At 42.6% G+C, this 137,420-nt stretch overlaps 1 protein-coding gene and 1 long non-coding RNA gene across 4 annotated transcripts; both read right to left on the bottom strand.

Moving 5' to 3' along the window:
* Nucleotides 1-6,624: 6,624 nt before the first annotated feature.
* Nucleotides 6,625-7,722, bottom strand: LOC306777961. Its single transcript, XR_013772018.1, has 3 exons — nucleotides 7,610-7,722; nucleotides 7,068-7,251; nucleotides 6,625-6,717 (listed from the first exon to the last, which is right to left on the bottom strand). It is a non-coding gene; the product is annotated as an uncharacterized lncRNA (long non-coding RNA).
* A 19,446-nt stretch (nucleotides 7,723-27,168) lies between these two features.
* On the bottom strand, nucleotides 27,169-126,327 carry mid2 (midline 2). 3 transcript variants are annotated; one of them, XM_079269123.1, is made up of 11 exons: nucleotides 126,267-126,327; nucleotides 91,722-92,632; nucleotides 67,594-67,659; nucleotides 65,936-66,031; nucleotides 56,746-56,853; nucleotides 53,089-53,237; nucleotides 51,983-52,110; nucleotides 51,620-51,763; nucleotides 45,976-46,137; nucleotides 31,659-31,866; nucleotides 27,169-31,321 (listed from the first exon to the last, which is right to left on the bottom strand). In XM_079269123.1, exons 2-11 carry the CDS (start codon nucleotides 92,574-92,576, stop codon nucleotides 30,898-30,900), a joined length of 2,340 nt encoding a protein of 779 aa, XP_079125249.1. In that variant the 5' UTR covers nucleotides 92,577-92,632; nucleotides 126,267-126,327; the 3' UTR covers nucleotides 27,169-30,897. The 3 variants fall into 3 exon arrangements, with proteins under 3 accessions (XP_079125249.1, XP_079125248.1, XP_079125250.1); XM_079269122.1 differs by lacking the exon at nucleotides 126,267-126,327 and adding an exon at nucleotides 111,627-111,743; XM_079269124.1 differs by lacking the exons at nucleotides 67,594-67,659; nucleotides 126,267-126,327 and adding an exon at nucleotides 111,627-111,743.
* Nucleotides 126,328-137,420: the final 11,093 nt, after the last annotated feature.

Genomic DNA, 137,420 nt, shown 5'->3' with positions numbered 1-137,420 from the left:
GTGTACATTTACAGTGGATCAGCTAGCCTACAGAGTACTCCAGTCTTATACACACTGACAACAGAAAACTGAGAAAAATAAGTTACACCTCTGATAGCAATCTATCAAGACCTTCCTTCAAATAGCACAAATTATGTATGCAAGTCATTTGTTGTAGTTGTAACAGTAATGAAAGTATGTCCAGCCTTGAATTGTGTACGTAAGGCCTGAGCCTAGTCAATGCTTAAAAGCTAACATGAAACCAACTTGTTTGACCAGTGTGTGAAGAAATATGATGGTCCTCATAAGAACAGGTGTCCTCACAAAGCAGGTCCATGCTGTGCCCATCCCCCGACACACAAGTGATGCCATTTACTGACCGGGATGGCTAATTCATGTTTGACAAGTTATCTGCTGTCCTCACAAGACACTGTGACCAGACATCATTTTACTTTACCAAGTTTTCTAAAACATTCGACCAGCTTCTGTTTGACCCAAAGAGTGGAGACATATATGGTTCAGGTAAAACAGCCCGGTACTACCGTCTTCCCCCAGCCACCCACATGTAACGTCTTGCCAGTGTGTGAAAGAAGAATACATTCCAACTTACGTTCTCATTCACTGGTGTGAAGGGAGTTGCACAAGGTGTATTCAAAGCATCACTTGATTCACCACAGAATTCCTGTGAATGAGTCAAAAATAGGCACACTCTTAGAAAATATAAAAACAGCAGCGATTCATTTACATTCAGCAATCAAAGTTCTACAACACTGGCCATTTGTCTGGCTGAAATTCTGCTTACTAGCCAGCAAGGAAGGATGGAACATAAAAGATCACTGATGAATCCTATACACGGAGACAAAAGAACCTGAGAAAAATACCTTCAACTTATGAGAGAAATCTATCAAGACCTTCCTTCATATTCAATAAATACCACAAATTATGTATGAAAGTATGTCCTGCCTTGAATAGTGTACGTAAGGCCTGAGCCTAGTCAATGCTTAAAAGCTAACATGAAACCAACTTGTTTGACCAGTGTGTGAAGAAATATGATGGTCCTCATAAGAACAGGTGTCCTCACAAAGCAGGTCCATGCTGTGCCCATCCCCCGACACACAAGTGATGCCATTTACTGACCGGGATGGCTAATTCATGTTTGACAAGTTATCTGCAGTTCTTCCGCATTATTATTATTTACACTGTTTTATATTGTAGTTTATATAATTTTACACATTTCTTATTTCCATATATGTTATTTATTGTTGTAGTATATTGCACATTTCTTTTTTCTATTTTCTTATAATTTGTCTTTGTGTACTTTTCTATTCTAAATGGGCAAAACTGTATCGATGAAACCCAAATTCTCCCCGGGAATCACTTTAGTAAATTCTATGCTGATTAAATACCTACTGCCACTTTCACTGTTAGCATACGGTGTGCACTGCAGACATGAAATACATCCCATCCCAGGAAGTAGGCGGATGTGTCATGGAGGTGTTGTTTCCCCCCATTCTAGCCAAACAGCATGCGACTGCGATATTACAAAAAGGAACTTACCATTTCTTTTTCTGACGAGAATGGAACTCCTTTCTTGGGTTCAGGATTAGACGGTTCTTTACAAGGTGCCTAAGATTGTACAGAGAAAATATATGCTGTTGTCATATAACTTCTGGAGAAGTTTGAGGAAGACTTGTGTGAAGGCAGAGGCGTTGCAGTTATGAAGGTGTGTACATTTACAGTGGATCAGCTAGCCTACAGAGTACTCCAGTCTTATACACAATGACAACAGAAAACTGAGAAAAATAAGTTACACCTCTGATAGAAATCTATCAAGACCTTCCTTCAAATAGCGCAAATTATGTATGCAAGTCATTTGTTGTAGTTGTAACAGTAATGAAAGTATGTCCAGCCTTGAATTGTGTACGTAAGGCCTGAGCCTAGTCAATGCTTAAAAGCTAACATGAAACCAACAAGTTTGACCAGTGTGTGAAGAAATATGATGGTCCTCATAAGAACAGGTGTCCTCACAAAGCAGGTCCATGCTGTGCCCATCCCCCGACACACAAGTGATGCCATTTACTGACCGGGATGGCTAATTCATGTTTGACAAGTTATCTGCTGTCCTCACAAGACACTGTGACCAGACATCATTTTACTTTACCAAGTTTTCTAAAACATTCGACCAGCTTCTGTTTGACCCAAAGAGTGGAGACATATATGGTACAGGTAAAACAGCCCGGTACTACCGTCTTCCCACAGCCACCCACATGTAACGTCTTGCCAGTGTGTGAAAGAAGAATACATTCTAACTTACGTTCTCATTCACTGGTGTGAAGGGAGTTGCACAAGGTGTATTCAAAGCATCACTTGATTCACCACAGAATTCCTGTGAATGAGTCAAAAATAGGCACACTCTTAGAAAATATAAAAACAGCAGCGATTCATTTACATTCAGCAATCAAAGTTCTACAACACTGGCCATTTGTCTGGCTGAAATTCTGCTTACTAGCCAGTAAGGAAGGATGTAACATAAAAGATCACTGATGAATCCTATACACGGAGACAAAAGAACCTGAGAAAAATACCTTCAACTTATGAGAGAAATCTATCAAGACCTTCCTTTATATTCAATAAATACCACAAATTATGTATGAAAGTATGTCCTGCCTTGAATAGTGTACGTAAGGCCTGAGCCTAGTCAATGCTTAAAAGCTAACATGAAACCAACTTGTTTGACCAGTGTGTGAAGAAATATGATGGTCCTCATAAGAACAGGTGTCCTCACAAAGCAGGTCCATGCTGTGCCCATCCCCCGACACACAAGTGATGCCATTTACTGACCGGGATGGCTAATTCATGTTTGACAAGTTATCTGCAGTTCTTCCGCATTATTATTATTTACACTGTTTTATATTGTAGTTTATATAATTTTACACATTTCTTATTTCCATATATGTTATTTATTGTTGTAGTATATTGCATATTTCTTTTTTCTATTTTCTTATAATTTGTCTTTGTGTACTTTTCTATTCTAAATGGGCAAAACTGTATCGATGAAACCCAAATTCTCCCCGGGAATCACTTTAGTAAATTCTATGCTGATTAAATACCTACTGCCACTTTCACTGTTAGCATGCGGTGTGCACTGCAGACATGAAATACATCCCATCCCAGGAAGTAGGCGGATGTGTCATGGAGGTGTTGTTTCCCCCCATTCTAGCCAAACAGCATGCGACTGCGATATTACAAAAAGGAACTTACCATTTCTTTTTCTGACGAGAATGGAACTCCTTTCTTGGGTTCAGGATTAGACGGTTCTTTACAAGGTGCCTAAGATTGTACAGAGAAAATATATGCTGTTGTCATATAACTTCTGGAGAAGTTTGAGGAAGACTTGTGTGAAGGCAGAGGCGTTGCAGTTATGAAGGTGTGTACATTTACAGTGGATCAGCTAGCCTACAGAGTACTCCAGTCTTATACACACTGACAACAGAAAACTGAGAAAAATAAGTTACACCTCTGATAGCAATCTATCAAGACCTTCCTTCAAATAGCACAAATTATGTATGCAAGTCATTTGTTGTAGTTGTAACAGTAATGAAAGTATGTCCAGCCTTGAATTGTGTACGTAAGGCCTGAGCCTAGTCAATGCTTAAAAGCTAACATGAAACCAACTTGTTTGACCAGTGTGTGAAGAAATATGATGGTCCTCATAAGAACAGGTGTCCTCACAAAGCAGGTCCATGCTGTGCCCATCCCCCGACACACAAGTGATGCCATTTACTGACCGGGATGGCTAATTCATGTTTGACAAGTTATCTGCTGTCCTCACAAGACACTGTGACCAGACATCATTTTACTTTACCAAGTTTTCTAAAACATTCGACCAGCTTCTGTTTGACCCAAAGAGTGGAGACATATATGGTTCAGGTAAAACAGCCCGGTACTACCGTCTTCCCCCAGCCACCCACATGTAACGTCTTGCCAGTGTGTGAAAGAAGAATACATTCCAACTTACGTTCTCATTCACTGGTGTGAAGGGAGTTGCACAAGGTGTATTCAAAGCATCACTTGATTCACCACAGAATTCCTGTGAATGAGTCAAAAATAGGCACACTCTTAGAAAATATAAAAACAGCAGCGATTCATTTACATTCAGCAATCAAAGTTCTACAACACTGGCCATTTGTCTGGCTGAAATTCTGCTTACTAGCCAGCAAGGAAGGATGGAACATAAAAGATCACTGATGAATCCTATACACGGAGACAAAAGAACCTGAGAAAAATACCTTCAACTTATGAGAGAAATCTATCAAGACCTTCCTTCATATTCAATAAATACCACAAATTATGTATGAAAGTATGTCCTGCCTTGAATAGTGTACGTAAGGCCTGAGCCTAGTCAATGCTTAAAAGCTAACATGAAACCAACTTGTTTGACCAGTGTGTGAAGAAATATGATGGTCCTCATAAGAACAGGTGTCCTCACAAAGCAGGTCCATGCTGTGCCCATCCCCCGACACACAAGTGATGCCATTTACTGACCGGGATGGCTAATTCATGTTTGACAAGTTATCTGCAGTTCTTCCGCATTATTATTATTTACACTGTTTTATATTGTAGTTTATATAATTTTACACATTTCTTATTTCCATATATGTTATTTATTGTTGTAGTATATTGCACATTTCTTTTTTCTATTTTCTTATAATTTGTCTTTGTGTACTTTTCTATTCTAAATGGGCAAAACTGTATCGATGAAACCCAAATTCTCCCCGGGAATCACTTTAGTAAATTCTATGCTGATTAAATACCTACTGCCACTTTCACTGTTAGCATGCGGTGTGCACTGCAGACATGAAATACATCCCATCCCAGGAAGTAGGCGGATGTGTCATGGAGGTGTTGTTTTCCCCCATTCTAGCCAAACAGCATGCGACTGCGATATTACAAAAAGGAACTTACCATTTCTTTTTCTGACGAGAATGGAACTCCTTTCTTGGGTTCAGGATTAGACGGTTCTTTACAAGGTGCCTAAGATTGTACAGAGAAAATATATGCTGTTGTCATATAACTTCTGGAGAAGTTTGAGGAAGACTTGTGTGAAGGCAGAGGCGTTGCAGTTATGAAGGTGTGTACATTTACAGTGGATCAGCTAGCCTACAGAGTACTCCAGTCTTATACACACTGACAACAGAAAACTGAGAAAAATAAGTTACACCTCTGATAGAAATCTATCAAGACCTTCCTTCAAATAGCGCAAATTATGTATGCAAGTCATTTGTTGTAGTTGTAACAGTAATGAAAGTATGTCCAGCCTTGAATTGTGTACGTAAGGCCTGAGCCTAGTCAATGCTTAAAAGCTAACATGAAACCAACTTGTTTGACCAGTGTGTGAAGAAATATGATGGTCCTCATAAGAACAGGTGTCCTCACAAAGCAGGTCCATGCTGTGCCCATCCCCCGACACACAAGTGATGCCATTTACTGACCGGGATGGCTAATTCATGTTTGACAAGTTATCTGCTGTCCTCACAAGACACTGTGACCAGACATCATTTTACTTTACCAAGTTTTCTAAAACATTCGACCAGCTTCTGTTTGACCCAAAGAGTGGAGACATATATGGTTCAGGTAAAACAGCCCGGTACTACCGTCTTCCCCCAGCCACCCACATGTAACGTCTTGCCAGTGTGTGAAAGAAGAATACATTCCAACTTACGTTCTCATTCACTGGTGTGAAGGGAGTTGCACAAGGTGTATTCAAAGCATCACTTGATTCACCACAGAATTCCTGTGAATGAGTCAAAAATAGGGACACTCTTAGAAAATATAAAAACAGCAGCGATTCATTTACATTCAGCAATCAAAGTTCTACAACACTGGCCATTTGTCTGGCTGAAATTCTGCTTACTAGCCAGCAAGGAAGGATGGAACATAAAAGATCACTGATGAATCCTATACACGGAGACAAAATAACCTGAGAAAAATACCTTCAACTTATGAGAGAAATCTATCAAGACCTTCCTTCATATTCAATAAATACCACAAATTATGTATGAAAGTATGTCCTGCCTTGAATAGTGTACGTAAGGCCTGAGCCTAGTCAATGCTTAAAAGCTAACATGAAACCAACTTGTTTGACCAGTGTGTGAAGAAATATGATGGTCCTCATAAGAACAGGTGTCCTCACAAAGCAGGTCCATGCTGTGCCCATCCCCCGACACACAAGTGATGCCATTTACTGACCGGGATGGCTAATTCATGTTTGACAAGTTATCTGCAGTTCTTCCGCATTATTATTATTTACACTGTTTTATATTGTAGTTTATATAATTTTACACATTTCTTATTTCCATATATGTTATTTATTGTTGTAGTATATTGCACATTTCTTTTTTCTATTTTCTTATAATTTGTCTTTGTGTACTTTTCTATTCTAAATGGGCAAAACTGTATCGATGAAACCCAAATTCTCCCCGGGAATTACTTCAGTAAATTCTATGCTGATTAAATACCTACTGCCACTTTCACTGTTAGCATGCGGTGTGCACTGCAGACATGAAATACATCCCATCCCAGGAAGTAGGCGGATGTGTCATGGAGGTGTTGTTTCCCCCCATTCTAGCCAAACAGCATGCGACTGCGATATTACAAAAAGGAACTTACCATTTCTTTTTCTGACGAGAATGGAACTCCTTTCTTGGGTTCAGGATAAGACGGTTCTTTACAAGGTGCCTAAGATTGTACAGAGAAAATATATGCTGTTGTCATATAACTTCTGGAGAAGTTTGAGGAAGACTTGTGTGAAGGCAGAGGCGTTGCAGTTATGAAGGTGTGTACATTTACAGTGGATCAGCTAGCCTACAGAGTACTCTAGTCTTATACACAATGACAACAGAAAACTGAGAAAAATAAGTTACACCTCTGTTTCACTGGGACTTTAAGGACATTGTAATGTCTGGGAATAAAATATGATCTGAATAAATCAGCCAAGTAGTTCAATGAAAAGCAGGAGACAATGAAACACTGTTGCCCCGTCAGTTACCACACACTATCATTTAGAGAACATGAGAACATAAACTCACCATTGATCTCCATGGCCAAGAAGACGCCCCATAGTTGTACGTTATCTCCTCGCCTGGAAATATGTCTTTTATAGCAAACAGGCACAAGTGTGGCCTTCCTTTGAAAATTATTTTTTTAACTTTGCAGTTGGGATTTCTGTGATTATCATTTGCTAGTCGTCCGAGTGTTCCATCCTCTTCTATGCTGTAAGACAAATAGCCCAGATAAAACTCAAAAGCTTTCCTGGGGTTAAATCATTCAAAATGTCATGACAGAAATATTTTCTGTGTTGTCCAACCTTGGTTTATATGTAAAACAGGAACCTTTTGTACACATATACCACTGCACCACTCTTACATTTTCCCACGCATTGTGCTGTATAACTTTTGGGAAATTCACACGCACAAGATGAGGCCCTGGTTAAACTAAATAGATACAAGTATACCATGCAGCATACACCATCTTTGTTCTGAATCTGAACTGATGATTGATTTGTTCTTTTACAACAAATAACTCTATAAAAAGAAATCCATTTCAGTAAATCAACAAGCAGCTAACTTACCAATAGTGTGTTCCATTCCAGATGAAATCAAACACACAGGGATTATTTGTGTCATCTACACCTGTAGTTCGTGACAGAATTCCACGGTACTCCATCACAAAACTGGATGGTGCAATGTATTCCCGTGTAAAAACACCTCTCCCTAAAATAGCAAGGAAAGAATTAACTATTTGTTCGGCAATTAACGCTACTCGTGGCTTATCTTCTGAATGAAATAAATCCTGCAAAAACATGGAATGTAGGTCGCAAATTCTTAACAAAGTTAACCACACAATGGCTTTATCTGGGTGGGCCGCCCACAGTTATTTGTGCCCTGCAGGTACATTTGGAGTACAGATTTTACATTTGCTTGATCAGCAGAGATCTTTATACAATAAGCTCTACACTTGCATGTATTTGTGTTTGTTAACAGCAGTGGTGGGCTGTCAGGGCCTTCAAAGCCTTCTCTGCTGGCCTAAACAGAATCACAAAGTTATCGCTATTTTATAATTTAAAACATTTTCATAAATACACTACATGTATTCTAATTTATCAACATATTTTCCCATTATCTTATGTTCTCATTGCACCGCTACTGTCTTCCTCAGTTGCTCTGCTTCCAGTGCAGCTTGTTTTAAGTAGAGCTTTCATCCAATCAGCGTTCACCTCTGTGTCTCTAGGTAGAAGACTAGGCCTGCAGACTCTCACTTGAATCTCTTTGCAGTTTAAGTGAATGGGGACGATATTGTTGATTGTCATCGTGTTCAACCAATCAGATCTTTAGTTTGACATGTTGGGCGTATTCTTTGACGTGTCAGAGCTGCTAGCTGGCCTACAAGTACGTGATTGGTCAGTGGGCTAGCGTGACGTGTTGGGCGGTGACAATCCCAAAATCTGCTGCCTCTGTGAGCAGACATCTTCAGCCTCAAACGCATTAAAACGTATTCAAGAAATACAACTGGGAGACTCCACTGTCTTCACTGGCGTCCATGAACGGAGAAGGACTTCTTACTGGAACTAAAACACACGGATGTACTGAACAACCGTGAGATTAAACTCTTTAACAAAGAAAGGAGGATGCACTTTGTCTTTAGATAGTGAACAGCAGCTCTGCTAAGTTAAATGCGTTTGTTTTTACATCTGCAGTAGCTTTAATATGCTTGTTTATATATTATTATTTTTACAACTTGTTTTTATGAAGATGGATTTTTGTTTGGTTTTATATGCGATAGGAATTATTGTTACGTCCAATGTTGCTCTGGGGACATATTTAGCCAGTGCTGGCAACTTGCCGACTTTCTCGCTAAATCCGGCGACTTTCCAAACCCTCATGGCTACTTTTTTTTTGCCAAAAGCTACTTGCGACAAATCTAGCGACTTTTTCTGGTGTTATTGGAGACTTTTCTGGTGTTTTGACTGTGACGTTAAAGCTCGTACATTCTGCACTGTCCTGAACGAGCAGTGGGGGTGCTGCCATGAACCCTTCCGCCGCCCAAAAGCACTCATAGGCGGGTACTGTCATATACGGTAGTCTAATGCGCATATACTGGGGTTTATACGGGAGTTCCAGATGTATGTAAAGTGAGACACGGTGATCCATTAAAACCAGCTGAGCAAACTAAGAAGCCTCTATTGCATTGATTTACATGGTGTCAGAAGTGAAAGCGGAGACATGACAAAGTTCAATCCCCCGACAAACTTTTCCTTCGATAAGCCAGGAGAATGGCCGGAGTAGAAGCAGCGTTTTGTGAGATTCAGAACCGCCACCAAGCTGGACAAAGAAGATGGTGCCGTGCAGGTGAACAGCCTGATATACGCTATGGGAAGCGAGTCGGAGAACATCTTCCGTTTGTTTGCATTTCCCGAAGATGGACATAAGAGATGATTTTGTTCGGGTGCTTGGAAAGTTCAATGAGTACTTTGTGCCGAGAAGGAATGTAATACACGAACGTGCATGTTTCCATCTGCGCGTGCAAATACCGGGAGAGAAAGCTGAGACTTTTATCAGGGCTTTGTACGAACTAGCGGAGCATTGTGAATTCGGCGCTCGCAGAGATGAGAATATCCGTGACTGAATCGTCGTATTCTCTGCAGTTAGTGTATTTACAGGTGTTGAGCTTCATTTTAACATAATAATAATAATAATAATAACTTTAATTTATATAGCGCCTTTCAGGGGACCCAAGGCCCTCACTCCCGACCCTGGTGTTCTCATGTTTCCTTACCTCCTCATCCCTCACTCCCTACCCTGGTGTTCTCATGTTTCCTTACCTCCTCATCCCTCACTCCCTACCCTGGTGTTCTCATGTTTCCTTACCTCCTCATCCCTCACTCCCTACCCTGGTGTTCTCATGTTTCCTTACCTCCTCATCCCTCACTCCCTACCCTGGTGTTCTCATGTTTCCTTACCTCCTCATCCCTCACTCCCTACCCTGGTGTTCTCATGTTTCCTTACCTCCTCATCCCTCACTCCTGTAACTGTCCGTGCTGGATCCGTCCCCGTTGTTTTATATGTACATATATATATATATATATATATATGTACATATATATATATATATATATATGTACATATATATATATATGTACATATATATATATATATATATATATATACATATATATATATATATATATATATATATATATATATATATATATATATATATATGTACATATATATAACTGCGAGTTAACTATGATGTCAGTGGTGTCCAAACAATATGAGATGAAAGACTTACCTTTAAATGTGTCAATGAATTTTCCTTCCAGAAAAGATTAGTCTCTGGCCAGAATGATGTGGTCCATGGCATCCCGATCAGGAGTCTTTGTTCTCCTTCTCGCCGCCATCTTTGCTGCAATAATTTCCAGAGAACATGCTGAGTCTGCAGTACTAAACCAATCTGTATTGATAGTGAGGATAGCAATAATTAAATTAGGTTTCAAAGTTGGATAATTAACAGGGGCATATTGTTTGATACAAACTTCCTGAAAAACAAAGTTGCACAGATCACCTTTTAATAATAATAATAATAATATATGTGAAGAGACTGTCTGATCACATGTCCATGTTAATTATTCCTCACAATAATTATGAATGCTCGGGCTGACGAACGTCACCGGGCTTAAGTCATATCAGCTGTCACTAATTAAGACGTCTTATTTCTAATGGATATTATTTTTAATACTTAATATTTTGGTTACTCTGTTACTTTACTTGTTGGTGTGTCTTGCTGCTGTAACATACAAATGTCCCCCTGGGGATGAATAAAGTACCTATCTATCTAAATCCGACTCGCTAGCTTCTAAGCTAATTTTAACATTACCTCCAATGGGGAAATGCTAACCGCGATTAGCATTAGCGAATATACCGGTAATAACTGTTGCTCGTCGTAGCTCGGAAAAGCATTTACAGCTAACTGGCTTGGCCAGTTGCTGCTAGCACAACGAGCTCCAATAACAGCTGATTCCTCCGCAGACTTTTACAGTGCAGTAAAAGTTTGCGGTGGAATCAGCTGAACATTAAGCCGGATTGATTCCACCTGGTGCAGCGCCGGTCCAGGCTCACGAGGAAGTGGAGACGTTTGTTTTACAAAGCAACGAAAAGACAGCCCTTCACTAAATGCATTTAGTTGTTAATACATCGTTAAAACTTTCACTTACCAGTTCGGTAAAGTTAATTCCAAGTCCGTATTAGCCCACAAAAGACGTCCATCGAATCCAGACTCATTTCTTCAGCGTCAGGGCGAAACCTGACCGCAGGTTCAGAAGCCAATCACTGACCAGCATCTCCCTGAGTGACTTCGAGAACAGCCAATCACAGATCAGAGTGTGTGATTGACTTCGAGTACAGCCAATGACCAGTCTGCCTAATACTAGCCAATGATTGACGACACACTGATACACATTCGCGGGAAAATAAAAAAATAAAAAGAAATGTGGAAATCTAAATTATACACTGGGCGCACACACTGGCATACACTAGAATTCTGGTGAAACCGAGTTGTTGAGACATGCGGAGAAAATGCGGGAGGACGTTAGTTACGTGTTGATAAGTGCCTCTACAGTGCGCGACTTGTGAGGACATGGACTTTGTCCTCACAAGTCCAGCATGTCCTCACAAAGTAAGTATGTAAACAGGTGAAAAGCCCTCACAATCCGGAGATACCAACGCACACACACACACACACACACACACACACACACACAATATGTCCGTGTATTGATTTACATTTTTCGGTTTTCCAAAATGCAGACGCTAGTTTTGGTTTGAGGTTTGCTTCCTGCACACAGGCTGGGCTTTTTACCTAAAAGCCAAACCAAAATGTTTCAGTACAATTTTGGTGTATATTCGATGTACTTCCATTTTGTGATTATGATTTTACACATCAAACATATAAGCTCATGAAATATGTTACCAGCACAACAGTAAACAAAAAGGTTTGACTTCAGTAATACTGCTGTACTTTTACTCAATTACAATTCCGAATGCAGGATTTGTTGAACTATTCTGTGTGCGGTATTGAATATGAATGAATACTTTAAAGTTTAACATCATAAAATCATACAGCAGGTGGCAGTGTGCACCTTGATGTTGCAACTATGAGCAAAGGGTGTGCAGAGGAAGGTAACGGCTGTCTCACACCTGATGAATCAATTTCAAAACCCTGTACTCCGTTAATAACCGTCTCTTGTCCCTCACAGGTGTGATTATGTCACCAATACCACCTGCTTCCTCAGAGGAGACCACAGCACAGATCTTGATTTACACCTCTGAAGCAAGGTTGACCTTCGCTTCCACTGCGGAGTTTCACACTGAAATTAAATTCTTGTTGTTGGAAACTTCAGAGTATTGACTCGGAACCAAATTTATTACAAGTGTCATCATCATAACTATGAGGTCTGAGCTCACATTAAAAAGGTGGCAGTTGATTACTACGGAATATATACACATATTTAATCTTTCGTCATTCCTCAGTCTATATTTTATGATACCGAGGACACTTGGGTTCACCTCTAGTAGCGTCACGACTCTGGCAGTTAATCGTTTCACTGCTACCGACTGAACTAGCACGACTTCAGGTGAGCCGAGTGAGAGGAGTCAACACTAATCTGCTCTGTAACTACAGTTGAACACTAATTAAAAAGAGCCCGGCCATCATTCCCTCACAGTTAAATATAAAAAGAAGACATCATGACCCATTTCTTCACCTCGTCAGTGCTTTGACATCTTTACGTGAGCACAAAATCGTGTTTTCTCCCAAGGTGCCTGAAGGCAGCGTGCGCCTGAAGAAACAATAAATGAGCAAATTAGTAGAGAGCTATTTAAGTATGTCGAGATTCATTTAGACCACCAGCCTAACACCTGCCTGATGGTCGGTTTGTACGACGAATCTACCACCTCGTCAGTGCTCTGTAGTTTATATATTCTTTAGCAGGGCATGCTGCTTAACATAAAGTGCCCAGAAAAAACTAAGATGACCTTTGCCTGCCGGCTGTCAGTCAAACAAACAAGCACAGAAGGGATCACAATTTGAACACAGGATGCACTCCCCGCTCCAATGTCACCCGCAATCTCTAACCCCCCCCCCCCTTCCTCCAGTCTTTTCTGGTCCTGGAAGCTCAACTTGAACTTGAGCATTTTTGCACCACATGATAAATGTCAGGTGCATCCAAACACTGAAATTTGGGATTGGTAATAACCTGCTTCAGGACTTGGAAATCTCTGTTGCAGGCCAGGGCCACCAGGGCAAAAGTAATTACACAATCTGTTTAGGTGTCATCAGCACATCATTTCTGTGGTCGCTCAAACATGAAGGAGACCTTGAGGTGCTTGTGTGTGTGTGTGTGTGTGTGTGTGTGTGCGCTCCTCATCAGGCCTGGCGAGCTGCTGTCAAGGTGTGGAAATGTAATAAGAGTTGCTGTTCTAACTTATCGATTTCAGATAACAACATTCTTTTATAGAAGAGAATGATGGTGCAGAGGATGAGAGGTGACATTTTATCATGTGAGGGGGGACATATGTGTTCATGCTTGATTGACAGCAGCTGGCAGGCCGAACATCAGAGGGTAAACAAGACAAAGTAAACCAATTTGCTCCGAGGCTTACGAGCCACAGGATGACTGTTATAAGATGTGGTATGAACCACGGTGAAGTGACATTTGCAGGTACATTTAAATCTACTCTTATAACAATGAAATAAAATGTTCCAGGCAGTCTTACACTTCAGTTAATTGCCAAAAATCATTCTACTTCCTCACGATTGATGAACCCATTGATATGACCAATGGGTTCATACACTTCTTAAGAATGAAGTTCACCCCCTGGATGGAAACTAAAAACAGTATTTGGAAATGATTCACATGAAGATGAATCTGTCTGCATAAAGATGATAAAAACGTACACGTCTGCTTTAATGTCATTGTTTATAATATGAATGTTATTGTCCTATCAGACAAAGCCTTGTGAAGCCGTTTGAACCTAGTATGAAGAAGAAACTTACAAAACGTAAAAGCACTACATCAATTTAATCAAGTACCAAAAGTTGCAGGACTCAAAAGTGTAGCGGTGAAGGTTTTGATTGATTTCCCACCTTTGGACCAGTGCTGGACCACAAGCAATCTGCTATTTTATGTGAAAATCAATTTTTAGAGTGAGTGTATGAAATATTTTCAGATTTATTAAACTGCAATTTTTTTTAATCACATTTCCTCCCATCAGGCTCATGCATTTCTGTGTTTTATGACAATATATTGCTGCTGAGAAACATTTGTGCCAACATTTGCAGACCTGGTGGTGTTGACGGCTTCTCATTGATCCAGAACTTTTATAGAATCAAACAGCAAACAGTGGATCGAAAAATCAATCTCTCAATCGCTCCCCGACACTTCCACCATATATTTACCATATATACATTATTCAATTTGGGACTGAAACCTAAACCACAAACATCCAATCACCACCAACCAAAGAGCGGTTCACGGCCTAGCCACCGGACTCATTTAGCTGGCACTGAACAGGCAGCTTGGGTCAGACTGAAATTGCATTTTTCGATTAAAATAAAAGTGCATTGCTTTGCTTTCGAAGCAGAACTGTAATCTGAGTGGTTCAGCAGTTCTGAAGTTTAGCATTACTACATAACCTTTTAGTGATTTATTTTGGATTAAAACACAAAGCCGGGGCATGGAGGTCTGACATTGTTAAGCTGTTGCTGATTTCCAGGGCCTGGAGGGCAGCTGCCTCCCCTGCTTCTCTTCTCTAGCAGCACGAGGCAGAGCTTTTCCTCATGCTTAAACTGACACCTGCAGACTCAGGGATCAGTACCCTTGAGGTGGTTTCCTACCCTCCCAACTCCAACATCCAGCATCCTGCTAACCCCGACAGTTCAAGCTTCTAATCCCATCGGAAGCGGTTTTCTGTACATCAGAAAAAGGATGCATCAGAGTAGGAGAGAGGCAGACAGAAAGGAGGGATAGTAAATGAGGAAAGGAGAAAAGAAGGGAAACAAAAATGATGTCAAAACAAAATCAGACAATCCTCCAAAGATCAAACTCCTGAAGCGGGATCTGAGCTGGAGTGCTGGGTGATCTTAAAGCATCTTTGAAGATGTAGGAGAACAGCTGCACAGCATCCTTGTGTGTAACCAGTGTGTGAGGTTAGGTATGAGAGTACCTGTGTGTGGCGTTTCCTAAAACCGTGTTCTGTACCGTTTGTATGTTGCTGTGGATAGACAACCTTCAAAGCCTTTTCTTTCATTTGACAAACCCAAAGAAACAGCAACAAGAAATGAAGCAATATAAAGTCGGTTTAGTCTGCCAGGGAAGTTCCCATTGGCTCAGCGTAGCAGCTCTACAAGCAACAGCATTCCAGCAAACAGGATGGATGGAAAGGCATTCTGTCGTCTGCAGAGAGGTTGTTTCACAAGCCGTCGCCACATACAAGCGTAACTCAAGAGTGAACATAGTCAGAGTTGATTGAACAAACTCTGAACAGCTGTTCCAAGAGTTTTTCCGGCTCAACTCAGACTTTAGAGTTTCTGAAAGAGGCCCCAGGTGACAAACGTCTTGTCCACACTATCTAAAGCCCGAGCTTAACATTTCTGCGTGGTCTGTGCGAGTCCCTTTAGCCTCTTTTAAGATAAAACCTTAAACTGGACAGCTCTATGAAAAGCAAACGTCACTCACCATTTCATCTAAACTCCTTAAAGTAAAAAAAAAGGCATTTTCTTTCCAACACCAAACGCATTCTATAAACCTACAGCTAAGCCTCTGCATCCCTGTTAACACTTCTGTACGTCTATGATTAAATAAGAAAATGATGCCAGTATAATTACATTTATCTGCCGTCCTGGCATCTCAAGAAAGAAAGATTGTAATATTGTTACTTACATCTTGCAAAAGAGATTTTGTATCTCAACGGGACTACCTGGTTAAATAAATGTTTTTAAATCTTTTTTTTATTCAAACGTATTCGGTTCGTCACGCGTACCGAACCGTGAGCCTCGTACCGAACGGTTCAATACGCGTATGGTTACACCCCTACTAAATAACAGTACGTCCGTTTGCATAAAACCACACTTTTTGTGTCACTTTTTCCCCCAATTTGTCTGCCTCTCCCCGTCTTTAAGCCCTGGAAACATTTTTAATCTCTCGCTCTCTGACTCAGGATTTCCTTGCTCTTCACTTTCAGACTTGTCACTGACAATTGCAACCATCACCTTCGTTTTTTTTGTGACACACGTTCCCATATTAAGCCATAATATGTCCTCATCTGCATTAATCATCAGTGTTAGCTCATTGGTGATGCATGTATGCAGCTTCTGGAGCCACTAGACCCAAAGGCATGTACACACAACATACCACGTACGCATTGAAACATATGCGTTTGCATTTGTGGAGGGAATACTTTAAAAATGGTCTCATAAATGATACGAATGACAGCGGTACATTTTCAGAACAATGTGAAGTATTTGTAGCTTATTACGGGGGCATGATAACCGCTTGACAAAGAATCCTCATTAAAAATGGAGGAAAATGATTTCTTCTGAAAGGTATCAGTGTTATCCCGGATCAGACGTCTACAGAGCGTTTCAACAGATCATTATTTGAGGCTTTTGGAGCAAAGTAAACCCTTCCGCTCCAGCCTAATGTTGCATGGTATCTGGGTCACATTTGTTATTCTGCATACTTGTTGGTCAAGAACGAAGCTTCAGGACAGAGCTTTTCCCATGTCGGTGAAGTCACTGACCATCCGTTAACATGTGAATGTAGATGAAAGTAGCTGCAGTTTCATCACAGGTGTTTCTCCTCAACCAGGTATGATGGTTTGATATGTCATGTGTGAAGACTTGGTACACGGGTGGGCAAGTAAGCAGCAGGTAAGTGGTTATGACACAGATCATTAGTTTCTGTTCATTAGATTCATTCGTTTTTGCATCTGCAGGGTTTTAGTTTTCAGTAATAGCTTATTTGCGCTCAGCAGCTCTTTTGACATTTTTTCTTCATATTCTATTAGTGATGCAGCGATCCGACCTTTAGTAGTCCCGATACGATACCTGGGTATAGTCCACTACCGAGTACTGACCCGATAAGTCTTTAATTAATAAGCTGCATCGCTCACTGCGAGGAAGTGAATGGCGCCATTATTTTATGTGTAAAACATTAGGATCAACTTACACATTGCTTTCCTAACTTTGTGGTACAAAACGTATCAAATCAATACATATATATAAATGTATTGAATTTGTTTGTATTAGACATGGATTGTACACCAAAATTGTTTTCAAAATTGACAGGAATTACAGTACAAACCTTTATAAAGCAGAAACTAATTGACCCCACCACCACTTATTACAGTAAAAAGCATCAAGCAGAAAATACATCTACAAAAGAAAAACAAAAATGCAACACTGGACCATGAACTTGAGGCCTCGGGTTGCGACTTATTTTACAGCCTTACATGTATACAGTTGTACACATGTTGCACTCATGAATGTAATAATTCAGTCAATGGTCCTCGACTGCTCACGAATTAATTACATCCATGGGAAGTCTGCAAAGAGGATTCATTTACAGCAACGTTTTAAATAGTTTCAGAATTTTCCATTTAGTACCAGCTTTAATTCTGTCCCGTTAGCATCACTTCTCTCTCTTCTTTTCGAGAAATGTACATTGGATATGTGTTGCAGTGGTTGGCCTGAAATGTCTGCTGCTAAATTGACTGAAATTGGCCTTTTGTCCACCACGTGTACAGGAAGCTTCATTTTCTCACGCAAAGTCAGCAGTAGACATTTCACCCTCGCTTCATGCAGCTTTCATGTTCGCGTGATTTTTCCCACATCCCTACATGACATTTGTGTCTTTGGGGACTCGCCTTTAACCTGACCCCCCCCCCTCTGCAAATAGCCTCTGCATCCTGCGGGAATTGATTGCACACACCATCCAGCAATCACCATGCTCAGCTGTATGGAAACATATACAGCTTGCTTTAATGCATCGTGTAAATCGCATTGACGTGGAAATGTATTATGTTCCTGTCACTTTTCATTGAGCGCATGAGTGAAAGTGGCAGAGAAAGTCATATTCGTGCACACATGAATGCATTTAGAGAACATAAACAGACAGGAGCACTGGCAAGCTTAGTCACTCAATCATCCACTGACTCATTCGCTAACACTCAACATGTACCATGCTTCAGTAACGGGGACAAAAACGCCAGCCCAAAAACAACACTCAAGTCAAATGAGAAACAGCAATGTTTCTCCAGCAAATGGGCAGTTTGATATTCAACAAGATGAAAATCTCAACATGCGATTTTATAATTTGCCACCTAAATATCTTTTAGAGAACTACGGCTAAACAACCGAAGAAACTTTTGCTAAATGTAAAAAAAAAAAAAAAAATGATGTTTTAAGTTTGTGCTCTGTACCTCCCTCACTTGTACTACTGATCAAGGTCAGATTTGTCAACTGCCACACTATAACAGCCATCACGTCTCACAGTCATCCCACAGGATTACCAGTAAATGTCATCCTGTATTAATCGACCAATGATGATCATCACAAGTATCTTTGTTCATATAAAATGAGGGCATTGTTTTATAACCCTTTGGTTGATGAGTCCTATTTAAACCCTCCACACATGTGCTCCATGCAATCATCTGAGCACATTGATCAGGTTTCTGATGTACTGTACTGTTTCACTGTGTGCATAGATGTGTGTGTCCGGTGTCAAAAAGGAAGCGAGTCTTTGTTTTGCTGCACGCCGTGTACTCCGATACTGTTCTCTGCAGTGAAATACTTTATCAAGCACCTCCTCTGCCAGCTGCGGTGGACAATCAGACGGAACTGGCTACAGCATTTTCAATCAACCATCTGCAGTCTGGTTGAAACAAAAAGCAGAATTGTGAGAGCTCCAGAGTGCTGCGCAAAAGGGCCAGAAGGTCTGACAAAGACAGGCAGACAGCGAAGCAAACTGATGGGAGGCAGCTGGGATTAACGGCCCACAGTTGGCAGAACAAACTGCTGAACCTTGAGGCCACACGGCACGAGCAAGAAAGGGAGAATCAGACAGAGCATCACCTCGCCGGTGCAGAGACGAGAGACCAGCGTTTTGACTGGTGATGAGGTCGCACAGTGACACGACTACTTTTCTTACATATAGTCCCTGTGGTCAAGGTGACACTGTTCAGACAAGGTTGGGCACCACCTGGAATTTTAACGCACAAGATAAAATGGACTACTATTAAATAAACTACTCACTTCTTGTCCTGCCTCACACATTCTGATGTTGAACATATTCAGTCACGCTGCACATTGTAATAGCAGACCCTGAAAACACCATTCACACGTTACTGCAGTTTGATCAACGCCGTCATTAGTGAGAAACACCCGGAATCGTCCTCTAACCTTTGTCCATTTAATATCTAATAGTAATCTAATCGTGTAAACCGTTTTTCCAGACAAACAGCGATACTAGATCCATGACATTTTAATGTTGGCAGTGGTGAAATGCCAGCGTACAGATGAAAGAGGCCAGTTCTACCACCCTGTGGATTTGTTTGCAAGGGGGAGCGGACGGCGGATTTAGAACTGGTTCAAAGCTAATTAAACCACCTGCTGGTCTTTTCTCCACACCCGGTGTACTTTACACTGAGATATTATTTCATCATAGTGGTATTTTGTCTGGGGCTGGAGAAGTGACAGTAACTGTCCACAAGTTACCGTACGCTGCATGGAGATATCTCCATCAGAGATGCAGGAGAATCTTCAAGACCAGGTTCATTATGAGCAACATGAGGCTTCGTAATTTATAGGACATCAAAGGTAGGTTCTGGGTGTGTGTGTGTGTGGGGGGGGGGTATGTGATGCTGCGCCGGGCCTGAGGATAACAGCTTCATCTCCAAGGGATTCTGTTGTACATGTCTAGAACAGAGAGAGCAATACGGAGCAGAACTCTGCGTACTTCCTCTGAAAAGTCAAACTCAAAAAAAGAAGGAGCGGCTGGCTCTGAGATACACTGAGCTGAAGGGATGTATCAAAGTAGCAGAATATCTCAAGGAACTTGTTTTTTTACGAAATACAGAGCAATATTTTGGAAAACCAATAAATTCCATCACATAGAAAGAAGGCACACAGGGCCTACTACAGCGTAAGTAGACTAAACTCAGTCGCAATTTGGAAGTGAATTGTGGGGTCCTCTTCTGAACCAGTGGCAGTTATCTTGGGATATAACCCCAATTGAAAAAATGTCACCAACAGTTCCATGAAGAAATCCTCAATGTCCACTTGAAAAGCCCAAACCATGCATGCAAAGCAGAGCTGGGGGAATTCCCTCTGTCTCGCCACATGATTAAAAGAGCGAGGTTCATTTGGCACAAGCTGATCCTGAGTAGTAACAGCCGCTACCCAGAGACACATCCTGTGAAAATCAAAGGAACCGAACATCTCAAAAACCAACTCCATCAACTCAAACACATCGAAAAACAACTTAGTCTCAGAGATGACAAATGTGTTCGCAAAACCATTGCCTTCACACTTCGATGAGACACGGAGCAATCCGAGCATCGCGGTCAATAACTCCTGAGGGGGAAATCTGTCTCTTTAGCTGCTAAATGCTGCACTATATGTCCAGTAGCTAGTTGCTATTGCTAACTTTGTCTGTCTGCCATATAGCGCTGGACAGGTAGCGAACAGCGTTTATCAGAGCTTTGTCCCCGGAAATAGCTGCCTGCATCTGTAAACATCGCTGATGATGAGAGTGCACCAACAGTGAAGCTGTGAAAACAATAAAGTAAAGCGAGTACCTCTCAGAAGGTTTACCACTACAGTAATAACCCTAACCCTAACCCTAATCCATCGTTAGTAACAAAAACATTGATTAAAGAAGCATTACAAATGACTATTTTTATTACCCTTCAGCGTCATAAGAGTGATTTAGTCGCATGCGAGCTGAAACGATTCAAAAGATGCATGGCTCTATGGCTGCAGCGCTTCATCATTATTCCTCCGCCCTCACAGCACATCCCCATTAGTGACCATCTCTAATGCAAAGCACTCAAGTGGGTCAAGGGCGGTTATTTATATCGTGAGCGGTTTCCAATTAAGTCAACATGTCAACCTGAAACCATCTGCAGCTAATAGGCTTCCAATTGACGAATATGAAAAGCGAGGACAGACGAGAGCGGAGACGGCGCGATATTAACGATAACGCACGGCTTCATCTATGGAGACGGCGGTTTTGGTGCACGGATCAGATACGAGTGGATCAAAGTGTCAACATGGTTCACTTTGGAAAACGATCAGGCTGCGTTTACGATTCCTCCTCGGAGAACAAGAATATGCAGAGAGTTTAGATCATCACTCATAGTTGAGTCAGCGACACGGTGTTTATGAGCTTCACAGCACCAGCAGAAGGGGGCCTGCTTCTCATTGCGTATATTTATGTTGCTGTAAAAAACTGCTTCAACAAAGCTCACGTCCCTGCACTGAACCTCTGATGCAAGTCCACATTTACTCTCCGCGTCACAGTGGCTCAGGGGGAATTTATTCTTCTAAACTGTCTGAAGTTCTGACGTTTTCATTTGGCAGTCTGTGAATGAGCTTTTTTTTTTTTCCAACAAAAGGTTATTCCATTTTCTGTCGCTGTCTGAATCTGCAATGATGTATGGAAACGTATGCACAAAATCTGGCTTCACCGTTCCTGATCTTCAACCATCAATTGTAAAATTCACTGTAAACCCTAACCTCCAACTCCTCAGTGAGACTGCATGTCGTCTTAATCCGTTGAGCGGTGAAAGTGGCTGTACGGGATGATGAAGAGCTCCCCCGAGACACACCCTCCAACCAAAACCCCTTCCAGACGGTTTCATCCAAATAGAAGCACTCAATCTTAAGGACACGCTTGTTCACAAATGATGCCGCACACAGACTGTCAGCGTGGGTCGCCTATGGTATAAGCTCTTAAGAAAAGGGGTTTACAGAACAGAGTTGTCAAAATGATGTGGGAGTGGGACCGATACCTCAAATACTTTTATCTTCTCCAGACATCTCAAATAAACCAATAGAGCCCATTAGAATATTAGTGAAGTGTACAATTTGGTTTTGGAAAGACTAGAAGAAGACACCACCCTCCAAACTATGGAGTGTGGAGCTATGACTTTATAACTGCTGTTCAGGGGGGGGGGGGGTTTACGGCCGAGTGGATAGAGAATGACCCCGCTAACACCGAGTGGATAGAGAATGACCCCGCTAACACCCATCCTGCTCACACCATTTCAATGGTTTTCTCCCAAAACTGTTCATCAATGTGTCAACGATGGCACCAATATCTCTATGAAACTAACACCCTGTCACATCCGCCGGGAGAGATGGAAAGGTAGAGATTTTCTGCTAAGATCTCTCTGAAGCACCTGGACATATCACTCCCTTTCAGCAGCACCATCAAGCCTCCAGGGCTCTGAGACGCCACCGGGCCGGTTGATTGATTCCACCCTCAGAGATGAATCTAGATATTGACTGTGCGGTGCGGTGCTAGTGTGTGGTAGAGCGAGAGAGAGAGAGAGAGAGAGCGTCTGATAGAGCCGGAGCCAGTGGGCCCGGTGATCTACAGCCTGTTTAGATCCTCGTTTCCCAGAGTTCATAGCTCTCTTCCATCAACCCTCCAGGCAGGGAGCCAAGCCTTTGCCCTCTCCTCCACGGTGGTCTAATTCATCCACACTTGGGAAAGGTATACTGCCGGTGTCTGCCTCAACAGGTCCGAAGGCAACTCATTTTTATCACTTCTCTCTGATCTGCAACCTCTGTATTCCTTATCTTTGATTTGATCGATTGTGTGCTTCTGCTCTTTGCTTTTATGCTGCATGGACTAAGACGAAAAGGAAAAATGAGCCACAGTTTCTGAAGAATTTCCTGAGGCAAAGGTTAAAGAGGAGAAAGTGCTGCACGTGTCCTGTCCACATGACAGGACACGTGCAGCCGCCCACATGCAGGCATAGATACACACCGACAACACATGTAGTTGCGCGTGACTCCTACACACGATGTCAAACTCCCAATTGAAAGCAGATCAGCCTCTAATTTAGTCAGATTTAAATAACTTCCTCCAAAGCAGATGGTGACAAAATGAGGCTTTTCTTGGATATCACTCCACTCTGGGCAGGTCGGTGCAGCTGGAGCAGGTGTGCGTTCCTGAAACAGGGCCAGGGGCTGGATGCACATTTGCAGTTTTATATGCCCAGCTGTGCATTTGTAGCTCCGACAGACCTTCACTTTAACAACACCCTGCTGATGACAAATCCGGATGGATTTTATGAATACGCGAGCATTACTGTGATGGAAATAGTGATGAGAAAACCCTGGCTCTTATTACAAATATTACAAATATTGACCCTGGACTTGCATTTAGACAAACTTCTTTCCCACATATGACGTGATGCATCACCAAGAGGAAGGAATAAAATACAAATGCTTTGAATGAGCCATCAAAAGTATAATTTCATACAAACTACCCTCGGCCGAGAATCTGCAGCAGCGTCAACAACAACTTCATATTTCAATGTGCGTCACAATGAATTGAAGTCAAAATCAAACATAAAGCCCCGCTCAGACCATAAAGCGGCATCAATACAGATATTATGTGATGATGTAGGCTACAAGAATTTGATGAATTAAATCACATTTTTAGGCTCCAGAATATATAGCATGAAATGTCAAAGTATACACACGTGGAACAACATCACACCACAGAGCCCAAAAACAAACAAACAGTACTTATATCTTTGCAGCCAGGGTGTGCAACTGATCATCGATTCTAAATATAGGCCTATAACAACCACTCATCCACTTGTATTAGTATGACCGACAACACACATAAAGAACGATGGACACCACTGCGGGTTCAACAAGCAATATCCGCCACATACATTTTAAAGCTCTGAGACTTCTTATAGACTCAACAGATGAATAAAACATCCCCAAAGCAGACAACACGGACATGTGTAATGTTAAACATAAACTTAACAGCAGCTGCAGCTACAAAACATGCGTCAAAAGGAGATAACTCGCAGTTTTATATGCAGCACAGCCACAGCACCTTGACTCACCTGTCTGAACGAGAGTGCCTCGTGCAACGCAAAATCCTCCTCAATCTGCTCCAGATTCAATTAGTCTGCTGTTTATACTCTCCGTCCGTCCCACGGCGGTCGCCAGCGTTTTCAGACATGTTGAGCTGGATGAAGCTCTGCAGTCAGATTTGGTAACACACGGTAGAAAGGCCTCACGCGCCTCAATGGAGGTACACGTTCCTCAATGGAACACTCGCGTGGAAGTCACCGCTGGTCGCTGGAGGATCCAAACGGAGCAGAATTTAGCATTTAACATTGAGACCGAAAATCAGAATGCACCTGTTCAAAAACACCTGTTTGATTTGCGTCATTTAGCGTGCTGGCCGGGTGGCATTATTTTTTTCTGCTATGTCGAAGGCTTGACGTTCATCTGACACAAGCCAATCAGATGTCAGGCCTTTGCCACAGTGGGATTGGTCATTTGGTGGCTGAGTGACGTTTTGTAGGACAGGAAATAAGTGTTTAAGATTGTCCAGACTAGTTTTTTACTGTATGGAGTTACAATAATGCTAACCATAACCACATTTTATAATGATATGATCATAATTCTATTTTGTTGTTGTGCATTTATTGTACGAATCAATAACTGCTACCCCAGAAAACATAAGAGCAAAGAAAGGCAAATAGTTAAGACGACTTATCTATTTATTTTAACATTCGTCTCATCAGCCACAGGACTGGAAAAAGAGAGTCATCAGAGGGCCTGAGTCTGGAATGTGTCTGTTAGGCAAAAAAAAACGTATTCAGGAAGGATTCATAGGAAGGAAAGGAAAAAAATGTTCTGCTAAAACAGCATTCGGAGTTGTAGAGTTAGCGACTGAATCTTTTTTGGGGGGGGGGGGGGGGGGGGGGGGAGACCAGTGGGGAGAACATTACAATAATCTATAGCCTGCTGGTGATGAAGGCGTACATTAGCCTTTCAGTGTTCTCTGGAGAGACAAACGACCTGACCTTGCTGTGTTTCAAAGGTGAGATAAAGCAGTTTGGCCAAAACTCTAAAGCTCTTTGAAAACTACTTTGTGAATAGAAGCATGAGAAGATTCAAACTAACAAAAAAATAATGACCCATTTAGGAAGGAACAAATAATAGTAAAATAATAACAACAACAACAAATAATGTGAATGGATGAAATATGCTTCATCAGGTGAAACTAAGAGCCACAGGTGGTGATGAAATGCTCTCCACCATGTAGACTTTTCTTTGGTGTAATTAGAGAGTTGTTGTACATTGGAGGCCTCAGTGACAAATGACTTAAGGAGCTACACAGGGAGTCCTAATGATTCTACAATTAGAAATGTAATTATGGGTTGCTGCGACGGCTGCTTGCTACTTGGCTAGCAGTGTGAGGGAGCAGAGACAGAGTGAGCATCGCATTTAAATGCCAGCTAATCTTTCAAAGTGCACAGCCCTCCAATCACAGCCCCACGACTTAAATTGCGGACTGCACTGGACCAAGTTGAGGCAATGATGTATGTTTGTAAATGAATCCATCATTTTAAAACTACTGCTTCAAAAGCACCTAAAGCAAGTAACAACCAGTGTCCAGACTACTGCTCTGCTAAACGAACAGATAGAGTTGTCAAGTGTTGATCTCGTGTTGGCAGGTAATGGATAATAATTGGATTTCCGGTCAACCTTTCAGTGTTATGGCAGTGGTTGTTAGGTTGCTAAGTCAATTGACAATCTGCATCATGTGATGATCAGTCTGCAAATTCTTGTGAAGTCAAACTGTGTTCAATGAGCTCACGGTCTGGAGAAAGTTAACAAGAGGAAACCATATACACTGTTATTACACTTCAATCCAATATAATCAGTCAGAGAACTGAGGTCAGAGTCTGGTGGTGTTAATCTGTTTTGCACAATTTATTCATCCAATAAAAGCCAGAGGTTTTGGCTTGATTTACATAAAGACATAAAGACTGGCAGTGTCTTAAGTCATGCATCAACATTGTTGCTGTTTGTACCCAAACAGGAAATCTGTGTTGAGTTTAAAAGCATGTTAAGTTCAAATGTAATTCCCTCGAAAGAGCAGCCGGGTAAATAATGTTGTATCATTCATTATGTTGAGCTCTATGTTTACCCGCAGACAATTATCACATTTCCCGTGTTCAGCTGACCTTCTGTGCACTTAAAGTCTCAAGGTTATGTTATCTTTTAATTTACTGGAATTAATGAGTTGAAAGTGCATCAACTGAATTCCGTCTATATTTTACCCATAATTAGAAACAAATGACATAGTTATTACTAAGAACTTGGAATCAAGACCCATGAAATAAAGCATTCGCTTCTTTTGCCTGGTGTGCACTGTGCCAGACACTGAATGAAACAGTATAAAGCTCGACTCAATGAACTATTCTCAGGTCCTGAATTGTTTTTGGACTAACAGTTTGCTTTCACACATTTTTGAGCTTTAGGGTAAAACATTTGCATGGACCATCCAAGGTCATGGGGGATGATGTATGTGTGTGATGCCATATTGTTCCCAGAGGGAGTAAATTCATCTTTTCAGCAGGGGCAGCAGTGTAGGGTCAGGTGCACAACTAATACGCGGACATATTGTTCCTCATTTCAGGGCCAGTGTGTGTTAGTGCCATGCTTGCAGGCAGTGTTGGGACCTATGCTCTACAGTACTATGTTGTATAAACGAGGCACTCGTGCCAGTGATGGCAGATGAGGGCTAAGAGGGCATAGTCCTACTAACACCACCCTGAGTTTTGGATGACCTGCCAGCCTGACTCTGCCTTTCATCATTCCAAGGTTCAGCCGTTTTGTAAGCTTTGGGCTGCAAATCGGTGTCCAAACTATACACGCCAGAGATCAGAGGCACTGTTCATGGAGGACATGCCTCTCAAAAAGAGCTTTTTATATTTTCATGAGCATAAAACATCAATATCTTAAAGGAAGAACTTTTAGACACAGCTGAGATAAAGAATCGGGACTCCAACACATTTGGGATCAGACTTTTAATTGGACTTAAATTCACATAAATAACATTGGTTCATATATATTTTGTATATCATACAACTTTATATAATATATATTTCCCCCTATGATTTACATTCCTCTCTGGCTAAAATGATCTCTCATATCTATGAAAACAGAAAGCCTTTGCATGAATGCAACGCTGCCTTTTTTGTGTGCTGTTTATCAAGGTCCAAATGCCAAAAGGAGAGGAGCGCATTTCTCATGAGCTGTAAAAAATAATTCCCAAGTTACACAAACAGAAATGCAAAACGGAGAATATATGGCATTGTCTCTAGGGTTTTACACTGCACTACAAGGAGTGGGTAGCTATTGAAACTCATTCACCGTATATTATATTTTACTGTACTGACTTGTGGCACAAGAAAAGAAAAAACACTGCAAACTATCTGATAGGAATGGTCATGAACATTTTGTTTTGAAGTGTTCTTGTCATGGTTTCTGTTTTGGTTTTTTTTGCAAATAAAAAAAACCCAGAATATGCTTGACTCAAGATAAGAAACCCCATCGTGAAGATAAGGAAAGAGTTATGAACCTGCAGCAAGGCCACGTAATCATGCAGTGACCCAGCCAGGCGCCCTTGCACAGATGAGTTGAGCTTGTCAGTCTGGATCACAAATCAACACATGACCGTTTCGAGCCTGTGACCGACATTATTCCACAAGATGGGTGGATATCTGGAAGTCAGGTACCATTCACTAACCTCCCTGACAGAAAGAAAAGATAACCCTCTGCTCATATCGGAGCTCCTCCTGCATTGAACAGCGGATTGTCTCTGTCGCCTGCAGCGCTCATGCAGTCAATATCTCCATCAAACGATAACGACTGACGCATCATCGCACAGTTTCCCTAAAAGAACGCTGCAGGTTGAAAGATGCACTGGGAGGACACGACATGTCATTTTCACTGTCTTTCCATAGCTGAGAGTTTTACATCACTGGATCTTTGCTTAAACTCATCAATACGTCATCATGGTTACGAGCAAATGATCATAGCTTGTCAATACAAATGTTACATGACATTCAACATGAAGTATATACCTGGTGATGTGTAAAAAGAGTGACAATGGCTGTGAGTTGTCAAATCTAACAAGATGGTATGTAAAACATCGGCTTTTTTTTTTTCAAACACAACCTCAAGTGTCACAATCCCTCCTTACTGTTTCTGCTACACAATCTCGCAAGTCTGCATAAACTATGATACATATTTGATTGTCTGAATTGGAGCCACTACCTGAATATCAAACCAGAGAGAAACTGTCACCCACACTCGGCCTTCAAACCCAAATAAAAAGCAAACAATGGATCCAGCTACAGCTTCTGTCTGAAAAGTGTTGGGTGACAACAAGAGGTCAAGTCAAGAGGTCAAGTCAGCTGTAAGCAAATATGCAGGCGAGTCAGTCTCTGATGAAAAACAAGGTTGAACTTGAAAGAGCTACTTAAATTACCCAGTGAACCGGTGTGGGATCCGACAACGTTTCATGCATTTATCACGACAAGGCCAACCTAAACGAAACATGACATGTGTGTAGGTTGGTGTGTGTATGTGCATGTGTGTGTGTGAGTGTTAACAAATCACAGAGGAAAACACAATCATGCCATGACATTGCGACAGACAGCAAGTTAAAGTGTTATCCCCTCCTTCCCTGATTAGTTGAAAACAGAGTAACGCTTTTTTTTTCATAAACAACTATTAGTTTATCGTCATCTCATCATGATAGAAAGCGCATAAACATCATCATATCCCTTTTCTAAACAAGATAAAGTTACTATATGCTGTTGGAAAGAGTCGTGGGGAGGAAAAGTCATCGTCGTGTTCAAATCACAGTGAAAACACCGTTCTAACTCTACAGCAGGGGCTTCTGAATCTGTGCATCTTTTGTTCTTTTCATATTCAATTGGGAATCCAAAATCGGAAACTGAAAAAAACAATTTGAGTTGTTCGTTTGAATTTTCCAATTTTGGATTCCTATTGAATGTGAAAAGAACAATTGATACACAGATTCTTCTGGTATTTTACCACAGATTAAACAACAACAAAAAACAGTTTAAACTGTATTTTATTGCAATGCTTTGTAATGGTTGATATCCAGTATCCATCATCAATTATTCACCATAATTCATTTTTTTGAATAAATATGAGTATGAAAAGGTGACGTAGATTTTTCTGAGTGAACACAACCAGCAGTAGTGCTAGTTGTCACTTTCCCTCCCCAGTACATCCCTGCCACTCAGCTCAGTCTACTTTAATACTCGTAAAGGGGAAATAGTGTTCACTAAAAAGTGCAGCATTAATATGTTGAGATCATCATAAAAGTAAACCCTCTTTTTTTGGTCATAAATAACACTTTTCTTCCTCTGATATTCAATAAACCTCTTACTATACAAGTTGAGTAGTCACATAATGCAAATCTACTCCCTGTGATCATATTAATATCTGGGAGCAATGTTAACACTTCCTGAAACTTGGAAGCTACAACCCACCAAAACAAAGACGACTGCTGAATCAAATCTAGGAGGAAGATCAAGGAAAAGACTTTAGCAACGACCACTTACAGCTACAACACATGAAAAGTGATGTGATTGCATGTATTTGCATGTCATTGCATCAGCAAGATGGTAGCATGTAGTTCACTCAATAAAGTGGAGTCAAAGAAGGCACATCAATATTCAAAGGAAGAAACGTTTTGGGACATACGCTTGCTTTCTTGTAGAGAGTTCGATGAGAAGAATGATACCACTCTCATGCCTGTGCGCTAAATATGAAGCTATACAGCCAGCAGGTGGTTAGCTTAGCTTAGAACAAAGGCAGGAAACACAGGAAAATGGCTAGCCTGGCTCTGTCCAAGCTAAGGTAAAACAACTAAACTTATTTTGCAACTCCTTACAAGCTCACAAATCTTAATTGTTTAACTAGAAATGTAAATCGGAGACTGTAGTTTTACTGTCGAGTCTTTATGCTATGCTAAGCTAACTCGACTGCTGGCTCTAGCGTCATACTTCGCACACAGATATGAGAGTAGTATCAGTCTCATCTAACTCGCCAAAATAAAAGTACATGTACTTTTAATAATTTCAAACTATTCCTTCAGCTGCTAATTAGTTTAAAGTTTAATTTAACTTTTGTCAGATTTAGTTAACTCGACATTATGTAAACTTAATGCGACAGAAATATGGACGATTTAAAATAAAGTCAAAACGTCTGTAGTCTGAGGATCGTTCACTGTTTTTTGTATTTGTATCCCTGCCTCTGCATTGTGCTGTGTTTTTAATCTACCGCAGGTGAGATGTGATCTCACTGTTCACATGTTGTAACTTCAAACTCTAAATGGCTGATGAGAACATTCCCTCCTTGGTCTTCTGCCTGGGGTCAGATCAGGAGGAAGATAAATCAAAAAGGAAGACCTTAAATGGTCATAAAACCAGACGTCCAGCCCGTCCCTCAGTGACTCCAGGGCCTCAGATCAATTTTAGGTCGTGACGGTTGTAGTCAGGAGGCCTTGCTCCTATTCACTGATGGATTTGCAAAGCATTGGATGGCTACAAACTAACAGGACTGACATGTTTCCAGACAGGTGTGTATATCTCCAAAACTTTCTAAATTCATGAGAAAGTTACTGGTCCGCTCTCAATGTCGTTCAGCTCCCAATCAACCTTTCAGTCACCGGGTGTGAGCAGACTATGCTCGGCCACGAGTGAGCCTTTTTCAGTGGCATGTCTTCATCCCGGTCAAGTATGGCGACTCTTGTCGGCACAGGCCCATCTGCTGCTGTTGCTGCTCTTCAAGATCTGTGGCCACGGCATCGACAAAGTCGGGTACGGGTAGCCCTGAGAGTATCATGACCGACTTGTTCCAGATCATGAAAGTGGGTACGACGGGCAGGAGGAATGAGACTTCAAAGGTGTGAATGTGCTGGGAGTTCATGGCGTCGTAGAAGGTCAGTGAGTTGTTGTCGTAGTCCAGCAGGACACCCAGCCGCCTCAGCTGCAGGCTTGCCTCCACCAGCATCTCCTTGCCATCGTGGCGCACCATAAAGTTGTTGTTGCAGCGCGAGAACACCCATGAGGACGAGTTCTTGCCACTCCATTCGTTTTTTGGGGCTGATTTGTAAGCCACGCCGATGGCATACCTGCAGGGAAGGAACATTTTGGAATGTATTAGTGATCTGAAACCAGAGTCGTCCTTAATGACTTTACTTGCACAGTCAAGCTACCTCATGCTGAGGACACACAAGATAGGCACGGGCCCTCTGGGTCTTTCCTGCATGAAAAGGTCTACTTCAGAGCCAATTAGTGAAAAGAACATAAATAGGATAAGATATACACTGTGTGCATTGTGTGTGTGTGTCTGTTTTGTGTGAGTTTGCATAACAGCCCAGATTTAAACTCCATAGAGAAAGATATTTTGGTTTGTCGAGCCTCCTTGCAGGCTTATATAATGCAGTCTTCTGCGTGTGTGTTTCTTACCATGTGGACGCTCCCAGCAGCACCTCCCAGTAGTGGCCCCCGCTGTCAATGAAGACATTACCAGCTGCACCATAGGAGCCCGTGCCGCTGAAGCGCTCCGGGGTGTGGCTCTTCTTCAGCGAGCTCTCGTCCTTCTCCATGGTCAGACAGTCGTTGGACAGACGCAGCTTCTTGTGGGCCGTCTTTGGATCTAACTTGAAGGGTTGACCTGCAAATAAACGTCATGCTTTTAAGCGCCTATTACTGTGTGTTGGCAGCTAATGTTGCTAATGATAACGACCATATAACAATAATCATTATCCCCAACATCATTAACATGATCATCTTTTTTTGGCAAACTGGCACCGCCATCTAAAATCACAGTTCACAAAGTTTCTCCCTGAAAGGCATAAAAACGGTTGCATGATGCAACTAACATGGAGACAAAAAATGCTAAAAAAAAGATGTCAAATTTACATTAGTTACATGAAAGCAAGGCGAATAGAATTCCCTGAAATCCCTAAAGGTAATCACTGTAGATCACGAGTAGTTTGCATTCTTTTTTATCATGAGATATTTGCTTTTCTCCTAATAATATTTATGTTGCAGTACAGATAAGAGCAGCAAAATGGAAGAACTGTGCAAGTTTTAGATTTAAGAGCCATGTAACGTCTTGTTGAACAGAAATATGTGTTGCCTACAGAGCTTCTTTGTTTATGTATCATAAACACAGGGCAAAACAAATCTGAAATATAACATTCCCCAATTTCAATGTATTTATTTATTTTTATCCCTGGATATTTTACAAGTGGAAAAAAAGGCAAAAGATACCACAAGATCAGAATGTGAACGCGCTGAGAGTGAGAATGAAAATTAGAGCAAGATCTTAAACTGAGAGCGGCAGCAAAAGACGAAAATAAATACAAAGCGGGGTGAGAAGCGCTTGCAGAGAACTCACAGAGAGAGAGACAGAAAAGGAGAATATTTGAAATACTAGAAAAAGCATTTCCTGCTGAAAATGCGTTGGAATGCTGAAAGCTGAAATTAATTGTGAAAAAATTGCTGAAAATTAAGAAATGGGAGACTATCTGTCTGAAAAATGCATTAGAATAAGTAGTAGTAGTAGCAGTAGTGATATTTGTAATAGTAGTAGTAGAAGTCGTAGGAGAAGTATCATTAGTAGTAGAAGTATTAGTATTTAGAAGAAGTATTAGTATTTAGAAGACGTAGTAGCCTAGTATCAGTAGTAGTAGTAGTAATAGCTGTAGTAGTGGTCATAGTATTTAATATAACAGTAGTAGTAGTAGTAGTAGTAAAGGTAATGGCAGTATTTGAAGTAGCAGTAGTAGTAGTACTAGTAGCAGTCGTACTAATAGCTGTCGTAGTATTAGTACTGGTAGTAGCATGAATCGCAATAGTAGCAGTTGTAGTGTAAGTAATAGTCGCAGTGGTAGTAATAGCAGTAGTGGTAGTAATAATATTGATGGTAGCAGTAATAGCACTAGTAATAGTAGCAACAGCAAAAGTTGTAGTAGAAGTGGGGGAGGGAGGGGGAGAGGAGACATAATCATCATGTTTGACACATAAACAGAGGTTATTAAATGACAGGCTTCATCACAAACAGTTCAGTTAGAATTCACTCTCTGGGGCTTTTATTTTGAAATGGGGTGTGGGGTGTGGGGGAGAAGGGGAGAGCAGACAGAATCATAATGTTAGATAAACACAAACCGGTTATTAAATGACAGGCTCATCACAAGCATTTCAGTTAGGATTCACTCTGTGGGGCTTTTATTTTAAAATGGCGTGTGTGTGTGTGTGTGTGTGTGGGGGGGGTGGATGAGGGGGGAAAGACCTCTGAAGATCCCTAAAACCGAATGACTGTATGAGAGACACACAGAGAGATAGAGGGAGAGGAGTGTATGTGCGCGAGTCTGTGTGTTTATCAACATCACTAATTGGCTCAATCGCGAACACCTGTGTGCCTGAAGCCATTTGAAAATATTCTCCATAGAGATCCTATTGAAAATAAAAAGCTTAATAATTCAAAAAGTTTAAAGGTTAGAAATATGAAAAGTCATAGCAGACCTCTGGTGAAAGAGCTGCACATTTTAATAGTTGAACGGTTTCTGTAGCTTAAAAAATGAAGGAGAAGAAGAGGGGCGACGGAAGAAATAGAAGAAGTTGAATAAAGATTCGAAGAACAATAGTTGGAATGCTTAACAGCATTCCAACAACTAGGGCGCGAGTCGAAACTTCAAAGCCTCTCACAGCCTTTGGTGAAAACATTTTACAGCAGTGGAGGAAGCCACCTGGCATTCTCCTCAGTGCCTACTGCCTTCCATCACACAGACTTGGGAATTAGCTGAAGGAAATGGCCTTCACTTCCACTGCAGTAGGTAGCTGTTGAGGCTATTCAGTGGAAATGCTGCTATCTGGTTGCAACAATTCAATTTGCAATGACACCAGTAATTTGGGTGTAATGGGTGGAAAATTGAGAGGGTAAAAGTAGGTGAGTGGCAGAGAGAGAGAGAGGAGTTAGGGAGTGAGGAGAGAAGTTGAAGGGATAATATGAGGCTGAAGATTCAGCAGAGGAGCCCCTCTCTATGTCCATAGTGTGTGTGTGTGTGTGTGTGTGTGTGTGTAGGCTTCATGGAGGTCAGCCACGTCCCTTCCAGACCTGACATTTAACTCTGACACCTCTCATCTCATCTCTCAGCCTCCCTGAGCCTCCCACAGCTTAATGAGCGACACAATGAGGACCCCGACTCCTCCTCCCCTCCCTCTATCTGTCCTTTCCTTCATCTCCCCCCCCGCCCCCCCCCATTCTCATCCTCTCTCCCTCTCCAATAATCCGCGTGGCGAGTGTGTGTTACTGCCTGTGGATATGAGACGACGAGGCCAATGTGCTGCTGGCAGCCAATTACATGAATGCGCTCTCTTCTTTGAACTGCTTATCGCTGCCAGCGCAGCCATTTCCAAACACTGGGGCTCTGTCATGCCTTTCCAGGGGGTGACTCCTGAGAGCCAGGCCGGGCCCGAGGTTGGGGAAGGGGAGACACACTTGACGGTAGAGGACAAGCAGACACACACACACACGCACACGCGCGCACACACACACACACACACACACACACACACACACACACAGAGCATCAACTCCGGCCTACACACAAGCAAACATACAGTAAAGTAAGTGGCCGGGAGGAAATGTTTTGAACCAACGCCAGCAGGATTCTTGTAAATGGAAAAAGTCATGCGTTGTAAGCTTTGGTTTAAATGGTGAATTCTTCGTATGTAAGAATAAATGTATATATACACACAAAGCTGGTAGGATACTCAAAATAAAACTGAATTTGGAGGTTTGCACAGGCAAAATGGCAGATGCGCCACATAAAGAACTCTTGCACTTGCTTTTAATTGGCATCGTGACGGCAGACTGGCAAAGTGAACTGTCCGCAATATTCACACAACCCTCAATGCATCATTGTTTGCAACTGCTCAACACTGTCATGTGGTGTTAAGTACAATTTTTACTTCCTGTTTTGAGGAACGTGTCAACACCCAACATGAGTCACAAACTCATCAGTGGTGGAAAGTACGTTTACTTTAGTATTCACCTCTGTATTATAACGCTATGCTGCTATATACTTAAGAGGAGAGAGAAGTATTATACATTTTGTTCTACTACAATTTATCTGACAGTTTTAGTGACTAATTACTTTCCTGATTATGATTTTACAAACAAAACATAAGATCAGTTTATAAAACGTGACACATTGTTCGAAAACAGCTGCATTTAAATGTTGCTTCCATTTCAAGGCTTCAAGAATAATAAAACCTTTTTACAATGTACAAAGTAATTCAACAGCATGAAAGAAATCATTCTGCATTACACTTGCACTTTTGACATTACAGTACTACTTGCTTCTAATACTTCTGTCCTTTTACATGAAGTCTGAATGCAGGACTTAAGTATACTCTACATTGAGCACTTCTTCCACGTCTTCACAGAAGATCATTCACGTTGCAGAGTTGCCATGAAATGAATAGACCTGCAGTCACAGTGAGTATAGCGGGATTTGCTAGCAGCCCTCAGAGAACATGCCAAATTAGATTTCTACTGGAGAGCTACACTGATGGCCTGAAGGCTGAAGAACGAGTGTGTGGTGCAATACATCAGCAAGAAGACCAAGTCCAAAAAATAAGAAGAGCGGATGTAGCCGATACGTCTAAGAAAGTTCAGAATCGTTTTACATCAGAAACACACACACACACACGCGCGCACACACACACACACACACACACACACACACACACACACACACACACACACACACACACACACACACACACACACACACACACACACACACACACACACACACACACACACACACACACACGCACAGCATTTAAAAAACAGAGATGACACTGTTTGTTTCTAAATCACACACATATACACACTCCCGTGCTGTCAGATTGTATATTATTGAAAATAAAGACAGGACAAGACAATGGCATAGTATATCACACAGACCGGATTTGTAGGTCTGTGATCAGTCTGCTCCCGCTCTGTAATACGGCAGCAATTAGACATGTTTCCCACTGACTGCAGAGGTAATAAGTGCTCTCAGTTTGAATGCCTTGAAGCTGTGCATTGTTACGAACTAGGAAGTAAAAACACAAAAGATCAAGTAAAAAAAAGGGGGGAGAAACAAAAGGGGAGAGTGTTGGGGGAGCATTTATAAAAAGCAATTTCATTCCGACTTCATTACGACGGGTCCTTGTTGGAATACTTAAAGTGGCATAACATCTGGGTAATCGACTTTATTTCAATTCAGTCAATTTTTTATTTTTTTTCACTGGTTCACATTTTTCGCTGAGGGATATGTTGAGCTTTCTCAGTAAAGAGGGAGACAGAAAAAAAAGCTACATTTTTACTGCACAACTAAACAATTCCTCCAGTAGAAACAGCAGCATCGTGGACGTAGAGAGCTCTCTAGAGCTCCAACACAACCGTATGTCGTTACACATCTCTGTTGAACTTGCCAATCATTCCAAGTCATTAAAATGCATAGCTGCGTGCCACTTGGCCTCCAATTGACTGATCCATATGTAATGTGGTGTGTAATCCAACAGTGCTGTCAACTAAAACACGGATTAACACCAGCGACATTAAAGATGCATCAATCAAGTAACATGGCTATACAGCAGGCGGTTGAGGTGCACAGCAGGTATTCCTGGCACTGTGCATCACATCTCGTTTTCTCGCCTCTAACTGGGCAGTTTTGTTTGTCTCTTTCTACTCAATATCCACAAAAAAATGAAAATGTCTGTGTAGTAAGGAGCAAAGACTATCAGTAGTCACTGATCTTCTCCAACTTCCCCCTTTAATGAACTCAGCAGAGTGTTCAGAGACCAGCGCTAGAAAATCATTTCAGCAAAGCTTCTGGGCCTGCTTGGAATCTCACTGTGATTAAGGAGCCGTTTTTGGAAGGAAAGATTCTCTGATGGTTCGTTAGAGTAAAAGCGTGTGAAAGATTTTTTTTTTCCCTCAACAAGAGTCACTGTCAGTACTATCGGTCGTGTGTAGAATTTAAGCATTCGTTAAAACTCGGCTTCTTCTGTGTTAATAACTCAGTCTTTACTCCTGTATCAATGCACATGTAATTACTGTATTGCATAAACAAAGGCTTGAAAGAATGATCGATTAATATCAAGGCTTGCTAGGTGAGGTGTGCTCGGAGCTCAAATTCTTGGAGAAAAAAAAAATTTAAAAAACTGCCAGCCAACTGGCATTTTAACGCACTGCCAATCTTCCCTCTGCACCTGCTGGCATTTTCACCTGTTCAGTGAATGAAGGACGACGCTTTGAGCTGGCGAACTCATCGCAGAACTCTTTGTTGTCAAGATCCAAAAGCCAAATGACAAACCACAGTGATATATTGCCGTTTGATGTAAAAACTCTGCTCTAATTGGCTTGTTTGTTCCCTGCTGTCACAGTAAAACGTTGTTGTTGCTTTAGTTACAGATTAAACAGGTTAAAGGACGTTATCAGCAAATCCCTTGAGCACCAAAGCCAACAATGAGTGAGTGCAGCTCAAGATTTACTTCCTAAGAGAAGTAAATCTATAAAAACACAAATATTTAGTTTCATTTAAGTTTTGAAAACTTTCTTCAGTAGCTTTTGCAACGTTACTCTAATGAGAGTAAATCATGTATTTGTTGGGACTATTTTCAGCTGCAGACAACAATGGAGATGGTGCAGTAAGTAGTCAGGGAAGTAAGGAGAATTCAATGTTGTTTTTTGTCTTCTCATGAGAATAATAATAAATACCACCAGCCTCATCTTTTAAGCAGTGCGAGGGAGATGATGTCCATTTTTACTGCAGTTCTTACTGCTTCCTGATAGATTTTTATGTTAATCTACTTTAAAGCAGGACCTTCCTGTCCTTGACAAGAACATATTTCAGTTTGTCTTCGCGTCTCCCCTCCTTTTCTTTTTTTGTAGATATTTTGCCAGCATGTTTTGTCTTCAATTGACAGTTGACAGAAGACATTGGCAGGAACAACGAGGGAGGGAGCAACAGGAGTGACAGGCAACAAAGCTCTCCCACCGGAATCAAACCAGGGACATTGTAATCACACAGTGTGCATGATATACCGCTATGCCATGGAGACACCCGTCTCTCCTCCTGCTGTATCCTCTCCTTCACCCCGTTCTCTTCTTCTACTCCAAACACTCCTCTTCACCTCCAACTGTTTACTTTAGGGGCTGTGTGTCATCAGAGATGCATGCTGGGTAAATATTATTGCAGGTCCTTCAACAGGAAGTAAAGAGGGACGTGTACCCCTCGGGCACTTTGACAAGTGTTATTTTCCGCCAGGATTTTAGCCGCTTATTCAACGCAGGGACTGGGATCTGAGAACAACACGTAATGCGCGCACACACACGCACACGCACACGCACACACACACACACACACACACACACACACACAGGGGTGTTTGCCGACTCCCTGCTTCGTACACACAATATGGACGCCCAGAATAGTTTACCAACAGGATGACGAACATAATAAAGTCAACAGTCCAGTGTTTGACTGTCAGCACTGTAATTCATTCAGATTGGCTTTTGTTTTGACACAAACAATATGCTCACTCAAAATAGAGCCTGGGATTCACTTGTAAACAACAGAGCTGCTAAATAAAGACATATTTAAGCCAGAACTTATGTTGTTGGTACTGCTACTTTACACCATCCGGTAGCTTTGTACTACAAAATGACAAAATGTTGGATGTTGATGCAGCTGGTCATTGTGGAAGCACACTATTGTACCTCAGCCGAACAGGATTTCACCAGAGTTGGCCACTTTTCAGAGGCGCCATTCACATTTACAAAATTAGGAAATATAATCATGGTTTTACCTTTCGGTAAAATTACATTTAAAAACCCTTCAGGAAAGCAAATATCAGGGTGCATGAGAATGCAACGAGTAAAAAAAAATATATATTCCACATCAAAGGTCTTCGGGAGAAACTTCAAAACATCTTAAAAAACGCCTGTTCTTGGCCCGGGTCCATGTGCTGAATCTATAGCTGAGGGAATCACATCTTGTATTGGACTTCCACATGCTCACATAATTAAATCAGACACAATAAACAGCACAGACTGACTTCTCTGACCGAACCAGATAAGTCCCTGGCCTGCAGTATGGAATACTCAGCTCAGAGGAGAGACAACACAGATGCAGACGCATCCTGCATTATAATGATACTACGATCACAGTAACAGTCTACACGCTGCTGATACGACCGAGCATACATTTGAACCCTTTCCTCCGTCCTCAATTGACAAACTGCTTCCGTTTCTTGTCGGTATGAAGTCATTACTGAGACGGACAATAAAAAGCATAAACAAGGCACTGTCTGATAAAAGCCTTCTCTATTCATTTGGAAGTTCTGTCCGCCGCCACTCTAGTAAGTCGTGAATAAACTCTGATGCAACCTGAATTCAATTTCATGCTCGTGAATGGCTAAAAATACGCTGCTTTAAACACAAATATAATGATGACAATGTTGCCAAAAAGAAGACTCTTTAATGTTAAAATGACTGAATATATTTTTGGACTTGATTTAATTCGATATGCTTCCTTATTTTTGTTTTTCATACAAATAAAAACTGCTATATTGTAAATATTTAAAAAGGGTGAAAATCAGTCAGTGAGAGAAAAATCGGCGCAAAACCCGAGCCTTGTGAACAGATAAAGTACTTTTATTCTCTATTTTATGAACAATATTGCTGTTTGATTGTTGATTTCAGATTTAGAAGATGGAACTGGACCAGCAGAGTACAGTTTTGCGATGTGACTCGCTGAGGCATGGACTGTATTAATGGGTAAAAAGCAGTGGATTGAGGGCACTCATGTCTGCAGACGCTCATCCCCGCAAAGAGCTATTTGGTGTCTTCTATTCGTTCAACGCTCCTTCTCTCACACTGTCACTTTTCATCCACTTTCATATCCCTCCGTCTCATTGTAGGTTCCTCCTTTCACTTCAGAGGCGTAGAAGCCTGGTCACAGTTCGCTCTGAGGTAAATGCAGACGTATGATGATCGTAGAAGGTCACACACACACACGGACGCACTTTCTCCTCTACTGCCTTCCTCTTCATCATACTTAATTCATACGTGTTTCAAGAAGCTGTGGGTTACTTCACATGTTGGCTGTGAGGATCTAACAGCACAGTGATACTTCTACAGTATAGTCTGCACAGCGAGCCACTCAATGAGTGGTTTCATTGGAGTGACCTAAAAAGCTTTCGAAAGCTTCCAGACTTCACAACATGATTTTAAATGTTGTCTCCATCAAGCCAACTGAATTGCACGAGACAGCCGGACTGCAGCAGAGGCGTGAAGCCATTAAAAGAGTCCTCCACTGGTTTAGCATCGCACTCCTACAGCGTGGTGGGACTCATGGTGGTGAGTTCAATACAAAGCAGGACCAGAGATGTTGTCTTTTATTTGACTTTGTGCATATGCCTCCACAAAAGGCTTTGTAAAACTTTCTCTCAAATATGCAGTAAAGCTCCCCAGGTCTTGGGGAGTAAACTGACTTTGATGTGTAAAATTGTTGGAGTTCCACTTTAATGTTCCCATCATGATATATTCTCCCGTCATCATATTACCTTCATGGTTTCCTGATTTAAATAGACTGCATGCTGTTTGGCCACCATTTGATAAGCAGACCATTTTTAAACCGATGTTTCAGGTCTTTGGGGCTGACTTTGTCTCTGCTGCTGTAACATTTGATCAACTCAACGCAAGTTGCTGCATTTGACCTTTCGCATGCGATTGCACAAATAGCTACAAGCTAAAGTTATTCCAGGTATCTTCATAGCGATGCTGAGCAGGGTCCTTGAAGGCAGACAGACGTTGCCTCTCTACCAGAAAAAACACACACACACACACACAAATGTGTACACAGACTCTGGGTTTATGTGACGTCACTGTGGGATTACAGCAAGCATGTCTGGCCCGTCCTCGCCACGAGACCAAAAGTTGGTGGCATCTTGAGTTGAAAAGATTTACCACTGGCAAGAATTGACAGAAGAGGATATTGTATGCCATAGCCAGAGGTAACAGAGGACAGCAGGCCAAGAGAGGGACATCAAGGAGAAACATGGAGAGGTCGAGGCCATGAGAACACTAACAATGCCTCTTAAAGTTCAGGAGAAAAGACACAAGCCTACGTATTCAAATTCCTTGATTTCTTTCCAACACGAGCAGTTCCACAAACTTTATTTCACTTGTCAACAATCGGTTGTGCAGAGAGATAAGAACACGTGTGATGTAATGCAAAACAGGTGTTTGAATGAGCTTTTCTTAAGCATTGTGCACTCTGATTGTCCTCCGAGGTTAAACTATCTATTATCTTGCAACATCTGTGGTTACAGATCATATTTGTACTACATGCTATAACTTACATCAAACAGTTGTTGAAAAAAAGGACAGATATGGCACCACAAAGGCAAAGCGCAGGAGTGCACTATCGACACAGTTCGCTGCTCACATTCGTTTTACACATGCAGCGCAGCAGTTATGGGTGTACTTAGGAGTTACTCTTTTGAACAGACAGGGCTGCGATGCACGACTTTCCAGTATCTGCGCGACTTGTCACTGCCTCCTTTGCTTTGCAAGCCTCTGCCTGAAATATATGATGAGCTTAGGCTAAAAGCCTCCAGAGCGTCATTTTTTTTTCATCTTAAAAAAAATTGTGACAGCTAAACCCTCCAATACAGCCACAGACAGAAGGAGAGACTTCAAGTGCAAGGAAAATAATTTGTGGCTCTCAGCTCAAAAGCTTCCTACTAGAGCTCGTACATCAGCGGAGTCTGGAGAGAAACCCAGTAAGCCTGTCAAAGCGAGATATTTGTGATCAACTTGGTTGTGACCCATTTTTAATGCAAAAACACTGCTCGACTTCACCAGAACAGATGAGCGAGGCACTTTAATCGGAATACCAATTCTTCTGAGAAGAAAAGGGAGAGGAGAGAGGGGGGAGATAAGAGAAAGAATGAAGTACAAAGACATATGAACAGACATAATGCAGGTCACATGACGAAAACCGCAAAACCTCAACCCCGGATAAAGATATTCACTGTTTTTTGTTGTTGTTATTTTGATGGCTTGTCTAAACCAACACAGCAGAGAGAAATACTGGTTGCCAATCACATGCTCAAAAGCTCAACCCAACTTTTCTGTGGGTGGACAAGCTTCCCCCCCTGATAGCACCGACTCAGAGAAGATGACAGAGAGCGGGAGTGGAAGAGGAGAGAGGGGGGGAATACCGTTTAGCATTGTACAACGGCAACACATTATCGACTCTATATAATGTGTTAGGTCCACACCTAACACATTTTTTTTATACATCCATTTGATGTCATAGACATCATTGTTTTTTATCCTTTATCCACTTTTTTCTTTCTCTAAATTGTTTGAAAACACAGAGATATTCACTTGAAATGACGATGAAATTGGATTTTCACTTAAAAGTGAGAGAAAGATAACATCTATTTGCCAGTTTCAAAAGAGGAGATTATTCAGACCCTCTTTGGAGGAACTGGAATATGGCAAAACTGGCAGAGGAATAATGTAAACCTGCTTTTAATAAAGCAAGACATACTTTCATGTTAATAAGTGTTATTATTTATTAGTTCATTGTATATAGTATACTGTACATCATTTTCATGTATTCGGTGTATGTATTATTCACTTTAATCCATTCATGTATATTGGCAACGCAACTTAAAAAAATGTAAATGTCAATAAAGTCAACACAGCGTAATTAACTGAACTCAGAGACAGAGAGAGAGAAAGAGAGACATAACAGATGTGAGATTAACAATGAAAAATAACACCATCCCATTCATCTGTGTCAATGTGTCATTTATATTGTGCCCGCTGAGAGCCATGAGCATCAGTGACAGCGAGCTGACTGCCAACTCCAGATACCCTGCACCTCACCTCCAGACGCTCTGCGGCTCGATGTCGTGGCCACATCACACAGAGGCAGTAATCCACTCTAATGCCACAAGAGAAGAATTCAAGTACTGACATGCCCCATGTCCCACAGGCGGGGTCCGCCGGGAGGATTTTGACTTGGGGGGGCAGAAATTCAGACGACAGGGCGTGCTGATATGTGATGGATAAATGGTTCACTTGAAAGTGCCAGATGGCAGAGTTGAATGCTCGGGCAGGACAGGTGAAGTGGTGGAGACGGGGAAGCGCTCTCTCTCTTTAGAGGCCCCTGATCACGAATAACAATAAAATATGTTTAATTGCTAATATGAACATAAAAAGGGGACAAAATATAAAGTATGCCTTTGTGTCCTATTAGCTTTGGACCCACATTCTGCTTTTAGTGATTCAAAGAGAGAACATTTGTACCATTTATGGCATTTTTAAGAGCATCGTTTTTCGAAATGAAAAAGTGAAGTGAAGCCAGTAAAGATTCCAAATCGTGTGTTACATTCAATATGGATTCATAATGGCAGGCAGTGATGGGTGAAAGTAAGCAGAATATTTATTTTTAACTTATCATTGCAGCTGACAGAGGCATAATGCATATTTACCGGCCACTTCATTTCTTTCTCCTTTTTGTTTTTTACCATGTGAAGTTTTTTTTGTCATATATGTGGGAAGGCAGTCCAGGCAGATTCAGATGATAGCTCCTTGTGAATTCATCACGACAAGAGAACCTTTTAATATTGTCATCATATTACAAAGATATCAACCACGGCCCGCTTTACGCAACACAGAGCAGTTTGCAGGCAAAAATAAGCAATTGTTTGTGTTTGGTCAGTAGTGTTGAAGCCGGAGCTGACGGGTTTAAATCATGTGTCGCCCCTAGACCCTAGAGTCTAGACCTCAGCTCAGAGGCCCATTTAGAGGTCCAGCGAGAGTAACAGCAAAGTGAGAGAAAGAGGATGAATGTGTCAGTGACTGAGAGAGAGAGAGAGTTTCACCACACACCTATTTTACCCAGAGTATCCAGATTACAGTTCATCCTAAATGCCACAGCAGACTCCTGACAGCAGTTAAGAGAAGTTGTCATATCAGCTTCATTTTAGCTTCTCTGCGCTACTGCTGTAATTTAAGACTGATTTTAAAATTTCAATGAGCACCCTTGAGGCAAATCCTAAATTAGCTTCATCGCTGAGGTTTTAACCCTTTACATGCTACAGTTGAGTCTGAGACCCTGGTGGGGAATATTTAGCGTGATCTGACTTTGTAGAGGCGGCCATATTGTCCCTCTTCACTGATTTAGAAAGGCACATTAAACCTTGAACGATAGGATCTGTTGGTTGTACTGTTATTTTTAAGTAGTTAAGTATGTGCTCTTTGGAAAATAAGTATTTTGGGTTCACTGTAACATAAGAAGCTTCAAACCTGCTTCAATATCTTTAAAAATGTTTATTTATTTACCCACATTGTATTTACCTTTATTCAGTTTCTTTCTCTATATGTATATTTACTGTGTACTTTTACAGGGAAGAAGAAGCATTGGAAAAAAAAACAGTTCAAATCCAGGACAGGATTCTGCAGCAGAGAAAAAACAAAACAAAAAAAACAAGACAAAAAGAGAGACGCGTGCAGAGAAGGTGTCAATTAAACACAATCTTTTCAAGGTGAAAAATACTGCGTAGCTCAGCTGAGACAGAGTGAGAAAGAGAGCGAGAGAAAGGCATAGAACACCAAAAAACTAACAGCAAAGGAGAAGTAAGCTGCTCGTGCAACATACCATACAAAGTGAGTCGAGTGCGTCTAAAAATGCACAACTCGTTACAAGCTGACTGGAGTGTAGGAGAGGTACATAATGAAAAGAAAAAGCTCTTATGTGCTCTGTTTAATGAACTCTGCTATTAACACATCATGTATGCGCCCAAAATCTACACACTGACCTTTTCTCATATCATGTGATTTAAGTCGAACCGCAGATACCTTAATGAAGGTCTCGCTCCGGAACTTTGCTGCTAATTTAGTAGCAGAAGGAAGACTTGGACAGACTGGAACATATATGCAAAAGCCACAATTCTCAATATAAAGTCATTATTACTACATAAAAAAGTTAAGTTGAAAAGAGCCCTTATGCATTCTCGGAGGGGAATGAAGCCTGGGTTATGACAAAGCTCAATGTACACAGTAAGTTTATGTTGATTGAAAGAATCTCTTAATGTGATAGAAAATGCACATGCTTCTATGTGGACGGACCTCCCTCCCTGCCTGTTCTTTAATTCATAATAGTATTCTGGAAAGCTTAAAGGGTAAAACTAAATAATAAGTTGTTCACTACAAGCTCTGCCTGACAACCTGACAAATAACATTTAAGCAATTCAGATTTATTTTGATACACTCAATTCAAGTCAAACTCGGTTGTGCTTCTCTTGTGTTGAAAACAAACAAACAGTGGATCCCACTTTTATGACTAAAAATAAGCGTTTCAATATGACACATTCCTAAAAAGTAACACGTATTTACTGAAAGACAAATCATTTCGGGAAGCCCTCACGGAGCATGCAATGGATGTTTGAATGCGTGTTTGTGACAGAAATCTGTCAAACACTACAGACGCCGTTTCAGGTCCTTCCTTTCATTTTCAACAGTTTACAATCTAAGTTAGTTCAAGTTCTGCTACTTATCCTTCACTCGTACGTAAATCAAAGACAACCCCCCGGAGGAAAGCTTTGATAAGTGACAGCGTGTACGTTATGTTGCACAAACGGCATCACAGACTTTGTCTTCTCAAAACAAACTGAACACACACAAGCCTTCACTTACTGTTGGTCTTGAGGCGGGCTGGCTCACTGTTGCGGCTTCCCGCCTGGTTGATGGCCTTGACAAAGAAGATATAACGGGTGCCACTCTGCAAGCCGTGCACCGTGTAGTGGTTCTGCTTGATGTTGGGTACGATCATCCAGCTGTCTGCCGAGTTGTACAAACCTGGCAGATCCACAGGAACACACAAAGACACACATGGCATGAGTTACCAAGTCACTTTGATGTTTTCAGGTTAATCACAGGGAATCCTGCTGAAAAGCTTTTCAGTCATGTTCAAAAGAGGCTCGGACACTATACAGTTCGCGATGCAATATTTATGTGGACACACTGATCTACCCCATTACCTTTCCATCAGGTGTATCATGGCATGCTCCCCTGAGGCGATGTTGTGTGCACACTAAGCTGAATCTATAACCCATTAAGAACAACACGGTATCTCCACAACATGACAGAACGCCTGCTGGTCAGCGCCTGAGGGCAAATTCCTTCAACGTTCAAATGTAGACGAGAGGCTCGTCTACAATGGGGTGCACTTCACGGCCTCCAGTCTTGTGTGCAATAACGGGCATGAATTTACACACTAACATTCCCAACACTCCCTCCAACATATGATTTTTTTGAAGTGGTGTTCATCTTATCTTGAAGCTGAAACACACAACTTTCAACACCAGGTGAGAGGGCTTCATCTGGGATGGCAGGGTTGAGGCTTATTTAAATCAAACAGTTTGACAGTTGCTTACAGTCCTGCACCTGTGCTTCACGTCGATGTGTGAAAAAAACAAACACGGTGTGAAATAAGCTGCAGACTCTAATGGCATTGACATCGAGGACGGGTGAATAGTACAGGGCCTCTTAACCTCGTTAACAGCACAAATGATGAAATTTATGAATCATCAATTACACTGACAGCTGTGAGCTTCACTAACATTATGAGAAATAGTGGCATGATGTGACAGAAGACCAGACAGAAATGATGTGTTTTATGCAAATCGTGAACGCCAGCCTGAACATTTCTTTAACCCACCTGAACAATTCTAAACACATTCAGACAAACCCTCGCCAAAACACACAAAGCATCTTGTCTGTAGCACGACAGCTAAAGATAATGTTTGTGGAGTTGAAGGTAGAAGACCAATCTTTTTCATTGTCTCATCTTTCTCCCCCTCCCTGCAGATTTGCTGGGAAATAAGAATCCTGGGATGGAGAGAGCTCTCGGGGCCATGCCTGCCTTGTCCCTTCTGGCGAGGAGGCCTTGTGAATTATTGAACAAGACGGCAACAGCATGCATAAGTAATATCCGAGAGTCTGCTTGTAAATATAAATACTTCACAGGACGCAAATAAGGCCTTTAAAAGTGAGGCGGCGTTAAGAATGAATGAGGGGAGGGGACTGTTAAAGTCAAAGTGAAGGCTGTGTCTTTACATATCTGCCGACTTCCGCAAGCTTTTCTCTAAACAACGTAGAGGGCTTTCATCTTCCTTTAAGATGAGAGAGAAAGAACAACCGGTGGAGGTTTAGAGCAGCTTCTTTACACCTTGCATTACACCATCCGTTTTGTATCCAGAGATGGCCAGCAGATTCATCCATTCAGCCTGCTCGTACGCATCCACTGTGAAATCCTCACAAAAGAAAACAAGTATGTCTTTTCTACTGGGACAGCTGTCCGTTTTTGTGTAAAGATTGTGCCTCCCACCTGTCATTTTAGCCACTTCCTGTGGAAATGAGGCATGCTACAATGCTATGTGGGCGTTCAAAAAGAGATACAGGGAAAAGACGAGGGAGAAGGACTTCACGCCGCTTTCCATTTTTAAAGCTTTTGATCTCTGTAGCACCTCTCCCTTTTTGCAAAATCAAATTCGGTCAGAACACAGCAATGCTGCTACTGCTACTTGTACCACTGAAAAGGGGCTTCCTGACACGAACCGAGCGCTGCTGCTCCGGAGAGAATTGAGACTTCAACGTGTGGTGGAGCAGTGACTGAATGTGTCGTTGTAAAAAAAGGAGGAACCGGGGAAATAGATCGGCTTGTGTCTTGCATCCAGATATCAAGTGTGAGTGTGCATGTACAGTGTTGTGCGTGCATGTGAGCAGCTGTGCATAAATAAAAGCAATATCATGCATCCCCAGCATATATCGCTCTTGGTGCCTTCACATACAGTAGCTTTAAAATGCTCCCTGTTGTTTCCCGCAAAGATTGAACCCTCATCAATGTTTCATCAAACTCTGCTGAAAGATCGATCCAGCTGATACTCTGAAAGATGCCCTGTCGAGAAACAGAGATTTATACCAAACTCTGGGCTTTCCTAACGCCCACTGCGCTACTGCTCTCACCTGTGATAATCACATTCACACTTCACCGCAGGCAAAGTGCATATGAATACACATGAACGACGGATGAAACCAGCAGGCAGAGGTATTGCTAGTGTGGTTAACACACAGGCCTCCCGGAAATAAATCACAAATTGGCAATAGAAACTGGAAAAGGGAGGTTGAAGTCATGCAGAGGCGGGAACATGGATATTGACTCATATTGGTCCAGAATCAGCTGAGCGATGCAGGAAAAGTGATGCGTATGGAGATAGTGAGGCTATTTGGCTTCTTCATCTTGTTCATAGGACAATGAGGAGAGGCATTCATAGAAACAAAGAGGCTGTAGAGCCAACAATGGTTCTGTGGATGTAAAGTGGGAAGACTTTTCACCTGGAGCCATGATGATGATGCTGTTACATCAGTCTGTTGTTTTTCCATGCGAAACAGTGACAGCATTTCCTACATCGTCTAAATATCTAAAATTCATTCAGTAAAATATTAGGTGTGCGCAACATAAAGACTGGAAGCAGGGGAATACAGGTAGTTTGCCTCTGTCCAAAGGTAACAGAACCACTAAAGCTCACTCACTAACATGTTGGTTTAATCCAGACAAAACAAGATGCAGGGCGTATGTGCTGCGGACTATTTCTTGGCTGGGTGAAGTGACATAACTGTGACTCCAGCGTATAAGCATATTTCCCAAAATGTCAAACTATTCCGTTGAAATTGCTATATTTTGGAATGCACATAGCTTGGGACCATTAACGTGGAAATGTGCACGCTAAAATGAACCCGTGGATCAATACAAGCATCGGATTAAATCTGTATCAGTCAAATAATCAGCAATTACACTCAGCTTTTCTGTTTTACTGTCTGAGTATGACGTGTCTGAGTGAGTGAGCATGAGGAAGAGAAAAAAAGAAAAACAAATATTGTCCATAGAGTGGATGTACAGAATAAGTTGATAGTTGGGGATGTTGTCTGGCAGATAAACAAATGGGTCAACACCAGTAGACACTGCAACTTGCAAAGGGCCATAGGTAGCAGCTCCACTATTAGTGCAGACGTCTTTACTCGCAGTCATATTTGGCTTTCTAACGCAGCTTACTTTTCTCCACGGTATTTGGTTTTACTTGCTGATTCTATTTTCTGCTGTTGTGCTCCTGCAGAGGCAAGGTTCACAAGACCCCCCCCCCCCCTCCTCATGGGAGAGCCAAGGCTGAGGATGAGGCCAGGAGAAGAAAAACAAAAAAGAAGAGAGAACGGATGGCGCTCAAGTGGGAGCATTTAGCCACGCAAAGTTTGAGATAAATGCTGTGGTAAGAACTCGAGTGGTGTGCCAGGCTAAATGGGTTTCTCTCTTTCTCAGTTTCTCCCGTGAATCTCGGAGGACTCTGTGGCAGCACACTGCTGAATATCTGAGTCACTCAGTCTATCACAGCTGAAATGTATCCTGATGCTTCAAATGGCTGGGCCACTTGAGTTGCATGGTTAGATGGAGAAATGTCAGGCTGCACGGAGAGGAGGAGAGGAGACGGTGAACGGATTAAAGTGGAGAGGCACAGGTGTGTGTGCACATTCACGGCTATGCGCATCAATCATATCCTTCTCATGGTGGTAAGTGGTAATTCTCACCTCCCCTGTATAACCATTATCCACTCGGATTCTCACCTGTTCACCCCTTCCTCTCCTCCTCCACAGTGACCTTTCTTTCCCTTCATTTATGTACAGGTGATCAGCTTTATTACCGATTAGCTAATGGGGCCAAGAGTTTTGATAAATATGTAATTTGTGTGCAGGAATATTCGAACTTTGAATTCATTTCAAGAGAGTAAGGGCCATGACTGCATCGATCATTTGAATGTGCGTCTAAAGTTGGCTTCAATTGCACACAAATATACTGGTATAACATAGAATATGGGGAATAATGGACAACATTTTATAAGTATGATGGAAAAAAGGCCAAACTGTATTCAAGCACAACTATTTGTGACCATGGGGGTAGGTTTAACTTTAACCCCTGAATTTAGGACATGTTCTGAGTCGCTTGTCCTGGAGTTATGAGCCAAAACAATAAGGGCCGCATAGACAGACACATGGTGGCGATAATGGATCCACATTTCTGTACTGAAGACTCATAACTTGCTCCTAAAAATTACAATGATTGCAGCTTTATATGGTGCATGTTGAAGTATGCAACAAAGGAAGCATAGACACACATTTACCATGGCAGTGTTAATAAGGATTAATGAGGCAAATTAGACAATGTAAGGACACATTGAGAGAATTCGACTCTACGAGCGGATCCAAATTACTTGCAGTATCCTGAATATAAATCGTGATATCTTTACAAGCCTGAAACAAAGATCAGCTTTGGTACAGGGAGCAATGGACGAGGCCAAAAGAGGGCAGCAGTGATTTTACATTCTCATCTTTTTTTCTGCAGACCTTTCACACCGTTTAAAGAAAAACCAGATACTAAATAGTGAATCTTTTCAAAGCATTCCTTCATGATATGTACTGTACGTCCTATGAGAGGTCAGTGTGCACGGCGTGTTTCTTTTAGATTGCATCTGTGTCAGAAGAACCTGCTTTCAATGGACAATTACAATTACAGTACATTGATGAATGCTGAAATGTAGCATAACTGCACCACAAACAGGAAAGAGTCGTAAAGTCAGAAAACTGACTCGGTAATGTCAATTTGAATCTTACAAAAATAAGCTACTGGCCATCCCAAAACCAGTGAAGCTCGAGCACTGAAACTGAAACGATTGTGTTTTATTTGTAAGTGTTGTGTCCTCTTTCAAAAGTTCCACAATCTCACTTTAAAAGCTCTTCAAATTTCCGTTTGATAAAACACTACAGATGACTAAAGCAGTCTTCATGCCGGAGAGATCCATTGATCTCGAACGTTTGAAGCTACCATGCAGGTATTTTGCTCTCATGATATAGCAGAAGCCTCCATGTTAGACGCCTCCAAAAGGCAACTGGATTGTATTGTGCTTCTTTGAAAGCTCGAAACAGCCAGTTTGACATTTCAATGAATTACTTCCTTCATACACAACATCAAAAGCAAATCAAATATTTCTGCCAGTTTTCCAATTCTACATCAACTAAACTATTAAGGTATTTAAACACAGGTCAACAGAGCATTTGATCCCGCTTGGCCAACCCTTGATGAGAACATGTAATAGAAATCCCCTGGCTGTCGCTGAAACACAATTGAACATGAACTTCCTCCTTGGCTCAGATAATGAGTGCACGTGATCTGCAGTACGGATCTGATTTACTTTGATTCCAATACTTGTGTGTGTATGTGCACGAGACTCACTGATGAAATTTGTCTGGCCGGTGTAGATGGTGTACTGCAGCTCGTAGGAGGTGACGCTGAACTCGTCCTCGGACGTCCAGTGAACAGTGATGGTGTCATGGGAGGCGGTGCACAGCTCGTCTCTTATGGATGGCGGGTTGGGAGCTACACGATGAGGAAACAGCAACGTGACTTATAGCAAAGCAATAGTTGTACATCGTCATAATAATAATGGTTATAATCTGATTCAATGCACCGGAGCAGAAACTACAATGTCAAAGATAGTAATATAATAAGAGATCTAAATAGTTGTAAATATGTTTTAGCTTGCATGCATTCATGTACTGTAGGTGTTCATCGCACCCAAACTGACGCAGCTCTTACCTGTTAGGTAATCTAGTCCCTCCAGGATCTTCTTCTCTCGAGAAAAGTCAAGGGCGAAGTTGTCAAACGCCTCATTCAGGTTGACGTCAGGAATGAGTACCTGGGAGGAGGCTGTCGCCATGGCAACCCTAAAGAGCGGTCAGGACACGGGAGCGAGGAATGGAAATGTCAGGGGAACGACAGAGAGGTGAGGAGGCAGAGGAGGAGAAGCGGGGACGAGCAGGAAAAGATGAAAGGTGACGCAGAGGTGAACAAGTGTGAGGAGAGAGGTGAAGGAGGCGAGGTGACAAGAGGGGAGAGGTGGCAGACAGTAGTAGTGTGTGAGAAACGATATGGAGGAATAGAATATAAAATAAAAACAATATAGAAATGTGCACAGCATCAAACGGAAGTGTCTGCAACCTGTCTGTGTATGTTCACCCAGAGACCCATTAATACCAGACACACTGACTCCGTGGTCTGTGCAGCTTTGTGGAAACGTATGCCTACTTCTGCTTTGAGCCTTTTGTTCCTCAGAGAAGAGAAACCAGCCGGTCAATAACGCGCCCAGCAAGGCGCTGGAAAAGAATCCGGGCCAAATAAAAAGATGCTACGCGAGCTACAGATTTTGCACCGAGGCTTTGTCTGTGTGAGAGAATAAGTGAGAAAGCTTCCAGCCTGCGGAGGCAGGAGGGGATGAAGGTATTACAGAAGTACGCAGGTGGAAAGAGAAACCGCATAGCTGGCCACTTAAAAGATACCGGTAGATGGTTTTCACCAGAGGCCTGGCATGGATCGCAGGAGCTAATGAGGTCGCTGTAATGCTGATTTCACCAGCTGCATTACTTTCCAAGAATGGATTGCATGGAAACAAAAAGGCAAACTCACTGGAGGGCTTTAGGATTTGTGTGGCTTACCACTGCATTTATTCATGTGTCTCGTGTCCTTTTTTGACACTTTCTAAGTGCATATGATCAGATCTATCACCAATAACAGTGTAAAAACTGGAAATTTCAATATTACCTCCAAACAACCACCGATGTAATCAAAGTTGACCATCCACTCCATCACTTTTTCTCCCTTTACTGTGTGTGTGTGTGTGTGTGTCTATACACCAGGTAACCCACCTTTCTGCTACACTTCGGGCAGTCTGGAGGAAGCGGGCGTGGTCGTTCTCCTTCAAGCTCTGTTCGGCCTGTGTGATGAGGGCACTGGAGCGCTCCAGACACTGCCGACAGTTTGCAATCTGCTGAGCCAACTTACGCAGTTTCATCACCTGGAACAAAAACACAAATACACGCCATGTTGCTATGTTACGACACACCTATTATTATCATTTCCTCAGTCTGAGGCCTGGAAGGAGCCTGTTTTGGTGACCGGACTGTTGGTCTCTATATGAGGCATTCATCATTGTGACACCAATCCATAAATATGTTCTTGTACTTCCAGAAAGTATGACTAAGCTTTTTTGCCAAATTGCTATAAAATTCTGAAGTCTGAATTTGTAGCAGACCCTGAGATGACACCTACCAGGTGAAACCAACAAGTTGCCATAGTGCAGGCTATTGCGATTTCTATTACGACACTAAAAGAAAAACGCCTCTGCAGGAATTTTGGATAGATATTGAATGTGTTTGACACGATCTTGTCAGATGAATCTTTAACTTATGTGCAATTAATTTAACATGTAGAAACAGTGAGCACAGGGCATTATAACAGCTTATGCTGTTATACTCGTTATACACAATCATAAGCACACAGGCTTTTGTAATGTTCTGTTCTACGATTGTCGAATGAGCACAAGGAAGCCACCGCATGCTCATTTGAGTGAGAGTAATCCATTTATCTTTATTATGGCTCATGTCCTGATGCCTCAAATGAACTTAGTTTTATATAACTCTCCACAGGAAACAACGCATCCTGCTTGTGAGCCTGGAGACTGTCAACGGAAGTTGAGCTGAGAATTTAATACCAGCCTCAGCATGGAGAGCCTCTCAGCAATGACGATGAAATAAAAACCCTTTATGAATAGCAAACGGTGAGGTAAAGTTGCTTTATTGTCTCAAAAAGTACACTTAACGGCTAACAACTTGAATCTCTGAACACTAAAGTTAAACAAAAAAGAGCAGAAACATATAAAATGATGAGCGCCCTTAAAGAATGAATCATTTATATTATCAGCAACACATTCTTTGTTTGCAGGGCGTGAGTTATGCAAACAAAAAATATATTAAAAAAACCACTGGGTGGCAATCGGTTCAGAGCTCGTCATCAAAAGCTCTCAAAGAATCAAAACTGTATATAATGTGCACTCTCTACTGCTGGTGCTGCTCTTAGCCGGCGACTTAATGGATTTTTCAATTGATGTCTTCGCTGCTCTTCCACTCAGTCCGTCCTCATCTCTTGTCCCTAAAAACAACATTTGAGCAGGTTGTTGGCCGCACGGAGACGAGACGGGTTTAATGGATGTGTTATTATTCTGCAACATGTGTTAAAAACTATTTGAGCGATGATTACGCCCTCTCTCTGCCAGAGTAATGGACTATACGGCAGGGTCTGTGTGTGTGTGTGTGTGTGTGTGAGAGCGTCGCACCTCCTGTGAAGACACACTCACCTGAAGTTGAAAAATGAGTCTAATCTCAGCTTAAATGTTGGGACGGTGAAATATATTTTGCAAGCACACAAATTATATTTAGAATGTTATTATTAGCGCTCAACGGATAATGTGAGCTCTGTGCTCACACAAGGTATTTGTGTGAAGCTAACGTTGCTCACCTGAGCAGGAGCAGACTTAAGTTGTGTCCGCCATGTTTCCGGTCTTTCTAAACTCTACGCTCGTTCTATACTAAGCTCAGCGAACCCTCTGCTGGCTCCAGTATACATCTACTGTGTCGATGTGTATCAATCATTCTCATCAAACTCTCGACAAGAAGACAAAAAATGTCAAACTATTCCTTTAAAGTCGTTTTCAGGAAAGATTCTGGTTCATGGAAACACATCTTGAATGAAAGCAGGACGCTGGATGTGAACGGCAGTCAAAGTCGCATGCTTTGTAAACCCGACCATCGACCACAACCTCCACCCAAAGAGGACTCTGGTGTCATAACATCGTCACGCTACTTGTGCCATTCCTTTTGAGACGCGGCAGTCGTAATTGGCAGAGCCACAAAAGGGTCAGTGCTGTGTTATTTATTCAAACAAATGCCTGCTGCTGTTGTACTAATAACATCAGTTTGTGAGAAAACAGACTTGAGTTGTTAATCCTCAAGGCTCAAAAGGAGTTCAAATAGTTTTCCGAATGAGTAGCAGAGAAGGCTGGAGGACAAGCAGAGTCACGTGACAGAGACGCTCTTGCACACACCAGAACATGGGAACAGTGTGTGTGTCTTGTTTGGGCCGAGTCTCCTCGGAGAGAGAATGGGAGCACCTTGCACAGCTCTGCTCACCATGGTCACGCCGGCATAATCCTGTTATTCTGTTGCAGAGTCACCTCTGAACACTTTCCTTTCAGACACCGTTCATGAACAGAAAAGAAAAATGTTTTTTCGTTTGGGGAAATGCCTAAAACAACCTAGGTGTAGTTGACCTGAGTGGTCTCCTCTCACATCCCTTTCAACACAGCCGTGAATATTTGAGTTGCTGAAGGTGTATTCCATTTATCTTTCTTGACCCTTAAACAGCTTTAAATATGAACACATCATCTGCTGACATCAATCCAGCGCTCCTCTAGTGTTTCATGTGTACTGTCCCCTACATATCACTCCTCTACCCTCTACTAGACAGCCTTTTACAGACCCAGACTCTCAAGAGAACAAGCCTCTTCAGTCCTTGTGTTTAGTGTTTGGAAATCTTTCGACAAAGCTCTTTTGCTGTCTCAGAGGATCTTCCACAAGCACTTAAAACCTCACCTCTGGGAGGGTTGAGATTTAGAGTTTGCCTCTGTCCTGAAACCCTTGTGCGCAAAGGGCACCAAACCACCCATAACCACAGGGCACGTGTGCAGTCCCCACACACACACACACACACACACACACACACACACACACACACACACACACACACACACACACACACACACACACACACACACACACACACACACACACACACACACACACACACACACACACACACACACACACACACTAAGTCCTGCAGCAACAGTCTTTGTTGCCACCTCAGATACTTTCCACACACATTCAGGTTGGCTGCCTACGTGTGGAAGAGGCCTATTGCTGCTCTCTTTTTCCTCGCTCATCTTTTCCATCTCTCCTCAAGCGTCCATGTGATGTGTGTTTGGGTAAACAAGCGGGCAACTACAGAGGCAGCCTTTTAAAAAAAACATCTTTGAGAGACCTGGATGAATATATTCCTTCCACGGCGCTTCTGCTCTCTTATTCAATCTCTTGTACAGAAGTTAAAAAAACAAACTGTTTCTCTGCCAGCGGACTGTGACCCAGAGCTGAGTTTCTTAAATATGTAATTGTCAATTTGGCTGCTTGAAATGGCAGTGAGACGGGACTGTGCACTGACGCAGTCTGAATGAAACAAAGCCAATTCAATAAACCCAACATCCTGCTGTTATAAATCTAAAACTGCAATTACATTCATTTACATTTCGTCTTAATGCCCCTTTATGGCCAAAATCAGTGGATGTAGCTTTAACTTACTGAAACCACCCATCGTCATAATCCCAGACAACTTTAAATATTCCTGTAGTAAAATCTCTCTCGAGCCAAAAACTGAAAAATAAAAAGTATGAATGCATCCTGAGAATCTTTTACCTTGGATTCTTTGATCTTCACAGCGATGACCTGTTTCCTCTGGCGGATGATCTCCACGAGCTCATCGCACTCCTCCAAAAGCTTGGATTCATGCATGGCTGTGTTTACCTGGAGACAGAAGCAAACACATGTGAACATAATGCTTCTCTGTGTGTAGGGAGCTTCGTCAGATCACTGGATTGGCAGCCATGACTGATCCATATGATCACTTACATGTAGAGAGCATCATTTGTTTTGTCCATTCCACTGTGCATTCTGATCACACAGAGCAAAGCTAACAAGATGTGCTCCTGGATTAGAACGAACTCGCTATCTCTCGAGATAAGTGATTTCCAAATCTTTAGTTGTCACTGGAAAGACAAGCCTTGCAATGCATACAGTAGATACACTGCTTGCTCCGCAGTCATCCTGGGCATTGAAGGTGATAAGAAATTTCATAAAATAACGTGTCATTCTCTAAAATGTTCTGTTTCTTGCTGCTGGATTTAAATCATGTAAAGTTCTCGTATGAAATACTACCATCTGACGATATTCTTTTCTAAAAACAAGTTTATTTCACTCATGAACCAGAAATATGTGGAGGATTGTCGGAATATTCGACTCTTCATTAATAAAAGCTCCCGCAAAGGGCCTGTGCAGACACTCGTTAATTCACTGAAAGGTTTTGCGTACACCACGCCGATTTAATAGATTCTGTGATTATTTTAGGAGCAAAGTTGCCAAGGCAACTCATCATCAGCTCATCTCAGGCTAACACTGTATGAACAGCCAGCAACTTCAACAAACACTGAGTGGGTGCGTGTTATACACTCAGGGTGTCTGCTGAACTGAAACGCTCAACTGCTGCCAACAGTTTTACCAGTTGTAAAATACAATTATAACTACACCAAATTAGGGGGGAGGGGGGAGGGGCTGTTTCACCAGCAGATTTAATGTTACGGTCAGCAAACACCAACTTGTGAATTCAAAACCAAATTTCTCCTCTGAATGAGATAAAACCGTATCTCCGCACGTCCCACAGACAGAAACCTTCTCGCTGCACTTTCATCATGATCTGCACATTACTGTACACTGTGTTCTTGTAAACTGATGTAAAGTTGCCACAAATGTACACAGACTGCAAGTGCATCTTCCTCCGCAGTGGTGACAGGAGTCACCATTATTTTGTCTACGGGAGCCACTTCAAAACATCGGAGAAATCACAGACTTACTCCAGAACATACTCTGCAACCCAGCGCGGTGACTGTGGGGCGCTTTCACTCAAGCTGGCAGCTTCAGAAGTATCTAGGAGGAGTTCCACGAACAATAAAGACACACACACACACGTGTACGCTGAAAGGTTCTGGAAAACTGAGGCAGAAGATCTAAGAAAGTCTCTGCATTGTGGATTTGGAGGCACTTCTTAAGAACTAGCTGTGGGAATGAAGAAAGAGTAAATGGGTCGCCATGATATTAAAAAGGTTTTCTGTAAACTATGAATAAATAAAAGAGTTGAATTCTGCTTTGTTGCAACTCTAGTTATAGTTTCTCATTGATTGTCACAGATGAGTTTTGTTTATGTTATTATAAATAGTTGTACCACCTGTGGATTTTGTCTCCATACATTTTACAGACAGAAACAAGTTCATTTAATTTAGGTCAGTGCATTCTCATATCTGTCCAGAGAACGATTCATCTCCTTTTGAACAGTCCCGCATTCTTACATTTCAATGGGTTTTGTCTTTCTGTCATGCTGCAGACTATCAAACTACTTCGCCAACAACAAAGTTCACCTCATCACTCCACAAAGCTCATTACAATGCGCCGATCCACTTAAGCCTCTTTATTCTCACACACACACACACACTTCTGCAAAGAGCAATCTTATGACTGCAGGTTAGTACTTAAGCAGGATAAATGCAGCCATCCAGGATCATTGTGAATTACAATGGAGCTACTTGGCAGCTGAGAGTTATGGAAACAATCTTCATCTCCGTCCTCCTCCTGTTTCACCTCACTCAAATCCTCCTCCTCCTCCTCCTCCTCCTCCTCCTCCTCCTCCTCCTCCTCCTCCTCCTCCTCCTCCTCCTCCTCCTCCTCCTCCTCCTCCTCCTCCTCCTCCTCCTCCTCCTCCTCCTCCTCCTCCTCCTCCTCCTCCTCCTCCTCCTCCTCCTCCTCCTCCTCCTCCTCCTCCTCCTCCTGACATTGTTATCCACTCCCTGTCACAAACTGCGCATCTCCCTATTCATCAGGCTCCTCTGCAGGTGCTCTGAAATCACAGTGCCAACTCCACGTTAAAGTACACTGTGGGTCTATTATTAGAGTGCAAAACAACCACAGCAAGGTTGAAAACTCTTTCAGTGTCAGACATTTCCAGCTGTTCCTGCGATCAGGACGGTTGTAAACATGTAAAAAAATGTAAAAATGTAAAAAAAGACGAAAAATTTGATATTTTCTCTGGCAGTTGTATTCATCCATGCAGTTGCAGCCCATTTGCTACACAAGACAAACATGACAAACAAAACAAAACAAAGACAGTAGTGCATTTCTGTAGAGCGTTTCCTGAAGTTGCATCAGGAGGAATGCAAACAGCAGCAATGAATTAACAATTATCTGGGCAGATGATATGGCGGACATCTTAACATGAAAACTGTGACATTGTCCATCAATTTTGAGTACGTTTGAGCACAAAGCTTTATTGACGTGAATGCAGCCGCGGACATCTGAGTGCACCCCATTCTTGGCCATCCACTTATTATCTCATAAGATAATAGAAAACGTCTTATCATCAGCAGCCATAATTACACTCAGTACGGAGATCAACATAACAAGCGACTGAATAGTATTAAATAAGCCCATCTCGACAATTATGACACAATGCAGCCCACAGATTGCAATCTGACAGCAGAATCATGAAATGTTCATTACAAACCCTTCACAGAAGGGTTACACTGAGCCCATATGCTCCCATACATCATTAGTTAGAGTTCAGCTCCAGCATTATGTTGAGATTAAATTTATCGGCCATATTTGTACACCAAGTACTGTATTACTTACAAGCTGAAATGAACCATGCGGCTACATTTGTCTTCAAGTGACTGGCAGCCACCACTCAACACCCACTCTGTGCGGTTTCAGCGAGTAATGACGTGACTGATGTGTTGGGCCAAGTCATTCGGATGTTGTCGATCACACAGAGGTGGGCTGAAGTCCAAATGAGGGCGAAGGTTTTGAGCTCCCCTGATATTCTGATGAACATTGTAAATCGCTCACTATTTTGCGGTTTTGCAAAAAATCTGTTGACTCCGGAAAGATTAACTGAATTGTGAGTTTTAATGATTCAGCAAATTGCATTCAGTCGTTATAAAGCGATGTGTGTTTGCTCAAGAGCTGCAACGCCATAAAAAGATCCTAAACCCTGGCAAACAATAATAAATCCTCCGCCCACCCTGACACAACGAATCCAAATGTATCTTCTTAAAACTGTGAATCTTTACAAACTGATGTTGCGTTAACAAGCATTGTTCAACCTCACACACATTCATTTTGTTCCAAAAGTTTCCATACACACATACCAACTCTGGCAGGTCTATAGGACGATCCACAAGATGTCTACATGACATATAATACATAAAAAAAAATGCTAAACCAAGAATAAAAGCGCTCAGTATGAATATTTCCTTCAGTGTATGCATTTTGCAGGTCCAAGGAGGTGTTGGAATGAGCAGATACAGATGGTAGACAGTGTGTAATATCTTTATATTTTGCAGGTTTTTTAAGGTTTGGGAAACCTAGACGACATTTTTGGGGAAAAGGAAGAGTTTAAGAGGACAACGGCAGCCTAGGAATATCACCTCTAACAGATGGCAACTCTGAGACAGTCAGACAAGATCACACGTAATGGGACATCCGGTGTCAGTCACTGCTTGTAAACTCCGATCAAACTAAGCAGCGCTGGTCAAATATGAATCAAGATTCAGTTACTGCATTGCCTTTTTCTCAGAAACATGTTTTAGTGGACTGTTAAGTTGTAAAAATTTGAACTTTTGTGACACGGACGCGATGTTGAAATCAGTCGAGCCGAAACCAAGCACCACCCCCAGGGCCGGAGAAAGGTTTCTCATTTTTAAAGCTAAAATATGTTTCTGAAAACATTGTTTCAAACTTTATTGCAGGAGTTGACATGAATTTACATTTGCTCCCAAATGATGTTGTTGTTGTATCATGTTTTACAAAATATTGTTATACTGTTAATACAGTAAATTAATGATTCTAAGCAAACTAATAAAAAAACTACAGTGAAAACACAATACAACACATTGAAGACATTATTATATTCAGATGTGTTTTTGCAAACATTTGCCATATTGTGGTATGTAAGAATATGTGCCCTAGCCTACACAGAAACTTCAGAATGTGGACATCCGGGGTACCAATTGCAGACAACAAGCACAGACAATTGAACAATGGACGGCTCCCAAAATGACCCACTCTAGCCAAAGAGGCTCCCATTCAAACTAAGTGAGGTCTGGTCCGGGTTCGGAACAGCTGTTAACCTCTTGCTGACACCAAAACCTTCACAACTTGAATCAATTGTGTGCTCATTCCTGTCCAATCAGCCTCTCCTGCTCCTATCTTTACTTTTTTTTCCACTTCTTCCTTTTGTACCTCTGGTTCCCTTTCTGTCTGCTTTGCTGAGAAGACCCCCCCCCCCTGGCAGGATTCAGTGTGACAGCTTTATCTCTGATGCTGTCCACAGATACGGGGAAAGTTCCCAGAGATTTATGACACCAGTGTGGCACCTGGCTTTAAAACAGAGAAGAGTGGCTTTATGCATCGCGTAAAAGAAACTGCAAGACATATATTATGGATGTTATGTCAGAAAGAGGTGATGAATGGAAATGCTTCACTGGTAATGAATTTGAATTAAAGCTTTTTAATACAAAGTGTGTGCGTAAACATTTATATGCTAACCACATTTACTGATCCAACATTAATCAACTGTTAATCGGCATATGATAATATATGATATATGCGTTTAGAGATAAATCTAGACAGTCCTGTTGCAGTGGTGAATTGATTCTGTTGCAGTCTTTTTAGCACACTAGCTGATGGCAGTATTGCTCTGCACCACTTTGATCCAACTGAAATATCTCAAAAACTATTTGATGGATTGCCTTGAAATCTGTACACACAGTCATGGGGCTCAGAAGATAATGATGTTGGTGATCCCCTGACTTCTCCTCCAGCGCCTCAGTCAAGTCACAGATCTCAACATCTACTTGATGAATTGGATCAATCGTTTTGAACAGACATTCATAGTTCCCTGACTCAAGGCTTTGAAGATCCTCTGACTTTAATCAGTCCAAAAGTTAATCCGTCCAATACCTGCAAAACCTCCCTGCCTCAGTAATGTTTAGTGCTCAGTATAAAATGTTATCGTGGCAAAATGCTTCACTAAGATGGTGTACTTGGTAAACATCAGAGGCCTACCTGCTACACCTGAGTGTGTTAGCATGCTGACATTAGCATATTTAAAGCATTGAAGCGCTCTCACTAAAATGAATGGACTCGACAGATGAAAAGAAGGAACATTGACATAAGTACTTAACTCAAAATCTGAGAAATATATCATTTCACGACTGAAAACATGGTGTGGCCATCGGGTTAAGGCACAAACAATAACAACTGCATGAAGGCGAGAATTTTATTTCAGTATCTGCCATTATCCCGCTGTATTGATGTCCTCATCTTCGCCTGAAAGTGGAACTGCAAATGGCTTTGGAAATATGAGAAAGACAAACAACACCAGCGGACTCTCTCACTGATGCTCCGGTAGAAAGGTAAAGAGAGGCGGGATGAGAGCTGGTCCAAAGGATTAGGCGGCTTTACAGCCATCTCCACACAGCTGATTGATATTCTGCACACAGTGGGATCAGTGTACATAAACCTAGACAGCTCTGGCTAACGACCAACAGCTCAATGTTTAATCAGCAGACATACATGTCTGAGAATTGAACCCAGTGGGCTTCTGTTTGATGTGAATCTTCCCTTTTTCCATCAGGCCTAATACGCACACACTTACAGCTTGATTAGTGAGCTAATTTAGTTCCTCCCAGCTGGCAACACAATTCTAGGGGTTATAAAAAAACGGCTGCTGCTTTGACCGCTTTCTCAAACAATATTAACTCAAAACTAGTTGTGTCTGGATGTTCCCTACCTTAAGATACAGTATGTGAGCTCGGCAATCAGCGATCATGAGGGAAAGCCTCAAAGCCTCAAAGGCGAGCTGATTGTTGTGACAGAGGAAAGAAAGAAAATTCGACAAAGATTTTGCAAACACATATTACACTAGAATTTAAAAAAATATATTTTTTGAACATATTTTGAATTACAACAGCTTGAAAACGTGTAATTGAGATAAACAACATGCAGGTAACATGGGACATGCTTGTGGGTATCATCTCAGCTTTTACTTTGGCTCTACATTGAGTTTCAGTTGCCATTGTATCAACATATTCAACATCAAAGTGGTTCTCGGGGGGAAATGCTCTTTGCCAAACAGCCTCACTGAGTGTCTCTTCTCTGCTGTCTATGAATATCCAGCCAGCTATCTGGCATTGAACGGATAACAGTCAATGTTAGCTCAACAACAATCATTGCAACAGATCAAGGATCATGCCATTTTCCTCCTTTTCTTTAAGAAAGCAGAACACTCATGACATCCTGAATGTCATTAAGCGCAGCAACAGAATCAATCCCACACCAAATGATGCGGTGAGGCGGGAGGCCTCCCAAGAAAGAAACACATCCCACACATCATCAAGCCATCTTTCTTTAGACTGAAGAGAAGAAATCTCCCCGAAGAGCAGCGCTGCATCGCTGCTGTGTGCGCTGACACACTGAAAGCTGACTCACACTGTGTTTGATCATATCTTCGGCACCAATACAATGTGATGCAAACGAGGAGGAGAGGAAACCAGGTCATGCTCAAAGCCCTTCAGAGCTTTCTTACTTTGTGCACACACACACACACACTCTTTTTTTTAAATTCCCTGTCTGTGCTATATTGCTGAGCGTTTTCTTCCGCACGGTCTGTGTCTGTTTCGGTCAAAGAGATCATTGGTTGTCACGCTAACACTCGCGTCCTCTTTTCCTCTGCTTGCCCTCTCAATCCTGCACTTCCTCTTTCATGTCCCTCTTTCTTCCTCTCATTTGTCCTCCTCTCCACTTTCCTCTCCACTCCTCTAAAGAGCCACATTAATATGAACTCACCTGAAAATATTACTTGACTGAATTCCTCATGTCAACAATTGAATCAGCCTCTTGACATTGACAACACGCTGGACAATAGTTCTCAATGGGTGCAACAGGGAGGGAACACATATAGCTACGTTTCATAATTTGCTTAAGAGTCAATGGAGCATGCCCCCCCCCCCCCCCCACACCCCCATCCATGCTATTGCACTTTATTTACTGTTGATGAATAAGTGATGAGATTCCGCTGATGTTGTCGGCGGTGGCACAACATCAGTATGCAGACAGAGACAATATGAAGAGAGACTTCTTTTTCTCGCTCCATGCGTTGTTGACGAACTGCTTGTCTGTACTTAATGAATCACTCGGCGATCATTTCATTTTGATTGGGTGAGCGTGCTGCATGAGCTGTTGTTCGTGGACCTCAGAGTGACTGAGAGAAAATGGAGTCAGGCCCGCTAATGACAAATGAACCGCACGCAGAGTGATGGCGGCACCGAAGTGCATTTGTCCTCTGTGGCTATTAATGTCGACTCTCACCAAGAAATGATGGCGTTTATTAACAGCCAGTGCGTTGAGACAGAAAGTATGCACTTTTCTGTATGTGTGTGTGTGTGTGTTTGAGCGTAAACATTGCCGGCTTCTGAAGATAAACGCCATTTGACAGATAATCTTATCTGCTTTAAAAGTGGGAGCGAACATTTCCTGTATGAGTGGCTCCAGCGGGACTTCAACTCTCGAGTGTTGTAATTCATCCTAAAAATCATATTCAACACAGTTAGACGCATGAGAACCAAAGCTCACTGTATTACACAGTTGGGACAATAACCGTGAACACACAATGTTACGCTGCTGGCATCGGTCATAGGAGATAGGAGAGCTACCGTCGGCAAAGTACAAGAAGCCACTGAGAGCGCAAATGGTATCTGGTGTTTTCATGGCAGCGCATTGCGTCAGTCACTGGATCAAATGACAGAAAACAAGATCATGCTGCACAAACACATCCCAGTGATTGTAAATATAAAGAGATGGAGGATGAAGGAGATTTTAAAGATACTTTTAAGTCATTGTTGTTGTATCTGCTCGTCTCTTTGGCTTCCAAGTAAGAAGTCTTTAATATAAATTGTCTGAAAACAGTGCTGCACTGCTGACCTTTAATGAACGCATGATAGGGAACTGAAATTCACTTTTAGTCCTGGGACTAATCAATATTTGATCAGTAGCGCTCGGAGCGTTCATTTCGTTGCTGGCACAAACCACAACCATTATCCAGGAGGCGTGAGAGAGAAAAAGGAAAGCAAGCAAGCGAGAAATGAATTAGTTCATCCAATTTCTACCACTGTGCTTCTGTCAGAGACACAGCGTGAGGAGCGTGGCATCAGAGCGGTCACCAATAGCAAAGGCAGTACACTGTATACAATCAATAACAGTGACAGGCTTTTGGGTTGTTTATAGTTTCCCTGTTCAATTCATGCAGGTTAAGGCCTCAATTCTCAAAACTTTCTCCCTTTTGTCTTGCATTGGTCAGAAACCATGAAACTGAAACCATAGCCTCTTTTGTTCATTATTTTTAAAGCTTGATACATTAAAAGTGCAAGATGAGGGACTACATAGACTTAACATCCATAAAGCCAAACAACACAGACTTCAAATCAAAGGTGGTTGCAATTTAAAATGCACCACTTTCATTTGATCAATTCGGGTTGAAGTGCAAATATGAATGTGCGTAAATTCACAAAAATATTAAATATATATCAAATTCGGAGTACTGTCATATTCGGAATAATCGAGTAAAATTAGCGTGCATGTGCACGTAGTCATTGCCAGTTCTAACTAACACAGGCTCCGCCCTCTACTGGACTTTAAGGGTAATACTCTCCAATCACAAGCAAGCATTTGTACTGAACCTTTCCTCCTGTGCCTAAGGACACAAACACAACGACATGATGCATACCTCGACCTGTTGACAGATCTGGATGAGCTTTGCCATTTGGTTCTCCAGCTCGCTGTTCCTCTTCACCAGGTTGGTCAGGTTGTTCTCCAGGGTTTGCTGTCGGGAAGAAGGAGGAACAGAGAGTCAAGGACGATCATTAGCACATACAGAGTGTACAGAATGTGCATTCACAAGTCAGGGTATGGATGCCTCAATGTCATTGTGTATTTATATGTTGAACATTCAGTTTAAGACACCTGATAGATTACCTATTATAATTTATCACCATGCAATTGTGTTTTTTCATGAAACAAACATTAAATCAGACAACAATCGTTCAAATCTGGCGGCAGCATGCCATAGTATGTGATGCTTTGGTGAAGTCTGTGATAGCAGTGCCATGTTATCAACATCATACCCAATAAGTAGCAACTCATATGTTCATACATTTATACAAACATTTACAAAGAAAAGCAAAAGGATTGTAAGTGCTGAAGTCCTAACCTTAGTGCTATTCTAATACTGCATTGAAAACCAAATTACATGAAAAGGAACTGACGGAATTTACATATATATTTTTGGGGGTCAGCCACAACACAGAAAAGATTTAGTCTTGTGATACTAGATAAATGGTCACAATTAAGATATCTTTCCAGGGACATCAACACGAAATAATACAATACTGAACTACGTCTGCCTCCTTTTATCATGTCCTGAGGGTTACCTTATAGCAAATGAAATCCAAGCAAAAAAGAAGACTTTACAAGTGTTTGACAGCTGTTGTTTGGCAACTGGACATTTCAAATAGTTCAGTAAATTGGTCCAAATGCGTTGAGGCACAACAGACTGCTATTAAAAGACATTGCAATTATTTCTATAGCTGAGTAAATGTCAAAGTTACATTGACAAGTCAATACCTTCAAATCGGCATTTGAAGCAAAATTCACGATTGGCTCGTCAATCCCACCATGAAATTCATTGTTGATTGAATTTGTTTCTGTTATATTAGCTAACATACTGTCTGTAATATGATGATTTAACTGCCTGACCTCATCATACTTTACAGCCACAAAAACAACCATATGCTCAACCTCCACCTTTTAATGATCAAACACTCAATTACTATCCGTTAACTGTGGCTGTTTGTCAAATGCAAAACAAAACACACAAAAAAAAACCAATGAATTCACTCAAACACAAACAGCACAAAAGATGAAAATGGAAACAGGCAAGTAGCGAGACAGAAATAGAACTGCCGTTCAAAAGGAAGCAAATCAACGATGGCGGCGACGACGATGGGCATCAAAACAACAACAACAACAACCACAGCTGCAAAGGAAACAGTAGATCAAAGCAGCAGACAAGCGGCGGGCGTTTGAAGTAGCTCTACTCATGCAAGTGAAAGGGAGGTGGGCTGAGAAAGCACCTGGCCACGTCGCTGACTGTCTGTCTGTCAGCCTCCCTGCTTTCCAATATCTCCTCTGCCTGACTTACTCTGTCTGCTTGTTGTCGGTTTGACTTTGCACCCACTTACTTATTTATCTGCCTGCTTATCTCCCTCCCTGCATCCCTTCCCTATCCATCCAGGTGTCTACCTGTCTGCCTCTATGCAGCGGTCGGGTAGGGGGGGGGGGGGGGGGGGGGGGGGTTGGGGGGGAAAAGGCAGCCAGGGAACTCACCGCAGCGCTCGTCTTTGAAGCCTCCATTACCGCATCTGACACTCTGCCCGGGCTCACCTGATAAGCCTACAAACACACACATACACTCGCATAAGAGCACACATAAACACACACACACACACAGACAGACACACACACACACACACACAGACACACACATACACACACACACACACACACACACACACAGACAAGCCCGAACGCACAACGTCCGCCACCTAAACGCAACTGAAGAGGAGAACTCCGCCCTGACAAAGCTGCCACAGACACTCTTCTTATGGTCTTCTACATGAATGGGGCTCAGTGTCTGGAGCTGGAGAGACATCACTGGAACTTGTACTTTTGTTGTGTCGCAGCCCTGCGCGAGTGTGTTTGTGTGTGAGGGAGTTTCAAGTGGAACATCAGTGAGAGGGGACAGATGGGTCATTAATTAGCAAGCTGGAGACAAAGATGATTAATACATCAGCACACAGCTGCCTCCCATGAGACTGCAGTGAGGCAAACTCCTCCGTCCTCAACATACATACATACATGCATGTGTGTGTGTGTTTCAGTCCGTCTTTATGTGTGTGACTCAGCAGGTGTGTCTGCATTCATAAATTTGAGATACACAATATCCGTATTTCTCTGTGTATGCAGATGACATCTGCTTGTACTTGCACATGTCGATGAATAAAGCCACTAAACCTTGTTTGTGTGTATCCGTTCTACAAGTGACCACAAAACGTCTGTTGTGTGTGTGTGTGTGCGTCTGTGTGTGTTGATAAGTTTCTGCTCGGCACTCCTGTGGCTTCAGCCCGGCAGGCAGGATGAGTGGCAGAGAGAGGGGGGGGGGGAGGCAGAGCAACCGTCAAAAACAAACTCATTAAAACACACAACAGACATCAAAGACGGCTAGAACCACTGAGAGAGAGGGAGCAGAGAAAAACAGGGATGAAGGAAGAAATGGAGGGAGAAAAGGGTGTGAAGGGTGGAAGAGGGTGCCAGCAAGTGTTGGATGGATGGTGACAATCAGGAACATGATGCGATGGCTTATTCTGTCAAAATCATCATCAGAGCAGCTATGGCAACTGTTCGGAACGTGAACAGAACATCAATATTAGGTTTCACCATATGGTGTGTGAGGTCCCGCCTTAGTTCTTTGGAACTACAAGCTAGTTTACTGATTTACTGAATCATTCAAACTTCATGTCATAACTGATAAAGACCTGAAATGTATAAATCGGTTGCTAGGAAATATCTGCAGCACCATACAAACTATTTACAACTATAAACTATTTAAACAGAAAGTCATTGTAGCATCATGAGCTGTAACATAACTTTCAAAAAGAATAAATGAAATCTCCACTCAGTAAACTTTATAACCATGTGAATGTTAAACTTCCAACCACGGGCGCAACTTCAACTTTCATTTTAGGGCTATATTTTGATCATTTGAGACTGTTCAACTGATACTGGCAGGCAAAGTAGGAAGACAGGGTGATCAATACAATAAGGCACACAATTAAGGAGACAGCGAGAGATAAAAGAGCTGGAGGGAGACGGAGGAGTGAGAGGAGGGAGAGCAGAGGAACCCCTGAATGGAGTAAAGGGCAAGTAGAAATGACTGACAAATTGCATTTCAGTTGCTTGAGGCACATGATGGGGCTTGCTGGGTATAGGCAGGGCTCTTTGCACAAGGGGCTATCATTCATTCACTGATTCAGCTTTGGACGTGGCATGTCATGAGAGTGAACAGAGAGAGTGCCACAGAGATGGAGAGGGTTGAAGGGATTTAAATAGGCATGAGTCCCGTCCTGAGAGGGGCAGCTTGGCAGAGTAGCTCCAGTCTGGCCTGCCCTCGAATTCAGTCTTGTGTCTCTGCTGCAGCTCTCTTTTCCCCTCATTCTCTGTCTTTCTGTCACTCTCTACCTTCCTCTCTTTTCTACAGTACATCTACTCTCCCTCTGACCTGGCTGTCTGTCTCCTCCTTCGCTCTGTCCTACTTCAGTCCTTTGTCAGTCCGTCTTGGCACAGATAGAACTGCAGCTGCTGACAGCCCATCATCTTGGGTTAGATCGCCACCCCCTCATATGACTTCATTGTGCTGAGGGGCTCCTGGGTCTCATTCCTTTACAGATGATCCCATCTCTCTTTGAAACTAAAAAAGGACTGATCCCTATTTATATTACAGTCGCTACACCGAGACTGGAGAGAAGGATTGTGGGGAAAAAAAACATTTTCTCCAGAACACTTGCGTATGATGGAGGTTTTACTGAACACACATTCGACTGCCGTCACAGTTTGAATCCCAAGTCATCACTGTTCACAGAGTCCGTAGATTGATCAAACGGAAATACAATTATTTGTGTCGATAAGGTGTCAACCCAAATACTCATATTTACGCGAAATCCAACAAGCCAATGAAGGATTTTTGAAAAGAAATATTGTGCGTCAGTCGTAACTGTGACAAATTAGCAGTTGGCAATTTGTGATATCATATTACGGTAATCCAATTACAGTGTAATGTGTTACTCCTTAACCTGAGGCATGGGCTAAGCTCTTTGTTCCTCTGCCACAGGAACATGAAAGGATTTCTATCTGAGGTCAAATTCAAGTTCAAGAAGGTAATCGCAACAAAAGTGAGGCAGTGAGAGTGTTCCACACATCGGGCAGGCAAAAGCTCTGTCCTAAATATTAAGAAGTGCTTGGATATAGGGAACAAATGTACACAGGGGGTTTAAACTGCACGTCATTGCTTCCCAAATGAGACGACATCGTCCAGTGGCTGAATCTCTGGGTCGGTGCGATGATGTAACAACAAAAATTCAACCACCGCCACAACAAAAGAAACTGGAACAGAATGCCCAAAGGCAAAGTATCCAACTTCAAAGTCTTTTTTTTCCTTCTTTTTAATTAATGCGGGATCCTCCCCCATGCACAACAAGCCAGTAAGAGGAACAGAAATGAAAGGGAAGGAAAGAGGGGGAGACTAACCCCGAGAAAGAGCAATCGAATAGAACAAGCTCGCTTTACAGCTGTTGTTAACAAGAGGCTTTTCAGAATCTGGATGTGTCAGTAACACAAGCCTTCTGGGAAGCAGGGTTTTTGTCGGAGGATAATATTTCATAGGGCAGAGTGCTTGAGACCAACCGATTGTAGCGGGGTATGACAACCTCTGAAGCCCAATTAATGAGACCAATAGGGACACTTAAAACTAGCTAAAATGTGAACAGTATCTCGCGACCAAAAGCAGTCCATTTGTTCATTTTGGCTTTGTAGTACACGAGAGTTCCCCCCTGCTACCGATTCAACATGAAAATAAATATACAACAAAAATCTCTGTAGCGGACTGTCAGGTATTCACTTTCAAAGCGTTTGCTCTGAATAAGATGAAACATATTTAAACTCCGAATGGACTCCTGCGACCCTCAAGCTGTGAGCGACCGCGTGAACGTTCAAGGAATCCCGAAACAGTGGGGAGCAGCGAAGAATGGGAGCTGACGGCTCGAAGATGCGTACTTTCATTCATACGTCTGGTGGGGGAATTTATTTGAAGTTGCTGAGAGAAAGCAGGAAAAGGAAAGCAGGGAAGGGTACGGAAGGACAAGTCTATGCTGCCAGAGTCAACTTCTCACTGCTTATACCACGAATTACAATTGCTTTTTTCCCTTAAGGCTTATTATGAGAAAGAGCCATCTTAAATGGACACAAATCCAATAGTAATTCAACTTTTTAGCCACATGAGGGGATTAGGATCAAGAAATCTCTCTGTAGGTTTGAAAGGGAATAATGAACCGTCATGACTGCTGAACAGCAGCGAGGAGGCCAAACACAAGCTGGCATTTGATTTTGTTTATAAGACGCTCAGATATCCCATGGGCCCATGTGTGCTTTTAGCTTCCCAATTATTTGTTTAAGTCAGGGACAGACTGACCCAGGACTAGTAACAAGAAGAAGAAAGGATGCAGAGAATAAGATGGAAAAATAAAACACAGATGGAAAATGAGGCAAAGCAATATCCCTGGCCATTTCCCAATGGCCTTCATGAGACAGTCTCATATCTTACAGGCTTAGAATGTGATATTTGAATGTTAAGAGATGGGAATTTAATGCTGCGGATTAGGGGGGTCTGGACAGAGATGAAGCGGGGTTGGTAGAAAACAGAGATATAGTTGAATGGGCTTAAAGGATCTCTCCGTTTCATTTAAATCGGCCTACTCTGGATTCTTGTTGGAACAGTGCAATTCAGTTTCAATGATTAACACTAAGAAAGGAAAATACCACATGAACCAGTGGCTTGGCGGTTGTTCAATATGATCAATATCTCTGCTTAAGAGAGAGAGAAAGACAGAGAGAGGGGAACTCTTTTTCACCTGTTTTTGGAGTAAACAGTGAAAAATAAAGTATATCTTACAAATCTATTAACTCGTGCTGTAAGTAAAATGCCACTTTGAATTGGTATGATTATTCAATGATTATTATAGAACTAATGTAGTGTTGACTTTTGATAAAGCATTTCCAGAGAAGAAGTCAAAGTGGAAATTGAAATCTGACTGATGCAAAAGATATTTGAGTGAAGCTGCTTTTTCTTGGATTTGGGAATTACTTACATCCCACAGACACCAGAGCCGACAGTACAGAGCATGAGTGGATCTTTAAAATAGTTCCGTCATCTTGTTGTACAGTATGCTGTGCAGCTCATAACAAGTCCTTGTCATCCACGTGCAGCCACATCCACAGCAGTGATATCATTGGGATGGTGCTGCTAGCTGTGGGCTAGATCAGGAATAAGACTCGAGCTGAAGCCAACAACTGTGACTCCTGACTAAAGACACTATTGTCACGGAGGCTTGGTTTGGCTGCTTTGTGGAGCAGCAACGGGCCTTTGAATGTCATCATATATCACACACACCAATATTTAGTGTGATCTATAGTGTTTACAAAGTTATGTGCACTATTGATAGGACATTCCAGAGAAACAGAGCGAACAGCTCTGGAGCTATCCTAAATCAGCTATGACAAGGGCACCTTGGTGAATGTGTTTCTGTTAATCTGTGACTGACATCAGATTACAAGATACAAGTCAAATGAATACGGTCACAAACAACTGCTCAGCATGTTTGGGTCTGATTTGTTGCTTGGTATGCTTTGCCCACAGATAACGATCCGAACAGCAGACCTGAGCCGAGCAGATAAACCCCATATCTGCATCCACGAGGCCGCATCTTCACATTCCTGATAATATCTGGACTGTGACAGATGTGAACAAAACACAAGAAGAATAAACTGGTCTACTGTTCTAACTCTACAGGTTAAAACGGTAAATGTTGGAGAACACCTTCAGCGGCCCTAAAGGACTACACCAGTGTGGTTCACATCTTAAAATGTAGGCTTTGATGGGCAGCAGAGTGGTCTAATGAGCAGGGGGGGGGGGGGGTGCAATAGTCCAGGTTAAATCTCTTGAGTCAATGAGCATCTGAAGTGTCCTTCAGCAACGCAGGGAATTCCTGCTGCCTCTGAAAACACGGTCCTGTAACCGACATCTGAAACAGGAGGAGCGATTGTCCTTTGGAGGTTTTTTCTATCTTTCTTTTCTTTCAGAGGCCGCTTTTTATTTTTTTCTTAAACAAAGAAAGATTGACAGTCTGGTGACAGTTCGGCTCCCACAACATTATCTACAAAACGCTGGCTTGTTACTTTTGCAATGTTTTATAGGGCATGGAAACAAGCCTGTGGGCAAACTTTTGCACATTTTAAACTATATATATGTGGATATAAACTATGAATAAAATAAATAAATACACAAGCCATGCACTGTAGATGTTTTGATAGAGATGCCATGTGTGACAGTAAGGACGAGGCCCAGCTCGTTAGGTAGGATTTCCATGGCTCGTTACTAACCGCCTGTCCTCCACGTTCACCTCCCACAGCACCCGCTCCAAGTGGCAGCCTGCAGCTTGATGGGCTTCACTGTCCTCTTATTTCTCCTGATTGGTTGCAATCTCACATTCACACATCAATTCAGCCAAAATGCCCGCTTAGCTCCTGCATGAAAAACCAGAGGAGGTACGGAAAGCCGCAACGAGACGGCGAGAGAAAGAAAGAGGAAGCCGCGCAGAGCCACATTTCATTGGCTGGAATACAATTATCAAGCTGCCGACTCGTTGGTTTATTCATATGACATTGCGATTCATTTTCCTTATTTTCTAAAATGCAATAACAGAGAGAGCAGTGTTTTGGGTCTGAGTCATTCTGCCTGATGAGAATCCAGAGGCTGTTGCTTTGCTCTGGGTCTAAAACCCTCTGACTCATTGCTACAATGAACAATGATCAACAAAATAGCAACATCGTGTCAGCAAAGATGTGCTGTACCTTTCTATCAATATGGTCTCCAGAAGAGTCGACATAAAAACAATGACTTCATACTTTCATTTAGCTCAGTCTAAGGTTCTCGTAGATAATCTTTATCGAGTATTTGATGAAGTATGTGATGAAGAAGAAGAATCTATTTCATTAGACTTTGACATGAATCTAGATGAGCCGTATGATTACTTAAAAAGTGAAAAATAGATTGTTTTCAGTGGAAGTCGCAGAGCTGCAAAGCCAGCACCCACAGGAGGTCACAGAGACGTGTCGTGAACACCCTCATAAATATAACGGCGTAATGAGACACACAGAGACAAGCGGCAGCTAAACCCGATTGGTTAGCCGGGTGCCGAAAGTGCAGAAAATCCCAAGACGAGGTTGGAAGGCAGTGTATGTTTTGTATTCGTAAATAATACAGATGCGTGCACAAGCATAAAACGACCTCATGTTGGTTTTCGCTCACTGGAGCCGGAGATTTAAGAGGTAATTTCACATCAGCGTTGCAATTCCACACTGGCTGCATGAATCTCACACCAACATCCTTCATTTGAATCATTACAATCAGCACGTGCTTCTGATTAAGTCGTATAATCCCAGTGATTTCAACCGCACCCAGCGTTGTGCAAAAAAGTTACCGCAAAAGTAAGATAAGCACAGCGCCAGGGGAGCCTGGTTAGCCGATCCAGAAAGACTGCTTTACTGAAACCAAGGTGTTGTTCTCACTAAACCTCCCATTAAGCCTTTAAGCACCAACACATCCACCCAAAGTGAGGGAAAGAGAAAAACTTGTGAAAACATCTCAGACACATTCATGTGGCGGTGACAAATGTCTTGTTACAAAGCTGATACAAAATGTGAATGTCCCTCTCTGGTTTGTCACTTTCACGTTATGCTTGCTGTCTCTCATTAGAGTCTATCACTACAGAGGACATTATTGAAAGCCATTGGGAAAGACTGATAGAGACGAGTTGGTGCTGCATTCCCCGAAGACACCGAGATTCAGAGCGGTTTGCCTGTGAAAACGCAATGAATAACTGACATGACAGTTATGACGTTTTCATCACGGCCCCACAGCTTTCAGAGTCCTTGACGGTGTTTTACTAGATCACTCGTGGCAAAGTGACACACCAGATAATCTCACTTCCGACACATGGGCCGCACCACATTTGCGCTTGTGGAAAATTCATGTGCACTTCACAAACACTGAACCTCAAACCCATTTCCCCCCTCTGAGACAAGGCTGCCAGGAGGAGACCACTGATTCAGGCAGATGAAGTGATTTTCTAGGAATGGTCTCACAATCATCATCATCATTATCGTCTTCTTCTATCTCAGCATTGCGATCTCTCTTTCTGTGCACCTGGATGCGTGCATGGACATGTACACTGCGACTGTCAGCTCCGTCTCTGTGTTTCTCTCCTCCTCCCCTGTATCGCATTTTAATTAGAGTGAACCTAATTTATTGCTCTTTTGAGACTCCTATCACTTGGCTGTATCCTATAATCCTCCAAAACATTCGATGGTGATGATGAACTAAGCCTGTCTGGAATCACATAAAGATACGTTTGCATCATCTGAGACACAAAGAGTGACAATTAAGAAAACTCGGCTACGTATTGAGCACAAGAAAGCAGTTGGCTCACAGTCTTCAGCGATAGTTTCTGCGTCTGTTGTCTACACACGTGCCACTGATAATCTATAAACATGGTATATGACATGAATAAAATGAAATGTTAAAATATGCATAAAGCAATAGTTTGACATTTTAGGGAAATATGCCTCTTCACACTCTTGCAGAGAGTGAGATGAAAATCTCACATCTGTATCATGAATATGTAGTAGCAGGTTAGCTTAGCTCAACATAAAGACTGCATGAATCCACACATTACATCTTGATTCTTTAAAATGCACAAAAACTGTAGTGAATAAAAACGACAATTCACCGTTTTATGGGGGTTCAGTTCAGGTGCTCAGACAATTTCCTCACCTTATGTTTACCTTTCAATTTTTGTATGGGTAAACAAACAACACATAGCATGATAATTAGCGAGCTTGAGAGGTGCTGGAAGGCACGTTTTGTCACAGTCAGACGAGCCTCCTGTTTACAGTCATTATGCTGAGCTTCACTCACCAGCATGCTGGCTGCAGATACACATTGACTTTACAGACATGAGAGTGGTGTTGATCTCGTCATCTAACTCGAAGCAACAAGACGAATAGGCATATTTCCCTAAATTGTCAAACTATTGCTTTTAAACAGCATTTCTGCACAATCTGATGTTTATCTATTGACTACTTTCTGTTAGACATGTTGACGGCTGAAACCTCACCTGTGGGTTTGCTGCAGGCGGGTTGGCTGGGAGGGAGGGCTCGTCAAGCGATGATGAGTGAAACACACTGAACGTCTAACATGATGGAATCCCTTTCGCTTCTCTTTCTGTTTCCCGCCCCCACTGCTCTTGCCACCTCTGATCTGCTATACTTGCTTTTCTACAACGTCAGCTGTCGCCCTCTCCTAATTTCTTTGTAAAAAAATAACTGATAATAAGAGTCCTTTCTCCAAGACTTAGTGCTATTTTTGCTCGTTCTATTGGGTCAGTTGCGTAAAGATACAGAGCAGACAACAACTTCGGGTACCACTGCAAACAGCAGACCCAGTGGAAATGACATGTTTTATCTGATCTTCAATTATTGAAGTGCTACAAATGAATCTACTCTCTGTGGACTCGCATTGCTGTTCAGCGTTCAGCCACATAACTGGAACAATAATCTGGTGTGAATGACACTTTCCAAGCTAAAAGCTTTACACTTGTCAGCTTCTAGTAAAACCTCCAGAGGAGTTCATCCGAGCTCATGGACTACAGAAATGGGGGTCGGTTCTGCGAGAGCGGGATAAGGTTATGAGCAACACGGTTAGCTGATTTCTCTTGAGGTGACAGGGTTCAGAGGCGGCGAGCGCCTCGTTTCTGAAAGCATACGAGACTAATGCGACCAGCAGGAGGGTAAACTACACACTCATACACGCACATGTACTTTAAAAACGCAAACACATGTCATGATGTGTGTCGAAAATTGAACCTGAGATGATGCTGCCTGCTGAAGGGCATCTTAACACAACATATCATCACTGTGCATCATTACTGGGGAAACGGAGGCACAGAAGGCTCTGACGTAAAGCAACTGTGATTCCAAGCTACTTTTACTGCAGTCTCAAATTCAGTTCCAGAAATACGTCGTCTCTGAGACTTTTGCTTATCTCGACAGATCTCAGCGCGTATTTAACTCAATCTGCCACAAATATGCTTCTCCACTTCCCTGCCTCCCCAATAAAAAAACCTTGCTTTTGCACAAGCCTATATAATTTTCTTTTTTTCCCCAGCACTGCCATCTGACTTATTGAATGGGATCCCTGAGCTCTGTAGCTCGTAATTTCAAAATAAATGTTTGAAATTGACTTGCGGCACAATGGAAAGTGTAAAGGGAAACGACAGCTTTATGTTCGCTGCTGTTTCAGTGGCACTGGAAGTGATAGTTTGAGAGAAACGGTGAGATTTCCACCCTGAAGCGTTTTATCTTGCCTACCACAAGGAGACCCCCTTCTGAGCCCTGCAGGCATTCAGATGTGGAGCAGAAAAAGACCCAGACTCTCATCTTCCCGGGGTGAAGCAGGGAACATGCACACAACTAATCAGACGTGTATATATACACAATGCACAATAACAAGAAGTCAGAGCCTGCACACACTCCCCTCCTCCCTTTCACACACAGTGGCAGTGGTCAGTGACAAGACAGAGCGGCTCTATTAGTATCAAAGTGGATCTGTCCACCCTAACAGATGGCTTTGCTTCCTCCAAGGTGGGCGAAGTGATTTACTCCATCTCTACGATACTTTGCCTTATCTAATTGGACGGACTGTCATGTATTTATAGATGAGGTCACGCAACTCTAGTGCTGATGGCAGCAGCATAACATCTATATATGACACGTTACCACGCCAGCTGCTGGCAGGAAGCCTAAAAAATGAGATGGACACTGCAGCAAGAAAAAGAGGAAGTGAGCGAATGTGAGAGGGACAGAGATAAAAATCTGAGTATCATTGCACACATCAATATGACATCCTCATGACATCCTCAGCTTCGACTCTGACTGCGACATGGTACAACACCATGGATTCACATGCTGAGAAACCCAGCTCCGGCTCACTTAAGGAGCGAAACATCTTAAAAGGATGACAGCCGAAGTGCAGAATCACACAACACAAGCCGAACTGTGGCTCCGCGGCACTGCTCTGCATTCGTGATATGACCAGACACCAGAGTTATAGTGCAGGGAACCAGTCTGGACAGTGTCCGCCATGCAAACAGAGAAGACACATTCCCTGCGTTCCTGTGATTCTGCTTGGTTGGCTCTCTGGCGTCGATATCTGGAACAGACATTCCTCTCGACTCCCCGGGGAGATGAACTATGTTACAGACTAACCCGCGCTAAACAGGAACTTTCACGGATGTTCTTGCAGATCAGTGACATCAGAATTAAGCTTCGTATTCAATATTCTTTTCACATATAAAAAGAAAACTAACATCACATTTGTACTTGTCATCCATGTGAACATCATATCTGGAGGTTTGGCTTAATACACAAACTATAATGCAATGCAAACAAACTTCTGACAGAAATCGGAGTTTCATCAAAATGAAGCAGCCGCCTGCCGGATTATGAAGGACATGCATTCGCTTGATGGCTTTTACGAACATTGTTAGCTGCTGGATTCCAACGGGAAGTTTCTAAAGAACAACCGGTGATATCAAATGCAGAGAGGGTTTGTGTATATTCTGTATGTTGGTATACACACGATACCTGGATGTACTGTGGCTCAGTGGCAGAGCAGGGTCGTCCTTCAATCAGAGGATCGGCGGTTCTATCATCAGCTCTGCTAGTCCACGTCGATGTGTCCTTGGGCAAGACACTTAACCCCAAGTTGCTCCCGTAGCTGTGCCCACGGTGTGTGAATGTTGTACGTTACTTAGTTCTGATGGGCAGGCGGCACCTTGCATGGTAGCCCATGTCACCACAGCCCATGTGTATATTAAATGGGTGTGAATGATGACATGGAGTATAAAAGCGCTTTGAGTGGACGGAAGACGAGAAAAGCATCCATTTACTATTACTTTTATTCATTATTGTAATACTTACTTAAGCTGACAGGTCAATGACAGGTCAAATATGAGCAATTTCCACTTCCAAGAAAATCATTTTCAATGCATGGGCTGTGATCTGTATCTTGTCTGTGTGCGCGCGCTTGTGACCATTTCATGCATCTTTCAAGCCATCTTTATGCCACAGATACTGTAAGAAGATATGAATGGTGATGTTTGTACTGTATGCATGACCTGAGATGTAACCGTGGCCGTGTGTCTCTCTGTGGAGCTTTGGTAGACAGGGAGCTGAATGCTGCTGTCACCACCGTGCTGGCCAGAGAGGATAGATGATGTGTCCCTTTTTAGAAGCCATAAAAGAGGCCCTGCAAGTGTCCCGCTTTTAGAGCATCGTTATTTTGTTCTCAATCTTTATGTCACATGAATTGAGGAAGCTAACGGGTAACTGTAATTGTCCAAAGTCAATTTATGGTCATGTTGTCCTGCTGCTACGCGGCTGTAAAATATTTTAAACCCGAATGACGTGTACATCTTGGACCAACTGTGCCCGATGGTGCACCTCACAGAAGACGCAGGTTCACTTGTGGTCAACAGTGCATGCTGTGGAGGAATACAGGCCTGAACTGCTGAATACATGGAAGCAGAGAGTTTTTTTTTAAATGTTTAATCTAAACACACAGCCATTTTGTATTTTGCCACAACAATGGTTGTATTTTCTAGACAGATTGACTTAAATTGTCTGGTTCAGCTCCAATATGGAAGTGTTTGGAACATAATAATCAGGGTAGATGAGTAATTACAATTGGAAACGGAACTTTTCTGTCTCTTTTCACAAGTCAATTCCTCAGGATAGAAAGCAATACAAATGCAAATGCTTAAAATGCAGATACGTATATATTCAGAATATATTAAAAAACTTTAACTTTAACACTGGCATCTACAAAAGTCCAACAAAAGAAATCTCCCGCAACAACATGTAGCAATGGATTCCAGGCAGTGGCTTCTTTTAGATCTGCACTTCCTGGCTTCCTACATTATGAGTGTCACTGTGTTAGATAACGGAGCTCATCGTTGTGTGTGTGTGTGTGTGTGTGTGTGTGTGTACGTGCGCTTCGAGAGAGAATGTGCTTGTTTCAGGAAGCCAGAGATTCATGGGAATGGAATGAAGAACATTTCTGTCCGAGGCAGCTGTGTGTCTGAGACGCAGCGAGATGCTAGAGAACAGTGTGGGAGACTGCAATTCTCCTCAGCCAGCCAAAACAACACACAAAGACAACTTCATGGATGAGAGATATGTTACACTGCAGAGATGGGACAACTTAAGGTAACTTAAAAAGCACGTAGCCTCAACATTTCAATGACATTTTTGCATATTGCTTGAACCAAACAATCACTTGGGTTTCTCCGTCTATCTTTCCATTTCACAGTCCTACACTTGTACAAAAGAATTTTCATCAAACCTGAATATCCAATGCTAAACTTTTTCCCTGTAGGGAAACTTTGTCTGCTGCTGTAAACTGGAAGTCAATTAAATTATTAAACAAAGACTGCCCAAGGGGAAGAGCCATTTGGGGAACAGCTTTTTCAAAGGAATTCATCAGTTTAACTGCCAACATTTCTTTTTGATCAACTCTTCTCCCATAGTTCACGTTTCTTTCCCTAAACTCTTGTGATTTTGAACTAAGCTAACTTATTCCTCGCTGACTGGCCTTCACAGAGAAGCAATCTTTGCTGTTAATGTATTGGGAGTGCTTAAGCTGTCTTGTTGCTGCATCAGTGACATGAAAGACGAAAACATAACTCAATTTACGAGATGATGTTGAGCAAAGTTTGACTGTAAGCAGGCAAGATTGCTTCCTCACTAACTCGAGGAGCTGTGGGTAATTGGCCTACGTCCAGTTTGGGTAATTTAGCGATCTAAGCACCCAGTGTCATTGAGTTCTTCATCTCTCTGCTGAAAGGGACATTATGCGATTTACATTACAGGCAGTTGCAACAGTGAAGCTGCAAAAAATGGAAATCAGCTGTCTTGGAGCCAAAACTGAAGTGGACAGAGCCACTGCCTTCCAAAAATGAAAAGCACTCCATAATGAGAATGACTATCGAGAGCGACTATCACCAAGTAGTCAAACATTCTTTCCAAGATTAGAGGGAATGATGCTAATGAGGCTTGTTTTGCTACCAGTTAGCAACCGCAAAAAGAGTTTGTAACCTGATTTCAACCCACATGATTAGATGAACTCGGCAAAGGACCTACTGGGTGCGTTTAAGTTTCCATCCTTCAGGCGGAGTCACACTTCCATCAATGACGCAGGTTTGCACTGGTTTAGCTAGCAATGCTCAGTCAGCCTGCTTCTAGCGCTACCATTGTCTGGAGCAGCGGTTCCCAAACTTTTTAGGCCGCGCACCCCCTTCTACATCCCGACCGGGTTCGCGCACCCCCCCCCCCCCCCCCCCATGAAAAAAAAAAAAAAAAAAGACGCAACAGAGCCTTTTAAGCCTTCATAGCCGCATAAGAATCGGACCAATGAGAGAACAGTTTGCTCGCGCGTGGCATTTGTTTACAAGATTTAGTCCGCTGTTAAATGTTGCAGTGTGAACACAAACCGAACAAAGGAGCAACTGCAACAAAGCAAACGAACTGAAGGTGTGAAAACGCCCTGAAACACTGCAACAAAGTTTCAATAACTTTCAGTGACACAAGGCGTCACTTTTAAAGAGCAATACGGATGTGAGGACACACGCACAGGCTCAGAGGCAGATTATCACATTTAATTTACAATTAATGAGCGACTAATGTAGCCAGGATGTCTTCGGACAAAGCATCGATGCGGCGCGACACAGTGTTGTTGGACACCGGGATCATGTCCAACTTTTTTGCTTCTTTCTCCCCAATCATACATTCCACCATCTCTCTGGCAGCTGGCAAGCTCACGTCTTCAGTGATTGTGTGCGGTAGCCCCTTTCTCGCTATTCTGTAACCAGATATGAAGCCCGTAGTGCGTCATTTATAGACCAACACATGAATGAGACTGCAGTTGTTTTTGGCTGTTTTGTAACTCCTCCAATTTCGATATAAAGAATGTAAGGGGCTTTTGACTTGCACTGGCATGCTTGGTGTTCAGGTGGCGACGTAAATAAGAGCTTCAGACTGTTAGCCAGAACCTCGCTGCACACCACGCACTGTGGCTTTGGGGAATCTGCGTTGCCAATCCAAGTGAAGCCCAGACACACACTTTTCATCATATTTCCTCTTTTTTCCCCAGTCTGATGCTCACTCTCGTTTCCTCTTTTTCACCTTGACTCCGCGATGGGCCGATGTGCTCCCGATTTGTCTGTGCTATCCCTTCCTCCTTCCTCCGTCTCATCTTCCTCTGACTCGATTTCTTCTCCCGGTCTCTCCCCACGCACCTCTCCGTTCCCCTCGCCTCCGATTCCTCTCTCTCTCTCTGTCCCTCTCCTCTTTTATGACTGATAGCTTCAGATGTCCCACCTGACAGTTTTTAAATTAAAATTACATTTTTTTTTTATATTTAATATTATTACACCATCAGACCGCCATTACACTTTTCCTCTCGCGCACCCCCTAGAGGCAGCTCGCGCACCCCCAGGGAATCCCTGGTCTGGAGTGACTGAATCTTTAAACTGGCAGGATAATTGATGATGAAAACACAGCACTGATATATTACCACCCTGTAGAGATGATATGGTGGACATGTTAGCAAACAGTTTCCCATTTATACAAAATTACACAGATGAGAGCGAAGAGAGTGAGCGAAAACAAGTCGGGGGCCAAAAAAACTCAAACAATGAGTTGAAAGATTCTTGTAAAGCTGATGGGAACTGAAAAGTTAGGCGATAATTATCTGTGGATTTGCCTCAATAAATGACAGTTATTACACAGTTATTACATCCATTGTTAATGTAAACATATTTATGAAGCAGCTTAAAATGCACACTTTAAAAGTCACAAAGGGCAAAGTCACTCTTCAAAATTTAGATAATAGAGATGATTCAATGCTGAAAACTATTATGAACCTATGATTACTGTTCCCTGAGTGAAGCTTAGAGAATATTAACCACCGGGGCTATTTTAAGTTTGGGGATGAACCAGAGGTCCCCGTTGTCCTCAGGCCAGTGAAGACGTGCTGTTGATCTCACACTGGTGTCGTTAGGTCAAACTGAGTGTCTTCCCAGTGGCGACACACTGTTTCTGCCTGGCAGCCTCACAACAGGACACAGAACTCATCACGCACACAGCAGCATGCAAGAAGGAAGTGTGTCTGCACAGACACCAAAAACCAAAAACATGCCAAAAATGAGACAACAGACAGTCGCCCAATGTGCCTTCAGCCTCTGTGTGTATACACGCACACATACATACTTCTGTCTGACATTCCAGAGTCAGTATAAATATTCCTGTTATGCTTCATTGTCTTGTCCACTGTCCCTGAGCCACAAACCAAAACGGCTTCTGGAGGACCTGAAAAATCTCTGGTATGATTAAAATGAGTGGATTTCAGTGGAAGCTTTTTACATGGTTCCAAGTCCCACAGGGACACTGAACTGTAATTTCTAAATCAAGTAATGTTCAGAGACTGCATGTGTCATCAGTTTCCCGAAGCATAGCCTCTCCCTTTCCCTCATATAAATGTGATCTGTGCTCGGGATTGTTGCACATTAATACCAGGGAGCGCTTACTCATCAGATATTACAGCCAAATAACTATATGAAGGGTTGGGATCAAAATGCTTAGAAGCCAGTGCAAAAATAACATCAGCATGGCAAGATGAGTTTCCACTGTTGGTTACGGTAATGTGTAACTCATCTTATGCTGTGGTGCGTAGCTGCAAGACATCTGACGAACACACATAAATCGTGATGGGTTTTATGATTTGCTGTGCATTATGACAAACCATGTTGAACAGTGGATACATGAATAAAGCCACTGCAAACAAAAGAGAGACGGTATATCACATTTTTTAAGAACAGACACAACATACATGTAAACTCATTCAGGCATGCTCCGATGCATCGTAAATATACATATCGTATGTTTTTAGGGTGGATGCCACACAAATCCAAAAGTTGTGTTTATCAGCTTCTTAGTTAAAACGATTTTTCTCGAGTGTCAAAAGAGTCAGAGGCTCAGCTAAGCTTTGCTGTGTTGTCAGCTTCCAACAGCTTTACACTAAAATACACGCAGCACAAGCCTTCAACTGCCTGAATTTCAGTTTCAAGCCTCGTAAAAAAGGACCAAAAAAAAAGAAGAAGCGGCAAAAAGGCAGATGAAAAAGAAAGACGGGGTGGAAAATCGAGCAGGGTTCAACCAGTATGGATTTACAGGTCAAATATTGGGATACAGGCTGATGGTCCGAAATATTTTGTGCTGATATATATATTTTTTTAAGTTGACTGTTTTCATGCAAAAAAGAAAAAATGGTTTACTTAGGAATTTTATACATGAGTGTGAAACGTCCTTAAAACAGATTTACTCCATGGGACACTAAAACAATGGGGAAATTCTTTAAGGCTTGCAGACCAAACACGCATATTTAATAGGCTTTCACAGACAAACAAGTTAAACAAGTTATTTAAAATAAATATAATTGAGTGAGTCAATTAAAGGTGCTATATACAAGATTGGGAGTATTTCTATGAACTCTTAACGACTCTCAAAGGCTCTCTACATGGTGATGGCTGAGCCTGCGGCTTGCAGCTAACGGTGCACGCAGATAACGGTGCTAACCGCGCTAACAGGGCAAACAACGGCAAAAGTAATGACAGGGATAACAGTGTTAACCTGAGGAGGAACCAGAGGGTGGGCGCTACACTTCCGCAACGACACAGTTAGTCGGGACCGCGTCATCAGCTGTGACCGCTGTATGAGTGCAGAGCGGCGGCTATGAATGAACCAGCGGGGCACATGCACTAACATGCACTAAAAGCCTGCGCGGCCGGCTGGGCTATGCCAACAAAGCTAGGAGAAGCTCAGATAACAACCCACACAGAGGAAGAGCGACTTCATTCTCTGCTCAGGTAGACATTACACCACTATTTCTTTTTATTTTAATAAATATTAAATTTAGCACCTTTAAGTATACATTGCAGAGAAAATTAAAAGTTTTTCTTGAGTCATGAACCTCAATTTTAAAGATGATGAACACTGATTTGCAGATGAACGCCCTTAGGCTGTACTACAGCTGATCTATTTCAGTAGATCACATGGACCATCCTGTAGCAGTGAATCTGTATCACACTGTAGCTGCCTCAACTGTGAATAACAAGGAACCAGCTACTAAGTGAACCCTGCTCTGACTTTATGGAAGGAAAGCGAGGGGAGGGGGGGGGGGGCATCAATGGATAATGGATAAATGGGGATGGATACATTTGTACATAGCTTTCAAACATACACACAAAACTCAGATGAGTAATGCCGGCTCTATGCCTTTTTCCGCACAGCATTGTATCACTGCAGACACCAAAGCTCTTAAAAGCTTTCCACTTTCTCTCTGCATAAATTCTGCATATGCATGATGCAGTGCCTGGGAGTGACTTGATAAGCTTTTCTTTTCTTTTCATGACCCATTTAATTTCATGATAGGCTGGCGTGACATATTTTCACAACACATGCATGATGCATCGACAGTAGTGAAGTACAGGCACTCGCTCGTGCACAAACGCACACATTCACGCTCGCTACCCGATAGGCATGTTAATGCACGTATAGGCATAGAAGTGGCGCACACAGACTCTAAAAGCTTTCTACTACATCCTTGGTGGTTCCGTCAGCATGACTAAGTGTGCTCCATCTCTGTTCTCCAGATAGAGAGCCATGATTTCCCCTGGCATCTCACACTCAGCTCCCAATCACTCCACATATGTCAGAGGTAATAGCATCTGCTACTACACACATGCACACCCAAATGTGCTGGCAGGTGCGTGCACACACACACACACACCTGTAGATACTGCCCACAGGTACACATATTTGAAGGCAAGCATATACCCTCCCACACACAAACACACTGGAGGGCTGTGAGTCTCCCTCTCACCAGCAATATGCTGCTGCAGCAGCGTATGTGGGTTTGTGGGCGACTGCGGGCGGAGAGGAGTGGTGTTACCTACAACAAGGCAGATTGGCCAGGGGCCAAATGAGGGAGAGGGAGGAGAGAGAGAAACAGAGTGACAGAAAGCAGGTGGGAAGGATGATGTTCATGTGGCTGCATGCAAAACAGAGAAACTGAGAGAAATTTAGTGACAGAGGGGGAGGACAGCTGCAGAGAGAGTGTGGGGTGAGTATGTGCACGAGGAGAAAATATGAGAAATTAAGAGTTGGTGTGCATGAAGCATTCAGCTTGGTTGAGAACTTGACATCGCTGCCTTTTGATTTCCTCTTATAATCAATATGTTTGGCGCACAATCAGATTCGGTGAGCTGAACTGTATTTCGCATATTTGCCTCTATCTGTGTGTGTGGCAAGACTCAGAACGTACATTTGTGTGTGTCTGTGCGTGCGTGAAAGGGGGGAAAGTAGAAGACGAGGGGTGAGGGGGGTGTCAAGGAAGAAAACGGTGAAGATAAAGGGAAAGAAGCATGGCTGGAGGGACAGAAGGAATTGAAGAGAGGGGAGAGTTAGAGAGCAAAAGTTGGAGTGGCGAGGAGGGGGGAGGGGTTGGGGGGGGGGGGGGGTCAGTGTGCTATGACTTGCCTCTTTCCAAAACAGGAATTAATCCAATAATCGCTGGAAAATGTTTTGCATATTTCTTCATTCTTCTCATATACATAGTCTATCATGAGTATGCGTGAGACCTGCCAAGACCTTGGAGAGACACACACACACACACGCGCAACAAATCCCATTGCTGAAGGGTAAGTGCACATGGGATGCCACCGAGAGTTGAAGATCAGAGTCTTGAAGTTAATCTGCTGCTTTTTTCAAGTGTTGTGCGAGTGTCACAAATGTCAGCAGCCCTGCTGTAGGCTTTGCCCCCGTGGCAGCGCAGTACTTGACGCTAAAGCACACACACTTCAAACCCTCAAGAACCTTTTAGAGTCAGTAAATGAACTGCCAGTAATAGAGAAGAGAAGACAAAGACTTCTTAAACGAGTGAAGTGTGCTATTGATTATCGCTCTCCATTTATTTCAGCTTTTGTTCAGTTTCTTTCTCATCTTACTGTCTCTCTCCCTCTCTATTGGCTTCTCCCTTGCCACTTGTTTTTTTTTTCCATTCGGGTGTCTTCCTTTGATCAAATAATGACGACTGTGTGATGTTTTGGTGCTGGCCAGCAAGTGAGTGAACTAGCACACAAACTTGTCGGCACGAGAGCTACAAGGTGACTTTACAGACAATGGGCGTCATACAAGAACCTTTAGAACGAAGAGATTCATTATTAAGTGGCAGGTACCACGGATTTTGGAGAATGTGCAGCATTTACCAATTTTCTTGTAATTTAAATTTTGTATCATGAATGAACACAATTTACAAGTGGTCCAGACCTCATGTGTAATCAATCTGCTGTCAACCAAGCCCACGTTTCTCACTAATTGATTCTATATTTCATTACTATACACCCTATATAAATTACACTTCATAGTCATGATCACATTATCCTGTTTGACTGTGTAATTTGAATTATAGGCTAATGTATGGGCTGTATGGGGCAGGACGCGCGAGGTATTATTGGGCCGTTACTTATGCTAATCAGCAATTGTCATGAACATGTGCTCATATTTAACGCACAGATGGCATTCCTCATGTTTACGCGGGTCATTGCTACAGTTATCTGAAGCTAGGAGTGGTTTGCTGAATCTGACGGCACACTAGTACAAGCCCAACATCACTGAAAGCCTGGGATACCAGACAAGAACTTTTATTGCTGGTCTGCATAGCTTCTTCACAAGCATCTGCTCTTTTCAGACGTTCTTTTTTTTTTTTAAAGGAAGAATTCAACATTTTGAAATGTGTTCGCTCGCTTTCTTGCACAGAGTTAGATGACAGGATCAATAATGTCACCAATCATGCCACATGGTAAATATAGGCCTAAAGCAGCCTGTTAGCTTAGCTAAGCACTGCAAATGGGAGAAATCTAGTCTGGCTCTGTCAAAAGCTAACGATATCTGCCTCCCAGCACCTCTAAAGCACACTCATTTCACACTTCATACCTCATTTGTTTCATCTGTATAGAAAACAATGTGTAAAAACAATAGGGTTATGTGTGGGACTCTCTCTTGGCCGGGAACATCAACTTTCTGGTGTCACTGCTTATTGCCTGGCAAATGCTACCAGCCAAAAAACAAAAAGTCTAAGTGCTAAACAAGGCTAACATGCTGCTGGTTCCAACTATATAGCTTCAGCACAGAGAGTGATCTTAAGCATACTTTCCAAAAGCCCTTTAACAAACAGATCCCAACATGAACAGAAACACAAAACGATTCGTCTGAAAGGGAAGAAAAGACAATCTCAGTTACAATCTTCCAGGATTGTAAATTGGACTTCTTTCCCTTGCAACACTGTTCATACTTTAAGATGGCAACTGCACTATTCTCACGTATACTTATGTATCCAAGCGAAACTGTTCACTTAAAAAAAATCACATATTCAGTACTTCTGCAAAACCTCTGCTTTGCATCTTCGCATTAATAAATGCAAATTAACCTGAATGTAGAACTTTTACTTGAATGAACCTTGTGGTAGACCTACAATGTTGCAATTTCACTTTTGGGGTTACACTGTTCACATTACAGACAAAAGACCAAAATCCTTGGCTGAGAGCACACAACACAAACTTCAGCTCCTTACTGTTGTCGACCCGGCCTCTGATTGGGGTTGTTAGGCAGCCACAAAATTACACCAATGAGCCACAGACTCTTCCAAAGCAGCAGGTGATGAGACATTCAACGCTATAACAGAAAGTTGTATGTCAGCTGGAAGTGGTTTCAGTGGCTCTGATGGTGTGAAAACAAATACAAATCTAGAGTGTAGTACCTTTTAAGCTGCAGTCTTTGAAAAATATTTAAAAAAAAGACAATTATCAAGGTCTGCCAATTATAAGGCACACATTTCTTTGCCTCTGAGCAAAGAGCTGCCTGGGGAATTGACTCACTTCCCTGCAGCTTCAGCAGCGGCACAGTCTTCTTCAGCGCAGAAACTTGTTGGCATTTTCTTCCCTGAAATATCCGACCTCCATGCCCAAGGGAAGGTTACCTTCCCCTTAATGTGTGAGCAATCATTTAGCGACAGAGCAGCTCCCAGCGGACACAGCAGACAGAGGAAGTAATGTGAAGGGTAATCCAGAGGTCAGAGATCAAATGGAGTGAGGCGGGGGTCAAACAGAGGCAACTGAGCGCAATTATTAAGCAGGACTGACGTGTGGCCGATTAGAAGAGCTGAACGGGGCATTGCAGAACACTCTTCAACAACAACCTATCGTTACATATGACTGAAAATACAACCACGAGTGTGATTCACCAAATACTCGTCTTACAAAGACACAGAGAAAAGGGAGAATGCAGTGGAAGACACACAGGCCCTTTTTGACCTACATCTTCCACGATTAGCTCTGCACAAGTAGGACTTCCTCTCCTTCGCCTTGCCACGAGTGAGAAGAAGATTATAAGTTAGCTGCCACTGTCGCTGGTGAGCTGAGCCGGAGCTTGAACTGGAGCTGGTCTCCTCCCAGATTTGGGGTTGATTGGGGATTTCAAAGTCAAGCAAGTTCAAAGCCTTGGCTGGGGAACGTTCAAAAGAACCACAGCCAGCCATGAAGTGGAGAGGAAAGGAGGGGGAGAGCTAGCTAGCTACTTACAGTAAACTCTCCCACAGTCGGTAGAGAAGGCATTGGCAGAAAAGGGGAGGTGTAAATGCGAGTGAAAATAAACTCTGCGCTCCGGTGGGTTAAGTCGATGTGAGGTGCTGAGCAGGTGGAATTCTGCTGACATGTTGATGCAAAACTCAAAGTGAGAGCCAGAAAGATTTGGGAGCAAAAATCATCAACAATACAGAACGTGAGATTGAAAAAAATAAAGCCCAAATGTAAGACCATTAAAATTGAATCAGCCTACAAACACACACTTTTCTACAGATGAGGCCCTAAAACCGCCAATGTAGTGCTTTCTCAAGTATTTATTTTATCTCTGTGTGCTACTTAATGCCATTCATTTGACACCATGCCAATCAAACCATGGCCACACCCTTGCACCCTGGGAACCGGGACTTAAATACTCAAGTCATTTTAGTTGTGCTCGTGTAAAATCAGTTCCACTGCAAGCTTCTGTGATAATGTTTTATTTTGGATAAAGGGTGCATAAAGGGGTATGTAAACAGACAGACTTGTGCTCAAAGTTTTTCGGCCAGCTGATGAGACTGGCTGCTTTAGGTCTTTAGTGGTGGAATTAGCTCCAGTTAGTGCCTCTCTCTTTTGTTTTTCACCCTGATTCAGCAGTCCTGGACTTTACGCAGAGCCTCTGAAAGCTCAGTGACCACAGGGAATGCCAGCTCATCGACTATTATAATGACGGCGTTGCTATTGCTCTCCGTCTCGCTCTGCCCTCCTCGCCAGCACACCATCCCAATTGTCTCTCTCGCTCTCTGTTCCCCCATCTGTCTTTCTGTCCTTCTTGCTAAACAAAGGCGAGTGGGTATGATGCAATTGTGGCAGTGCTGAAAGTTCATAGTAAACAGAAATGCACAGAGTGAACATCCCCATGGTAGGAATGGATGGATTAAAGATTTTGCTGTTTGGTAAACTGCAAACAAAGATACCATATTCAATGTTGCCGGCTATAAATTACAAACTCTTTGTGAGAATGGGAATAAGCTCCCAAGCTCAACAGTAAATCTTTTTCAATCAAATCTTGTCCAGATGGTGACTTACCTTGGTTCTGTGACACACAAGTCAAACATTATATAAGAGCAGTACAAAGAAATTGGGTAACACTTTATACTAACGACACAGTATGCAGCATTAGTTAAGTATGAGTAAACACTTAATTCATCATTTATAAAGCATTGTTCCTACATTAATAATTCATTAGTATGCAGTTCATAACAACAGTTATAAATGTTGTATTCTTGATTAATAAGCCCGTCTATTATGTGTTTCATTATTGTGTTTTCATACTTTATAAATGATGGATTCCCCATTTGTAAATTACGTATTATATATTTTACAAACCAATTATCAAGGAGTTGTGATCCCATTATATATATATATATATAATGCATGAATAATGTACATCTTAATAAGTTATTAATCATTTACTAACACTTTATAAATGATCTTATTAATCATCTACAACTCCTTAATAATTGGTTTGTAAAATATATAATACTTAATTTACAAATGGGGAATCCATCATTTATAAAGAATGAAAACACAATAATGAAGCACATAATAGACGGGCTTATTAATCGAGAATAAAACATTTATAACTCTTGTTATGAACTGCATACTAATTAATTATTAATGTAGGAACAATGCTTTATAAATGATGAATTAAGTGTTTACTCATACTTAACTAATGCTTCATAGTGTGTAGTTATTATAAAGTGTAACCAGAAATGTTTGCTGATATGACATTATCGCATGCTTTGTAAACGGAAAAGGACAAAGAGGACTAACCTTGAGCTTATCAAAGCGTTCGGTGAGTGAGGACACCTGGTGCTCTCGGTGGCGCCCCACCAGCTTGCAGAGGGCACAAATGAGCTGGTCATCCACCAAGCAGTACATGTTGACCTTCTCATTCTCGTGCTCCAGGCAGGTCAGGCCGCGGATGTGGGTGTCTGGCACCGGCTCCACCAGGCGGTGGCTGGTGAACGGCTTCTTGTTAGGGTGCGTTGCGCGGAGGCAGCGGTCGCAGTATGACACCTCACACGTGACGCACGTCTTGACAGCCTCACGCGGCGGATCCTGCTCACAGAACTGGCAGCTGATGCGTGGATCCATTTTAGCAACAACAGCTGGGCTGTGGTTTGCGTTGGTGTGGTTGGTGTGATTGGTGTGGTTGGCGTGATTGCCGTGATTGGCGTGCGGGTGGGAGTGGCTGGCAGTGGCCGGGCTGCCGCGGGCGCTGCTTCCACTTGTGCCACCACCACCACCACCGCCGCCGCCGCCAATCGTCCCAGCTATTGTACCGCTAATGGTGGCGGTGTAGGGCCGCTGCGGCTGCAGGCGCCGGCTCTCAGTGGGGGAATTGGGGCCGCTAAGGGAGGCCTTTTGAAAGCGGTCAATGATGTTCTGCAGCGTCACATTGCGCTTAAGGCCCTCCAGGCCGCGGTGATTCAGCGTGATGACGTAACGACAAGTGGGGCACTGAAAGGCCGATATGGACTCGAGGGGCTTGCTGGTGGAGCAGTGAGACACCAGGATGCGGTGGGCACAATTAAAGCACAGGCTGTGGGCGCAGGGCAAGAGCAGGGGATCTTCAAACAGCTCCAGGCAGATCGGGCAGGTCAGCTCAGACTCCAGTGTTTCCATCTTCAGTTGAACCAATCTAGAGGTGACATCAAATCCCACGGAAGCTGGCAGATCACCTGCATGAAGAAGATAGATATATGCATGAGAATTTACTGCTACACATTACGTCGGCCCCTAATTACAGTAGGAGCTTCAACTTTACTGCACTTTCGTTCCCTGGCTGTCTTTTATTGAATGCAACAGAGGTAAATGTAGGCATTCACCCATTTCTGATTTGAACTGAATCGGTCATGCAGAGCTGTATCAGAAGAAGAGGAACGACTTCACGACCAGAGAGGATAAAGGTTAACTGAGGAAGAAGAACAAATAAATGGAGCGAAGAGAACGCTAGAGAAAGAGAGAGACAGATGCTGAGCAGAGATGGACTCTTAACCTTACATTTTTTTACTTTTCATTCTTTCTCGCTCATGCCTACCGTTGTCTATTTTTCATGGCTTCCATGGTAAGATCAGCTTGACTTATCAAGCAATAAACACTCCGAGGACATTTAAACCTTTAAACCATGATCCCAACAACAACTTCAAGTGGGGCAGTGAAAACGGGGCGTGAGCTATACACAAAGATTGATTTCAGATCCTCCGTGTCTTTCTCCAAGCCCTCCAACTCTCAGCACCTTATAGCCTACATATCAAGCTGTCTCCCTTGGGTGGCCTTAAAACCACTGACATGAGAAATCATCAATAACCCCCACACTCACTGATTCAGTTGTATAGTAGCGCAGCTTGCAGTGGCTCTCCATCCTTTTAAAGAAACAAAGCAGGCACCGTGAAACTGCAGTATTAAACTGGACGACCCCAGATAGCTGACAGGGACAATTTCATTAGTTGAGGTTTGTTCCTGAAAGACGTCTCCCTCTGCGTCTCCCTCTGCGCCAGTCATTCAGGATGACTGGGTTTTACTGGTTATGACCAATCAAAAGGTTCACCTCCAGGACATGGATTAAACTTCTGGGAGTGAGCTCTGACGCTTAGGTCATTGTGTACAGCAGTGGTTCTCAACTGGTCTGGCTGCGGGACCCACCATCACCCCTTAATGACAAGCCGGGACCCACAACCCAAATTATATATATATATATATATATATATATATATATATATATATATATATATATATATATATATATATATATATATATATATATATATATATATATTAATATATATATATTAATATATATATATATAATAATACATATATATATATATATTAATATATATATATATATATTAATATATATATATATATATATTAATATATATATATATATATATATATATATATATATATATATATATATTAATATGCCAATCAATTTTCTGTTGATTGACAAATCGATTCATTTATTAAACACTGCAGCTTCACTAAAAACAAGTATGGCGCATTTTGCAGCTGAAATACGTCGGAGATATGACGGTAATCGGTTAAGCCTGACTCCAGACAAATAAATTCACAACTGTTGTCAAAACATGATGCTGAAGTGTGGCTTTGTCCTCTCATTGACTGCAATTACCCATATTATGGTATATTGAGTTAGCTCTGCCATTCACGGCCTATTTCTAATAACTGTATTGTGCTGTGACACTTTCCTCACTTGGGTGAATTCAGATGCATAGAGAACTACACAACTTCCCATGATCCCTGAGACCAGCAAAGTACAAGCTGGAAACAGGACGATACAGAAACAGAGCTCAAAGGCTCAAACTCATTTGCACTAACAAAAGTCTCCTCCCTTCTGCTGCACCAAAAACCATGCCTCGACACTGAGCTGTGTTCAATGCAAACATGATTTAAGCAGCAGCTAAGTGCTTGGAACGCCACTCAACTGAGGAAAGTAGTTATATGCATGCAGCGGCTTCTTTACAAAGTTCATTATCTGGAAAGGAAACAAATAACTTCTCGCATCCAATCATGCAGATGTTACGCTGATGGAAGGCATTGTGCTGGGTTTGTGAGGCCTTATATGAGGTATTTGTCAATGAGAAAGCTGCGCGCACATGTGCACATTATGTCCTCCTCCAATATTCACCTTGGCTGCTATTTATCAGATGCTTTATGTGGTTGTTATCGCACAGCCTGGCTGTAGAAGTGATAAAGAGAGATCAGAGGCGAGCAACCGCAGCACAGGCAAGCACGAGGTTCCGCTTCACCACGCCAACAATAGGTCTAATTTATCTGCCCTGTATCACATAGTTGATAACCAGGGGCAGACAAATTGAAATAACCAAACCGGATTTGGGGGAAGGTGATGAGGGGAGGCAAAGATAACCTTCAAGACCTTTTGATGACAAGCAAGGCCACTGGCCCCGCTGCTTGTCGGCTCAAGGTACAGATCTGACAAAATTCTCCGAACAAACCTCTAGGCTTTACACTTCATGTGATCATTAGTCCGTCATTTATTTTGTTACATTCAACCTGCAGCCATTTTTCGGTTGATACTTCGTTTCTCACACAGAAAACATTCCAGTTGATTCAGCAAGACAAACTACTTTGATTCACAGTTACACATTTGAATTATTTTAACAACAATAATCTGTAAAATCAAATGAGTAAATGATGGTACAACTTTTAAAGTGAGTGCGACAAATATGTTCAGGTCAAACTGATGCAACAAAGTACTGAAACGATCAACAAGGAGAAACTTCAAGTCAATCAATACTTTTGTTGTTGCACTTCAATCATTTCCCACAAATCCTGCCTCTCTGTTCATAAGTGTTAGACAAGTAAAACAAAGGAAGTCACACAAATCCCTCGATTCCCATCTTACTCGCAGAAATAAACCGTACATCATCACAGTAAATATGCTGTGGGATTGTACGACTGTCAGCAGAATCACAACCAGAAAACAATCAACTATATAGAGGCAGAGATCGAAACAGAATACAAACCCTCAATTTATTAAGCTCATCTCATCAATAGAGTGGAGTGCATGACCCTCATCCTGGATGTGTACGCTGAATCAGTCTCCCTTTATTCCCTAGGACAGCGCCGCTCATGCTGATGATAATGTGACTGTGTTTAACGAAGCTTGGTGTTATAATTAACACCGAGCTTTAACACACCATCACCAGGCCCATTACACTTTAGCTGTGTCACTCTGGGGACACAATGCCGGCTGAGCCACTGAAACGCGAGCTTCATGGTGAAGGCGTTTCTTCTGCCGACGGGCTCGCACAGATACACACGCACACACACACACACACATTCACAAAAAAATCCACACACACACACACAGCCAGAACCACACATTTACAAGCTCAAACTCTCTCTGTCTCGTTGTTTCTCTTACTCTGCCATTCTTGTTAAGGTGACGTGTCCCATCTGGAAGCAGAACAGCTTGAGATGGTGCTTGAGGAAAAACACAGACATGCACATCACAGGCACACACACACACACACACACACACACACCTACACACACACACACACACACACCCCCACCCACACACACACACACACACACACACACACACACACACACACACACACACACACACACACACACACACACACACACACACACACACACACACACACACACACACAGACAGAGACAGATATAAAGCTGCGAGGCACTCACTCTGATCTATTGTTGTGCTGATTAATGTAGATTATCAGGTCTCATTCAGAGCTTTTTCTTGTTGCAAAAAGATGAAAAACAACAACTCCACATTAGTCTGTCTGAAGAGGCAGGGTTAGATAAATAATTTTCTTTAGCGCCCACATAACAGACGGTGAATTCTAATCGGCTCATGCTTTATACTTTTGCTTCTGACATCCTTTGAACAGGTGCAAGTCCACATCCATACACAGAAAGCCTTTTCAGACCAATGACTTTGATGACTGAGACAACAATGCATTGAAGTCGGACACCCCAAAAGCAGAACGCTGATTGTGGTTTGTCTCACGCTATAGGCTGCTTTATTTGAATGGTCAAAATCCCAATTTGTTTGCTTTGCCAATGAGGACTTGTATGAGCTTAATGTAGGACAGCACAGCTTACAATCATGCATCTGATGCCTGCTCACGTCTTAAACAATCGAGCAGCTACCTTGCTACTGTGGAGGGCAACATCTTAAAGCTCATGACGGGTGCTGACAAACTGCTGCCCAATGCGAGGACCCACTGTGACTGCATGTGAATCGAGTGTATATGTGTGCAGAATTGTTTTTAGGCTTCAATTTCGATCCAATAAGTGTTTCAGCAGCAATGGATTCCTCTACCACTTTATGAGACATGACCTTGGCGAATGCCCCAAAATAGAAAACACTGATGTCACGGTTTGTAACATTTCGTAATCTTGCAAACATGGACGCAATAAAAGAGGCAGTTCGTTTAAATGCAGTCACACGGTCCCCTGGGTGTATACTTGCAAGTGTATAAATTCTTGTTGACGCATGCATCAGCCCAGAGAAAAGGCCTTTGTGGAACAAAGATGATTACCCTTGAATAAACAATCCACTTGTAAAAACTGAATTGCTCTCCCGTGAATTGTGGTGGCACAGCTGCAGAGCCAAAACGGGAGCTTCATGGACACTTGATGATGTTGGGATGATGGGGCTGGTTGAAACAAAGCACCACACTAGACCCCTGAACCACAGACACAAGGGCTCTCCCACTGAAGCAGTTCATTTGAAAGGAGCATTGTCAAGAGCACAAAAGCTCAGATTCTTGCATTCCTGTATAGTAATGTTGGTGACCTTATTTGCACCTAAATTCTTTTTTTCATCTGAAATCCAAATTTGATGTACATTTTAATACGTCACTGTGTTCTAGGATTACATTTATTGAATATCCCCTTTTCCATACATGCGATTTATATAATCTCACTCTAATCTACAGACGGACAACCGTTCACGTTCACATTCAGAACCCAACGGACAATTGTGAGTCAACAATTAATGCAACGTGCATGTGTTTGTGGACTGTGGCAGGAAGCCGGAGAACCCGGGAGAAGACCCACGCTGACACGGGGAGAACATGCAAACTCCACACAAAAGGGCCCAAGCCAGCCAGCGCTTCCTGAAAACATTGAACTTCAAAGACACGAAGGACGTGCTGAGGTTCAACCAGAGCCAGATGTTAGACATCTATCAAAGAGACTCGTTCCCTGGGTAGAAAGCAGAATAGAAGATCACTTCCAGGCGAGGCCATGCCTCAGTGCAAGGTGGATTATACGGTATGAACAACAAGGCGCATGTATGGACATCCATATGTGGCTCCCTAACCTGAAGAAACACATTGCCACACACACACACACAGAGATGTACTTTGAGTCCGTGGTCACTCCAGCACCAGTAGACCCATCAGTGGCAGCTGACTCAACCTAAACACAGTGAATCAGCGGTTTTCATTGTCAGATTGACAGTGAATGTACAACCACTCATCCACCCCCCCAGACCCCCACCCCATCCCTCCACCAGCACTCCCACTACTCTCTGTTCCATGAGTGTAACTGGGATCCATCTCACTGGAGGCTGTCAATCATAGGCTTATCACTGTAAAGGAAGATGAGCAGTAAATCACACAGTTGAGGTTTAAAGGCCCCGGAGAGCAAGACAACAGTAAACAAGAGCAACAGGGGGTCGGCCATTTTCCCTTTGCAGGGGATTTGGAAAACACACCCTCAGACATTGTCATGTTATACCTGAGGGATGTTAAAGCTGGAGGAAAAAACAAACATTTGGATTGTCATTGTGGGAAAATACTATCACTTCTCATCGGTTACAGTTTTTTTTTTTGCAATGTGATTTTTGGTAGTGGGTGGGAAATAATTGAGACATTATTTAGGAAACAAATATTTTCCACAAGCCAAAGGTGACTCATTGACTTCTTCTGCAAGAGATGGGAAAATTCAAATGAGTATAAAACTTCCCAACAGATTACAGGACAAGTCGGAGCCCATTTATCAACACTTGTATTGTTCTGTAGAAAGCTGAGAAAGGGGAGTTTTGGCTTAGAAGCAGACAAACTCCATTGATGTTTTTGATTACACAGGTCTGTAGGTAGGTAGAGTACCTTACTGATGAAATGGTTGGACATTTTGGGAAATACTTTTATCGATACGCCTTCCATGTCTGTACACTAAATATGAAGCAAGGGCCAGAGGACGGTTAGCTTAGCTTAGCATTAAGACTAAGAGGGGGAATCAGCTAGCCTGAATCATTCCAAAGTAAGAAAATATCAACCTACCAGCCCCTCTACAGCTCACTCATGAACACGTTATATCTCTTTGTTTCATTTTGTGATAAAAAATGGCACAGGTCACACGAGTAGGCTTTGGCTGGTCACAGTGGCAGCAACACCTAACTTGTACTTTTTATGGATAAAACAAAAGAGATGCTAATTAATGAGCTTTCTTTTTTTCTCCGTCTGACAGAGCCGGTCTAGATGTTTTACACTGTTTGCAGTCCTCATGCTAAGCCGAGTGAACCGGCTGCTGACTGTAGCTTCACATTTACAGCAGACACCAGAGTGGTGTCAATCTTCCCAAAAATTCTAATTATTCTTTTAAACAAAGAAACTTGCTAGCTTCACTTCACTGGTATTTCAACTGAATCTTTGTATTTTTTTTAAAATACCAAAACATTATGTTTTAACTGTCAAATCATAAAATGTTTGGGTTCAACTTTTCGACCCCAGTGTGCACTAGCGCAATAGTTAGGGGTCTTCTGAAGGCCAGCAGCATTCATGGGGGCCATCAGGTGATTCTCCAGCAGTTCAGGGCTGAACAAAGACAGATGCTATTCAACTCACAAGCCCAGCTTGTAGTCTGTGACCTCAATCTGCTGTGGGCCTGTTGTCATGCAGAGAGCATTCCACCAATAGCTCCAAACAGGCAAAAGAGTAAAGATGCTGGTAACAAATTAAAGAATGTATCCGCCAGCGTGCTAACTTAAAATAGTAAAACAATACCAGGAGAGGGTTACTTCACAAATGTATTCCGATACAATTACCTGTTATTCAGTAACCTAATCCAAGTATCACAATATTAAAATACCGTGACTTGATTACTTTCCCATGCTTTTGGAATACCGCGATACCAAATATGCAAATAAAGACAAGCGAAAGGAAAATGCTGACATTGCCATTATTTTGTACATAAAGCAGAAAAGGGGAACAAAATCACAGTGAGTTATGCATTCCAGATCTGAAAATACTGTTATCATCCAAAGCTCCGAATCATTGGGCAAGTTAGTGTTTTTAACTTGAAGCAGCAGTGTGCAAACCATCCTGCTTTGCAATAACTTGCACTGCACGATGATTTTGTTTCCCCTTTATGTTTTACATACAAAATAATGGCAAAATTTCCCCGCAGTGAAAGCATTTATTTTACCAACATGGGCCACATCCCCCATTATCTCTACCTGTGTGTGACGGCTACCTTGATAAACTGCTGCAGAATACATGCTTGTCCATCTTTGTTTGAGACTCGTGTCATGAAGGGTCGTATTGTGTGTACATGGTAGTATATTGTTCTAATTACATAACACCATTAAATGTAATATCTTACTTCCCAAGCCTAAATATTACTTATTAAAAAGCTGCCTGGAACAAAAAAGCAAAAAAAAAAAGCTTGAAAAGTTTGAAACGCAGGAAAATGCTCAAACTCAAAATGCTCAAAATGCTTCTTTCTGAAACAAGGCGCTTTCATTCATTCGTTTATGAGGTGACAAAATACCATACCTGGAGTCAACACACGTCTCCCCACAGAGAATGGCTGGCCTGTTTGTGCGATGTTGGTGAAGCACAGACCCTCACACATTTTGGCGAGGCACAGGTACCAATCAAGGGTGCACACATTAACACCACTGAAGCAGCACTGCTGTACGAACACTTTCATTAGCGGCCGTGTCAGCAAACATAACTCTGAAGCTCTGAAACATGCCGTTTATCCTCATCTCTTCAGCTGAGCATTTAAACCAGAAAGAAACGGGACATTGTTTGAGTGTATTCAGTGAGATTTAGTCACATTCGTGCATGGCATGCTTGCATTTTTGGGAAGTTAATCTACTTCAGCAATTGGGGTTAAAGATATACCCACGAGTACAGGACACATGTCAGGAACAGAACTGCTGAGTTTTGCCAGACACTAAGAGACTCCAGTTTAGTCACTGCTATGGTTTTGGAAAAAGGAAATGAGAGAACCTCAAGTTGACCAGAAGACACCAAACTGTACATATGATTGTGTAAGTGGGATCAAGGAGCACATTTAACTTGTTGCGTTACATTTCCGTGCAATCTTTGAAAGAAGCCATGTGTCAACGCAGCCGCTGCATGGGATAAAAAAAAGAATGCTTAAGCATATGATAACCAGGCCAGGTTTTCCTTTGGCCATCCCCCTCAGTCTCGCCGTCTCCCTTCATCTTTTCCTCTCTTCTTCCTCTACTCTCACTCTTCTTACCGCCTCCACTTGCCCAATCTTTCCTCTCTCTCTCTCTCTCTCTCTCTCTCTCTCTCTCTCTCTCTTTTCCAGCCTCTCTCTGTCTTTTCCTGCCTCTCTCTCTCTCTCTCTCTTTTCCAGCCTCTCTCTCTCTCTCTCTGCAGCCTTCAGAGCGGTCTGGTTTCATCAAACATGTGATTCCTATTCATAGAATGTAAACAGTAATGCGGCCAAGCCGGTGTTTCCATTTCACATTCAGTGCAGTTGAGCAGGCTAGTTTAGGCTTAACCCTCTCACTGCTACATAGGAGACAGCTCCTATTATGAAACCAATTTCAAAATAAATCTACAACGTTGCATTTTGACCCATCTCAAGGTACTATGTTGCTTAATTCTTATATCCCGTTTGTTTCATTGATTTAGGATTAGTCGGTTTCAGGACACATCTACAAACACTGTACTGCACATTTATGTATTTTATGTATTTTGTTTCAAATGATTTGGTCTCAAGCTGCCTGAAGGAGTCCTTATAAAGGAAACATTTCACATTTGAAATAAAGAATTTCAACAGAAGCCACATTTTCAATTGCATAGCAAGCTTCTGACGGTCTTCAAGGTCAGCCTGCTCTCTTCCACCACGTCAGTGCAGTATTAAAAAGGCAGCAGGCAGAACTGTGACTCACTGTACAAGTTAGCTTTCCCATTCCCTGGTTACCAGTGTTGGCTCTTGATGGGGAAAACATGGCTGGGACGAGTTATCTCAGTCCACCTTGCCGTGCCTCAGTGGATGGAAACGTATTGTGCAACACACAACGGCGCAAGAAAATTCTGCATGCATGATGTTGGCATAATAGGAAACTGGTGTGTTGGTCCAGTTATTGACGTGGATGTCACCCAAAGTAAGTTTTGGAACTAATGACATAGCAATGACATATTGATATTTCTTGTTTTTCCTGTATAAACTATTAATACAGTACATTAGTTGATATATAAATGAAGTATTTAACCATTTTTGGTCATTATACTCAAATTAAAAATGTTTGTTTTTTTAAAACATGATTTTACATTTCACCCAACTTTGAAACTGAAATAAAATTAGCTGTGCTTGTGAGTTCGGAATAATGCGTTGGTGTCTATTATTACAGACACAAATGACTCCTCAGGGGTGTCACTGAAGGTGCAGCTGGGTGGGGGTCGTTGCACGCAGCCACATCCATTTTCACAGGCGGATGTGTTTTATATGCTTTTCACTGCTCATCACCAGTGCTGATGAGGGCTCTTTTGCGTGAAGGACATTTGCTGATGCAAGACACTCAAAATCAAATCAACAATCAGTTCTTGTCAAGCGCAAGGCCAAGCCAGACTTGCTAATTGGCTTAATACATTTATAGGCTACATGAAAGCAGAATGAAATGAGATTTTCACACGGTTGTGAGTGACAGTGAGTAGAACACACCTCCTCTCTTTCACCCTCCACTTAAGGCATCTGCCTGTTACAGCTTGGCAGCCAGTGGGTAATGAAGCTAATACTGTCAGACGGCATCTCATCGGCTCTCCGAGGCTCTTTCGCTGCGGCGGGGAGCCTTATCAGGCCTCAACACAACACCCGAGTAGCAACCACGCCCCGGCCTCACTTCACGCCGCTTCCATTATTCACGTGCATTTTGCCCAGGTGAGAACAAACCCGGGATCAGAAGTTTGGCAGAACGGCTTATTAGATATTTAGACGTGGCTGAGCATGCTGGAGGGAGGAAAGGATGAAGAGGAAACGGAGAACAGACGACAGTTACCGCTAACTGTCAACAAAGGCAAACATATAATTGGTGAGCAGGCTTCAAGCCCAGTGGCTCGTGTTAGGGTTGTGAACTGTTGACCCACGAAATCAGGCTTGGAGATAGATTTTGGTCAGTATCAAGTAGTTTCTCTCATCAAATATTTTGCTGACAGGACTTGGAGTTTAAACGTATCAAACTGACACTCGACAAAGGATCCAGAAGCAGTTAAAAACCTTTGAAACCTCGTCTTTCTTCTTGGCTGCTAAGGCAAATTAAAACGACAAAGTTTGCTCTCATACACAAGGAATATTGAACATTTTCAAATCCAGTTCACCTTGAATATCATCCAAGAGATACAACATTTGATTCTGTTTGCTATGACTACGCTCCAAAGAACTAATATTTCGGAGCAAAGCGATTCCACTACATGTATGGATGAAACAAAAACGACATTGAATCAGATGAAAGAGGGAAAAAGCACACGCTGCAGAACTCGAAAAAATCTATTGTCTTGCCTTGATGAAAACAAAACATGCTCGTGTTTACATTTGACTCCAAATCAGCTTCTATATTTTCATCTGTGTGTGCAAGAGCATGGCGCCGGGTTAATGGCTCACCTTTTACTGGTATTTTCTATATATATGCAAATTGACTCCACATCGTCTGGAAAAGCAATCCACGCACCATATAAACGGCCCATTCAGCTTCCAAAAAGAGGCTCTTTTCAGTGGGAAATTGCATCCTGTACACCTATATTAGACTGGAAGGCTGTCAAGAAAACAATAGCCCTCTGCATGAAGACTGACGATATATTCCTGAAAAGTTTTCCCAGTGTGAAAAACAGCTGACGTCTTCAAATGCATTTGTATTTGTGCTCTAAAAGGAGCCAACTGACCCGAAAGGCGCCGAGCCACTTTATCAGTAGCTTGCCAAACTGCATTAGCAAATGATGTTGTCCAAGCTGGCGTTATTGATTGTAGAGGACGCAGATACTCAGGTCAATACCGAGGTCTAAGAAGCATTAACAATACTGACAACGATCCTTATTAAGAAACATTTCTGAGCAAAAACAGCCGGCTGTGCCACAACAATGGATTTGTCTGCTAGAAAATAACACGGTTTGGACGTTTTTTCCTCCTCATTGCAGGTAAAACCAAAATGTCTCGGGAAGACACTCACGCAGCTACATATTCTGCCAGTTTGTGGTGATAAGATTGAGATAAAGAAAGACAAAGAGTGGCAGACAGGATGCCTTGGTGGCGAATGTGTGTGTCCTGGTGTATGTGGATGCAAACTACCCCATGTGCATGCAGCTCCCTAAACCTGCAGCGGCAGCTGGGGCTCAATCTTCCAAACTGTCTGCACAGATTTCCAGCCGAGGGAAATACATTTGTACGCTTGATACAAAAAGATAATGCAGATGAAAGACTTGTTGGGAGTTGTCTCTGCTGAATCATCCGTAACCTCATTACACACAGTAGAAGCAACTAACCTTAAAATAAGTGTGAAATGACAAAATGAAATCGACGTTTCAAGATTTTAATCCCTAGATTGATTTTCCATTCCAGCTCCGGTGGCCTCGGTGCAAAAAGGGCCTCATGCTGCACGTTGTAGGACCATGTGTGCCCTCACGTTGGCTGCGTTCATCCAGATGCAAAGGGACATTTCTCATAACCCTTAGACTGAACTGAACTGCTCTGAGCTGTCAGCGGTGAGAATATAATGCTTGACCAAAATCCATTAAACAAAAGCTCTCCTGCTCTAAGGACAGCATTCACCTTGGATCAAAGTCCGTACACCCGGCCCCAAAACACAACGCATCCAGGAGGGCCATTCCCCCACCTTAACTGTGGATGTAGATGGTGCCATTAATAAAGCAGGACGGGTTTGTGATGTGTTACTAGAGGCTTTTTAGTTATTCATTATGACCAGGTGTCAGGGGAAGAGAAAGGGAGACAGGAAAATACAGAAGTAAAGAAAGGAGGTGAAAAAAAACACAGCGAGGTCAAAAGAAATCCGCTCAAAAATAGATCACACGCCCAGAGAGAAAAACAAAAAGAGCAATAAAATAAGAAGTGGGAGACCTTCATCGGCGTGACCCCAGGGAGGGGGTTCCTGTCCTCTATCTCGCACTCTCAGTCTACAAAGTCGGAGCCTTCTATTTATACAGCGCTGCAATGTTTGGCATTTCCTTCAGGGGGGGAGAGTATGAGCCATTGTTTTCCTAGGCTGCTGTTCGATTGGCTCAGCAGGCTTCGAAATGTCGGAGGCTTGTAGCTCTATTTGTTCTATTAGTTGAATTCATCACTAATAAACATGCATTTGTTCCTTCTCGAGATGGAACATATTGTTGATCCGAGCTCAGACGGACGTATGATGGATTGTTTTTTTTTACCCTTTGTGAAATATTGAACATGTTGTAGGTTGCCGCTGTGTACTTTCTGGGAGAGGAAACCTCATCATAACTAACCTGTCCAAAGGCAGGTCTGAGCCTGCAGCTGCAGCAATGATACGCAACACATTATCGTTGGAAACACAGTCACTTGCAGTGGCGAGCAGTCACTCTAAACATCAGGAGCAGACAACTGCACTGACAAAGAGGCAGCATAATCAAATATCACAGCAATATACGCAGCCAATATTCAAATATGAAAGCCTTTTGGAAGAAGACGGGCTACATCTACTTGGGCTGAGATAGTTAGCTTACATGCTCTCTAAAACTTTTTGAATTATGAGTTTGTGATTTTAGAAAACAAAGACCCCCCCCCCCCCTTTCCTTTAGCCCTGCAACTGAAGCCGACACAAATCAATAGGTTGTTAAACAATAGCTGCCCAACGTTGCCGGCATTTTAAAAAGAGCCATCCCCCACAGCACCGCACAACCAAAGAGAATAATTGTGAAGGTTAACAATGTCTACTGCTGAATCAATATTGAACTGAACCGATGGCCTGGAGACTTAATAAAAGAGCTCAGTCCAAGGTTTCTTTTGCTGGAGGCAGGTTCACAAGAACTCCTACTCACATGAACGACGGGTCTGGATCAAATGGCCAACTTCAGTGGAGGTATTATATATTTTAAGGAATGAATAGTGTTGCAACATAACATCCTGCAAGGGCTCTGACAGACGATCTATGTTTAGCAGAGTCTTGGGAGAATATCAGACTCCTAGAGATCGTTGGAGCTGTAATCAAGCAGCAAGAGAGGAGCTGCTTTTAGAGAGGTGTTCCTTAAAGGTGCCTGCCGGGTGGATGAGTGTGTATGATGAAAGTATGTATGTGCGAGCACGAGTAAGTCGAGGAAAGAGCCATGTTTTTTATACTCCTCTACCCCCATGACGTCTTTGTCTATGCTCTTTGCGGTGTAGCTGTTAACGTTTCCCAGAATCCTGCAAACATCCTTGCAGCTCAAAAATATTTTTTCACGCCTCGTCCTGTTTACACCTACCCTCTCCAACTGCCTTTTTATAGTTATTTATCTCTCTCTCTGCCACCGTCCTCCATGGCCAATTCCACGACCTTTATTTTTATATGACAACTGCATCCTGTGCTGGCATTCGTAGAGTTGTTCATTATAGCTCTGTTAAATGGCCCAGAAACAGAGAGAGTAAGAGTTGGTAACACGTTTCCACTACAGTTCGAAATCTTAATGAAAAAACTGAATGAAAACTATCTTCTAATGCAGTGACGTGTGAAGCAAGTTGGGTGTTTGTAGAATCTTCCATGACATCCTCAGATTAAAAACAAAAAACACAAACACATGTCATGATGAAGTGAACATATGTGCAGTATTTACCCCCGAGTCACGCCACCGTTCCTTTGGGCAGAGCTCGCCAACCTCCACCACCTCCATGGCTCCTACGTCCTGGAGAGGAGGAGGTGTGGTACACTGTACCCCAGCAGAGAGACCTCTGGGGTGGGCAGCATGACGGCAGAAACCTGGCCTTACCCCAAGCTCCCGGTGCCAGCAGGTGAGGTCATGGGAAACACGTGCGTCGCTGTCGGAGTATACACAGGCAGCTGCTGTTAACTCCAGCGTGGTGGGAGGTTGGACGCCTCCTCAGCTCAGCTGCTGCTGTTGGGTGGAAAAAGCCCCATTTCTCTTCCTGGCTGGGTGGATTCTCAGGAGTTAGACCCCAGTCTTTTGAGATTATATTTGTGTTTTGCACACGTCAGAGCAACAGGACAAGCTTAGGCCGCCATCACACCTTCAGTTTTGTTCAATTCACAACCCAAAATATAACTTTGTCTACGTTTTTGTGTTTAGTTGTTTTGGTTCAAGCTGTCCAATTACAAGCAAGCAAAACAAAAGGACTCTAAAGATGCTTGATCATGGGACATAGTTTTGCGAGGTTATTGGCAGTCAGGAAGACACAATAAATCTCTACATTTAGATAAAATTCCAGTACGGCTCAACAAGGAGGAAGAAGAATTCTTTATATTCTATTGGAAAAATTCAATTCATATCTTCTCTCCGTCTCTGCCTTCCCACGCTTTCAAAGATCCTCTCATCCACACATTTCCTTCATCACCAAAAAACACCATCTAACCAAACAACTGAATCAAGCCGTTAATGTTAATGTAGTCTGATTCAGTGTAAATGTCAATATTCATTTCAAGTCGATCTCTCCTTAATAAACTAAGCATCAGCACTCCTTTCCTTTCCACCTCCCTGCTGACTGACTGAGACGCACCTGTTGAGGCACATTCCTTCAATGTCGTTTAAGTTCAAATGACATTTTTCTGACCTCCCAAATAAAACTGAAATGCCTCAGAATCGTCCAACGTTGCGTGCATGCAGCTTTAACACGAGAGATTGTTATTGTGGACTATGTTTCTGTCCAAGGTGCAATCTGCTGCAGAGAGCTTCTTTGGCTGATTAAGTTTCAAATAGCACCACCTTCAAGCAGCAATACCAGACAATTAGATTGCAGCCTTATGGGATTCCAATACACACTGATGCTGTGTATTATTATCCAAAGTCTGTGGACATTCAGTCTTCACCCCAGGGGAACACAGCCAATAAACCTTTTACCTAACGAAGTGAAACTGTGGCAACAATTCACCTGTTTTGTGACACATCTTTGGAGCAAATGCTCCACATGGTCATTTATTTTACGACGCTGGATCGGGGCATGTAATGTGCATGTTCTCAACACGTTTTACAAGTGCATTAAAGTCAACTGAAAAGGTTGGCACTTGTGCTCGATGACACTGAGAGACGGGAAAGAAGGAGACGAGGGCAGAAAGTAATGCAGAGACGGGGGTGAAATACGTTATAGCGGGAGTTGTCCTCCCTCTTTCTTTTAGTGTTTCGGGGTCTTCATGTGTTTCAGATTATTGGTTTCCAACTTCTCTTTCCCAGGTCAATGGGTTGTTGAATCTGAAATGCATGCAGCCTGTAGCCGCGAGGTAAAGCCTGGGCCTCTGCCTGCAGCTTATTGGCTTTCACTGGTTTACCTTCAGGGACTGGACCATGACATGTTCTCTGCCACTGCCAGTTTGTCATCTGAGCTGCCCCGGCCTCCACACATGTACAGTTCTAACCCAATAAGCAACGGCTCATATCATGTGATCCATTGCTGGCACTCAATGTTACAGAAGACATCGTACAGAATGTGGCCTAAAGTGTGGTTTGCATTAGTAAGCAACCTGCAGTGAGTCTGTCAACGTCCCAAGTTTCCTTCCTAAATGGGCCCACTATCCATTTATTTTGGGTCATAATATATAGTTTGGATTCCCTTCAGAAGACCTGCAAGCTCAGTTTCTGCTGTGAGATATTAGTCTGGAAAACATCCACTAAGTATCGATCGAGAGAAACAGCATTCTTCAGCATTCCTCCCAAATGTATTCTCTATAGTCTATACCTTACTATATGTGCGCTCTGCTCAGAAAGCACTGCTTGCCAGTTGACCAGCTGGGTGCCACTGCTCAGTCCCAGTCTGAACTTTTCAGTTCAAACTGCAGTGAGGTGGATGTTTAACACCCAACCACCATCACCACCAAATCCCATTAATATTGTTGTTGTTTTACCAGAAAGAGAAGGTTAAGCCACGTGTCGCCATGCATGACTCTTTGCTGATCTACATGCAGTGTGAAATGTATGCGGGAGACAGGCTATGCCTGCAATGAAGAGATCAAAGGAGTCTGGAAACAAAAACAGGAGGGAATCTGTCACACCATCCATCCATCCATGCCACGTCTGCCTCGACTCCCATATTCATCCCCTTGATCCTTTCTACATCGCATAGAAACCATTTCCTCTGCTCATGAATGCTCCCCATTAATAACGTGGCAATCTGTTAGCTGCAGTTTTTGTACACTCCATAACTAATTACTACAGCCATCACATATAAATTGCATGCATAATGCCACCTCCATCACAATAATCACAACTGTGGATATAAAAGTGAGTCATTTCGTTCACTGAAAAGGAGATTTAAATTGTCTTTGTATGACTAATATAAACAATAATATGAAGGCATTTACTTATCTCCACTGCTGACTTCCGCTCAGGCTAAACTGATACCGGTAAGTTGAATGGGATATGCGATTTTTGTTTTAATGTATGACTTTCAACAGGATGAGTCAGTCTCTTCTAAAACAGTGGTTGGTTTGCTCCCAGGAATCACTCTGTTTTGACACTGCTCATTTCATATAGAGCCAGACTTCCTTCTTTGCTGTGCCAAGTCTTGTGGTTAACAAGAATATGTAGATATATTTTTGAACGGCGCTTTCTGTCAGTACAAACGCAATGGCATCAGACTTACACAAGAGCATTCCATACTGTGATCATACCAACTTCAATGCTGCAAACATATCACTTTTGTACCCAAGCATAAAAGCTTGGCCTCGTGGGTATTGCTGCTGTTATAAAAACAGACAAATCCAAAGAACACAATAATAACTCAAACACTGAAACTCATTTATAAGCTGCTGAACAATCGACTTCATTTTTAAGTCTTCAAGGACTTTTGAGGACCTTGAGTAAAGGTGAGGAACACATATAATGTACGATCTAATAACAACCTGCAGACACCATGATAAATCAGCGACATGGCACAAGTCGCTAACTGTAACAAATGGCCAGAGGGCAATCTGAGATATATATATTTTTTAGATATATAACCCGAACCCGCCTTTTACAATCCAAACATCCGGCATTAAAGCTTTGTGTAATGCCAAACGTTTCTCCCTTGATCCATTCAATTCAATGGGACAACAATGTTTCCTTAAAGTCACCAGTGTCTCTTAATCTCCTTGTCTGTCTTTGTTGAATAGACGGAACGCGAAACCAAATAGAAACAAAGTGAGCTTTGCAATGTGCCTTTGAGCACAGACAGGGAACAGCACCTTTTATTCCTCAGAGAGAGAGAGAGAGAGAGAGAGAGAGAGAGAGAGAGAGAGAGAGAGAGCGAGAACAAACCTAAAGATAGACAGTCAGGAAAGAGAATGTGCGACTTTTGAAGGTATAAGATAGCAGCCTGGAGCATTGACTGTAGTTTATTTGAGATGGGAGCATACATGAGTGTGCCGATGTGTAATCGGCCCGATGAGCCATGTTGTGTAATGGTACGAGACGGGGCATCTGCTTTATGGCTTTACTACAGACACATAGGGTTGACTGGGTTTGTGCTCTTCGTCCACCTTGCCGAGGTTTTGCTTCGCTCAAAGAGATGGCGGCGAGAGAGACAAAGAGAGAGGCAGAGTATCAACCTGGAAACAGGACTTGAGATTCAGCAAAGAGACACTGATTTAAGTCAAGGTTAGAGACACATAAAAAGCAGCTCACTTCTCAAGGTGCACTCCGTTCATCTCCTAACAAGAGCGCTGACCTTCCTCGTTAATGCTGCCAACACTTCAGCACGCAGAGGCATTCAAAGCAGCCCAACAACAGGCATGTTCCCTCACGCTGTCAGCTGAGCTCAGCGGGATCATCACAACACAGTTCAACACCGCATGAGCCGAGTTACGTGCAGCGACACTCCAACACTCTGCTGACAACTTTGTGCATTTCATCACAATTTGACAGGGTATTAATTCTGGGGCACCGGCTCACTTCTTTGATTTGATTTCTTTTTGATTTTTAAGTCAGTGTTCATTGCTTCAGAGTTCAGACCAGTCGAAAAAAAAACAAAGGAAAGACTAAAAACTGCATGTGCATTTAATATTACTGTGGAAAATACACAATCACAACAAGTTCACTGTCAAGTTTCAAAGACGCACCTCAAAATCTACAAAAATGTTACAAGAACAGTTCAGGCCACTGCTTTTCTGTTGGAAGAATGAGGATGCCATGAAGATGCTTATATCATTCCGAACAAAACCCGAATAAAATGTAAAACATAAATGTAAAAGGTGTCTGTTTCAGCTCTCCAACTGAGCCTAAAACCCCCAAACACAGGCAGAGGGACAGAGCTGTTTCACGTGCTTTAGCATGACAGTAACACATGAATCTAACTGCTGAATCATTCTAACACTGCGCAGCAGGGCAGCCGGGTCCGGGAAGTATGGTACAGTTACAGGGGGCTTCAAAGCTAAATGTAAACAATTATGTAATTTTACTAAAATAACTGGAAATGATCCCAGTGAGAAAACCAGTTGATTTAATGTGTCACTGTCAGCACACGTTTATAGACACAGGATGCTGCTGTATAATGTGGCAGCTTACTAAACCAACAACACAAATCTGTCCATATACTTCAGACATGTCCGTCTGAATCTGGTCCATTCAAATGATACGACAACTCCCAGAGGATGGAGGAAAACATAACAACCGGTGCCCGTTTCTAGTTCCCGTGCGCCTCTCTCGCCCCAGCGCCACAACTAAACCCTGAAACCCACACAGAACCAGAACCAGAACCAGACACCTCTCTGAGGGGTAGCTAGTAGACACCTACCAGCTTTGCATGCCGAACTCTCTTTTCTTCTGTCATCTTGAAAGTAGCCCGAAACGAAGTTAGAAGAAACACGGGAGAAGCGGACAGACAGGAGGGTTGGATACTGTCGAGGACTCCCTTCTCCCAAAGTCTGCGCGCAACAAAACCAAAAAGACCAGCCCGGTGCGTTCAGTCAGCGGGGCTGCACCGCTCCGCTAGCGACGGCGCCCTGCAAGCGGAATATTCAACTTTGGAAAAATGAGAGAGGGAAAGAGAGAAAGAGGGAAAGAGACAAACCGAGCGAGAGCGCGAGAGAGCGCGCGCGAGAGAGGGCGCGAGAGAATCACAGGAAAGCGACTCCTCCTACACACACAATACAAAAAGCAAAAGCCAGCAGATAGAGCAGCGTCTGTGCTGAACAGTGCCGTCCGCGTTACTCCAAACTGAAACGACTTGCTGTCACTATGGCCGAATAACTCCTGTGTTGAGGGGCAGCAGACTACACGCCACACTCATGCATACAGTTTATTGGATAATCACCGATAAATCGGAGGGCAAATGTTGGTGAGAACAACTATGGACTGGTTTACGGCTTGTGGGATGAAGTTGCATGACAGCAACCAGCGTTGCTATGGTAGCAAAAGTCACACCATGAGGTCACACATCACCTTCACAGAGAGGCAGTTGTTAAGAGCAGATGACAGCAGTTTTCCAGCCTGCATGACGAGTCAATTAATGACCACAATCCTCTTGCAACCGCGGGTAATAAAGCAGGCCTCAGATATTAAAAGCCCTGCGTTGTTCATGAGCCTACTATCAATAACTAATACAGGGAGGTAATACTATTCAATTGCAAAAGTAAAAAGGACCCAAATATTCATAGATTCAAATTTGGGTTTATAATAACGGCGATATCGCACTTTAATTTCCTGGATAAATTCCATGATTGTCTCTGTGTCTGTGTGCCATAATGCCTGTGTGTTTTAGTGTGAGTGTGATGCTACTACACATGACACAGTCGGTCTGTTACTTAATGGTTGTTTATACGTCCCACATTTTCATTGTAGTACTCCCATCGAATTTCTAAAGGATAGCACACACCGGAGACATCGTATACTCCCAAAAATATATCAGAGAATCACGACGACTTTGTTTTCCGAGCAGCGGGTGTGATGTCGGTGTTCCGCTGCTTTAGTGTGTGCTTGAGAGCGGTGCAGAGGTTAAGAGGTTTTTGCAGAGCTTTCCAGCAGACTGCTGCTGCTCTCTGCCAGCCTGCCCTGCATCCAGCCGACCTAACGCTGCCTGTAGTGCTGTTCCTTCTCCGTGCATTGCTCTCTGCATCTGCCCTGCGGGTAAACTGTGAGTGCCTTATGATAACAGACAGATGTAATGAGTAATGTAATATTGATGCTCAAAACTGATAGCATACTGCTACAGGCACTGACAGAGTTTAGGAAGGTCTATTTGACATTTCAACAAACTGTATTAACAGTGTGTAAGAGACAAATTATTTATTTATTGTTTATGACTTTTTGCTTTCAAAAATGACTCCCCACTGGTCATGTCAAATGATCAAGCATCTGACATTATCAAAGTCAGAAGTTTATATGCATAATCCCAATAAACCAACCTTTACTGAAGTCACTTTTGAGGCATCACTGATCATAGACTTATTGGACACTGAAGTCATACAGTCAGATTTTGGAAGTATGAAAAACATGAATCTAATATGGAGCTTTAATTCTCTGCCCTGACCCGATTGGTTACGACCTGATCCGCTGGGTATAAAATGAATTCCTATGTTTTCATTAGCGCATCATCGCCTTTAAGAATCATTGTTTTTTTATTGGCTTGGAATGAGCCTTTCATATCCACATAGGAAGCGGATCCTCCTCAAAAGAGTCTACCTGAGAACGGATAAACCAAACACTGGCTCTGGAGCGCGTCCTTCCGCGTTTGTTACGTTACCTGAAGGCCACGGTAAGTTCTCCGACACGCTTTGAAAAGGGAGTGGTGAGCGGAGGGGTATTCAGTTGGTTGCAATCTGCAACCTCACCACTACATATCATTAAATCCCACACACTGCTCCTTTAATGTATTTTTTAAATGTCTTTTTTTTACAGTGGAAACTTGTGTGTTAATAACAGGGCTTTGGGCCAAAACTGCTGCAGTCATTCAGGGTTGTTCTCGGACAGAAGCTATGCAGGTTATAGGGTCGGGCCCGATTTTTCGGCCTGATCAAAGCTCTAATCTAATAGTTTACCAGCGAGTCAAATGAGCATCCAGTGTAGTACGCATCAGTGGCATGAAGGTGTAACACAGTAGCTGCTGTGGGTAATTAGTGCCACACGAGGTGTGGCCCAACAAGCAGGTGTGCTTCTACAACTGTCAACAAGAGCCACCCAAAATCGTCCAAGTACCCGTCTGTTTCTTTGAGCTCACTGTTTACTATATTTACCCGTCAGCCTATATTCAATACATCTACAAACACAGATGTCATGCCTTTTCGTGTCTTGATAACTGTTTGTGGATACCGTCTTTGGCAAACCCTGTCTTCCTGTCTGCAGCTAAATGGGCCTCCCAGTGTGCAAGTCGTTCTCTACTGTACACGAGTCTGTCTGACAGGTAGACTCGTGCTTGTTTTTCCACCTAAGATATTGGGACATCTTGTCACTGAGAAACCAAGGTGGTGTTTCCAGCCAAACCGACATATTTTCTGTGTGTGGTTATAAATCGTTATTGGGTTTGAGCAAGTAGCCTGTGTGTTAAACTTGAATTCCCACCGAGGGCATTTTGGATCTCAACAGGTCTTCTATGCTTTGAGCCTGACAGACTGGTTGGCTGATTGACTGCACAGATTTAGCCTGGATCCAGCTCCAGGCATCCACCAGTGCCGTCACTCGGATATCTTCACCAACCATGTGGACATTGGATTTTTGCGACTGCCAACAGTGACGGAGGCAGCCTCGGCCTCGTCCAGGACTCTGAATGAACTCAGTCATCTGTGGTGCTGGACAGAGAGGATGTTAACTTGTAGTTTGTGCAGAGCAACCACTTGCTGCTGTGCTGTAATTGGTCAGAGGTACGTTATTGCTCATTTTTGATGGCAGTCCATTCCATTCCATTTTTTCAGTCTTTCACGCTAACTTCAGCCAGTGAGACTCACTTGCTACTGCAATACGAGCTGGTTATTACACCATACTCCATGTGACTATGGCAAATTTCATTAAAACATCCAAACGCCTGCTAAACCAGTTCAGGTAGTCACATTGAGTCTGCCGTTACGCTCACATGGAATACTAGAAACCTTCAAGTGGAAGGTTGTGTGTTGTTACTGTGGGTTGTTAAATGTTTGTGGCATTTGGACTGTAATAGAACTAAGATGGGATGCTTTACCCTCTGAAGTCCTTAAAGTTACACTTAAACGTTGTGTGCCTTTCTAACTGGTCACTTAGCCAGCTGCAAACTATCTACTGTAGCATAAAAGTGCCCAAAGTGTCCTCTGTGCTGCTGTCGACATACTACCTTGAGTAGAATCCATAAACAGGTCAAATCTGTGTCACATTGGTGACAGGATCAGATCTAAAGCAGGTATGAGAAAACTAAAAATTGTAGCTGGCAGTGTAAAGCAAACTGAAGACACGGTGACCTCGTCTGATGAAATAATGGTGTGTCCTTTGAATGACAACTGCTCTGTGTGTGTGTGCGTGTGTGTGTGTGTGTGCTCAGTGGATGGAATGCCCAGACTTTCTTATCAAAGTCCCATTGCCTTCTTCACCCTCTGGCTCCACACCAAGACAGGCTGGAGCCGAACACAGGCTGTCCACAGACACAGAGCCAAACCGAAGGAGGGACTACTACTGTACAAAACTTTATTATTATTTCATGAACAAAAACAGCAAAGCCTGCAAACGAGTTCAGGTCGTCACATCGATTCTGCCGTTTCGCTCACATGGCATATTCTTTCTCCTGCATACATATATCCAACACACCCTTGTCATCGCAGAGGCGTATCTAAGCTGTCAGTGCTTTGTTAGATCTTCTGCTGCCACACGCTCACCTGAAAGCGACACGGTTACTTGCTGCTACTGCCGCTGGAGCTCCTTGTCATGCATCATTTTAAAAAGGCCCACATCCATCCCAGCAAGCTGTTGAGTCCACCCGTTGTTCTTACTTCTCTAGTTTGTGCCTCGTAGTGTTCACGTGCTCCTGGCTGTGACCCATGAAGAGATCTCAATCTTGAAGGATGTCTCATTTCCTAAAAAATGCATGTCGAGGAGAGCGGAGTCTTACCGGAGGAGCAATGAGCGAGAATGCACGGGTGTATCCTTTGCAGAAGACGTATAAAAGAGGTGCAACACCTTATGCCATGTCGTGAATTGAATAAATAGTAAATGCATAAGTTGTTATGAACACTGTTATGCTCATCTGACAGAGATAATCAAATACAGTGGCAGGCTATATCAAACACAATGGACAGATGAAGTCTGCCATACTTCAGAAAGAACTGACGTCGCTTTAAAACGACGGCCCCAAAGCCCTGCTGTCCCATTTTGTTTACAACTGTTGCCTTGACTCCTCTCTCCTCGTGTCGCTTCCTTGCCCCCATCTGCTCGCATCTCAAGTGGGAGGGATTAAGACACGAGGAAAGGAATCGATGATGAACTCCCAACTTAAGTTGGGGACATCAGTTTGACATGCAATAGCTTCAACTGTCACAGCACTTGAAAAGATCTTAAAAAAAGTCAATTGGGAATCACCACATTTTGTCACAGGTTGCTGGGACACTGACTCACTGTACGGCAAAATTTAATTGAAGCAGCGTTTATTTGACTGTATTTAAATAAATAACGGTTCCCTTAGAAAACAAAATGCATGTTGAAAAATGTGATGAAAAGACAGAACGAAAGACAGAATGAGGGCAGGCATGAGGACTGAAGCTGCTGTCGACAGAAGACAAACCGGCCACTGGAGACTCGCCCTCACTATTGTGCTACAGTGGCCCAGGCATGGGTAATATTACATATCAAATTACCACCAGTGCCAGTACTTTAACAATGTGTGTGTGGTTGCGCACTTAGGAATGCACGACAAATCACCAACACCACCACACAGTGCGTGTCCAGAGGAAATGCATCAGCTCCTCTCTTCCTCTTTCCTCTCCCAGCCCACAAATCATCGGGGACTCATTGTACAACACCAGGCTGTCTGTGTGCTGCAGCAACATGAAGGGATCGGGGAAAACACTCGCAGCAGAGACATGAAAAAGCCTTTGTTCCCTTCGGAACGGAGCAAGTTTTCGACCGAGTGCAGAAACCTCAAGAGGGTAATCTGCCATTCTGTGCCTGCATGCGTCTCCAACTATTGTGGTGTGATAATAATACGTACAGTCCTCAGTAGCCGTGGCAATCATTTTATTTCAGGGTTGCATACCCAGTGGAGGGAATGCCCAGACTTTCTTATCAAAGTCCCATTGCCTTCTTCACCCTCTGGCTCCACACCAAGACAGACTGGAGCCGAACACAGGCTGTCCACAGACACAGAGCCAAACCTAAGGAGGGACGACTACTGTACAAAAAAAACACAAAATGAGGAACATACAATGTCCACTTTACACCTGTTTACGCATTCCTCATAAGGTCATTTGGATGGACATAGCAGCAGGTTAGTGGGTGTTTATCACCAACAGCATAATCTTCATTCGTGAAATAAGAGGCACTTCTGTACAACCCAAGAAATGAGAATATGTCAATTTAAATTGCTGAAATATATTCAGATAAAATTATCCGACTAATTATTTGACCTTTGCAGCTGAAATGCGAGCTTGGACTCATTGTACACACCCAGGACACATTGACAAATCTAAACAGTGACTTAATGAGCTTTTCTAGGCCCTTAACACATTTGTCATAATTAAAGTGCTTATCTAGTCAGTAATGTTTCGAAAACCTAATTTATATTAGATAATGTTGAAGAATTGAGATGCATTTAGGGTCTTTGGGCCACCTCATTAAGATTAGCAGACGAAAAACATGCACAACCAATTTGTCAAAAATAGTTGGATATCTGGTGGAGACTAGAGCTTTTAACATGAAGTTAATCTGTAGAGTACGAGCTCACTATACGGTGAAATATGCAATGATGTGTCAGTGCACCACCTAGAAACTTGAGTCCTTGCTATCATTTTCAGAGTCTGGTGTTTGGAAACAGCAACGCCAAAACCAACACAGAATGAAAGCTCCTCGTAGCAGCTTTCACAGCATATCATCACGACCACAGTGCATATAAAAAAGTAAAACAGAAGATAAAAAGTCAGATGGTCAACCTTAAATCCAAAACCAACACATATCACCACAAAACAGAAACACAATCCAGCACCAAGCATCCTCTTTGGAAGCCCAACCAATGTCTCCTGACATCATCGTAACACTCCTGTAACTCCAGCTGATATTTATTACCACGGCTGCCTGAAACCTTCAAAAAGAATCCGGACTCAAATTCAGCTCTAAAATCTTGTTTCCATTATGTCACGTTTGTGTTTTCTGCTCGAGTAGCTGCCCGGGCCTGGGAACACGCAGCTTGTTGTCAGATGTCAGAATCTTTCGGATCACACGAGCTGCTTTCATTCATTCACTAATGATTGTTTTGGTTCACCATAACACTGGTGGCCTCGCAGCACCAGACTGTATCACAGGCAGCAAAGTGGTTGCTTTTCAGAGGCTAGACCATGACTTGTTTGTGTGTGTGTGTGTGTGTGTGTGTGTGTGTGTGTGTGTGTGTGTGTGTGTGTGTTGCAGTTAGGTTAAAATACAGCCCAACTGGGACACATAGGCAACAGCTCTTAACAGTTAGTGGGTCCCCATACTGCAGTGGCACTATTAATATTCTGTATTTTACTTTATAACGACCTAATGAACTACGGGGGCGGATCTAAAATGGCTCACAGAAACAGCAGTGTGAAGCAAACGATGTGCAGGAAACAACCTGGGTGCGTGTGTGTGTGTCTGAACCAGACTTCACAGACGTGGTAGAGGGCAAGACGTGGGAGTGAGACGAGCACGGCACTGAATTATTTGACCGCAACCTACAAACTTCCCCATTACTGCATATTCATTCTCCTATCGAAGGTCCACACATCCAAACAAGATGACAAGATTGATTTGTGTCATACATTGAATGTGCTGTAATTACATTGCATGTGTTGTAATTCACTATCCTGTTCTACACATGACATCATTGCACTTCTGTCCATCCTGGGAGAGGGATCCCTCCTCTATTGCTCTCCCACAGGTTTCTTCCTCTTTCCTCCCCGTTAAAGGGGTTTTTGGGGAGTTTTTCCTGTTCCGATGTGAGGGTCCCGGGACAAGAGGATGTCAAATGTGTACATATTGTAAAGCCCTCTGAGGCAAATTTGTGATTTTGGGCTATACAAAAATAAATTGAATTGAATTTGATGAACGAGCACACACCTGTTATTTATAAGAAAATAGATGATTGAAATACAAATGGTTGATATGAAAAGGTGCTAAGTTACATTTTCAGAGCATTAATATAGCGCCAAACAACTATCTTCCTTGTGCAGATAAAGAGGAGTCGTGTCTACCTGAGCAGGGAATGATGTCGCTCTATGTGTGCTGTAACGCCAGCTTCTCTTTTCTGGTCTACATATATTACCGACGTAAACTATTTAGAAGTCGATTCGATTCGAGAGTGACGGCTGGTTTCAGTGTTTTTGATGTGTGGCAATGGCACTATGCCTCCGATTACATTTGGATCACGGATCAGGCCTTTAATTAATAAGACATTCCAAAATAGAGTGCTTAGCATTGGTCAATTATGCAGATATGGTCAATTATGCAAAATGAGTATCTCACATCCCCTGGGTACCACGGAAGTCGTTTAGGATTACAGACATTTGGAATGGTCTCACTCACCTTATCTCCATCACAGTGGATCAACAGGGCCCTCCTGCTAAGCACTTATGATTTCATTTCCCCTCCTGCAAAGACCTTATGCTTCCTCACAAGGAGTGGCTGCTAAAACCTGGGACTCTCCGCATTGCATTTGTTGTGGCCATAGTATCTTCTTCTCCCCTGTTTGGAAAGCTCCACCTTGTAAAACAATTGAGTGGTTCTCAGACTACCGGGTGACATGAAGGGAGGCTGCACTGAGGACAGTTTCGATGACAGACGACTGGAGGAGAAGTGCTCAACATGATCAGTCACTGTATATACTTCATGTGCACACACACATTCACACTCACACATATATATACACACACTCGCATGCACACGGCACTGGAGTCACCATAAAAAAAAGTCCCCTTGTGATTTTTTTATGACATAACCCACACACAACAGTAGTCCCATGCAAAACAAGCAAAAGAGAATGACAAATTATGTATGATACAGTCAGCTGAACTGAAATAATCAGATCTAACACTGCAGCCTTGGAATAAAAACATCACTGGTGCACAGTGGATAACATTACTTGTGAACGTGTGTGTGTGTGTGTGTGTGTGTGTGTGTGTGTGTGTGTGTGTGTGTGTGTGTGTGTGTGTGTGTGTGTGGACACTGCTACCGCAGCAAAAGGCAAAGAAAGCCTGTGAGGGAGACTGGAGACATAACAAGCGAAAACACGGAGGAGGCAGAGAAAATATGGGTCAGACAGAGAAAGACAGGGAAAGCTCAATGTAAATCAGAAAGTGTAAACATGTACAGGCCTAATCTCATTATCCCCCTGTCCTCCTGGGTCTGCGATGGGATGCTTGATTAAAGCAGGAGATAAAAGAAAAGAGACAGAAAACATAGACGGGGGTGGGAGGGAGGAAGGGGGGTCGAGTGTATAGAGAAGAAATGAATAGTGATTAAGGGAAAGTAAGGAGCCGGCGTCATGCGTGGTTAAGACTCTACACAGTGCGGTGTATGCTAGGAGCTGTGCAGCACTCATTAACATAAACAGAAGGATGGCAAAAAATGCATCTGTAGCATGTCGAATCTTTTTTCATGCAAGCTTTTGGCAAATTGCATGAAATATGACACAATCATATCTATAATCTGATTTACATGTTCACATGTGAAACCATTCAAAGCACATGTGGACTGAATGGATGTGAGAGGTATTTGTAGAAGATTGTGGCTGCTGGAATCATAATTTGTTCCCGAACAACAAACAAACAAATCGACATGTTGTAAAAATGAAAACGTATCTGAAGCAAACCAAAAAGAATACGATGGTTGCAAACCCAATCTGAGTGGAACCTGCATGCCATCGTCCCTGTCTCACTGCTGCCTTCTTTCAAATGGGGACTGTCAAGGTAAATTATAATAATTGTTACAATTAGTTTGAGATCAAAATGAGGCTAACGGGCACATTCATCTCTGTAAGAAGATAATTGTCAATAACAAAGTATCAAGTGCAACATACAGTAGACGCAGTAGCAGCAGCAGCAAAGGGAAGAGTTATGCATAATTCAGACCGAAGAAATGAGCAACTGAAAACCCCCACAATCTTTCCCTCAATTTATTATTCATATTCAGCACGGATTGCATGTCCTACTCAACTTCTTCAAATTGCTTAATTCTTGTTTTAGCAGCAAATGACCTCATGCTTTAAAAAAAAAAAAGGGTTTGAGGCATGTTCTCTTGTCATGCGCATCATACTGCATGTGCACCGTTTATGCACTTGACCTGAACACCTCCCCTCCGGCTGAGGTGTGGTCCCATCTACTTGAGCTTGAGGAGCTTTGAAAGGCAGGGCGTTGCCGAGGAGACTGGAGGCTCAGTGGATTGTCATTATGTGTTAACAAAGACTGTCAAAATCAATACTTCTTCAAATGAAGTGCTAATCATTGAGCAAACTCTAAAGAACGAAACACAAAGACGCTGGAATGGGTTTCCAGTGCAGCGCTGCCATGAATGTGCATTATCCATAAAGTAAACATGTGGAGCAGAACAATCTGTATTTTGTTTCAAGTTATTTCTCAGTAAATTCACCAGAAACAGTTTGAAATGAATCTCATTGGACTTTGGCCGTCCTTTAAAAGTGCATTTACGTCCCCGACATTGTCCCGCAGTACAGAATTCCCCTTGATATACACATTTTTTAAATGAGTAGAAACATTTAATAAAGTGCTCCCAGTTATTGAGTGCGGGCCAATAATGCAGTGGCATTTCACACTTGAGGTATTTTCTCATACAGTTAGCGCAGACACCATGAAATAGCCTATAAGCGTCCCGCTCCAAAAACCTGCACGCAGCGCTGTTGAAGTGCTGCTGCGGCAACGGTAGCCATGTCCAATGACAGCTCGACCTGAGGTGTTGGCAAAAGCCTTGCTCTTCGGCCTGCCCTTCTTTCTCTCCTTTTCCCCTCTGCTCTATGAAATGCTGACCTCCTCCCATTTCCTCAAGCTTTCCTCCATATCTACTCCTTAACATGTACAGTTCCTCAACCCTTCTGCTTCTCTCCTGCTGATTCCTGTGATTCTGTGATTCATTATTGTCTTCACTCCTCCTCCATGCCTTCTTTTCTTATCCTCCCTCTTTCCCCTTGCAATCCACTCTCCTCCTCTCCATCACTCAGAGGAACAGCGGAGGTCTTCATCAAGCAGACGTCAGGCATCTGTCAACAGTCCAGGCCAGTCTCGGCGTGATTGATTTTTGGCCCACCTGCGTCTTTCGTAATGACCAACTGTCAGTTATTTTAGTGCCCGCAGCGCCTCCCCTCAGTATCTCCCGTCACCGCAGCATCCAGAGGCTAAATCTCCCAGCTCAGACCCACAGTGCATTATCTAGCTTGTCTTCAGACAAGATTTATGTAGGTATACCAAAGATCCCCCCCGATTGTCCTCCTTCCAATCCCGGAGGACAATGCGATCACGATGTTTATTTCAAAGAAGCAAATCGTTTACATTCTGACGGCAAACATACGATATGTCTTTTATGCTTAAAGTTTCCAATTATTCCCAGGCAATGACTTTCCTGACAGAAGCTAATAAATGTATGTTTGGGCCTGCAAGCACAACGCTGTGTTTTGATTTGGTCCAGTAACGGCTTTAAAACAGTTTGGAAGCTGAGGCAGCGGACGATTTTGACGAGAGAAAAATGGTAACTGGAGGACTGCCACGTAGTGGAGCACAAGCAAGACACATCTCCTGTGTGGCAAGCCAATACCATTTCAATTGGGGAATCAGCACAGCCTATCGATTTGTTTGAGTAGAAGGAATTTGTTATTTTCTCGAGATAACATGTTTTAACATGTTTTTCCTCAAGATCAAACTTCTCTTTCACAGAGACAACAAATGTTACTTGCTCTGCTCTTTGATCCATATGTTTCAGCATGAGGGAGAGCAGCTTGCTTACATCGTAGCAAACTGATACAAACAAATCCAGAATAAATATGTTCGGACATCAGCGCTGACTTGATCGGGCGCTGACGCCAAACAAGCCATTTCAATCTTCACCGTGAGGGATGAAGTTCAGTGGATTTTGTTGAAGGCACAAGATGTTACTTCTTCAACTGAAGCCAGACCTCAGTGTGAATCCGAGACGTCAGGAGATGAAAACATGTCGGGAATGATTTCAAAAACCTGTTCATGTCCTGTGGCGATCCCCAGACTGAGTACGGATGTATGAGAGGAGCTTCAAACTGGAGGCCGCGTAAAAGCAGGGGCACGTCGCTTCCCCTAGCTGCACTCACCTGAGCTTCTTTGATCATCTACAGAGACCATGGTGCCACTTCCGGATCTGATGTAAGGCATATTTTCAAGATCTCTCTTTCTCTACTTTCTGTCAATGTTTGTCTCCGATAATCTTTCCTTCACTCTTTTGCCCTTCTTCCCCTCTCCTTCCCTTGCCCTCGTTCTCTCCATCTGCCTGGCAGGGACAACTGAGTGCCCATGGAGAGCAGGGCTGCAGCAGAAGGCATCTTTGAACGAGAGCGCTGGCCTTTCATCTCGTGCGGTACCTGGCCAAGGCAGGCTGCAGGGTACCTCGGCTGTCAGAAGGCACAGCAGCAGAGGAGGGAGGAGGGATGAGACAAGCGGAGAGGAAGGGAAATGACGTGAAAAAAAACCTGCCTCTGTTATTAATGATCTATTTATGCTTTTGCCAGGCTCATAAAAGAGGGCATGAATGAAGATGAGTGAGAAACTGACATCAGAGGAAAAAGATGGAGAGCAGAGAAGGTGGAAGTCAAAGTGGAGCAGAAAGATGAGAGACGGAGAGACCCTTGTGGCTCATAGAGGAGAACCAATTTACAAGGGTAGTGCTGACACAGCTAGTTGGGACTCACTCCTGCTTTCACCTAAAATATGTCGATCATTGGAAGTACCTCAGTTTGCATAAAAAGTTGCATTCCTGTTATATTTACCACTTAGCATAGCGGAACAACACAGGGAAGCAAGAGTGGGCCATAGACTGATTGTTAAAAGGGCGTGGTTTTATGATTGAGCAGTTTAAAACATTTGAATGGGCTGTATCCTAAAGCATGGGAGTGCACTGAAATGATTGTGGTTCATTCAAAGCCTATACTAAGTGCAGCATCACAACTTTGGCAGCGTGACTGTGTGCATTATCCCAGAATGCACTGCTTGGCCTATTGCATCTGCTGCAGAGTGTTCCTCCTGAACAGGCAAAGACTGAGCACTCGGAGAGTGTGTGATGTTCCTCGACAAAGAGAGGGCAGAGAGTTAATGTGTGTATTAGAGTGCTTGTGTGTGTAAAATCCTTCAGAAACCTCTCTAAAAAAAAACAGGCTGCATGCTCCTTTTGGTAAGGCACATAATAACTCAAAAGCCTCCCATCGACAGCCGTTGTCTATAGCCGTGAAGGACTGTGAGTTTGACAAATGGATTCTCTCACAGCTGTTTACCAGCGTGTAGGTTCTGCATGGGAAAGTCAGGGAGGAATAATGCGAGGCGGGTCTGTCCTTAGTCCGAAATGACACATCTGGGAACACAGACAAGGATCATTACCGAGGCAGACCGTGTTGACAAAATGTTGTTTACATCAAGACATGGCCAGCCCTCTCAATTGTCTGTATCACACAACAGAAAATGGAAATTCATCTTTTAAGTCAGCAGGTACTTAAAGTGTAATCTGTTCTTGAGAGGCCATCATTAAAACCAAACAATGCTTGCCAATAGGCTGAAGTCTGGCTTCAATGAATTTTAAATGAGCCTCGAGCGAGCCTTTTTCATATTCCTTTTCTCTCTATATATCTCTGTCCCTCCTCCCTTCTTTATCAAAGACAACCTTGATCAAGTTCATATTTGACGCAAATTTGACGTTCACATCAAAGACAAACAGTGTAACCATGGGAACTGAACCCCTTGCTCACAAGAAAAATTGATTGTTCTTTAGTCTGCAGTCGTCCAATAAGCCTTGCAAGCCCAAGGGTGGCAACCACTAAATAGAAAGTGTATCACTGAGAATAAATTAGGCATGAATTCATTTACTTTATGTCTATTAAGGGATCTCCTCTGATGGGTTAAGATAAAACACTCACGCCACCTGGAAAGCTATAGCTGCATCTGTAAGCTGCATCTGCAAGCTGCATCATCCTAATACAGTTATTCTCTATAATAACAATGTTTTAACTTGTTTTTGCAAAAACAGATATCTAAAAAAACTATTCTAAATAAATATACGCAACGTTATATATATATATATATATATATATATATATATATATGTCACTAAGGTAAAGTCTAGCTATCACAGCTATGCAGTCCATTTCAAGCTATTCGTTGCCATCACAGAGGCGTAAATAACTTAAACAACAATTGTTTTTGTGAGCGAAATGCACACCCACTCAACCTGTGTATCATAAAGTGAAAAAGCTTTTTCCACACACAGAGATAGCTTCGAGAGCGCGGCACTCATCCGCTGGAGGAGGATATGTGTTGTAAGCTCCTGTCGGGAGGATATGCACCGGGAAAAGCCAGTCGAGCGGTCTTAAAAGACAAGAGGCTGATGGGGGGGGGGCCCGGACTTCAGCTGTCCAGTCCAACAAGTGCATTATGTTTCCACTCAGCGGGGGGGGGGGGGCCGAGGCAGCTGCCAGGCTCCATGCGAGGCAAGGTGGCAGCTCAACAAAGCAAACCCCTTAAGACATGAATGAACGTATCCACTGCTAATCCAGTCATTTAAGTCAGTGTGGCTCTCAGTCGGCTTCGGTGCATCACATGTACTCCAAACATTGAGGCTTTGAATCCTAATCATGACCGTGGTTATATCCTCCCTCCTCTTTCATCTCCTCAACTCCCCCACTATGTTATCATCATTTTACACTTAATTTATACTTCTACTAATATGATGTAAAAAGAGGATAAATCTCAAACTGAAAAGCGCATCTAATCTTATGGAAACAAAAAATGTGCCCTCTCACACTGTAAAGCACAAAAATTTGGTTGAGGCAGCGTTTCTTCAACACACACACACACACACACACACACACACAAAAAATAGAAGAGTAAGCATGGGCATAAATTAACAAATAGGTATTGGTCCACAGGCTCCTACCACTCGGCTGGAATGGTAGTTAGGTGCTGACAGGGATGCAAGTTGGGGTTGGAGAGGCAGAATCATGGGGAAGGATCCTGCAGAGTGGAGTTAAAAATAGAGCATGAAGTGGAGGAAGAGGAGGGGGGAGGGAACGTACCTGTGGGCTTGGAGGCAGCCTAGTTAGCAATGAGCAGCACCACTGCGGACGACGCTGGGCTGGAGAGGGAGAGATGGTGAGACAGAGATGCGGAGAGGGAGGGATAGAAGGGGAAGGGTGGGGGGGGGGGGTAATGAAAAAACAAGTCAGATTAGCATGAAACCACATGTTCGAGTTCAAAACAGACAATTATTTCACAGTAGGCTACGGATGGCAGCAATGACAAGCAATAGTCTGTGACAGACCCACATGCTGAACTGTATGTTATGAACTCATGTCTCCCAAACACACACACTGGGTGTTCTGTAGGTGCTCGAGGTGGAGATTTCATAAGTAATCCTACTGGCAAAAAACAACCTAGACAATGCGGTCACATGTAACACATTATGTCACGTCATGTTGCCTACTATCTACTCGTCATTCATAAATAAGGTAGCCCTCCTACTCCTCACAGCCAATCGCTTCCTTTTCGACACATGATTTTCACATGTAGTCTTTTAGTATTAAAACGTAATTTACTGAAGCTTTTTGTGTTCACATAACATTCTTCTTTGTCTGTTAATCCAGGCTCTGGCCACACTGACGCCGTAGTTTACCCGCATTATGCATCTTTAGACATTGTAACCGTATATTACACCTCTGGATTCAACACATGGGAAAACCTCCAGATAAAAAAAGAGAGAAATCAACAGTTCTTATGAAACAAACAATTCAGCAATCAGCTACATATATCAGACACGTGTTAAGCCAAGAGCGACAACATAATCTCTCAAAATACCCTCCATTTCCATAAAATGAAAAGGAAGTCCTGCACAAACATTCAAAAAACAAAACAAAAACAACAATGTATTTACAACCCTGAAGAAATTTGATCACTACTTCTGGCTTATTACACTTCATAGAATGCCTCAGATTGTATATTACTAATAACAGGAATTCAAGTGAGATCTGGCCTCAGAGAGGTGGCAGTTAAATATTTACACCAGTAGGCAGCTAAACAAAGGCAACAGCATGCAGTCAACACAGAAGAAGTCCCACCGTGAACAATCGGGGCTTTGTTTACTTGAGGGCCAGCCAGGTGCGGTGTTACTTTTTTGTCCGCATGAAATATTCGGAGAATACAGGACTCGTAGCCCATCGTTTCGGTCCTAATACGCAATTGTTCCCAACCTGTTCAGGAGGGAATCTAGTGAGCGGAGAGGAAGACTTTGCAAAACAGACTGTGTTGAGCAGCTGTGTAGAAAATGCCTCCAGATTCTGAATACTGGGGATTCTGTACTATTCGGTAAACCGCTAAGACAGTGTTATGTTTGATATTTTTGATCTTCCTTCGTATCAAATATTTGGTTAAAGCTCAACACTCACTGAAAATGTGCTCAATACATGCTGAGAAAAGACACAGCTCTCTCTCCGGTTATATAAGGACCAAATGGCTCGTATCGATACCTCAGAGCCCCGTAGTCATGCAGCAACCCCAACAACACACCAACAAGACAGACCGGATGGATCCAAACCAACAATGTAAAAAGTGGATGTCTCCTTTAACCTTCACAATGTTTTCACAAAAGGAAACTCTTTCATCTGAGTGGAACATTTGGATCCTCTGAATAGAAACAGGTGTGGCAGTGAAAACCAGGGGTCAGCACATTCATACATGTGGCTACATGGGCTGGTGATGCCAAAGAGGTCCCTCTGACAAAGGAAAATACTGCACACAACGTGGAAACAGGTTTATCATTAACCTGTGAACAGCAGAACAACAAGGCTTTCTCACTTAGTGCTTTTCTGCCTACTTTAGTTTTAACCTCCGACAAAAAAATGTGGTTTCCAGCCCACAATTCTCTTCCTGTGGGAGTCGGAAAAGTAAAGACAGTCAGGAGGACACCCAGGGAAAAATATCCAACCTGTGAATATAAATAACTCAGATGTTCTGTCCCTCCCTCACAGGTCCGGGATGAATGTGACAATTGGGAGCACAGCATGACACAAAAAGTGAAGGGATTCATGTGGTTAAAAGCTCAGACGTAGTAATTGATCCAACAAAAAGAATGTGCCTTTTCTTCATCTTGTCTGGTGTCATTTGCCCAGAGGTTGCACTTGAACTTCTCCAACTTCACTTGCAGCCTGGCAGAAGCACAGCTTCAAAAGTAAAACTTTGTATTGATATACTAATTTTCTTTCACTTTTAGCCAGTGATTTTTGTGAGAAGATGACGCTAATCTTGTGTGAGCAACATGTGTTGAGCAGCAACGAGCCTGTGATGTAGATAAAAGACCTTTCTGACCACAGCCTGGTCTGCCAAACAGATAAGACGTGAGCATAACATGTGTGCTTGTGAATGAGGTCTCTCTGACCCTGATACTAAGCGTGCGTGTCAACATTTGATCAAGTCAGGTTTATTCATAGATCCCATCGTTAAAGTATGTCTTTAAGGATTAAGCACAGACAAGCCGTACCCCATTTACATAGATGAGTCAACAAACACTTTATAGCCCTGCTTGAGTCATATATCTTTATTTTTATCTGAACTAATTCAAGAAAAGTCAGCTGGGCATTCTTGTTCTTCCCCAGTCCTCACAACCACAGTTTGCTGCCGGTGGCCACCGGGATCCGCCCAGTACAATCCTCTACTGTTGGCGACTCTGCAGCAGCACAAATTGCATAAATGCACCTTGACATTAGCTGTCCTTCACTTTTCCAAACCACATTCTTCTAGCTGCTGTAGGGGGCTGACACCTTTCTGGTCACCATCCCACTTAATACTTGACAAATACAATTAGACATTCCATCAACACCCCTTTCTGTCTTGGTCAAATTTGGTAAAAAAAAAATGGCTTGCTTTTTCTCGTCCACCACAAATCAACTATTAACATGCCAAAAAAGGAATACCAGGCGCAGATAAATGTCAGTGGTATAATGTACGCAGGCTAATCAGTTCTGAACAAAAACACAAAGGACACGAGTGATGACAAGTTCACTGTATTCAATTATCCGGCCTGAACAGAGGCTGTCGCTGTGCTCAGTCAACTCAACCTAAATGAAGTGTCAAGGCTTCGACGCAACAGAACAGACCAAACGGCGTAAACACTGTCCATATTCCTCAAGATAAGCACTTAACGAATGGATCTCAGATGACACTGCTGGCGTTACACAAACCACATGAAACCAATTTGCCACATCCTTGTTTTGGATGACGCGATGTCAAAAAGCTAGAAAGCGTTTCGGTGGGAACTTTTTGGAAAACACTGAACTTCTTGGGGTGAATGTTTTATGAGAAAGGGCGTTGGTTGCCTCTTCCAGAATTAGCTCAGCACACACACACACACACATCTATGCTCATTATCAGCTACAGAGCAACACACAGGAGCCACTTTGTATCGCCAGGGAAACTCACACATCCTCGCCCCATTTCCTGGTATGACCTCACTCACAGCAGAATACAAACATTGTACGTCAACCATCAGCATTTTTTCCCAGCGTGAGAAGAGCAGGTCTTTTTTTAAAACCCCATTTAACTGTTTTTGTGTTTAATCTGGCCTGTAACACAAGACAAGTATGCACTGTTTACAAAAGAAACGCCCAACGCTACAATGGAATATTACGTTTTCATTCATTTGGAGAGTTTTGCTCATTTAGTGCATTCCCTTACTGTTTTATATTATTACACTCCATTAGACTCTACACATAGCAGGTGGAATTGTATTTTTTGCTGCTGGCATGAGTAGATTATTACTGATGTTAGGTGGGTTCCAGAACTAAATGTTTATTTTGGAGAGATTATGCTTAGATGCAAATACATCCTTCCTTGTCTTGACACTAACAATGTTCTATTATACACAATAACATGAGCTATGTTGGGTTGTTCACACTGATGAATTGCTTTTACAGACTGAATTACAAGCCTCCAGAGCCTCATTTTCTTTTGAGCCAAATAGAAGTTATTCTTATCTTGTCTGCCTATGTATGAAAAAAGATCTGTCTGAGAGCTGTAGTAACACCCATGCTGTTGGCCAGCATCTCATCCTGTGCACTTTGAAAGATGTGGCAGCGGGTGTGTGAGTGAGCTGCGGTCGCACACAGCACTTCAGTATGACATTTGCACGAAATTAAAGTTTAGCATTGTGAAATGAATGAGAGGGACTCTGTGATTTATTGAACTTGGACTGTGGCGTTCACTGTGGCTCCTAACCAAGCTCCTCTGTCATGGGACGCCAGCGATGTCCGGGTCTCAGTCCCTGTGTAGACTGTTCAATAAGGCTGAACCTCTCATCGTAATGACTGTCGACTTCTTTCCTCAGTCGGATGCACTTTTAATTATCAGCTCCAAGGCTCTCCGTATAGCGTCTGTACTGGGCTCGCCTTTTAACTAAGAACCTCCAACTTGGACTTTGAGTTGGCTCAAAGTCAGGCTCAAAATCTGTTAGCTTTGCTCAATTCAGCAGCAGGACTGCAGAAAGACTTTCATGGTAGTGTTGTCCTGAGCTTGGCTGCTACGCTAAGAACCTGCACAGCTGCTGAGCTGCTCTTCGTTTCATGAGCAGCAGATGCCCTAACAAAGCCAACATATGACAAGTGAGGACAACCTTGATCACATTTTGAAGAGAAGTATTCCCATTTTAGGCTTCGGTGTACACATCCTTAATACTGATCCTACTTATATTTCGGAAAATCCCATATTTGCTATTCTGTATCTGATGCGTCCGTCATGTGCAGAGGACTTCCTTGGAACACACCAGGCTGAACAAACGGTTGTTTTTAAACCTACCACATAATGTGTGACATATTCTGCTTATTTCTATGGTTCACCCAAACAGACAGTAACAATGGCTTTCTACCAAGCAGCTGTTGCTCTCGCCCTGCTGAAACTCTCACGGGGGCTTCATCATCGCTGAGCACATTTTCTTCCATCAGCTTTTGAATCAGGCATCAGTGCTTCTCCAAATGAGTCTAATTTCAACAGTCACAAAAAGTAAATACTTCCGTAACAATATCATAAATTCACATTCATCTTTCGGAATATCACATAAAGATCGATTGTCATGTTTGTTGTTGTTGTATATTCATACTGTGTTGTGTTATTTTACATTGTTTGTGGTGGGTTCCACCCTGCCTGTGCAACATTAAAGTAGACTTAGTAAAAAGGCAATTCATGTGCAAATAGCTAGCACACTGGATGCTAACAGTTAGCCACGGCTGGACCTGTTGGTAGAGGTTGATTATTTTTAGTATACATTTGCGTCTCCTTGGTAAAATGTCCTTTTCATTCACATAATGGATATTGGAAAATAAATCTCAGAAAATGAATCTCCTCACTCTTACCAAACAAAACTTTGATAATTGGGTCAGTGTTATTTTGGGAATACAGAGACACTGAACAGCATGGTTAAACTGGCAGTGCAACAAGCAGATCATCTTGCTGGATCAGCCAATGTTTTATTTAGCAGGTAACCCAGCTGGATCGGCATCTTCGAGCCACTGGTTGATCTTCCTCTACCGCTGTGTTGGATAATCATTGAGTCAGCGCTGAGCAACAGCCTTGTTAGTGTATTTCAAATAGAATCTACCTCAAAAGAAAGGCCACCGGCTCATCGTCCAACTGCTTGATTATCTTTACAATGTACTCCAGTATATTGTAGCTAAACGAGTTTATCCTCATCTGCTGAAGTTTAAATTGATGTGATGCAACAAGAAATGTTAGTCACCTAAGAATCAGGTTTCACAGAATCCTACACGTCAGCATATCGACCATAACATAACATGCAGGATTAAAACTTTTACTTTACAATGCAATATTAACTGTAAGTGTAAAATGATTCATTGTTTATTTCCTCAGTAACAGCTCTAGTGAAGTGTGTCACATCACAGATGAAAGCATAGCCTGAATACAACATGCTAACACTGGCTCGGTCCTATTCCATTATTAATAAGCTTCTTATTCGTAAAGAACATCGAACACTAACAGCCTTCTTTCCTTTTTGATGTGCAAACCAGACTTTGTGCAGCAAAATAAATGACCAGTTTCTCATCTTCTAAAAAAAAACTCCAATGTGTGAGAGTGCTACTGAGAAAATAGCACAGGACTTTAAAAAAAAGACCAAAAAAAAGAAGGGCGAGAACAAGGATTAGTGATCCATCATTAAACTGAGTCATATTGGGGCCAAAGATGACTTCTGGGATGGACAGATGTCTAATATTAGTGAGAGAGATGAAGAGTAAGTATAAGAGGATGGAAATGTGCTCAAAAGGAACAGTGGAGAGAAAGTGGAACTCAACAGACAGTAAAAGAAACCGCATACGTGAGCCAACATCAAACACACAACCGGGAGGATAAAGTTGCTGAGTGGGAGTCATCTCGTTCCTTCTGCAGAGCTTCCTGCTCCCGTTTTGCACTGTTCATGCTCTACTGTCTTCCTCTGCGCCATCTAAATATTTAATATGTAGCCTGATGTGTTAGGGATGTGTCCCACGCTTTGATCAGGCAGACTGTCATTGATTTGTTGCTGACCCGTGCAAAACGGGGTAGGGCGTCATAATTTGACGCTTAGTTCTGCTGACCATGCTGCGTTATTTGATGCATTGGTGGGAGAATGTGTTGCTTTTAGAGTTCCTATACTGTTCGTCTCGAAAGTGCTCTTGGAAATGCCCAAAATCAAACAGCAAATGCAGCAGTAATTACAGACGGACAGGGAAGATGAGCTTTATACTACAAAATCACTACAAAATCACGCATGAACATGAATGCTGTTCTGGCTGTCCTTGAAAAATCCCGCCAATTTAGAGTCACTCGCTGGGGTAGGGGGGGACTGATGCGAACATTTTATGCACTTCTTCGGGAACACGACAGCGATTCAAAAGACTTACTCCAACCTCCAGCCAAAACGGCTCGTGTGAAACACAGTCACAAGTGGCACACGTTTCATTTACTCAGCGTGGTGCTGCAACAACAGCACAAGGGGGACAAAAACATGAGAGATGAAAAAGGGAGGACGCTAGGGTGCAGAACAATGCCAAGTAGAAGATTGCAGGTGGCTTTGTCGAGGGGTGCTTGAGCATGTTTTCAGGCTCATTTCAGTGTAATTTTCTCCCTTTATCCATGGGCACGCAGCCTGTGAAGCGTCACAATGAAGCATGGAGCATTGTGCTGGATGGAAAGAGGAAGGCCAAGCAGTACCGACAAGTAGGCAGAAAGAAAACGTGACGCGGTTCTGGAAAGGCTACTGTTTATCACTGGCACAAGAAAAGAGAGAAAACAGCGTGTTCACTGAAGCAGCCTGCATGCACAGAGTGATGCACGTCACAATGCTTTTGGATAATTTGATCTAAAAAGAGAACGCAACCTGAACTTCTGCACTAGATTGAAAAGTAATATTCTCTTAAATTAGCTGTAAGGATTTATGGTTTTGGGGTTTATTACATAGATTCAAAACTATTTCTGCCATGGTACTGAGTTCTGAGGTTCTGGAGTGCCAAATACCAAAGAGTGTCTCAAAATGAAATGTTAAAAAAAGGGAATACTTCAGTAAAAGGACAGAGAAATAGAAAAGTGGTCGAGTAATTTGGCCTTCAAAATGGGCTTAAATTGTGGGGTAAAGCTATTTTTAACGAGTGTCCTATTTCTTTAAATGCGTTACCAGTTGAAATTGGCGCAGTAGAGTTTGGATCCCAGCAGGGTAGTGTTCAGTTCGATAAAAAGTTTAAAGATTAAATCCTCCCTTAATTAAAAACGGATTTCATATTTTCACTGCAATTCCTGGTTCAGTCTAGATTTCAGAACATGTCTCTCAAGAAGTAGAGATTAAGTTTTTTTTGTGAAGTCCCCAAGAGGTAAAGCGCAGAGTAGTTCTATTAACAATAGATGGAGAAAGATTTTTAAGGAGCAATGTGGAGGAGCAAAAGATGATTCTGCCGACATATAAACTGGATTTATGCTTCTATGTCGAGGTCTATAAAGGTCTGCCCAAAGAGGCCTTCAGCATAGGAACTAAGTTATCGTTCAGTATAGGAGTTAATGATTGCCATCAGGCCTGATATTTAATCACTAAGTTTTTGAGGATTGCTTAATTGTAACTTCTCAAGTAAAAATGACCCCAAAAAAATCATTGGTTACACTTTTCAAATGTGAATATTCACTGCTTTTCTTCAGCCTAGTTTAAACGTACAACGGGTGTTTTTGTAAACAGAGTTTTTCCTTTTTTCTCAAAAAAACGAATTGAAAAAAAACACCACAACTGAAGCACAGTCAAAGCCATTAGTCAGGTGCGGGGTCTGTGTTGTGTTGCATTGTATAATGTAACGGTGATTTCCGCAGCTCTTTCTGAAGCATCTGTTCCTCAATACAGTGGAAGAGTAACTGTACATTTATGTGTCAACATTTGGCCACGTCTGCGGTTTATGGATGTACTTATGCCGCTGTTGCGCAACATGTCATCCCATTAGTGCCGCCTCACAACGGAGATAACAGCGCACACTGACAGTACAAGCCCCATATTCTATTTAACCCGTCTACAGAACAACACTGAAAGCAGAGTTTCTGAAAATCTTCAATCAAAAGCTCTGTTTTCAGTGACCTAGAGAGCAGTTTGTGTGTGGACAAAAGCCCGAAATGCGTAGTAAAGTTCACAAAAATACCCGTGTACGTGTGGACAAGGTAAACAAAAAATTCATTTGAAGACATCACCTTGGGATTTAGGAAACAGCATTTTTTTTTTTACTAATTTAGGACATTCTTGGACAAATCAGATAATCAATTAATTGAGGAAATAATTGTCAGATTAATCGTTCAGTGTATTACAGTGTAGCTCCAAGTCAAGGCAATTCTATTTGCATGTGTTCACATCTGGCACATGAAACTGTATGAAGTGTCCAACAAACTGTGAGGGGGGGGGGGGGATCTGGGAACGGGCATGATAGTACATAATATTACATTTAGTAAAAAACATACTCAGAATGCTGCTGCTGTGTTGAGAGGTTAGCGTTCTTAGGATTGCTTCAACACTTGAAGACGCAAAATAAATCTCCCCTTTGGGACATGCGGCATTCAAAGACAGTTGCTAGAATGACCGGCAACGACTTCACACGTATGCCGTCTGTTCATAACGTGGGATTCAACACGATTATATGACTGAAACCAGAAACACGAGACTCACAGCTCACACCAGTACCTGGTTCCCATGAGTCAAACCAGGGACAAAAAGGCCCCAAGCGAATCTGCCACAATGCAACCCATAACCCACCCAGTCGCATTTTCTTTTTTTTTTTTATGTATAAGCTTTCTGAAGAGCCGCGCATGAAACGGGCTCTTTGTGCAGAACAAAGTTTTACAGAGAGCAGTGGCATATTATCTGGTGGGTATTCCCCTTGAGTTGGGGGATGCGACATACGCACTCGACAGACGCACACAAACACACACACACACAGATGGACAGAAAAGACGCCGGCACACAGGGCCCATTCAACTGGATGCATGGGTTTCTCTACACTTCAAGTTTAATGTCCTCTCACACACATGCCACACACACTTTTTTTTTTCTCTCCCCTCCATGCTCCTGTGACAGAATATACCCTTTGTTCACGATCTTTGAGGGAGAGTTGGGGGCTCTGGGACCGGGCATGGATAAATGGACTGTCCTTCATTGCAGCATGAGGGGAGCAGTCAAACACCCCGAGCAGGAGATCATACATCCATTATCAAAGGGTCTTTTGAAAAAGGCTTCAGCTACAACTACCGCACATTTCATGCATGTGGTGAATGCCTGCACAGGAAATGCACAGTCCGGTACTATACACACACACACACACACACACACACACACACACACACACACACACACACACACACACACACGTTCATGTATCAGATCAAACAAGGAAAGTCTCTTCTGTCCACCTAATTCACAGCAAACCAAATGGACAGTGCTTAAGACCTACGCTATGGCGAGATATTGAAAAGGGGTCTTTCGGAACAGCAAATTAATATTTGATTCAAACGCTGTCGCTTTTTAGAAAGTGCTATCTTGTATGCCTACAGCAATGAATATATCACTAGAACCGTCTACCCACTTTGAGTTCACTGCTAAAAGACTGGATTGTGTATTGGCTACAAAATGGATAAAAGAATATAAGAACACGCTCTCATTCGATTCCCCAGGAGGGCCGTTGTTTTTCAACAGCAGCGGCTCAGAGTTAATCTCAACATGCCGATGTGGCTGACTAGCGTGTTGGAAATGTTACTCCCCATTAGTACTGATGTGTCTCTGCGTCACAGAGCCTAACCAGGCATCCTCATCACGCAACGGGACAGTTACGCTCCCCTGCAGGTGCAATGGTTTGGGCTTACTTCAGGTTACAGCCAGTTAAAGTGGATGAAATGGTCCCTCTGGGCAACCAAGGGTACTACGCTGAGTCCCACAGACACTAACTAGGCTACACTACACAACTATCTTTTTAGTTCAAATTTAAAGCTACAATTGGAAGCTGACAACAGTACATCAACAAATATGACTGTAGACTTTACTTACAATTGGATTAAAACAATTTAAAAAATTGCATAGCTCTAATAACTATGGATAAATAAACTACTAGCTGGGGTTACCTGATGGAGTTTAATTAAAATACCTTCTCGTCCTCACGAATGGTCCAATTACTATTTGTGTCCATAGCTCCATCTCAAAGGCAGAGTGATTGGATCAGGGTCTAATCTTGGTTCTCTATTGGTTCTCTAACTATTGATCGGACTGTCCGAGACCACCGCAGGCACAACGTGAATACTAAAAGCTGAGTCAGGTAAAACAGCCCTTTGCGATTGATGCCGAAAACATTTGAAAGTTTAAAGGACTTGGACATCAGTAAACATGCACTCCCTTTCTACCTACATTCATTTGCCTTGCCTGAGTGAATATAATGAAAGGGTTAAGTGGTTGTTGCCGTTGAGCATTTTTCTGTTTAAATTCACTTTTAGAGTTTTCATTACCCACATCTAATCTGTGGCTTTTCTGTTAGGGGGGGATTGAATTCTGAAGAAGTTGGCGTGTTTTCCTCCAAGGCTCTTTCCCTAATACTCTCATCTCTAAAATATCGCCGGGCTGCAAACTCTACTCAGAGACACCTTGAAGAGTGCAGCTGCCTCCTGCACACGTCTTATAGCCATCTGTATGA

The sequence above is a fragment of the Melanostigma gelatinosum genome, assembly GCF_949748355.1.
Source record: "Melanostigma gelatinosum genome assembly, chromosome: 5".
Lineage (NCBI taxonomy): Eukaryota > Metazoa > Chordata > Actinopteri > Perciformes > Zoarcidae > Melanostigma > Melanostigma gelatinosum.
Note: the sequence above shows the minus strand (reverse complement) of the source record. Positions and strands in the feature narration are given on the sequence as shown.

Coding starts and splice junctions, on each gene's coding strand:
- mid2 (XM_079269123.1), bottom strand. CDS start 92,576: ATGGAAACACTGGAGTCTGAGCTGACCTGCCCGATCTGCCTGGAGCTG. Junction 51,764..51,982: donor GGGACTAGATTACCTAACAG/GTAAGAGCTGCG, acceptor CTCATCGTGTAG/CTCCCAACCCGCCATCCATA. Junction 31,867..45,975: donor AGCCCGCCTCAAGACCAACA/GTAAGTGAAGGC, acceptor GTTTATTTGCAG/GTCAACCCTTCAAGTTAGAT.